The sequence below is a fragment of the Dreissena polymorpha genome, chromosome 15 (genome assembly GCF_020536995.1).
Source record: "Dreissena polymorpha isolate Duluth1 chromosome 15, UMN_Dpol_1.0, whole genome shotgun sequence".
NCBI lineage: Eukaryota > Metazoa > Mollusca > Bivalvia > Myida > Dreissenidae > Dreissena > Dreissena polymorpha.
In genome coordinates this window covers 16,447,960-16,592,138 of record NC_068369.1, presented here as the reverse complement: position 1 = coordinate 16,592,138, position 144,179 = coordinate 16,447,960, and the positions used below count along the sequence as shown (strand labels likewise).

The window sequence follows — 144,179 nt, the reverse complement described above, 5'->3', positions numbered from 1 at the left end:
AATACATTTTTAAAATTATATATAAACAAGAGCACCACATAATGGGTGCCAAGCTAGGCTGCGGTGCAGTTTTGAAAAATGAAATTTATTATTTTTTTGAGGTTAGTGACCTTAACCTTTGACCTAGTGACCCCAAAATGGGTGTGGTGTGTAGAAACACAATACCTAGGGTTTTCCCTGAAAACAGCCGAGCTAAAATTGAGCATATAGTGTTTTTTTTCCTTCAAATTTGGGTCCGGTAAGATGACCCATTCTGATTCGCAATGAAAAAAGTATATATTTTTCGCAAATGGGACCTTAAAATTCCACATGGAAGGTTTCCAAACAAAAAATGTTTTAATAATTATATAAACATGTAAATTATCTCAAAGTCAAGCTAAATAAGTTGAACCTTAAAATATATCTTATTAAAATCACTGTTATTATCAATTTCAAAGTATTTTTAACCATAAAGGCAACATTATTAATCTCCCAAATAAACTCAAAAGAACATGTTATTTTCCAATTTAAAGGGCCTAGCCCCATTCCCTAAATGGTGAAAAAAAAACTGGCATATAATTTAAATGGAAAACATACAATATTATGTCAAGAAAAATAAAGCTGTAAAAATCTCACCTGCTCGTCTTTGATGTTGCAATTAGCACATTCAGCATTTTCAGTATCTACTAAATAAATACGTGAAAGTGCCAAATGTCCAAGATACCATGAGTCATGACGTCCTCCTCAAAATGTTAGATCCTTCGAACTCCATTTTATTTTATCCCTGATTAATACTCTCACACAGTAGGCCTACATGTACGATTCCTTGCAATGTCCACAGCGTTTATTTTAAATCGTTTACGTTCTCAAATTTCAGCAGGTATTTAATTATAAATATTTATTTATGATTTAGATTTATTTACTATTTCGAAGATACAGTATTGCAACGTGTTTAGTTAGTCTAATTTCGTGTTTAGTGATTCTAACAAACAATAGACTGACATGAAAAGTGGCTCCTTTTGAAGCACAAACTGCATCCAAATATGTATTACAGCTGGCCCGGTTTGATGGAGCCTGTTTTTGATAATAATTAATTACCATTTTTCACTTCCGCGTTTATTATGTTTACCAACGCCATGATGGAAAAAAGTCCGTTTCCCACAATTCTTAGCGCGCATTCACACAGGTCAGTAAGACCGGTGTGACACAATGCTCCGTTGACTCATTCTATACATAGATGGTGACGTCACTACGTTATTGTCACCTCTATACTTAGACGCATCACGCACCTCCATTTGGAGGCATTTATGACTACTACACAAAGAAGTCCGCGGATGAATGAAGAATTTGCTTTATAAGTAAACATTCATGTTATGATTTAAAAGTTAAGTATTATTTTGTTCATTCTTACGGTTTTATGTTAGTATCAATTATAATTTTCGTTAGTTTTCAACTATTTCGCTCTTTATTCATTTTTTAAAAAACAGAACTTTCACTTTCGGTTGTATAACAACATGTATCCTTTATTGACGAAAGTTTGCAATAAAATAGCGTTTTCAAAACCGCTTAAAAAGTTTCAGAAGGTGTGTCTGATGCATATTTTGAAAAGACACAATGTCATAGTTATATTGCCGACTAGTATGGGAACAATTTGATATTTCAAGTGGCTCCATTTGCATTGCAAGAGAAGTTCAAATTGACTTGTTCAGTTTGTTAAATTTTGACACCCTTATTATATATTTTTTATAAGTGCCTGATAAATTTATTTCTTTAAATAATTGAAATCATTGAAAATTTAGTAAAAGCACGGCATTGATGTTCTATGATGGTCATTTTTAGTGGAATAGTATGTTACAAATTACAATAAAACAATTATAACTATTGTATTAATGAATTTAGATTAGGTGTCATTTTTAAATGGGGTAGTAATTCATTATATGAGATTAGCACATCATATAGTTGAAAAATAAATAACACTTTAATGACTTACCATAGTGAAATAAAGTAGCATAGAATATGTTGCAGGTCACAAAATGCAAAACTGAAGTTCAAACTCAGAAGAAGCTTTGCAAATATTTTACACTGACAACACTGTTGATTTTCAAAAAAAATCCTTCCTATCTTCCTGCCCTAGTTTTTTGGGGAAAATTTTAATATTATTAATATCATTGAGTTAAATTATTAAAATATCAATATGTTTTGATTACATTAGCTAATTATATAGAGGATATTTGTTGGATTCGGTGGAATATCGAATTTATTTCACGAGTGATCATAGAAAACAATATTTTCACGAGTGGCGAAGCCACGAGTGAAAATATATATTTTCTATGATTACGAGTGAAATAAAATCGATATTCCATCGAATCCAACAAATTTTCTTTTTATTTTGTGCTTTTTTGACCGTTTATTTACATTGTAAATGAGTTTAACTGGATAATTTCGCTGGATTAATGACGTCATTTCGTCGAAAAAATGACGTCATTTCACAGTAAAACAGTGAAAAATATCGATATTTGTCACTGTTATTTTTCACTGTTTAAAACAGTGGAATACCAATTTTATTTCACTGATATTTCTCTATAAACCACCGGAAAGCATAAAATAAAGTATTATATTATTAATAATGAAATACTTTGCGAGGAAAGTCCCATTCTGTTTTAATTAGTCTTAATTACCTACTAGTAAAATTGAAATTATCAGTGACATCCAATAATTGAATTATATGCGTGTGAATGCATATGTTTTTTTGACAGTTACATAGTACCCTATTTAATTGTATAACAACAAATAACTATAGTTCCACAACCCAGCCCAAGTTTACACAAACTGAATTAATTCATCAATTGATCCTATTTAATTATATTAAAAACAACATGTGTAAGATTTTGAGAATATCCCATGTATTCCTGTAGTATTCCTTTAGTACACCCAGGGTTGGCACCAATCGACCGCCCCCGGTTTTAACCGGCGGTTTTTACTGGTTAAAACCGCCCCGGTCAATACTCCCAAATTTGTCATTACTGGTCAATACTGGTCGATTGAACTTTACCCCCAATTTTGATTAATATTCCATGCTTAATTAACAATATTGATAATATAAATTAAACAGACATGTTGCCAATAATGTCTTAAGCTATTAATACCCACTATTTTATACCTGTTCATGCAAATAAGTCAAAGTTGGTCAACTGGATTTTTCTGGTTGATTGTTTTTTTTTTCAATTCTAATGAATCATGAATGCTCAGAAAATTCTGTGCTTGATTCAACACGAACCTGTCAATTACTGTGTATTAGTTGTTCCTCATGCCCCACGTCCCCAGTCTTCTCACAGTCTTCTCACCTATACAGGTTAGGGCATCCAAAACTGATAATAGGGCCTTAAATGGCACCTTCTTGACACAACCCTTACTTGTCATGTATTCTTGCCTGGATTTCTTTAAGTACTTTTTAAACAAAATAGTGAAAAAATATTTCATTTTCCATTGATATAAAAATTAAAAAAAACATAATTAGAAATAATTATTAAAAGAAAGTAGAGAAGACCCACAATTGGTAAACATTATTTGTTGGCAAAATCAAGAACTTTGATTGCTTATTCTTTTGAAGACCAATTGAACTTTAAAATATGAAAACCCTCTTAATACAGAAAGGAGACAAGTTAGAAGTAACTATTTAATTAATAGCAAGTTATCTCCTTTTGTGTCAGTGAAATGAAATAGCCTAAGGGCAGATTTGCTTCATTGTCACTTTCAGAGACATAACACTGCATGCATATTATTACCAATTAAGGCTTAGGGACCAGATTTATGACCCTAGAAACCACACTAGTTCTGTTTGTCATTCTGCCTATTAAATAGATATATCAATAGATCAGTGAAATGATTTATTATGGTTGTTTTTAGGGAAGCCTCAAACAAATTTTACCAATTAAATAGATCTAATTAGAATTGTTTTTATAAGTACCTGTATTGTTTCTTTCATTTATTGAGATCCTTGAAAAATTGAGTAAAAACACAGCTTTGATGGTCATTTAAAGTGGAATAGTTGTGATTTTTAATGAAGAATAATAACTATATCCAAGTTATAACTGAAACACAAATTATTTTGACTAAATAAATATCATATTGGGATATTTATTTTGAGACAAGTAAATAAAATTGTTTTGTAACATTTAAATTATAATGTCCCAATACAGCTAGTATGAACATTTTACATTGATTTGTAGTACTCAGGTGTTACCTCTCAAAAATATTCTTTAAAAATTAAAGGAAACTCAACGATGAAAATATTTTCAGAACCAGGCAAATAATAGGAAAGTTATGTTTTCACTAATATTTAGTAACAACACACACCTACCATTGAACAATATATCAGGCACTTATGGTGCAATATACAAGCGTTAATTGGATTAGCAAGTGTATATAACAAGATAACAGCTATTGTATAAAGGGGTACTTATGGTGCAATATACAGGCCCATTAATCATCATTGATGAGATTAGGTGACATCTTTGAAGGGGGATAGTCATTCATAAGATGAGATTAGTACATTATCATACAAAAACATTTTTATGTAGTTTATCACTGTTTTAATTATTATTAATAAATTGCTTTTAATTTACCTTTTTTTTAATTCATAAGTTATTAATTTTTCCTTAAATTCCACAAATTCATTTAATAACAAGGGACAAAATTGTCACAAAACCAGGTTTTCATTGTGAAAAAAAAATCTGATAAAGGGAGAAAACTCAAACTGAACTTTTGAAATGACCAAAAAAAATTAACCCCCTTTGTAAGTTTTTTTTTTTTTAAATCTATTTTTAGTCGTGGCGACCTTGACATTGGAGATATTGACGTGATTCTTTCGTGGGACACACCGTCCCATGATGGTGAACAAATGTGCCAAATGATTTTAAAATCTCACAATGAATGACATAGTTATGGCCAGGACAAGCTTATTTATGGCCATTTTTGACCTTTGAACTCAAAGTGTGACCTTGACCTTGGAGATATCGACGTAATTATTTCGCGCGACACACCGTCCAATGATGGTGAACAAATGTGCCAAATGATTTTAAAATCTGACGATGAACGACATAGTTATGGCTCGGACAAGCTCATTTATGGCCATTTTTGACCTGTGAACTCAAAGTGTGACCTTGACCTTGGAGATATCGACGTAATTATTTCGCGCGACACACCGTCCAATGATGGTGAACAAATGTGCCAAATGATTTTAAAATCTGACAATGAACGACATAGTTATGGCCCAGACAAGCTTATTCCGCCAGCCCGCCCGCCAGCCAGCCCGCCCGCATTCGCCAATCTAATAACCAGTTTTTTCCTTCGGAAAACCTGGTTAAAAACAGGTAATTGTGTTTTGTGTTTCTTATATCAATAAGTTTTTATTACATTTGCTAATAAATTATATTATTAATAATGAAATAATGTGCACGGAAAGTTCAATTCTGTTTTATTTAGTCTAAATGAGTTATTAGTAAAAAATAAAATATCAGTGACATCCAATAATTTGATAATAAACATATGAATGCAGGAAAAAAAAAAAAAATGTTGACAGTTACAAAGTAAATATTTATTTATCATATTTATCTGTTACAAGGAAAACAGTGTCGAAATTAATTTTTAATTTGATTTTACCATTTTCATTTCACCAATTGACCATATTTAATTGGATAAAAAACAACAAACACTGCATTTGCACAACCCTGCCCAGGTTCACTCAAACTGAAATAAGGTGTTAATTGTGTATTCAAAACGGGTCTTGATTACACATTATTCTTGGTTGCATTTGTGTTGAGCAACATGTATAAGATACTCAGTAAGATTTTGAGGATATTCCATGTATTCCACTAGTACACCAACATGCACTTACTAATGATTTACATGCAATCATTACACAGTTAAACCCACCAAAAAACAATTCTAAAACCAAAAAACCATACAAGCTGCTTCATAGATATTAAAAGTTAATTAAAGACTTCATAAACAAAATAATAATTTTGATAATAAACAAAGATTGTACTTCAACCGAACAATTATAAATTTATTGGGGGGGGGGGAACATCTGCACTAAAACTAAAATGTGGGGGAAACGTCTGGGGAGGAATTGTCTTTGCGGGGAAACGTCTTGGGGAGGAAACGTCTGGGGGGGGAAATGACCGGAAACCATTCCCAAAATGGTGAAAAAAAAACACTGGCATATAAATTAAATGGAAAACATACAATATTAAGTCAAGAAAAAAAAAAAAAAGCTGTAAAAATCTCACCTGCTTGTCTTTGATGTTGCAATTAGCACATTCAGCATTTTCAGTATCTACTAAATAAATATATGAAAGTGCCAAATGTCCAAGATACCATGACGTCTTCCTCAAAATGTTAGATCCTTCGAACTCCATTTTATTTTATCCCTGACTAATCCTCTCACACATTAGGCCTACATGTACGATTCCTTGCAATGTTCACAGCGTTTATTTTAAATCGTTTACGTTCTCAAATTTCAGCAGGTATTTAATTATAAATATTTATTTATGATTTAGATTTATTAACTATTTCGAAGATACAATCTTGCAACATGTTTAGTTAGTCTAAGTTACGTGTTTAGTGATTCTTATAAACAATAGACTGACATGAAAAGTGGCTCCTTTTGAAGCACAAACTGCATCCAACTATATATTACAGCTGGCCCGGTTTGATGGGGCCTGTTTTTGATAATAATTAATTACCATTTTTCACTTCCGTGTTTATTATGTTTACCAACGCCATGATGGAAAAAAGTCCGTTTCCCACAATGCTTAGCGCAATGCCGTTGACTATATAGAGAGTCACTCTGGATCAGCAGACGATTTCTCGGTCAGCAGCTGGAGCGTGCGCGTCGCGACCGAGGCGAGAGTCACCCGCAGAAGATCCTCTCACCTGTACATATTTCCTTATAGAGGGAACTTCTGCGGGCGGCTCTGCTAATCCAGCTGAGTCCGCCACCCTCGAGCCGGACGTGTTCTAAACTGCTATGTTCGCTGTCTCCCCGAAGATACAGCGGTCTCGTCAACCGCTGATACAGGACCTTGAAGACCGGGGGCCCGAGCCACTCTGTTTGCAAGGGTCAAGGAGGTAGTGTGGCTTTCACACTATACTTTCCAAGAGAGGGACTGGTACATCGACGGGGGTTCGCTATCTCCAGGATCTTGAAGACCGGGGGCCCGAGCCAATCTGTATGCAAGGGCCTAGGAGATAGTGTGGCTTTCACACTATACTTTCCAAGAGAGGGACTGGAGAGAGCGGGACAGGGAGCTTACCATTATGTAGGACGTACGGGGTGGACCTGGTGTTGGCATCAGAACATCGAGGGTGTGGCCCTAGAGAGTGGACCCGGGGCGGCGGTACTCAGTGCGCTCAACGCACTGGGGAAACCGTCTCGGGGTTGAAGACGACGGCCGGTGACGAGAGTGGCCATAAAGGCAGAGCTGCTTGCTGCACTCCCTCGGCGGAGCTGCGTCCAGACAAGAATTTGTCTTGAGATTGTCTCCCCTGAAACATCACAGGGGCAGGTCGATACCAAATGTAGTCACGAAGACGCGGGAACGACCTGTAAATAACCTAAAACAACACACACTCAGCAGACGATTTATTTCATAAATCAATCTCTGGGTTAATGGTCGCCATCTTTCGAACTACTTTAAAAAGTACAACAACAACAATAACAGTAGAAGACAAGTTTAATTGCGAAAAGTTGAAAAATTGAGTACATGTGTCACGGTTGTTGAGTGAAATAGTGTTATTTTCAACTGTGTATGAAGCATGTGAACTGGTAGTGGAATAACCGAATTGTTGGTGGAAATGGAATTTAGAAATATATCTAATAATTCATCATCGTGTAGAATTATCATCAGCATCATTTCTGTGGAACATTGCACTATTCAAAATACAAGTGTTTCATAGATATGGTGCTTTTGACATAGTTCACTAACCATCAAGACTGAAATGATTCATGCACACAGGTAAAGTAAATAATTGAATTTGTGCAGAATGTTTATTTTTTACAAATTATTAGATCTATGTAATTTGACCAATTTATTTTAGATTGATTGCACTGAAACTCAAAGTCTAAAGCTTAGTAAGACACTTAAGCCAGTTTTCTGAGAAGAAACAATACTTGTTCTGAGTATAGCAGGCTCATGCGGCCTCTGGTTTATTTATTTGGCCTCGGCCTTTAACCTGGGTCGCTTTGATTTCAGGTGTTTAGCCCCCATATCAACAAGGCTCTCGACCCTATATGTAGTTATTCATATTTTTTAAAGATTTTGAGAACCCTCACTCGTGCCAGTGGGGATAAAACAGGGACCTTCTTATAGCTAGATGAATGCATCAAATATGCCAGCAACACTTTATAATCAATAACTTTATAATTGATGATTCTGTTCTTTTAACTACATTACTAATTTACCAAAACAATGTGAAACACATTTTTATGCCCCCAAAGGAGGGCATATAGTGATCGCACTGTCCGTCTGTCTATCCGTCACACTGCATTTAGGTTTCGAAAAATGCTCATAACTTCTATGTCGCTTCAGATGTAACATTCATATTTGGAATGCATGTGTATATGGACATGGCCTTCCCATACACACACAAATTTTGACCCCTTTGACCTTGAACTTAGGGTCGGCTTTTAGGTTTTGAAAAATGCTCATAACTTCTATTAAAGCGTTTATCGGGGGCGTATGTCATCCTACGGAGACAGCTCTTGTTTTTGCTACTGTCCTCTGCACAAACCATGATATATCTGCATATATGCATCCAACCAAATCAGTAAAACTATTTGTCACTTAATTACAGTAAACTTATTGCATGTTAACTTTTCAACAATATATATATATACATGTATATATAATTATATATAACAGATCTTGAAAAAAACTCACATCAAACTTCAAATTGTTTTAGTAAATTATAGGCTTTAATTGGTATTGTGACATTGACACCACTCATGCATACAACTATACAATTATACAACTATGGAGCACATTATTTATGAGAAATTCCAATACATCAACATATGGTCTCAGATTTAAGGCAGATAATCTAGTGCTTTTTTGCTGTCATTTTTACTATTACACATTTTTTCATTTTATGTTATGATGCATTGATCTTGTTTCTAAATTAAGCAAGCAATCATGTTTAACTTTTGAAGAAAGATGTTGTCTGATAAATATAGAAAATATAATCACTACAAAGTGAACAAAATTCAGTTGAAGACTGTGACCAACAAAGATTTGCCAAAGAGCAATTCAGATCATGATTTAAATTAAATACAAGTAATATGAAAGTCTGCCTATTGGATCCCAGTTAAGACTTATTTGTCAAATCTGCACATTAATTTTCCCTTAGTCATGTAGAATTGGGGACTAAATACCATCAAGTCATGTAAAAAGGAGCAGGGTATAGCAGGCTGCTATTGATATATTGAGCTTTCACATGAATTTTACGGGTAATTTTCATACAACAAATGATATTATGTAGTGTAATGATAAAGCATTATGAGCACAAATTATATCTCTTACTAGTGGTGCAAAAATCAATTAAGTGTCACATTTCAAAAGAAAATTTATATAAAAAGGTATTATTAATTGTTAAAACGTTATAAAAGGTTATTTCAATTCCCTAAAGCATTTAATTACAAGAACAAGTGCATTTTATGTCCATTACAATACATGTAACAGTATTGGCATTGTATTTATCTGCATTTGATGTGCATTTAAAAAAACACTTAAAAATGCAGACAAGACACACTTCTAACAGAAACAAATGTATTTTTTTCTGCATTTTTCCAGCATTAATACTCTTCAAGTGTATTTTTTATCATCCCAAATACACTTTACCAGGGAAAAGGTATGTTAAAATGCATTTTAGTTTGTTTTAAGTATATTTTCAAATGCATTAAGACACTCTTTTCTTTTGCAAAAAATGTTAAACAAAAACTTGAAAATATTTAATATACTAAAGTGTAGTAATAATTAAAGTTTTGTATGAGCATCAAAAACAGTGTCAAATTCATACCAGTGCCTATTTAGTAGCAGTAGGCCTTATATGGTCTACTTGTGGTAGAAATAATGCATTTTGTATAATACAACATACATTAATTAAAAAATATAGCTGCCCATACAGTTCAAAACAATGTTCAATTAACTACACTATGCAAAGTTGAAATATGACATCAAGCTTGGAATAATCTTTTCAATAATGAATAATATGCTGTTTTAATTTATAAGTGAAATAGACACTTGCATATAAAAACTGATTTTAAATCAAAACTAAATGTTTAATTTGATTTTTAGCTCCACTGCCCAAAGGTCCTGTGTTCATCGTGCATCCATGCATAAACTTTTCCTTTAAACATCTTCTCCTAAACTACTGGTCCTATTCTGGTGAAATTTCTTAGGAATGTTCCTGGGGTGTACCTCTTTCAAAGTTGTTCAAATTATGCCCTAGGGGTCAAATTTGACTCTGCCCTGGGGGTCACAAAATTGAAAATTTGCTTAAATAAGGCCTATTTTGTGAAAACTTTCAAAATCTCCCGTCCATAACCATTGGGCCTAGGGCTATCAAATTTGGTATGTAGAGACATCTAATAGTCCTCTACCAAATTTGTTCAAATTATACCCCTGGGGTCAAATTTGACCCTGCCCCGGGGGTCACAAAATTGAACATATGCTTATATAGGGTATATTTTGTGAAAACTTTACAAATCTTCTCGTCCATAACCATTGGGCCTAGGGCTACCAAATTTGGTATGTAGTGGCATCTTATAGTCCTCTACCAAGTTTATTCAAATTATGCCCCTGGGGTCAAGTTTGACCCTGCCCCGAGGGTCACAAAATTGAACATATGCTAATATAAGGCCTATTTTGTGAAAACTTCAAAAAAATTCTTGTCAATAACACTCCGGCCTAGGGCTATCAAATTTGGTATATAGTGACATCTAATAGTCCTCTACCAAATTTGTTCAAATTTAATCCCTAGGGTCAAATTTGACCCTGCCCCGGGGGTCACAAAATTGAACATATGCTTATATAATGTCTATTTTGTGATAACTTAAAAAAAATCTTATCCATAACTATTAGGCCTAGGGCTACACAATTTGGTATGTAGTGACATTGTATAGTCCTCTACTTAGTTTGTTCAAATTATGCCCCAGGGGTCAAATTTGACCCTGCCCCGGGGGCCACAAAATCAATTATATGCTTATATAATGCCTATTTTGTGAAAATTTTAAAACTCTTCTTGTCCTTAACCATAAGGCATAGGGCTACCAAATTTGGTATGTAGTGATATGTTATAGTTCTCTACCAAGTTTGTTCAAATTATGCCCCTTGGGTCAAATTTGACCCTGCCCGGGGTCACAAAACTGAACATACGCTTATATGGGGCCTATTTTGTGAAAACTTTAAAAATCTTGTTGTCCATAACCATTGGGCCTAGGGCTACCAAATTTGGTATGTAGTGACATCTAATAAACCTCTACCAAATTTGTTCAAATAATGCCTCTGGGGTCAACTTTGACCCTGCCCCGGGGGGTCACAAAATTGAATAAACGCTTTTAAAGTGCCTATTTTGTGAAATCTTTAAAAATCTTCTTGTCAAAAACCATTTGGACTATGGCTACCAAATTTGGTATGCAGTAACATCTTATAGTCCTCTACCAAGTTTGTTCAAATTATGCCCTTTGGGTCAAATTTGATCCTGACCCGCATGTCACAAAATTGAACATTATATACGCTTATATCTTGCTTATTTTGTGAAAACTTTAAAAATATTCTTGTCCTTTACTCTAGGACCTAGGGCTACCACATTTTGTATGTAGTGAGATATAGTAGTCCTCTACAAAGTTTTCTCAAATTATGCCCCTGGGGTTAAATTTGACCCAGCCCAGAAGGTCACAAAAGTGTACATGTGCTTAAATAGGGCCTATATTTAAGTATTTGCACATGCAGAGAAATTTGTTTCAGCCTTTTTTCAGCAGTGGAGTGATACAGGGCCATTATGGCCCTCTTGTTTAAATACTCAAAAAATGAAACCGTGTTCATGCTTGCATGAACACAGTTTATAAATGCTGTCAGAATTATAAAATATGCAATTACTATAAATACAAATGCCAGGGAAAAGTGCTTTTTGTAATAAAAAATTCGAATGAATATTACAATAATACATTCTGAATACTTTAGTATGTAATTAACAGTTTTTGTCTGAGAAAATCACTAAATTTTATACATTTATTCAAATTCACATAAATCATATTTCAAAAACACATCATTACTTCAAATCCTTTCACACAATACTGAAAAAAATGCACAGTTTCTGATTGTTATTGATTCTTTATTAATTTATACATGTACCATTTTTTAATCTTGATGCATCCTCAATAATTATTGTATAATGCACATCTTAATCTGTTTTAACAATTATAATATAAAGATTAAGGCTGACTCGGTAAAATAATAATCCATGATTTCTGCAGTACTTGCAGACAAAATAGGAATGTTTTCATAGGGATTTGTCCCTTTGCCCCCAGGTTGTTACTAATATTGAAACTTTCCAATTTTCTCAATAATGCTTATAAAGCTTATTGCATAACTTTACAGTTTCACAGCTGCTTGTGGATCCATGTACAAAGACATTTGTAATAAGCAGTTACTTGAACTAAGAAACCTGTTATAATGCATTCTTACTGATATAAGATTACTGGTTGTTATTAACAAGTTTGTCTCGTAGCCTTTGTCATTGTATTGGTACAACACTCCATGCAAATCAACAAACATTTTCATGATGCAATATGTATTACTTATTTATCAAGGTTTCTTTATAATAGTGTTGTTTATTGTGGATTTGATTTGACAACAAATGTTTTCTGTATTGGTTTTCTATAACCACCTGGTAACGCCAATTATGCAACAAATTCCTAGGTTACACCAAACTAGTATAAAAAGGAAATGCAGACCTCCATCTGTACTGCATTCCTTCTTTGTAAATAAATGGTGTTTTTCTATTTGGCGTTGCAGGTAAGAAACTGATTTTACTACATTATATTTGATTCAATTTGTTTTACTTCAAGTTTCAAATACTTAACTGTTTTATGGTAATATAATTATTTATTCAGAATTTTTGTCAGTTTCAATGATAAGTCAGTTATGAATTTAAATGCAATAAAATTAAGTCTGTTAATTTATATCAGTTTAATAATTATGTTTGTTACAGTTTAAGTCAATTCATATTTACTTTCAAAGCGAGTGGCTCTATAGACTTAAGTTCCCTATGTAATCGTGTATTAGTGATTTTAAGTAATTTGTGTATTGTATTGTATATTTGACTGCATTCCTTCTTTGTAAATAAATGGTGTTTTTCTATTTGGCGTTGCAGTCCGGCTTCCTCCTAAACCTCTCACAGAAAAAGTTAAACTACATAAAGGAGTCGTTACATCAAAATTATTCGAGTTCAATATTCAATTTTCAAAAGACAATTCAATGAGCAAATCGTATTCCAAATAACTGAATAATATATAAACAAAACGCTTATAAACAAAACACTTCTTAACAACTTATCTTGACAACAAACTCACAACAAAATCAAGTTGTCAAAACTGGTGGAGAATACTACAAGATCCCTGAATTCTTCATGCTGAGGAGGCCGACTGCTCCAGGACTCTACTTGCTGAGATCGACCCCAATCCAGGACAGTTCAGGGGAGACCACCCCAAACCAGGACCGGTCAGAGGAAACGAACCAGACCCAGGACCCATCACAGGAAACAACCCCAACCCAGGACCAATCAGAGGATACCACCCCCACCGTTGACCCGTCAGAGGAGTCTACCACCACCCAGGACTCAACCAGCCTCAGAAGACAGTGCCCACTGCAGAAGTCAACCCAAGCTTCTCCTGACATCAGACGTGCAGGACCCATGGAATTCGCAGGTAGGCCCTTTTCTGTTGATAGTGTTGGTAGATTTGACCCCAAGAAGGATGACGCAAGGGCTTGGTTAGAAAGATATATTTACATTGGTGGTATTTCAAAAACTTCCCCAAGCCAATTGGCACAATGTTTTGGGTTATTTTTAACATTGGGGTCTGCATTTGATTGGTTCATTAGTCTCTCTGAGGACATTAAAGAAGATTTTGAATTGTTAAAAACTCAGTTTTTAAGGAGATTTTCTCAAAAAGTTGATTTAATACATACAACTTCTGAAATTTTTCAAATGAAACAGAGCCAAAATCAAAAAGTTAAGGATTTTGTTTATGAAGTTGAGAACAAGGCACTTAAGGCAGGTATTGCCCAAGACACTATTTTTAGTGCAATTCATTGTGGGTTACTCCCGCATATTAGGGCTGATTTAATAAGAAATCCTCCAAGCAATTTAGATGAGCTTTTAAAAACCTCTGAGCAGTCTGAAAGTGCACATGAGTTAAACCCCCCTCAGGCAAATTTATCAGCTACTTTAATTACTGGTATTGTGCAGAATGCACTAGGCAATGTTAATTTACTGGACCTACACAACAAAGTTGAAAATTTAATGTTCACACAAAATTCTGTAAATGATGTTGAAGCAACACCTTCTAATATACAAAATTATGTTGAACAAAGGTCTAATACTAGGAGTACTTTTAAAAGCATCAATTCAAAATGTACAGCTTGCGGTGATAGCAAACTTCATCAAATTTCAAAATGTTGGGCAAAATCTAAAACTTGCTATTTCTGTAACAAACAAGGTCACATTCAAAAGGCATGTTTTCATTGGTTGAAAGCTAATAACAAATGACAATTTCCACCTGCCAGTGGTTACAGAGGGAACCATCTGGAAAGGTCCAAATCTGACAAATATTCTGTGCAACAAAATAAGCATTCAATCGATAAAACTAATGCTAAAACTTCAATAAAACGATCAAACATTGAAAACAAAAAGTCTAGTCTGAAAAGTAATTCCAATCAAGGCAAAAATAATAAATCAGTTCCATCAATTTCAAATGTTTCAACAGAAACAAACCTACTAAACAACTTCATCCAAATAACAATAGGTACTAGACAGCTTAAAGCATTAGTTGACTCAGGTGCGAATTTGTCATGCATTAGCAAATCCCTCTTGAAAAAAATCAGACCGGATATCAAACACCTCAATGCAAGTGACCATTTATGGGTTGTAGGTGTCAGTGACAAAATGATCAAAGTTAAGGGCACAATTATATTAGACATTAAAATGGGAGAAGATTCATTTTCACAGAAATTCTATGTCTTTGACCACATTCATCAGGCTTTAATACTTGGAATGGATTTTCTAACAAAAAATAAGTGTGTTCTGGACTTTGAGAGTTTACAGTTCAGAGCAAATCAAACCAAAAGATCAATAAACATGATTTCCGCTCCTAAGGTTGGGTTAGCAAGGCTACAGAATAGTTTGACCATAGAGGCATGCTCTCAGGTGTGTGTGCCAATTAAATGTTCAAAGTTTAAAACTGGTCAGGTTGTTTTGGTCGAAGCTGTTAATTCCCTAATGTCAAAAAGCATTGCTTTAGGTAGGGTTGTTGTAAAGCCGACTAATGGCAAGAGTTCATGTTTGCTAATGAATCCCTTACCTTGTGATGTGCATCTTAAAGCAAATACTGTGATTGGAAAACTCATTCCTGTCCATGAGGACTCAATTAGAAAATTAAATGATGATGATGATGATGATGACGATGATGATGATGATCTGTGCAAACCTGGTGTTCATGTCTTGACAGAAGTTGAGGTGAATACCATTCTCAATGACTTGGGTATTGATGTTGATGGCCAATTTCTTACTATTGAACAGAAACAAAAATTGAAACGGTTTATTGCTTCAAACAGGGATATGTTTGCTAAAGATACATCAGAACTAGGGTGTACTGATTTGCATCATCATAGGATTGAAACTGGTGATGCTGTTCCACAGCGTCAACCTCCTTATAGAGCGTCCCCTCAGGCTAAGGCAGAAATAGAGGCACAAGTCAAGGATATGTTAGACAATGACATTATTGAACCATCAGATTCCATGTGGGCAGCCCCAGTCATTTTGTGCAGAAAGAGAGATAACACTTTCAGATTTGCAATTGATTATAGGCGTCTCAATGCTGTAACTCAACCAATCAATTTCCCTTTGCCGAGGTTCGAAGATGTTGTTGATTCTGTTTCTGAGCAAAATTCTAAAATTTTCACTGTGTTGGACTTGAAGAGTGGTTTTCACCAAATTCCATTAGACCCTGAGACAAAGCATAAAACAACATTTGTTACACATGAAGGTAGTTATAGTTTCAAACGCCTTCCATATGGTCTTCGAAATGCACCTGTAGCTTTTCAAATGGTAATGGCTCAGGTCTTAAGAGGTATCAATTTCAAATTTGCACTTGTTTATGTTGATGATATCATGATCCACTCTTCTAACTTTGACCAACATTTAGAACATTTAGAGCTAGTTTTCAATAGACTAAGGCAAGCTAATTTAAAATTACAACCCAAAAAGTGCAATTTTGCAGCAAGCCGCGTTGAATATCTTGGACATTTATTCACAAGCACCGGCATTGAGGTCAATCCAAAGAAAATAGAATGTGTTAAAACTTTTCCAAGACCAAAAACCCAACGTAATGTCCGTGAATTTCTTGGTTTATGTAACTACTACAGAAAATTCATAGCAGGCTTTGCAGCAATAGCTAGTCCTCTTAATGAACTCCTTAAGAAAGAAATTCCTTTTAAGTGGACTGACAAATGTGAACTAGCTTTTCAAACATTAAAGGAAAAACTAATTTCAACTCCAATTTTAGTGTTCCCTGACATGTCAAAACCTTTCATTCTCTCTACTGACGCATCTGACTCAGCCATAGGCTTTGTGTTAGGTCAGTTAGATGATGAAAAGAAAGAAAGAGTGATTTCTTATGGAGGTCGCTCACTTAGGGGTAACGAACTAAAATGGAGCATTTATGAAAAAGAATGTTTAGCACTTATTGAGGCCATAAGTCAATTCCATCCATACTTAGCAAATTCTAAATTCACTGTTTATACTGACAATATGGGAATGAAATTTATTCAAAATCTCAAAGACTTGACTGGCAGGAAAGGTCGATGGTCTCTTAAGCTGCAAAGTTATGACTTTGACATCGTTCACAAACCAGGGCTTAAAAATGCCAATGCTGATGCATTAAGCAGACGATCATATGACATTGATCCAACCAGTGCTTCTGTTAATGCAGTTGACTTGAGCAGCAAAAAGCATCAATCTATACAAGTAGAATTCAGCTATTCTGCTCAAAATTCTGTATTGCATGATGTGCCCTTGCTGGCGGCGTTGGACATTGTTGATGATGTTGATGATCTGCAGTCTGTTGATTTGCATGATTTTTCATCAGATCTTTCAAAACAACAATGGGCTTGTTCTGAGTTAAAGGAAATTTTAGATTACCTTGTTCACAAGAAACTTCCAGATGAAACCAAAAATCATCGCTCAATTGTTATAAAGTCTGAGCAGTACTTTCTAAAGGACAATGTCTTGTATCACATCTGTGACCCCAAACACAAGAAAAAGAAACGGGACTCCAAACCTTTTTCACAGGTAGCTGTTCCTAAACACTTAAGGGAAGATGTCATGAAATCCTATCATGAAAAACATGCTCACTTAGGTTTTGATAAAACCTATTTTGCAATTAGAAGCAAGTATTACTGGCCAGGGATGTATGTTGACATCGAAAACCATGTTAATACTTGCATTGTTTGTCAAAAGTCTAAGAGGAATTATGCTAACCATAAAGCCCCTCTCTGTCCTCTGCCAGTTGCATCTCATAGCTTTTCCAGAATTCATGTTGACATTCTTGGACCCCTTCCTGTCACAAAAGACAATCACAAGTACATTTTAGTTGTGGTAGACTCTTTCTCTGGTTGGTGTGAGGCATTTCCACTTCAAACACAGGAAGCGTCAGAAGTAGCGAAACTTTTATTTGAAGAAATTTTCTGTCGGTATGGCGCTCCAGACATTCTAGTCAGTGACCGTGGCTCAAACTTTCTCTCTAAACTTGTAGCAGCAGTTTGTGAGAAGTTTCAAGTGACTAGACATCACACATCCTCATTTCACCCTCAAACAAATAGTGTAGTTGAGCGTGTAAATGGTAGCCTTGGTCAAGCACTTAGATCTCTATGCAATGATAACCAAGATAATTGGTCAGACTTCATTCCTACAATAATGATGGCTTTCAGGAATTCAGTCTCATCTTCCACTGGCTTCACACCCTACCAAGTCCTTTTTGGTAGACAGATGAGACTGCCTATAGACACTTCTCTTGTGCCAAAAGAAAATTTGCCTGTTAATGTTAAGCAACATGTTCAACGTTTAAATGAGCGACTCAAATTAACAGATGCAATTGTAAAAGCCAATCGCCTTGGACAACAAGTAAAGCAAAAACTCTACCATGACAAAACATCTAAGGAACCAAACTTTAATATAGGTGACAAAGTCTTAATGACTAAAGAAAATGTTAAGATTGGCCTATCAAAGAAACTCACACCTAAATTCCAAGGTCCATATGAGATCATTGACATAGGTCCAAATTATACATACCAATTAAAATCAATTGCAGATGGAAAAATAAGCAAATCATTAATAAATGCTAACAGACTAAAGAAATATTTTGATGGAGAATCAATAACAAAAGATGATACTTCAAATGAGGAGCCTGAGCCAGATCTTGCAAATAATGACGAAAATGTCTTGCAACAAGAGCCAGATAAAATACTGCAGTATCGATATCAAAATGGCAAAAAGTACTACAAAGTCAGATACACAGGCATTGATGGAAGTTATAACATATGGGTGTATGAACATATGGTGCCTCAAAATCTTAAAACCGAGTATCATAACATGTACACCAATAGAAATCGAAAACGAAAAAAATTGCAAGTTTATAAAAGACAGTAAACTGTCTGTATACTTATGTTAACTTATGAAAATCTGTACAACTATAAATGAGTGTATATCATTAAAAATATGTACACTATTGGGATTGTTTCCAAAATTAAAACATTCAGTTCTTCCAAAAACTATTTAAAGCTTAAGTGTAGGTTTACTACCCTAAATGATTAAATGTCTTTCACACAGATTACTTTTAAAAGTAATGAGTCTCACTCATGAAAAAGTGCTAATCGGAATTCCATTAATCTGTCTTGAGGATTTTTATTCAAACTTGGGTACTTTGTCTACAGTCAGGACACTTCCTGTATCTTATGCTTATAGCTTGGATTCCTGTTTGTCTTTGGAACAAAAGTCTGCATTGAAATAGGCATTATGTTTAATATAATATAGCCTTGGCAATCTGTTATATTTGTAAGGCATATGGGTTGTATATATAAATGATTTCGAACCATTAAAGAGCAGCCCAATTTTAGACGACTTTTTTTGTAATTCTAAGAAGCCAGGCGAAGTCCTTCAAATGGTCAAATCTAGTATACATGTATATCAACGTTGGGCCTACCAATTGATGGACAGAAGACAATGACTGTCATGTGTATATATGTGTCCATAATTGTGTTTGTTACAAATTTAATTTGTTTATATTTTCATATTGTTTGTATGCTTAATATGTTGTATAATTTTGAGTTTCATTACTTAATATGTATGATGACCTGTTTTGATTTATTACTTCTATTCCCTTACAATGCAGGAGCATTGTTTTGCGGGAGGGGGGAAGTTTTCATAGGGATTTGTCCCTTTGCCCCCAGGTTGTTACTAATATTGAAACTTTCCAATTTTCTCAATAATGCTTATAAAGCTTATTGCATAACTTTACAGTTTCACAGCTGCTTGTGGATCCATGTACAAAGACATTTGTAATAAGCAGTTACTTGAACTAAGAAACCTGTTATAATGCATTCTTACTGATATAAGATTACTGGTTGTTATTAACAAGTTTGTCTCGTAGCCTTTGTCATTGTATTGGTACAACACTCCATGCAAATCAACAAACATTTTCATGATGCAATATGTATTACTTATTTATCAAGGTTTCTTTATAATAGTGTTGTTTATTGTGGATTTGATTTGACAACAAATGTTTTCTGTATTGGTTTTCTATAACCACCTGGTAACGCCAATTATGCAACAAATTCCTAGGTTACACCAAACTAGTATAAAAAGGAAATGCAGACCTCCATCTGTACTGCATTCCTTCTTTGTAAATAAATGGTGTTTTTCTATTTGGCGTTGCAGGTAAGAAACTGATTTTACTACATTATATTTGATTCAATTTGTTTTACTTCAAGTTTCAAATACTTAACTGTTTTATGGTAATATAATTATTTATTCAGAATTTTTGTCAGTTTCAATGATAAGTCAGTTATGAATTTAAATGCAATAAAATTAAGTCTGTTAATTTATATCAGTTTAATAATTATGTTTGTTACAGTTTAAGTCAATTCATATTTACTTTCAAAGCGAGTGGCTCTATAGACTTAAGTTCCCTATGTAATCGTGTATTAGTGATTTTAAGTAATTTGTGTATTGTATTGTATATTTGACTGCATTCCTTCTTTGTAAATAAATGGTGTTTTTCTATTTGGCGTTGCAGTCCGGCTTCCTCCTAAACCTCTCACAGAAAAAGTTAAACTACATAAAGGAGTCGTTACATCAAAATTATTCGAGTTCAATATTCAATTTTCAAAAGACAATTCAATGAGCAAATCGTATTCCAAATAACTGAATAATATATAAACAAAACGCTTATAAACAAAACACTTCTTAACAACTTATCTTGACAACAAACTCACAACAAAATCAAGTTGTCAAAACACTGCTGTGATATTATTTTATCTATCTAATGGGATATTAATTTGGCTTCAATAGAAAAAAATCAAAGCATACACATGTATAAAATGTGTATGTATATATTAGTTAAACTTAAATTGATTGACCATCGATAAAAAGATATTATAATATATGTATGTATATATATATCCTTGTAAAACTAAAAATTAAATATGTATGTTTCTATTACATCATTTAGGACTTTTATTTTCAGACAAAGTAGAGTGAAGCTTAAAACAGTATCCAATTGTAACAGTCAATTTTGGGAAAATCAACCTTATAATTATTTTCTGTGTTGGCCAATGTCATAATTGGTATAAAATGTATATTGAACTGGAAGTTTTCTTTATTTTAAATGATAACATTTGCTTGGTCAGCCATAATTGTCACAATCAAGTGGTCTTTTTACACTGTAGTTTTCTCACTGACTATGGGTTTGTTCTGAGAATGAGCCACACAAAGTATCGTTGGGGAGATGAGTTGTCAATTTTATGTTTATCAGTCTTTCATAAACCAGTATACCTGTAAAAAGGGAATTTGTAACTAATAATCACACAATATACACAATTAAAATTGTATGCATTTAGATTTATTTAGTACTGCACATTAATCATTTTCCAAAAATATGTAGCAACATTACATTATATAATGCTGCAATACTAAAGTAATTTACTAATTAAAGGTCGCTGATGTGTAATGGATGTGGTGTCCACCTAATGATTTGGAGGTCACTGGTTTGATCCCCAGTGTGGGAGCATTCTTAAGAAATCTCCAAGAGACACCCAAGTACTGGTTCTAGGCACAGGAAACGAACTCAAGAGCATTTCACATACATGTACGTAGTTAGTACTTTAAATTTAATCGAACTAAAAATGGGTTAAAACTAACAACTGAAACCCTTATTAATACATTTTATTTTGAATCAAGCAAATGTGCAAATTCATTAAAAATAATGAGTAAAATTTAAAAATTCTACTTTAAAGTTATCATGATAATTTAGATCATTTTCAGAATATTTAATGATGATAATGATACAATTATATATTCCCTAAATGATAAAAATAAAACATGTAATGTTAATTTATGCAAAAAACGTTTTAATTTTATCAATATCATGGTAATTACAACTAGATACAGGCAATTAGATCAGAAACGTGCATTAATTATATTAACCCATTCATGCCTAGCGTCCTGAAAAAAAGGACATTGCAAACAGCGTAGACCCAGATGAGACGCCGCATCATGCGGCGTCTCATCTGGGTCTGCGCTGTTTGCTTAAAGAAATTTCTGTAAGAAATATTCTAAATATAGAAATAAATATACCAGACACCCCTACTTTTGGAAATAAATTGATCCAATTTAGAAGGATGGGAGAGTCCACTGGGCATAAATGGGTTAATGAACAACCCAGACATTTGTAGTGATTTATGGTCACTATTTGATTAACGTTCTATACATGACCTGTTATAAAAGGTATTTTTTAGACAGTACTACAATCGGCAATGATAGTCTGTATTGCATACATATTCCAACGTCTATTATCGATTCGCTTCCTCAAACTGAACAAATATTTAATGTTTACATCGCGAAACGTAATGCATCCAGTTTCACTTTCGGTTTGGTTGGTTTTGTAAACACCGTAATTTCATCTAAAAAATTGGATGATAGGGTGGTTAAATAATAATGGAAAAGTAAATCACTTGGATAATAGGTCAAAATGCAACACAGATGAACGTTAATAGTGCTCTTAATATCAAAGTTTCGGTAAAAAGTTTGGCGCTAGTTCAACGCGCATGTATGCAGCCTCATAACAATAGACTGACAACCTTTTGGGTAGTAAAGTAGTAATACAAGGCAATATGGCGACCGTTAGCCACGAGGCCTATCTTACGGAAGAATCCGAGATAGCCGATGTATCACGATTGTATAGAGAGTATCATTGTGTCACACCGGTCTTTACTGACCTGTGTGAATGCGCGCTAAGGATAGAGGTGACAATAACGTAGTGACGTCACCATTTATGTATAGAATGTAGAATGGGCACGAAAGCGTAACTTGTCAATGTCGTAAAACAAACAAATTATTTTTCCCTAGTTGTTTTTTTTTAACGACAAGTGTTAGACAAAAACCTAATGTTCGCCGTTCATGTTTATTTTCTATAAAACAAATGATTAATTCTGATAAAAACCATATTTTCTAACACATGTTTTAAATGTCGTTAATAACAACAAGCATTACCGTAAAGTGGTCGTAAAACTCGACCTCTGTTTGCAAGCGCCATTTTAGGTGGATTGTTTACAAACTACAAACAGAGTAATATTTTTCCAGCGTCTTGGTCGTCACTTCAAAAAAAAGCCTTATTGATGAAGATTGTACAGGTAAGCTTCAACTTTGCATCTCAGCTGGCAATGTAATGCACGTGACTGAGAAGCGCATCGGACATACTGACCCCGTTTCATGACAACATTCCTAATCGACAGTGAAGACCTAACTGTAATTTTAGCATGAACCAATGATTTTTTTAAACATAAATAATTGATGTCAAATGCCTGCAGGAATAATATTTAAGGTATTAGAAAGCATTTTCTTTTTGTTTTAATGGATTACTTTGAAAATTATATTTTTTTATGAATTTGTTAGCAACAAGGGGTAATGAACTTTAAAATAATGTTATTGAATTTCTAACCAAAAACTGGTACCATGGCAATACTGGATGAAATGCACTCTTTTCTTCAAAACAATCCACATTCAAATGCTTTTTCTTGATAAAATATCTCCTATACTAACTAGAAATACCACTTTTGATCAGAAAATTAATACAAAAAGATGTTTTAGTTGTTTTAAATTTCAATAAGCATACTGTTTACGTTCTCAGGGCTTTTTTTAAGCGGATGCCCACTTGCCCACGACGATTTTAACCCAGCACGGGCAAGTGGGCGTCCGCTTAAAAAAAATCCAAAGTAGATAGTCCGACAGGCAAGTCCGTTTCGTATAAGCCGAATTGCTGTATTTTTTTCCACTTTTCCCCTTGTACCTATTAATTTCTTTGGGTCAATATTTTTTTTTATCAAGTACAAGTAAAACGAGATTTGATTGGTCGCTTGCGTTGTTTAAGCCAATCTAAACGCTCAAAACAAGTGCTACTCAGCAGACGTTTCAACATGGCGGGCGGTAGCGTCCAGACAATCTTTTCTATTTAAAATGAAAGTAACTCGAAACACTCAAAAGAACAAACCAAAACAACCAAAAATGAAAGGACGAGAAAATATCAAAATGAATCACGAAAGCGTAACTTTCAAACATCGTGGCTTGATGAATTTCCATGGCTTGAATTTGATAAAGAGCCACGATTGATGAAATGCAAGATTTGTCTCAAATTTGAAAACAACGGTAGATTCGTAACGCGTTCAAATTTTTAGACAAGTATACCGTTTTAAAATTTTAATAGTAATAAACTCTTCATATGTATTGTATTCAATAGTGACTATTCAATGAAATAAAACTGTCCAGATTTTGTTTTGTTGACAACTTTATATTATAAAAAATATTATTATTTTAATTTTGATACATTTAAATATAGCATAATAATGCATGTGAATCAATACTTTAAAGATCAAACGACAATACAAAATTGACTTCAAAATAGGGCAACCAGTTTTTAATGATCGCTGGTAGATGTTCAAAGTAACTTGCCCCCGGGCAAGTGAGTGTCAATTTCTTATGTTAACCCCTGGTTCTGTTCATATCTTCCTAACAATCTGTTATGTTATCATTTTTAAAGGACAATATTCAATGTATTGTGTTTTATAATTTTGAAATGAAAACATAAATATTGTTTAAGACTAATAAACAAAACATACTGATTGAAAGTGATTTTTATTGTAATTATTGGCATTGTATTTTACATGTGTAGCAAGTTTAGGTAAACCTTTACCTATGTATTTTTTTCAAACTACAGTAATTCAGTGCCTTCCCCAGGAATTTTTTCAGGCGCCCCGGGCCGATCGGGGGTGGGTTCCGGTGTCCCCTCCCATCGTTGATTTTTTTTTAAATTTAAATTGTCAATTCACGTTCTGTGGTGCGTTATAACTCAAAGAAAAACAGCGTCAAAAGATGTCATTTGGTGCGCTATGACTCTTCAAAAAAAATCCCCCAGTCATTAAAAAAATATTAGTTTTTTATATTGTTTGTTTTAAAACTTTTCCGCACAGATAGTAAAATCCCGACTCGAACGATTCCCCAATACATCCGTTTCAACCCGACTCTTTTACTGTATACTTACTATTTTTCACGTTTCTATTTATTACCCGATAATCCAGTTTATACCGTTTGTATCAATCTCTTTCTGGTAAATATTTACGATAAAAGCTTTCTGTTATTTCTTTAACACAAACCTTGCCATTTTTTAAGTGACTAGTTATAGATTGGATGAAATATTGCCTCTGAATATGCGTCAATCCCCTGACCTGTTGTGTGCTTGTTAAAACGCTCAATACACGCCATTTGTATGCAATAGACGCAACGTTGTACATGCTGCATAATTTTCGCGCTCTTTTTAATTGAGAAAAAGATTCGACACAAAATAAATTTGCACTGCTAATTTGAAGCAAAAATATTTTACGTTGCGGTAACATTTACATTCGGAAGTGTGTTTCGGATTAAAAACGCGTTAACATCGACTTACGGGAATGGGTTTCGGATTACAAATTTAATTATTCCCATTTGAGATTTCAACAAATATTAACCGTTGCGTTATAAATTCAACGATAATTTGTGTAAACACTTTACGAGTTGAATAAATGTTTTGACGGAATTATGCATGAATTTCACGTTGTCCACGAGGATCACGGCCGGTTGCCATCATCAGTCTTCTTACTATCGATTATCGGACGAAACATTTACAAGTGTGCGTAATTAATTCAACGAAAATTTGTTAAAGCGCATTACGTGTCGAATAAATGTCAGAAAAACGAGGTGAATCAGTTCTATAAATGGACATGTTGAAATACACATGTACTGGAATTAAATAAATTGTTATCACATAATTGTAACCGGGAGTCATTTGCACAACTTACTCGCTATAATAATTAATTGTTTACCACTCGCAATTAATTTCTCGTATTAATTATGAGTCATAGGTAACACTTGTTTACAGTAAAAAGGTGTGATGATGATGCCCGAAACCGTCTTAAATGTTCTGTACTGTACTAATTACCGGTTTTATATTACTCAAATGGTACAACTTCTTGCTAATCAAGCTGCGATAAACTCTTACTTCATGCCCGACGTCAAACAAAAATAATGGTCGATAGTTAACCCCGCCCTCATAAGCATTTGCGTAACCGATTGGACGATGAACTTCACAGTTTGACGACTGGAAAGTTACCAGATACATCCTTGTCAGCATTTAAATGACCGTGTAATGTGGCTAGAAAAATCGATACCCCCGTCATGCTATTCTCTTATCAGTGGATTGTCCATTACCCCATGTGGTGTTTATGGCGATTACTTGTGAAAGTAGGTACCGAGTGCTCTTTTAAAACAAGGAATATTGATACACTGATAGGGAAACCTTGATTTTTTTGGACAATCTCCACTTTCTTTTACTGAAGAATACACTGATCGGAAAATTTCAAGCGCCCCGGGGACTCTGATTTCGAAATTCAAGCGCCCCAGCAAGGGGCGCTTAAATGGCCTGGGGAAGACCCTGAGTATATATATACAATTAACATTTTTGTACCAAAAATGTGTTATAAGATAAAAGTTTCTCAATTAAAATAACTAAAAATATATAATAACTCAAGTTAAAGCATATGTGTGTCATAATTTCAAAAATAAGTGGATGGCTGAAGCTAAAGTAATTGATAAAACAATCATAAGAAGGATAAACTGAAGTATGATTTTTCAATGGTTTATGCGCTTAATTTGAGATGTCTTTTCTAGCAGTTATATAAAGTGTTCCTGACCAAAATCAATGTTATATTACTTTCAAATCATGAATGAATTGGTATACAACAAGAAAGTGGTAGAATATTTGCGGAAAACATAAGAATTTTTGACGAAAACTTGACGGCTGAAATTTACCGAGATGTTCTGGAAATGACTGATCGTCGGTTTCCGAAAATAACACATGTCGTGGTTTCTGAAAAACAAAATGGATGTACCCAAAGATTTTGGTGTTATTTACTATTACTGGTTGATAAATATATGATTTTGCTTCTTATTTGAAAAAGCTTTCAAGGCTGATAAACTTGAAATATGAAAGCTATTCAGTCGCTTGGCCTTTGTTTGTCAATACATCTGTACGATCGGTAATTTCCGTAACCACTCGTAAAATTGTAGCAGACACAAGTTTTAATCACAATATTTATGTTTTCCACTTATATTCGACCACTTTCTTGTTCAATACCAATATATAAATGATTTCAAAGCAATATTTTATTGATTTCAGCAAGGAACACCGTCTATAACCGCGAAAAAAAAATTCTGAACTTTTTGGTTCACGATTTTTATTTTCCAAATAGCTTGCATAGAGCATGGCATTGAATGTTCTGCAAGATAAATGTCTCTATTTTCTTGATTGGATGGTTTCAGACTGTTTAATCCAATCGGAAAAGAGCTTTAAAACGTTATTTAGACCCATGTTAAGCGAGATAATAAAGAAGCACTTTTTGGTTACTGCCGATTTGTGACATAACGAGTTGCCTCCCTTGTTCGTTCATGCTAGTAATTTGTAAAGTTTAAGTTGTATCAATAAGTTCCAGAAAACCGGTGGAGTTGCTGTTAGCGATGCGTAGTTTTTGAATTGCGTTTTGTGATTTGCGTGCTTTGAATTTATTTTTGAGAAAATTTAATTCAATTATTGGGGTTTTCAGTAATTATTATTACCAGGATTTCTAGGTTACTGGTTTGGCGACCCACCACTGGCACCAGTTTTAATTTTTGTGCTAGGTCTCTACTTTTCTGTTTGATGCATTTGTGTGCACATGATGCCATATGTAACTAAGGTATATTTATTAGCATGCTCAATGATTGAAAATACTTGAAACAGTCCTTCTTAAAAGTTAAATTATAATTTATTGCTGGCGAGGTCTTTAAATCGTGCAGCATTTGCCTGCCCGGACTGATCATTTTGGCCCAAAAAAAGAAAACTGAAGATGAGAATGAGAGACTAATTAGATTTTTTTAACAATATTTTAATATTATTTTAATTATATACTAATTCATATTAGCATTAATAGATCATTAACAAATAAAGAAAATAAATTCCTCTTCATCAAGGCCATCCTTAAAAATTATTTTGTTTGGCATAACCCGACCGACACACTAAAATTGGCCCGACTGAATTTTTTTGTCACCTTCCCCAAAATTTTTTTTTGCTCGCGGAAAATTCTTTCTGCTAAATTTTTCCTTTCCTCTTTTTATCCTTTCCGGTCATTTGCGTCATTTAATTGAATGCTATTTCAAGGATATCTAGCATAGCAATGAACAAAATGCGTACCGGTATTCATTTGAGTCGCCTATTTATTTGACATATGATATGCGATTAATTAGACTTTAAATACAATTAAACAGCTCCTGTTTTTCTCGTATCCCTATAATTAAAATAAGCTGCTGTCGTTCAGGATAGTTTGGGAGTAAAAAAAAAATTAATTAATTATCACCGTTCAATTTAATTCGGCAATCGGCAGAGATGTGTAATATTATCGCCATATAACTAATTATTTAATTATCTCTCTTTAATTCAGATCGGTAAATATTCTGTAGAAAGATAAAAATTGGTCAGGTTAGAAATATTTATTAACGTTTTTGTTTCATTTGTTTATCTCTTTATGCGACTTTGCGACCGGCCGCTATTTTGAAGGCAGACTGCAGCGGATATTAAATGTGTATTCAAATTATACAACATCTGCGCATGAATGACTTAATATTATCTGATAGCTCCACCCGTTCTCCCGTTTCATTCGACAACGTCATGTCATGTGTAAGCGAGCTCATAGTTGATTGGCCAGCTACCATGTGCACTTCAATAACAATAAGGTCAAGCAAAGTCTAATCAGATACAGACTGGGTTTCGTTAACTGTTCTAATTGCAAACACTGTCATTGAAACAAAGAGACAAATATAGAAATCCAGTCCGGATTAAAACGGCGGATGTTTTCAACGAAATTTTACTAGATTTTTGCAATTTAGATTTTTCTTGAGCCAAATTCTCAATATTTTCGCAAAAGGCTCACATGGCGAACGACAGCGGGAGCATTGCCAACGTGTTAATATTGGAATAAATGCTCACTATTACAGGGCTGGCGCTGTTGTTTGCCATTTGCAAAAATATAGCAAATTTGACTCAAGAAAAATATAATTTGCGAAAATGCTAAAATCTCGTTAAATTTCATTGAACACATCCGCCCTTTTAATCTGTATTTTTTAAAACTATTTTTCTCTTTGTTTCTATGAACGTTTTGAAGCGCATATGGTAGCTGGCCAATCAACATTGAGTTCGCTATCGCGTAATATTGGGTCATTCATGGGCAGATAATGGAATACACAGTTGATATTGTCATCTGCCTGCAATATAACGGCCGATGGCAAACACAGGTACTTGAACAAACTTTTTTGGTCCTTTTATATATATATATACAGAGCTGCAGATAAGGGTCGTATTTTCGTAATTACGAATCATTTTCAAGTCCGTTACGTATTTATTTAAAAATCTTGTCGTACCATTAAGAATTAAAAAATCAAGTTACGAATATTATTTTTACATCGGTTCGTATCGATTTTTAGAGAGAATTTAGCGTATTAACGATTCTTCGGTGCTTATAAAGAATGGTTATCAGGTTTGTTTAACAAAGCGATTTTTTCCAATAAAAGCGGCGTGTACAGTTTCTCTGTAAAAAACAATGGCGGCGCCCAGAGAGCGTCCTTAAAAACTGCAAAGCGTGCAAAAACACGCTTAAACATATTGTACGCAAAGTGAGCCGAAGTTGAATGTTAAGAAAGACATTATAGAAAAGATCTTATACGATGTTGTACGTTCAGTTGCCGACACAGTCGGAAAAAGCCTAAAAAAACGCGACTCGATGGGTCCAAACTTTAAAAAAAAAATTGAACGATTGGAAGGGACGATTCCCGTGGCTTATCATTGAAAAGATTGATAGGGGGGACCCGTTTAAATTGTGAAATATGTAAAAAAAAAATCATCGAAGGCATGTAATCTAAGCACAGTTTGGGCATATGAAGGTATTTGAAAAATAAAATTGTATAATACTGATAAGACACTGTTGAACTCGTATAAATAAAGTTGCTAGTATGTTTATTTTGATTTTTTGCATGAATATAACCATCGAAGATGTTACACCTTTCTGTTCTTGATTAAAATTAAAATGTTATAATTACTTTGTTGTTTTTTACTCACAAACTATGCTATTGTAAAGTAATATGTCAACCAAATAGTATATTAATTACGTATTTGCTAGGTTACTTGATTTCATTTTCGGTAGTCAAACGATATGCACATTTTATTGCATGTGCAAAATGCAAACAATTTTTATGTCCCCCACTATAGTAGTGGGTGACATATTGTTTTTGCCCTGTCTGTTGGTCTGTTAGTTGGTTGGTCTGTTGGTTGGTTGGTTGGTTGGTTTGCGCCAACTTTAACATTTGCAATAACTTTTGCAATATTGAAGGTAGGAACTTGATATTTGGCATGCATATGTATCTCATGGAGCTGCACATTTTGAGTGGTGAAAGGTCAAGGTCATGCTTCAATGTCAAAGGTCAAATATATGGGTCAACATCGCTCATTTAATGTACACTTTTGCAGTATTTCAATATTCAAGATAGCAACTTGATATTTGGCATGCATGTGTATCTCATGGAGCTGCACAATTTGAGTGGTGAAAGGTCAAGGTCATCCTTCAAGGTCAAATATATGGGTCAAAATTGCTCATGTAATGTCACTTCTGCAATATTGAAGCTAGCAATTTTATAATTGAAATGCATGTGTATCTCATGGAGCTGCACATTTTGAGTGGTAAAGGGTCAAGGTCAAGGTCATCCTACAAGGTCAAGCGTCATATAGGGGGGACATTTTGTTTCACAAACCAGAGCTCTAGATAAGGGCCGTACAGCCGTAAATACGGCTTTTTAATGAAGGTTTACGCATTTATTTTTATAAACTGGCCGTACAATTACGACTTCAATATCCCTTTTACGCATTTACGAAAAACATCTGGCCGTATCGATACGTCCGCATCAGCGCGGCGAGATTGGTTGGTCTGAAACCTAACGGCGCTTTTCATTAATTAAAATTACCGAAAAGTTTGAGACTGGGCTTTAATATGCATGTCTATTCCGTCGCGTCATTTTCGATACCCGTAAACCCGTCAAAAACAATATGACTATCACGCCTTTATAATGTCTCCTTTTGATGTTTCTGTGCTAGTAATTAGTCAATCATCTGATCACACGTCTTCCGATCTAAGTGTGTTTGATAATTGTTAAATTGGTCCCGAAATTATTTTAATTGGCAAATCAATGCATCATACCTCTGCCAAACTAATTAATCGTAATACTTTACGTTTGTAACACAATGAATCAAAACGTTTCCGTTAATTAATTGCAATTAAAATCAAACGGATAATTGAGCAAACATCAAATTTGTAATAATTGAATAATCTTAATTTCCCATATATGATAAACAAGTACTTAATTAAAATTGCAATTTATAATAAAATTTGTATTAAAAATCTTAATTTTCCATATATGTTAAACAAATACTATTCGGAGCGAAAGAATCATTTACAAAAGGCTTATATTACATAATAATTAAATAAGGGCGAAACAACCCACTTGTAAGGGCGAAACGACCCTGGGCGAAACGACCCGAGACCCTATGCGCAAAGGGGGGCCAGCTAAGCCGCTTTCTGTTCAAAAATACACTTTATTAGGCTACATAAGGTCGTCTAACCATCATGAAATCCAATGTGTTAGCGCAGAAAATGACATTGTCGCCCCGATTTTGGACAATTTAATTGCATTGGTGGCAAAAAAAGGAAGAAAGCATGATGGGAACCGTATCCGAACCAAAACTGTTGAGGATTGGAAAACAAAATATGATTGGCTCGTAACAGAAAAAATTGAAGGCGTTTTACGGCTAAATTGTAAAATTTGCCGCAGTGCTGCTAAGCCTTGTAAATTGAGCACAGTGTGGGCCTATGAAGGTTTGTATTATACAGACTTTTCATAAACAAAAAGTAGTGTACTTTAAGTACAGATAAACTTGATGTTCTTCTTAAAATCAGTATGCTTGGACCACAGCTGCAGCAGTTTGATCCAGTGCCAGCAGTGAAAAAATGGTTAAGTGACAAGAAAAAAAGAAAGAAAAGACTTCGTGAAGCATATAAACCAAGGAAAAAGGCTAAAACATGTTAATATCAGATTGACTGTATTAGTATTACAGACAGTTGAAGTGTTTGCTTAAGCTTTTCTGACAGTGATATTAGTGTTCTATTACTTAGTTTACATGTTGGCTTGTGTTTTTGTCAATAAAAATGAAGAAATAGTATTTAGTTATGAGCATCATAATTAAAGAAGCTAAATATGTTTATTTTACGACTGCAACGATAAAACAACACATTACTCCATTTAACTAGTTTAATGACCCGATTCCAAAATATTTTGCCTCCCAATAAACATCACAAAATGTAATAGAATGCACAAAGTATTCACTAACAGATCTCTTTAATATTATACGAGTAAAAAGTGGGATATAAAAGGCCGCAGCGAAAAAACAGCCGGTGGTAACCACGAGCCTAACGAAAAATCGGCTACTCACTCGTGGAAACCTGTTACTTTGAAAATATACCTACCGGAGGTGGATGAGCACACAATAAAATTACAAAACGTGAAGTAACACCGTTATAGTAGCAACACCGTGTACCCAAAATAAAAAATGCTATTGCTCATCAAGCGACCGAACTAGGAAGAACCATATACTTTGCTGGGCTAAACCTAGTTCTACCAATCGCTTGACCATTGTATCCACTTTTACATGATAATCGCCATGACACTTTTAATGACACACTAAAACTTTTACTTGATCACTACACTTGTGATCGCACTTTTTTCGCACTTGCGAATTACATACTTAATCGGACATTGATCACTACACTTGTGATCACACTTTTGCGCACTTGCGATAACACTTACTTGATCACTACACTTGTGATCTTTTACATACTTAATCGGACATTGATCACTACACTTGTGATCACACTTTTTGCGCACTTGCGTTAACACTTACGATCCGAACAAAAGCACAGGCAGTTTGCAAAAGGAGGAATGACGTAATATCACGTGGTACGGAAATGCGTAATTTCATTGTTTTAACGAACTCTACCGAAGCATTCCGTACATAACGTTACATCCGTAATCGTATCTATAGAAACCAGCAGTGCTCCAGCTAGGCCTAAATCGAAGGGCGCCGCGCCCTGCCCTCCCGAACCTCCGCCCTGCCCCCCCAAACCTCCGCCCTGCCCCCCCCCCCCCCCCCCCCCCTCAAAAAAAAAAAAAAAAAAAATTTTTTTTTTTTTTTTTTCCATATGATAATTCATAAATCTCTTATTACATTGTAATTAGTTTAATCCTCATTGTAGACATTATATTTGAATGGTTTAATAATTATTTATTACATATAAATTAACATGCAATAGAAAGCATTCCAGAAACACCCGCGCGCTCGAACGTGCCCTTTTCACAAAATACTGCGCGTCAAAAGTGCCCTTTTGACAAAAAAGCCACCCTGCCCTTTTCAAATTCTAGCTGGAGCACTGGAAACCAGCAAACAACATTCGTTTCCGCGAAAATAAATATTATTAATTTATATTCAGAAATTAATAAGTCTTATTATAATTGTTGCAAATGTTTCTGAAAAGTCAGTTATACACCCTTCAATATCCAAGAACACAGGTAGTCCAGTACTACCTGTATTTTTGGATATGGTAGTACAGGTACTAATTGATTTTCAGCGTTACTCCTTTTCTTTCTGTCACTGGCAGTACCGGTACTAATTTCACAAATCCTTATCTAGAGCTCTGACAAACACATCTTGTTTGGACTCTCGTTTTCGGATAAAGTATTTTTCGTCGATTATATTATATTTTCAATGTTCTTATACAAAAAATAGACTTACAAATACACCTGTGGTGAAACGGACGGTGCAGTAAAATCTTTACCAATTTCATTTAATGAGGCAGAAGACTTGGAGCTTTATTTGATGATTACCTTTCAGTTTGGTATATGTCGGAGTTCAATGTCAGAAAAAAAATATATTAAAAAAAATCCCTACCTGCCTACCCACCCAAATTTACCTGGGTCTGGTTATGCCAAACAAACCATTTTTTTAAGGATGGCCCAAATAGTGCACTTCTTAAAGCTTCGCTTTATTTACTCCTTTAAGAGCAAGTGAATATTTTGTTCTTTGTTTTATTTCATTAAGAGCAATTAAATAATTAAATTATTTTGTTTCTCTGTGCTTGTTCATTCTATTAATGTAAAATACCTGTATTGTAACTCAATGACCTTTGTTTATGCCTTTCTTGATTACCAATTAATCGCATGAAACAAGAACCAAAACGCTGATGGTTGTCCATTTTGATTTTCTCCCTTTGCGGCATGTTATCTTATAGTGATGAAGTGATGACGTTGTGTAGTATTGGCTTTGACAACGCATAAAAAATTTTGCACACTAAATACACACTTGTGTCATTAAGAAAATGCAACCAATGAAAATCGTTTAACATAATTGGAGAACCGTTAATAATTCTGTAAAATCTTTTGCCTTGAATCTTTTCTGGAAAAAAAAGCCTATGAAATTCCAAATTTCGGCATGATTTATTACCAGAAACTAGGCTCTACTATATGAGTGCTGTTAAGTAAGAAAGCAGTTTGTTGAAGTATTTTTGCCCATACTTTTAAAAATATTTGCAATAGGAATTTTGAAAATGCTTACACAAATTCATTAGATAAGGTGCACTTAATCACATGTTCATTACATACATACCTAATAAACACACTAATGTCCATGAGCGATTTTTTTCGCTAATTGCGAACAGGTACCGTACCATACCAAGTTGGAAAAAGTGTGTAGAAAACCCAGACATTGGGAAAACGTGCGTCCTAAAATTTTAGACTTGGTATTATGAGTCTTTTTAATTATGAGCCCTTTCCATGCTGGGAAATTTGTTGTCTGCTAAAATGTCGTCTGCTGAATTTCTAAGATTAGCATTTTCTTCGATTTTTTTTCGAAGAATACTATCAGAATAGCAAACAGTTTGGATCCTGATTAGACGCCACATTCTGTGGCATCTCTGATCTGGATCCAAACTGTTTGCAAAGGCCTTCAAATTTCGGCTCCAGCACTGAAAGAGGTAAGTAAAAATTACACAAAGCAATTTAAATAAACGTGCACTTTTTCAAGTTTCTGTGCCCCTTTTATTTGTTCATTTGCTGAAAATAACATAATATTCCTTTCTTTTCGGAATATTTCTGATGGCAATGAGGAGTTTTGTAGTTTTTTCATCCATTGATCAGTATTGATTTATTTATTTTTAATTCTTCTATCGGTACTGTATAAATAAGGAAATAATCGCTGTTTGTATATATTGAAATACACAGTCACTTACCAATAAACATGTCTTGCAAGAGGCTGAAATACCTTTTACACATGTGATTATATGGGAACAAATATGGGAACAAACTATTAACATTACTGTTGAAAGCTGTCAAAACACCCATTGTTTATTAAATTCCTTTCACCTAGTGGATTACAAACACCACACAAAGTCCTATGTTGAGTACTAAAACAAGATAGGCCAATGATAAATACAAATGACAAAGCTGTAACTTTTGTGCATGAGTAAATGGAATTTCCTGTTACAACACATTTAAGCTCCTGAATTGTTTATCCGAACTTAACACAAGTTAAGTCAGGAACAATTTGAAACTGAGTCAGTGCAGTTTTTGTCTGTTTATATTTAAGTTTGATTTTACATAGTGCACTGGATTGCATAATTTGAAGGTAAATACCGGTTTTGATGAAAAAAGTTCTATGTGGATATTTTTTACCCTGTCTTATAATGAGGTTAATGCAAAATACGATTAAATTGACGCACAAGTGGAGACTGTCTTTTAAAGGGGCCTTTTCACAGATTTTGGCATTTTTTAACTTATTCATTGAATGCTTTATATCGATAAATGTAAAAATTGGATCGTAAAAGCTCCAGTAAAAAATCAAGAATAAAATTAAGAAAAGGAAAAGAACATTGCCCGGACCAGGTTTCGAACCAGTGACCCCTGGAGTCCTGCAAGAGTCCTGAAGTAAAAACGCTCTAGCCTATTGAGCTATTCCGCCGAGTATACATACTCGATGTATTTTATACGTTATATAAGCAATCTTCGTAGTTTCACAAAATTTAACGACAAAAGCAGAACTTTCCAAATTATTCAATCGTTTCGCGTTGCAACGCTTTATAATTTTTAGGTTTTAAAATCGTCAAAAGATGCATATAATGGCTATATTAGACCATGGTAAATGTTCAGTATTACTGTTTCCTCACAAATATCATAACTAAAACGAAACTTTGCGAATCTGAAACAACTTTTTTCAATTTTGTCAATTTACCAAAGCGTGAAAAGATCCCTTTAACCCTTTCAGTGCGGGAACCGAATTTTGAAGGCCTTTGCAAACAGTTTGGATCCAGATGAGACGCCACAGAACGTGGCGTCTCATCAGGATCCAAACTGTTTGCTATTCTGATAATATTCTTTGAAAAAAATCGAAGGAAATGCTAATTTTAGAAATTCAGCAGACGACATTTTAGCAGACGACAAATTTCCCAGCATGCAAAGGGTTAACCAGTCCACAAAATCTAGTAGCAATTGAACAAATGTCAAGCATGCACATAGAAGTTCAGACCACATTTTAAGGAAAATTCTTAAGTTTTAGAGGGGACTCTGTTAAGTTTGCTAAGTTGTGAATTTAAATCTTTGTAACCATCAGAAAGATGTTTGTTATATGTTTAATTCAGGTATTAACAAGACTTTTCATTGAATATAAAAATAATTAAACGTGTTTTTTAAATACATATTTGTATTTCCATGCTTTTAGCTTAGATCAACACAAAATGCATGTTATCCTTTAACTGCATATATTACTATTAAAATATGGTTGAAGTGATTTATTTGTTGGTACTTTTGTTTTTGTATGTGCGAGCATAATTTCTAATTGATAGAAGTTAAGAGGAAAGAGGTTTAGTTGACGAAGGTATGCTATGTTTTTTGTAAACAAAGAATTACTGAACTGTGATCATTATTGATAAATTTTATGAAGTGTCTACTTAATATTGAAGATATCACTGTTTAGTGAGGTCATTATATGTGGATTTCAGAATCACAATGTTTTTCCTTTGGGCTGATAAAATCTGAAACTTATTAGTGTTAACCCTTTGCATGCTGGGAAATTTGTCGTCTGCTAAAATGTCGTCTGCTGAATTTCTAAAATTAGCATTTTCTTCGATTTTTTTTCAAAGAATACTATCAGAATAGCAAACAGTTTGGATCCAGATGAGACGCCATGTTTTGTGGCGTCTCATCTGGATCCAAACTGTTTGCAAAGGCCTTTAAAATTCAGCACCAGCGCTTTAAGGGTTAAATCTTATATTTATGTTCCTGGGGCAATGCTGCAAGCCCAAAATCAAATCACTTACCATGACTGTCCTCAAATTAACAATTAACTAATTCAGCTTACAGCGATAAAAAGTGTTAGTGATAATGAACTTGTGATAATGAGCTATAAGGCTTCTTGAATTTGAGGCTTATGACCCTTTACCTATGCAGCGATTTTTTTTGTCCAATTGGGAAAAGTACCCGTACCGGTCAAATTGGGAAAAATTGAGTCGTAAAAGCCTGAAAATTGGGAAAAATCGAGTCGTGAAACCCTCACATTGGGAAATTGGTGTATTTGATTTTATGCTCCCAAATACTTTAAAATTGATAACTAAGTGTTTTCAAGCTGTCAATATTATATTTACCTAGGTTCAAACAATAGAGCTGCATAGGAAAACTAACAAATGTTGCATTTTCCAAAAAAAAAAAAAATTATCTATTTTTTTTTTTACCTTAAATTGGGAATTTTTTGGACAGCAATTGGGAAATTTGTAGTTTTTTCGCAATTGGGAAAGTGCTGTTTACCGGTACTTTATAAAGAAGGAAAAAAATCGCTGCTATGAGATAGGGAATTTGAACACCAGCACTGGTTAACCAGTTCCAATTGCACATAATTATTCCAGAGGTTGAGAAAGAAAGACCCTTAAAAGGATTTCATGAGTAATCCCACGCAAAATATGTTGCTGAGCTTGGTATCAAACCTGCGATCCTTGATTTACAGTAACCCACTGAGCTATAAGCAGGCCTTACACATTCATATTCTTAAATCAAAGGAATATTGACCAACAACAATACTAATGTTTTTGCAGTGTTTTATATAGAGGTCATTGTTGCCATCCGCCCTGTAGGAGCCAAGAGGTGCTACCCAGACTGGAAACAGATTGTTTTAACCCTTTGAGCGCTGGAACAGAATTTGAAGGCCTTTGCAAACAGTTTGGATCCAGATGAGACGCCGCAAAACGTGGCGTCTTATCAGGATCCAAACTGTTTGCTATTCTGATAGTATTCTTTGGAAAAAAATCGAAGAAAATGCCAATTTTAGAAATTCAGAAGACAACATTTTAGCAGACAACAAATTTCCCAGCATGCAAAGGGTTAATAAGCCTAAGGCTTTTGATGAAGTCGAGCTGAAAAAACAACTTTTAAACTAAAGAGGGGAAACTTTGCATTTTAATTTGGTGTATCAATTGATCTTTTTTGATCAGTTTATCATGAAAAATACTTTATGGTATTCAGTGGGTTTTTTCACCATTTTGGGAATGGGGCCGGATCCCTTTGGATTGGAAAATATCGCGTACTTTTTCCTGAAATTGGGAAGTTAATGTTGTTAATTAATTAATGTCTACAGTTCAACTTATAGAGCTAGAGTTGGACATAATTTAACATGTTTAGACTTATTAAAAGAAAATTGTTGTTTAAAACGTTCAATTGTGAATTTTATGGGTGTATTGGGAAAAATATATACTTTATACCATTAGGAATGGGTCCCTTTACCGGACCCAAATTTGAACAAAAAACACACACACTGGTATTGATGTGTGGAAGTTAAATAATTGGGTGATAATGCAGGTTCACAACTCTGACTTTTTGTTGTGTGTGTTGACGCAATACATTTATTTTGTTATCTCAGCTAGAATATCACAGTATTCAAGTAAACAAGATATTGTGAACCCTTGGGCAAGATGAGGGCTTTTGTAAACTATCATTGTTAACATTGCAGTATATCTTGTCTTAGGTGGCTACCATACTGAGATTGTGAGAATGTTCAGTCAGTCTTGAAGGTGGGATAAATATAGGTCTTCACCTGCCTTCAGAATTACAGGTATACAAATGTAGCTGAAAACTTGAAAAGTCCCATTTTTGCAATCTGCAGTGAAAAGGCTTAGCACATTAAAAAAAAGCAAGCATAATATTTTTTTATTAAGAAATTGAAACTGTTATTGTTGACAGGTTATTGGCTATTTTCATCCTTGTCAAGATTGTAAAGAAGAAAGTCAATAAATTGAATGCTTGGATCCTAAATGGTTGATTGCTCCACAAAAGGGTTTTTACGCTACACAATTGTTGGTTTTGCATCACAAACTTTACTTGTGCACTGACCGCCCCCCCCCACCATAACAATCTATGTATAACCTTTGTGAAACCATGATATGCACAACCTATAGATATACTTGTAAACACATGCTGAGTTCCAGAAATGGCATGTTTGAATGGTATATATATATAAGACAATGTTTTGTTTGGTTAACATATTTTAATTGGTGAAATCGCATGCCATCCGGATATAATATAATATATTTAATGACGGTGAGTATATTTAAATACATTTTTATTGTTGATGTAAATGTCGTTTTAATTTACAGCTGATTAAAAAAAAAGACATATTTGAGCAAGAAAGCCATTCACTCATCAGTCAGTAAATAAAAATCAAGTGGGATTAATAATGAAACTTTTTTTTATCAGCTTCAGTATTGATTTTTTTTTTTTATTCTTCAGGGTTGTGATTTTTCCTCCCTTTAACTGATATCCCCCCTTTAAATGTTTAAGTAATTTTTACAAATTTTTGTTAACTTTGCTGGATCTGTATACAAATGAAGAGTTTAGTTTAACACTGTAATGTGGGATAGGACATTTTCCTCCTCTGAGGTGGTTTTTAAATCCAGTGTTTTTTCCACCATTTTGGAAATGGGGCTGGGTCTCTTTGGATTTGGAAAATCGCGGCGTTTTTACTAAAATTGGGAAATATGAGTTTGTTGTTGTTTTGCTGACAAATCTTTAAAATTGAGAATTAAAAGTGTTTTCAATATATATTTACGAAGGTTCAACTTCTAGAGCTGTATGGGAGATGAAGTAAATGTAAAGATCTTATAAAAAAAAAAAATACTTGTACATATTGCATAAAATCTAAATATAGATGACGCTATTAATTGGTCGTTGTAAAAGAATATTCATGAACTGCACACGGCACTTTGTTTGCAATCAGATACAGTACAATAATTGTTGCAATAATTAACGAACTAAAAAATGATAATAATACAGCGTTTATTTCTTTTATTTTATTCAAGGAAATGTATTAATCATTTGCAAGATACCCCGATACTTAAATGGAAATTCAATACGAAGCTTTTACGTTGTTGTCTGCGCTAAGCAGTTTTTGGTATAAATAAATACACCCACGCCCATTTTCGTGCGCTTTTTGTCCAAATAAAGACTTGACACGAAAATATCATGGGCATATACATGTATTTATTTCTGGCTACAATTTGTAACAGAACATTAACTGTACACGATGCGCGCACACCACGTTAAGTTATTTATGCGTGTTGGACTACCCTTGTACCGATTGGACACCTATTTTATCAAATCTTTAAATATAAACATATGCCGAAATTCATGTGATACTTGAGAAAAATGTCCGATGTTTGTGTTAATGAGTTTTTTTAGCACTTTTGTCGTCAATATCAATCAGAATTTGCATTTGAAAATGGACATTGGGAATATACGGGATTATCGGGTAATGGATAGACACCGACAAATTCGCATTTATGCGGTAATCGATAGAGACGGTAATAAACGCATGTATCGGGGAATCGATAGACTCGGGATTATACGCATCTATCGGGGAAAGGGATATGCTAAACTGGGACAACACTTTTTGCATATGCTAAACTGGGACAACACTTTCTGCACATGCTAAACTGGGACAACACTTTCTGCACATTCTAAACTGGGACAACACTTTCTGCACATGCTAAACTGGGACAACACTTTCTGCATATGCTAAACTGGGACAACACTTTCTGCACATGCTAAACTGGGACAACACTTTCTGCACATTCTAAACTGGGACAACACTTTCTGCACATGCTAAACTGGGACAAAACTTTCTGCATATGCTAAACTGGGACAACACTTTCTGCATATGCTAAACTGGGACAACACTTTCTGCACATGCTAAACTGGGACAACACTTTCTGCACATTCTAAACTGGGACAACACTTTCTGCACATGCTAAACTGGGACAAAACTTTCTGCATATGCTAAACTGGGACAACACTTTCTGCATATGCTAAACTGGGACAACACTTTCTGCATATGCTAAACTGGGACAACACTTTCTGCATGTGCGTGAACCCTGTATCCCCAGGATGAGGCTCTAAATGTATTTTACTTTATGTAGCTTTCGACATTCTAATTGTTTGTTTGCTTTGATATAGGATTGTAACAGTAACATTTTGAGCTGAGTAGTCTACACTTGTTACCGTAGGTTTCCACTTATAGCGCGCTCCCGTGTATAGCGTGCAGGCTGTTTTTTAAAAGGGAAAAATGGAGAAAAAAATGTTTAAAGACAATAAAATCACCAAATCGGACCGAAAACGGCGGCCAATTTACTATTGCACAATCCAATAATCAGGGGCATTGGAAAGCTTAATTAAGCACTCAAAATTACTAAGGAAGCGTCATTATGATTAGGAGCATGGGTTGCATAGCACTATACTTTTCTGACAATTTTGTAATTTTCTAGCAAAAGATTAACAGTCCACGTGCATTTCGTGAAAAACGTGAGAAAATATGAATTAGTGTACATCGTGTGATTTTTCCTCGAGGGAAAGCATGGGCATTACCGGTAAATTTGAATGTCGCATGGGAGACAGGGATACAGTTGTTGAGGTACACCACTGTTGAACGTTCAATATTTAAACACACAAAATGCAATTGCATATCTTCACGTTTTCAAGTGTCAATTAGTGTCTCAAATGTCAATTAGCGTCTTAACAAATCAGCAAATATTACTCAATAACATCTGCCAATTACGAAGTGCAAAATGACCCCCTTTCACACCTACCGTTACCCGCAAAAAGACCTCGTTCGCACCTACCCTTGCCTGCTCTCCGGAATGTCGACAACAATCCCCATCGGAATTCATCAATAAAGAAGTGTAAAAACACAAACAAAGACATGTCCGCAAGTTTATTTAAACAAATTTATTTTTGACCAAAACTTCTTCTACCGCATTCATATCCACCAGTAGCGCCTTCTTGTTGTTTCGACAATGGCCCCTCAGTCTGTACGATTATAGGGTGGTAGTTTTCTGGAAAAAAACATGTCGGCCATTTTGATTATTTACGATTACACAACATATTTTTTACCAATTTAGCAGACAGGATAGCGTTGCAGACCTGTTTACTTCTAGGGATTCGCCGTAGTTACTACGGATTATTTGGCTAAACTACGCACTATGGATTTGTACTGAAAAACTACGGATCCATTGATCAAAATGGTCAAATTTCAGTTTTTAATCGTACTTTCGCTTATTTTCGGTCTTAACAGGTAATTAATCAATCATTATCATTTTGGCGCTTGCGTAGTAAAATACGTGGAAATTCGAGCCTCCCGGGGAACGAGTGCTGATCGAGCTTGTCAAGTTGTCACCGAACGACAAATGACTTGCGTATTGGTTCGCAAATTAAGCCGAATATATTCGATTTTGCGTTGCTGTCCAGTATACACATCTCTCTCTCTATTGCGGAGAATACCGACGATAGTCGAAGTATTAGGATTGAGCACGCCTGTTTTTACACACGTCCAAGATGGCGGCAAGCAGACGAGAAATTGCGATTAACGGCGAAAATAACAAATTAACAACGGATATCATATGGTCATTAGGGAATAATGTTATGCGTGTGTCAATTAACGCAACATACTGCGTTTGAGATTTTAAAAAATATTTATCAGAAATCTGCACAGTGAATGTGCGTCACGGAAACGAGTGTTGGAAAATTAGAGTTCAGTCTACTCACAAAGTTAAAGCATTTATTATAATGAGATGAGTATCGTTCGAAAATGGAAAGAGACAAACATGATTTGATTTATATGTCAGTGGATCTGTGTATTATCAGATTCATATGCATATTCTGCTTTATTATGTTTGTTACGCTGTACAGTTCGATGAAATAGCATTGACCTGAGGTTGTCAAGTGCAAGATATTGAAAGGTAAACAAATAAAATATTATTTTAACTCCATTTAATACATCATTAACACAACAAGAACACTAAAGAATGTTTGTCAATATTCGTTTGTTTTCCCCTTCTGATATTTCATTTAAAAAAATACTGAATAAAAGTAATAGCTACTCTTAAAGAGCTTATGATCAAATGGTGTATTTAAGAATCTATAGACTATTGCAAGTTTAATATGCATGATGATGGATATTAACTAAATATTGTCTTCATTGTAAGAAGACATTGAAGCAGCACTTTATAATATAAAATGATGTCAAACATGCACTTAAAAACAATTTTAATTCTGTTACTTATAATCATATGTAAAATGCTTAATGTCTCCCCATTTCATGGTTTATCGCGCTATTTTTCCAAATCTGAATGGCACAGGCTGTAACAAATCAAAGCAAAAAAATCACTTAACAGATTTAATTATTAGCAAGTAAATTCATCTAATGCTTTATGTACCATTAAACTAATGCACATATATTAAGCCCAGTTTACCCAAAATGAAGCCTTTATGTACTACTGTATATTCAGTCTAATCTTTAATATGCGGTTGCAATACAGGTCAGAATTGTGATTTAACCTAGATAAAAGACAACACGCAAGTATTTCAATGTACCCGGTCAGCTGACAAAATCAGGTCGCCTTTACTTTATGGTCGCCCTATGTTTCACCTTTTTCACAGTCACCGTACTAAGCTTTAACAAATAAATTGCCAATATCCAGTTTGTTTATTTGACATTTCATACAAGTTAAAGGTACTTTCCCAATTGAAAAAAAAAACAAATAAAAAAATCCCAATTTCTGTCAGAAAATTTTCCAAAAGGAAGGCAAATTCCTTCTTTTTGTGCCCAAAAGTGCATTATCTGCAAGTAAACAACTAAAATGAGCACTTACACTTAACATTTCAAGCGAAATGAGCATAAATCACTATTTGAGTACTGATTTTTGCTTTTTATATCGTTATTAGCAATTTAAAAAAAATATAATTACCAACTGGAAGATTTTTCCCTATTTCAGGTTTTTTTTTGCGCTTATTTTTCCCGATTGGCATGGTACAGGTACTTTTCCCATTAGGGGCAAAAAAAATCATTGCCTGTAATTAACGTAAATATTTCTCCCAGGGGCACACAAGGCCACAATTAAAATATTGTTGGTTTGCCCTTTACCGACCCTAAATTTTACAGGTGGGTAGGTAGGTAGGAAAATTATTTTATTTTATTTGAGAAATTATGTTTTTAATACACTAATAGTCTATGAATATTTAAAACACTTTTATTAAAGCACTGTTGCAGTGTACGAAGCCCTATGTAGCTTTACATTATCTTGTTTGCTGTTTCTTGCATATATTAATATCAAATGCATGCTTGTGTGTTATTACATCAAATATTTGTTCATTATATGATTTTAATTGCTCAAATGCATTTGTTATTATTTAACAGCCAGACAGCTTTTGTTTTTAACTTAAACCTTTCCCTTAAATTGGGCTTAATTAGCATGCAACAAGCATTGAAGGAGTGTGGAAAGACAGCCCAAAGCCTTTAATGGAAAAATTCAGACGTGGCGAAAGACCATCACATTTTACAGGCCAGACTTGCCTACCAGGAGAAACAATTCACAGGCCTGTTGAAGTTTTTACAGGCCTCAATTTTAAGTGTTTGACCGGTTAGTGCATAGTCTCATCATGGAAAAGTAAATTCATAAAAGTGCAAACTGAACATTATTATAAAGCATTATTTCTTCTTGAATGCTCTGAGCTTTTATGAGTACATACGTACAGCTCAGAGGGTCAATAGCTGGGAGTTGTATTATTGCAACTAACATAAGCATGAAAACTTGATTTGGGGAAATAAATTCTGGATCTGGATAGGTACGTTGCAGGACCTTTCGGTGTAGGCGCAACGGGGGAGAGGGTGGTTAGTCCCACTGTAGGACAGTGGGTGTTAGTTTCAGTTTGTGGATATACTAACACTTTAAACATATATACTTGAGTGTTGTCGATGTATTTAGCTAAGAGACATAAATAATAAATTAAATAAGTTTACCTTTACATATCCATTTCACTAACATGCCATTACAGTAAACTGTTCAGTGTGGCAAACATAATAAAGCAGAATATGCACATGAATCTGATTAAACACAGATCCACTTGCATATAAATCAAATCATGTTTGTCTTTTATTTTGCATTTTCGACAAAAAAAATCCTGTAACTGTAAGATGTATTTTTCTTTGCGAGTAGACTGCATTCCAATTTTCAAACACTTTATCACTTGTTCTGTGACATTCAGTTCATACATTTGCAAAAAAAAAGAGAGTTTTATTTGTATCTAAAACCTATGCTCAATCGTAGAATGACACGCTCTTTTCATTAATCGATACTAATTATATGATGTCCGTCGTAAATTCGATAGTTATTTGTTCTCGCTAAGCATCGTTATTTCTTTTAATTGTCGGCCATCTTGGATCACGTTAACAACATGTGTACAACGAACGTAAACTCGTATATGTCCGACTACTTTCGCGAACCAATGGTTAAGTATGATGTCGTTCGGCCATTTTCACGGAACACCGCCGATCGCGATGCTGGTTATAGACGCTTGCATTACTGTCTATTCTGGGGCGTATGAAATTCCAACCATCGGAGCGACCTAGATCGGTCAGGGGCGATAATAATAGACAGGGATATAAATACGCGCATGAATAAATATTGCTTTCGGCTCTTTTGTCATCGTCGAAAAAAACGAAAATAAAAAAAATAAGTTTTCAGAAATCGCAATAAAATTTTTTGGGTCGGGGGGTAAAAAGTGGGTCGGTCGGTAAAGGGCAAACAAACTCAATTTTAATTTAGGCCCAACCTAACTGGTTTCTGTTTCGTGACAGATTAGTCAGAGTATCATATGTACCGACCTTTGGGAAAATGGGTTTTAATGCATGTGTGTAATTAAAGTGTTGTCCCAGATAAGCCTTGCAGTCCACTCAGTCTAACTTTTTCAGTGCTGGAACTGAATTTTAAAGGCCTTTGCAAAAATTTTGGATCCAGATGAGACGCCACAGAATGTGGCGTCTCATCAGGATCCAAACTGTTTGCTATTCTGATAGTATTCTTTGACAAAAAATCGAAGAAAATGCTTATTTTAGAAATTCAGCAGACGACATTTTAGCAGACAAAAAATTTCCCAGCATGCAAAGGGGTAATCATGGCAAAACTTTCTGCTTTTACGGTATTTTTCATGTAAAGGAAGTAACTTTTAAGGGAAAATTCAGTTTAGGAGGAAAGTTTCGTCCTTAATAAGTCTGTGTGGGCTGACAGGCTAACCAGAGACCACACATGCATTAAGCCCCATTTTCCCGCGGCGTGGCTTGTATAGTATAAAGTATCAACATATTCTAATCACGTAGTCTCCAGACACAGGTAGCACCTGTTTCAAAATTAATGCGCAGGGTCATCTAACAATTGCATCAGCTCTGTAAGTATTATATTCACAAGATGCAATACATGTATTAGTAATAAATTTGACTGGTAGGTAACACCAGTCTTTGAAATTTGACCTTGCCCTGCTAGTTTGAAAATGTGAGTTAAAATGAGACAAGCAAAAAATTCTTTTTGATTATCTGCAGGGCGATTACAATTCTGTGTATTCTTATAATGACTGTTACAACCGTTGTAAATGGTAATACAACAATGCATTTAATTTTCACATTTCAGAAAGGAAACTTAATTAGATATTAATGATTTTTGGTAAGTAAGCGTATTATTGTATTTCGCAGAAAATATATAACTCGAATAATTTTCTATGCATAAATTGTTTTACTCAAGAACGCGTATGCCGAGCTTGAGTAATGCATGCTTTATAGTACTATTTTATTATTGAAAGAATGTTGCTTATTTTTTTCCAGCAATTTCAATGATCTGTAAGTACAAAGTCATGTAATAGTGTTTTGCGGGGGTTTTTGTTTTACAAATTTTCTCATCCGAGTCCTAGGACCCAATAACTTGCAAATCTATGAGTCCCTGAATTGAAAGAATCAGTCCAAATATTAAACGATTTTATTTTTTGAGAAATTTAAATGCATTTTTGGGACTCAAATAATTCAAATCTTTGCATCACCAGAGGTTTTTTGTCCAGCAAGCAGGACTCGCCTGTTAAAAAACCACTGATTTTGTTGATAAGGCTAAAATGACGTTGGATATTATTGCTATCTTTTTGTTAATGTATGCATCCATTCCGTTCAAATTACACTATATATATTATTTATTGGGTGCATTTTTAGTAGCCCTATTCACAAATGATATTTAAGTATTTTCTCCATGGTCTTTCCAATTTTTCTTGTGGCGATTTTGCTGGGTAGGTCGTTCAAGTGGTATTTAAAGGGTTAATAGCCTTGTAGGTGTCTGTTTTCAACAGTCACCTTTGACCGAGGCATTTTGCAGTACTCTGTTGTCGCAGTAAACATTTGACCATAGTATTTTTGCAGTATTTGTTTTTTAGCTCACTGAGCACAACGTGCTCATGGTGAGCTATTGTGATTGCCTTTTGTCCGTCGTGCGTCGTCAACATTTACCTTGTTAACACTCTAAAGTTCACATTTATTGTCCAATCTTTATGAAACTTGGTGAGAACATGTGTCTCAATAATATCTTGGACGAGTTCGAAAATGGTTCCGGTTGGTTGAAAAACATGGCCGCCAGCGGGCGTGGCAGTTTTCCTGATATGGCTATAGTAAAACCTTGTTAACACTCTAGAAGTCACATTTTTAGTCCAATCTGCATGAAACTTGGTGGTAACATGTGTCCCAATAAAATCTTGGACAAGTTCAAAAATTGTTACGGTTGGTTGAAAAACATGGCCGCCAGGGGCGTTGCAGATGTCCTTATATGGCTATAGTAAAACCTTGTTAACACTCTAGAAGTCACAATTTTAGTCCAATCTTCATGAAACTTTGTCAGAACATGTGTGCCAATAATATCTTGGACGAGTTCGAAAATGGTTCCAGTTGGTTGAAAAACATGGCCGCCAGGGGGCGTGGCAGTTTTCCTGATATGGTTATAGTAAAACATTGTTAACTCTCTAGAAGTCACATTTTTAGTTCAATCTGCATGAAACTTGGTCAAAACATGGGTTCCAATAATATCTTGGACGAGTTCGAAAATGGTTCCAGTTGAATGAAAAACATGGCCGCCATGGGGCGGGTCAGTTTTCCTTATATGGCTTTACTGTATGGTAAAACCTTGTTAACACTCTGGAAGTCACATTTGTGGTCCAATGCTCATGAAACTTGGTCAGAATATTTGAACTAATAATATCTGGGCTAAGTTCAAAAATGGTTGAGATCAGTTAAAATACATGGCCGCCAGGGGGCGTGGCATTTTTCCTTAAATGGCTATTTACTACAAAACCTTGTTAACACTCTAGAAGTCACATTTATTATCCAATCTTTATGAAACTTGATCAGAACATTTGTTCTTACAATAGCTCGAGTGAGTTTGAAAATGGTTATGGTTCGTTGAAAAACATGACCGCCAGGGGGGGGGGGGGGCAGTTGTCCTTATATGGCTTTAGTGAAAACTTGTTGACACTATATTAGCCACATTCATTGGCCATTCTTCATGAAACTTGGTCAGAACATTTGTCCCAATGAAATTTTGCCAGAGATTGAAGCTGGGTCATATGAGCTCAAAAACTAGGTCACAAGGTCAAATATTAAAAAAAACATGTTAAAAGTCACTTTTTTGGTCCAAAATAATCTTCATGAATCAGCTTGCATTTTTTTCAGAATAGTCTAGTTCCTTTGGCTTTCAGGTGAGCGCCTTAGGGCCTGATGGCCCTCTTGTTTTGTTTGCATGATTGATTTATGACTAAGTTGAGCTAAGATGTTGAAAGTGTTAATTATTTCTTTCCTTGACAGCAATTAAAAGGAGTCTTAGATTCTATACACAAGTAAACACAAAATAATTTAGGTATTAAACTTAATATGCCATCCAACGGTGCCTGGGATATTCCTAGCATAATTTTACTTTGTTGGATACGCGTTAATTAAGGTAAGTATGTAATATTATGAATACCTTAAATATATAGCAAATTCTTATTAAAGCATATTTCTTACAGATAGATTTGATATTTAAGTACAGTGAAAATGTGGCTTTGTGGCTTTAAAATGCAGGTTGTTTGAAAGTCCCTCACTGGGGCGCTTGAATTTTGAAATCAGAGTACGCTGAGCGCTTGGAATTTTCGGATCAGTGTACTGTAATTACTGTATGTTTTCGGACACTGGAAGTTTTCAGACACCCCTTTTTTAGCAAAAATAACTATTTTTCGTGACTCATAATTTTCGGACACACAAGTTTTTGTACATAATTAATGTCTCTAAGTTTTCGGACAGTATATTTTACAGCGCTATTTTACCAAATTTCGGTCCTGTTTTCGATATCTAATGACACTTTGATGATGGGGTTTTACAACCAGATAAACATCATAAAACATTGGTGCATGTCTGAGGGCAAGGGACCATTACATTTGCCTTATTGGGTAAATAACCTTGTAGTAACTTCCTGTCAAATAAACTAAGTATTTAAAATTATTTAAAATGCAGTGCAAACATATATAACTGTAATATATATTATACGGCATGGTATTTTACAAGGGCGTGCTATTACCAGTAGTCATTGATAGAATTGACGCTATATTTGGACACTTCAATTTTGGACTCTTTAGTTTTCGGACACCTGTATTTTGTGAATATTTTTCGTATCTAAGTTTTCGGACAGGAGAAAAATAAATTATTTTTAAGTGTCCGAAAACATAGAATAATATTAGGATCAGGGCTTTCCACAGGCCATTGAACGATCCCTCTCCGGAGCCCTTGAATTTCGAAATCAGAGTCCCCAGGGCGCTTGAAATTTTCCGATCAGTGTATTTTTCAGTAAAAGAAAGTGGAGATTGTCAAACAAAATCAAGGTTTCTCTATCAGTGTATCAATAATCCCTGTTTTAAAAGAGCACTCGGTACCTACTTTCACAAGTAATCGTCATAAACACCACTGATAAGACGCGCGTATCATTTGTTCTAGACACATTTCACAGTTATTTAAATGCTGACAAGGATGTATCAGGTAACTTTCCAGTCGTCAAACTGTGATGTTCATCGTCCAATCGGTTACGCGAATGCTTATGAGGGCAGGGTTAACTATCAACCATTATTTTTGATTGACGTCGGGCACGAAGTAAGAGTTTATCGCAGCTTGATTAGCAAGAAGTTAAACCATTTACTTAATATAAAACCAGTAACAAGTACAGTACAGTACATTAAAGACAGTTTCGGGCATCATCATCACACCTTTTTACTGTAAACAAGTGTTACATATGACTTATAATTAATATGAGAAATTAATTGCAAGTGGTAAACAATTAATTACTTATAGCAAGTAAGTTGTGCAAATAACTCCCGGTTATAAGTATGCGATTACAATTTTATTCCAGTACATGTATATTTCATCATGTCCATTTATAGAACTGATTCACCTCGTTTTTTTTACATTTATTCGACACGTAATGCGCTTTAACAAATTTTCGTTGAATTAATTACGCACACTTGTAAATGTTTCGTCCGATAATCAATACTTAGAAGACTGATGTTGGCAACCGGCCGTAATCCTTGTGGACAACGTGAATTTCATGCATAATTCAGTCAAAACATTTATTCGACCCGTAAAGTGTTGAAACAAATTATCGTTGAATTCATAACGCAAATGTTAATATTTGTTGAAATCTCAAATGGGAATAATTAAATTTGTAATCCGAAACCCATTCCCGTAAGTTGATCTTAACGCGTTTTAAATCCGAAACACGCTTCCGAATATATATGTTACTGCAACGTTAAAATATTCTTGCTTCAAATTAGAAGTGCAAATTTATTTCGTGTCAAATCTTTTTCTCAATTAAAAATAGCGCGAAAATTATGTGCAGCATGTACAACGTCGCTTCATGTGTATTGTATGTGTTTTGAACGTCAGGGGATTGACGCATGTTCAGAGGCAATATTTAATCAAATCTATAAATAGTCACTTAAAATTTATTTGATACTATAGCAAAATGGCAAGGTTTGTGTTAAAGAAATAATTGAGAGCTTTTATCGTAAATATTTACCAGAAAGTGATTTATAAAAACGGAATAAACGGGAGTATCGGGTAATAAAGAGAAACTTGAAAAGTAGTAAGTATACAGTAATAGAGTCTGGTTGAAACGGATGTATTGGGGAATTGTTCGAGTCGGGATTTTACTATCTATGCAGGAAAGTTTTAAAACAATATAAAAAATATATATACAGGCTTTTTCCGCTCCATTTTGGGAATACGCCACACTGGAATTTTGGGAATTTCGCGTCGTGAAAACCCCCATTTTGGGGAAAACATTATTCGCAAAATTGGCTCAATTGGGAAAAATTATCGCATGTAAATAGTGTTTCTTATATTTCAAAGAAGCCGTCAACTTGTAAATAACGACTATTTTGATAACTTATTATTAAAATTTTACAAAGTATTATGAACATGTGAGATAAGTGCAGGTTTTTTAATCTGAATTTGGAGAAAAGGCCTGGCCTTTTTTGAGGTGAAAAAAATCGTGTGAAGCGCCGGATTTTGAGGAAAATAAGGAAAGTCTTAAATAATCATTAACATATTTTACAGTTTTTAAAACAAATTCAATGCAACAGATAATTTAATTATGCAACACTTTCTATTTTCTACACCGGATCAGGTGAACTGATATATTTTAAGTTAAAAAAAAAAAAAAAAAATTTGCATTTTTCTCTCTATGTATATACACTCTAACTCCAATATGACGCGGATGACGGGGTCCAAGCCACGCAACAGCGTTATAAACAGATCCGCGTTAAAAGTTTTGAGCTCATTTATTGCAGGGGGCTATAAAAACAGGTATAGTATAGCCTATAATATAGGTCCTGTGTATTGCCATGCTGTGTTTTCATCCGCAAATACATGCATATAAACCGAATCGTATCGATAACGGTATACATACCGCTTTTCTTATGTGCACATTTATCCGATAATCCAATCAAGTTACAACATCACTTAAAATATAATAATCTTGAACATTTATGACGATAAATATGTATATGAATTTCACTAACACAACTATATGCATATGCCATTTTCAGAAGTGTAAAGAGAACAGTGCATCATGGGGCAGAGCTTTCAAAGTGAATCTCTGTTAACAATTACACTGCGTAAGCATGTATATAAATCGTCCGGATTATTTAATTAATTTCTCGTACACGAACTGAAAGATTAAATGACTAAATACTAGAATGATAATGAAATGACAGAAAACTTTTATACTGTGCGCAGTATATTTCATAGCCGCTCCTTTAATATAGTCAAACTGCAATCATATCAAAGTAAGATTGTTTTATCGTTTTGAATAACTTTAATTTTATAATAATTCCGCTTGCACTTATCTTATAGAAATTAGCGCATCGAACTGCTCTGATAGGGAATACATGTAATAAACACTGACACACGAGTTTTCCACACCTTTATTGACATTACACAACAGATTAACACCAATAAGCCGTTGGTGTTGTTTAACCTTGAAGCGATTAAAATCGGTTCAACGGAGGGTTGAATAAAGCAATCAAGATGTGATCGCGCCATCTTTGAAATGTCTGAAAATACATGAAGTTGCATAACATGGATTTGAATCAGAAATGGAAGGTTGGAGAAAAAACGGGATCCAAGACCCACCCGCGTTATATTGGATTCAGCGTTATAACGGAGAGCGTTATATTGGAGTAACAGTGAAGTGGCAGTTTTCCCTATTTGGCTATAGAGAAACCTTGTAAACACTCTAGAAGTCACAATTTTTGCCCAATCATCATGAAAGTTGGTCAAAACATTGGTTTTATTGATATCTCGGACAAGTTTGAAAATGGTCAGATCGGTGAAAAAACATGGCCGCCAGTGGGCGGGGCATTTTTCTCTATATGTATATAGTGAAAACATGTGAACACAGTAGAAGTCACATTTTTGGCCCAATTTTCATGAAATTTGCTCAGAACATTTGTTTTCTTGATACGACAGTTGAGTTAAAAAATGGTTCTGGTCAGTTGAATAACATGGCTGCTGGGAGGGGGGCAGTTTTCTCATTATGCCCCCCCCCCCCCCCTTTCGAAGAAGAGGGGGTATATTGTTTTGCTCATGTCGGTCCGTCCGTCCACCAGACGGTTTTCGGATGATAACTCAAGAGCGCTTATGCCAAGGATCATGAAACTTTATAGGTACATTGATCATGACTCACAGATGACCCCTATTGATTTTCAGGTCACTAGGTCAAAGGTCAAGGTCACGATGACCCGAAATAGTAAAATCCTTCAAGGTCAGTGGTCAAATATATGTGGCCAAAATCGCTCATTTTATGAATACTTTTGCAATATTGAAGATAGCAACTTGATATTTGGCATGCATGTGTATCTCACGGAGCTGCACATTTTGAATTGTGAAAGGTCAAGGTCATCCTTCAAGGTCAGAGGTCAAATATATGTGGCCCAAATCGCTTATTTTATGAATACTTTTGCAATATTGAAGATAGCAACTTGATATTTGGCATGCATTTGTATCTCATGGAGCTGCACATTTTGAGTGGTGAAAGGTCAAGGTCAAGGTCACCCTCAAGGTCAGAGGTCAAATATATGTGGCCCAAATCGCTTATTTTATGAATACTTTTGCAATATTGAAGATAGCAACTTGATATTTGGCATGCATGTGTATCTCATGGAGCTGCACATTTTGAGTGGTGAAAGGTCAAGGTCATCCTTCAAGGTCAAATATATGGGTCAAAATTGCGCATGTAATGTCACTTCTGCAGTATTGAAGCTAGCAATTTTATATTTGAAATGCGTGTTTATCTCAAGGAGCTGCACATTTTGAGTGGTGAAAGGTCAAGGTCATCTAACAAGGCCAAACGTCATATAGGGGGACATTGTGTTTCACAAACACATCTTGTTCTGTATGAAATACATGTATTACGGGCTCACTAAATGTATGAACTACACGTATTATGGGCACACTAACTGTAGGATCTACACATATTACAGGCACACTTAATAACTCCAACTCAGGGTCAAGGTTGAAGTTGGTCGATTTATAAATCGAACATGGGGTTGGAAAAAAGAGCAAAAGGGACGTTTATAAACTTAAGCCTAATGTCGGCAATTATAACGTCAGCAGTTATAACGTGAGGAAACTGTACCACTAAATCAATCGTGAATTGATTGATATATGTTTTTGTATTTTAGGGTTTTCTTTTCATTTAATTTTTTTTCAGTTCGTTTTTGTTTTTGTCAAAGGATAAAACAAACTTTTCTGTTGCTTTTGTGTTAACCAATGTTTGAGATAGCAAGTAGCGTTTTAATCACTTGTCAACAAAATCAAGTACTTTCTTCGCACAGGGGTTAAATAAAGTTTACATGGCAATAACAAAATTCAAAATCATTTCTGTTGTACCAGTCTACTACACATTTAAATGTCTGTTAATTGTCAATTTTAACTTTGACCATTTTAAACCCTTCTTTGGAATTTAATTAAATGAAGTTCAATAAAATAAAAGTTTCACTTATTGAAGCTTGGTTTATAGTCTTTCAGTAGAAAGAGAAGTACTGTATTTGATCATGTTTAGTGCACAGGTTTTTACCTCAAAGTTGCAAAACTAAATGTTGATGCGCGTTTTACAATGATACAATGCTATCCTGGCTGCTAGAAAAATGTATTACATGATTGTAAATAATTAATAAATAAAAGTGAAAATGCCCATAATACATTGATGGGTCTTGCTTAGGGAAAATGCAGCTATAATAGTGAAAATGCCCATAATACATTGATGAGTCTTGCTTAGGGAGAATGCACCTATAATAGTGAAAATGCCCATAATACATTGATGAGTCTTGCTTAGGGAGAATGCAGCTATAAGAGTGAAAATGCCCATAATACATTGATGGGTCTTGCTTAGGGAAAATGCAGCTATAATAGTGAAAATGCCCATAATACATTGATGAGCCTTGCTTAGGGAGAATGCAGCTATAATAGTGAAAATGCCCATAATACATTGATGAGTCTTGCTTAGGCAGAATGCAGCTATAATAGTGAAAATGCCCATAATACATTGATGAGTCTTGCTTAGGCAGAATGCAGCTATAATAGTGAAAATGCCCATAATACATTGATGAGTCTTGCTTAGCGAGAATGCAGCTATAATAGTGAAAATGCCCATAATACATTGATGAGTCTTGCTTAGGGAGAATGCAGCTATAATAGTGAAAATGCCCATACTACATTGATGGGTCTTGCTTAGGGAGAATGCAGCTATAATAGTGAAAATGCCCATAATACATTGATGAGTCTTGCTTAGGGAGAATGCAGCTATAATAGTGAAAATGCCCATAATACATTGATGAGTCTTGCTTAGGCAGAATGCAGCTATAATAGTGAAAATGCCCATAATACATTGATGAGTGTTGCTTAGGGAGAATGCAGCTATAATAGTGAAAATGCCCATAATACATTGATGAGTCTTGCTTAGGGAGAATGCAGCTATAATAGTGAAAATGCCCATAATACATTGATGAGTCTTGCTTAGGGAGAATGCAGCTATAATAGTGAAAATGCCCATAATACATTGATGGGTCTTGCTTAGGGAGAATGCAGCTTCATGCATGTGCGTAGAGTGCCATCCCAGATTGGTCTGTACAGTACGCTGTATGCAGTCCATTTTGTAAAGACATAATCCTTTGCATGCTGGGAAATTTGTCGTCTGCTAAAATGTTGTCTGCTAAATTTCTAAAATTAGCATTTTCTTCGATTTTTTTCAAAGAATGCTATCAGAATAGCAAACAGTTTGGATCCTGATGAGACGCCACGTTCTGTATCCAAACTGTTTGCAAAGGCCTTCAACATTCGGTTCCCGCACTGAAAGGGTTAAAGATGACCTTACACAAATATGAAAACTGTAAAATGCAGTGAAAATTCTATATTTTTTACTCATAAAATTGATTAAAATCGAAGTCTTGACTAATTAGATGGTTCATGACAAAAAGAATTAAACAATTCAAGATATAATTAATCGCGGTATAATGGATGTAGAATTTGTTGTAGAGACAACTTTTTGATTTACAAAGCATTATGTTGTATGTAAATTGAAGCCAATTCATATACCGGTAATCACATTTTTCAACTCCAGTTTTGTTTTTACTCAATGGCAATCTTCCAATTAAGTAACAGCACATGCATAGCTCTGCCTTTCTAATCTTTCGCAGGGAACAGAGGTGGAGTTTATTGGGTTAATTAAATACGCGTTTTTAGCTCACCTGAGCAATTTAATTAAAATTTTAAACCATATAATTTCGTCACAGAATCGGACAATGAATTTTATGGTAGCACTGACATGAGACATGAGGTATGAGTGGGTATCACTGAGTTCTTACGGTAGGTTGTGGGGTGTTAGTAGAAAAAGTACTGAGTAATAAAGGAAATAGAAAGATGAATGCATTCAATAAATGAATGAATTTGTCAAAAATAATTATCTAAAGAAGATATAGTTTTTGACTTGCAACTTTATGTGTTAAAAAGCAGTGAAGCTAATATAATAACTAATAATTACTGTGACAAGTGATAGCACAGTCATACATAGTGGTATGGTCATGAAAATGTATGTTGCAAACTGTAAACTGACACAGCTTTTGTGATCAAATTTGAAGTGGCCCAAATCAGATGTTTACCCTTCCCCCATCAGAAGCAAAGTGAAAATGCCTTTTTCAACCAGCTTAAACCAGAACAGCCTGCAAGTAACTCACATCTGTTCAGGTTTTATGCTATTTGCTGCTCATCAGTATCTAAGGGTTAGAAATGAAGCCTTTACAATTTGAATCTAGTAAGAAAGGTTTTTAATGAAATTTAACTATTTGAGTGACTACAAATGCATTAAAATATGTATCTATCTAGTATTAAAAGGGTTAAGGATGCGAATCTAAAAACAACAATATACATGTATTGCTGTGTGGTACACATTCTTATTCAAGTTATTTTGCCAAGAAAGTATTATATTACATTAATTATTCAGAAAATACAAAATTGTTTGCTCCAGTAATGCGTTTTGACCATAGAATGGTTGTTTTTTTTTTGACACAGAATAATAGTTCAGCTTCATATTCAGCTGAAAAAGGAAGCCCCCACCCTCTGTGTTTTGACAAGGCAATTACTTAAGAAAGATGGGTTTTCAGTGGTGGATTTCACACTAAAGCTAATTTATGGTTGTTGGGTTATTAATATGCACTTAGAATTTATTTTTTGTCATAAAATACACAAAAATCATGACTATGCAATGGACATGAAATCATGACTATGCAATGGGCATGAAATCATGACTATGCGATGGACATGAAATCATGACTATGCAATGGACATGAAATCATGACTATGCAATTGGCATGAAATCATGACTATGCAATGGCCACGAAATCATGACTATGCAATGGACATGAAATCATGACTATGCAATAGACATGAAATCATGACTATACAATGGACATGAAATCATGCCTATGCAATGGGCATGAAATCATGACTATGCAATAAACATGAAATCATGACAATTGCAATGGACATGAAATCATGACTATGCAATGGACATGAAATCATGACTATTGCAATGGACTTGAAATCATGACTATATAATGGACATGGAATCATCACTATGCGATGGACATGAAATCATGACTATGCAATGGGCATGAAATCATGACTATTGTAATGGACATGAAATCATGCCTATGCAATGGACATGAAATCATGACTGTGCAATGGACATGAAATAATGACTATGCAATGGACATGAAAATAATGCCTATGCTATGGACATGAAATCATGACTATGAAATGGACATGAATTTTTAATGATTTTGTGGGTTGACTGATCAACAAATTTGACATAACACAACTGAAAATTACAGACACAAATTCCTCATTTCTGTTCACAAATCAGAAATCCATGAATTAACGTTTCGGCAAAAATCGTTAATAAAGATCACAAAATTTCTTGACAATGCAGTCCTTCCCAAAATAATATTTTATTGCCAGCCATGAGGTCCTATAATCATGCAGCCATTTCCGGCCCGGACTGATCATTTCAGGACCAAAAAGGAAAAATGACGACGAAAAACAAAGATGAGATTTTTAACAATATTTTAAAATTATCATATCAATATACAAATAGTGCATTTATTAATTATGTATTGCCAAGACTTCTTTAGCATGTGTCTCTTCATCCCGAATGTCTGAATCCTCGTCTGAAGACACATCCTCTGACTTATCTTCTTCTTTCGTTGGATAACCATCAGACGCCTTGGGTGGACGCTGATAATTAGTTAGTCAATGACGGCCATCACCCCGTATCATGAGCCTAAAATACAAATCATTTTGCTAAGCTGTTGTAGGCTAGCATACCTTATAATATTATACCAGTCGTAAAGTCAATCCCAATGCTTTTGAGAAAATATCGGATTATTTTTTTTTTAATTAAGGGATACAACTTTGTTGATCCTGTATGTAGGTTTGAGTTTGTTACTTAACAAACTCATTCAATATTTAATTTTACATAAAATCATTGAATGTTACCAGCCACTTGTCTACAGCTGCTGAAGGGTCATAAGCTGTAACATTAGTCCATATAAACGGACTTCCAGAGCCTTTAACATTAGTCCATATAAACAGACTCCCAGAGCCTTTGATAATTTTTGCTATGGCGGCTCTGGCAGTCCATATGCACCCCTTCATAAACATGGGTGCAGCTCAGCGCAGCGAATCCGTGCGCTTCACTAAACAGAAGTCTTTCAAGACAAATTGAGGAAAATAATGAATAATCTTCATAAACATGTTAAATTTACCTGAATGGCAACCTACGGATGTTATCCTTTGAATGCATCCTATAAAAAAACGACAATGTTTCAACACACTTTTCTCGCTGAAATGTTTATGTTTAAATTGGAAACAGTGTATTCTGTATCGAATACCACATCGTTATCGACTTTATAGGCTGGAGCACATAACCCGACGTGCAAAATATTGGTGTACTGCGACCTAACCAATATTGGGTCAATTTTTCAATACGGATGCAGCGTACAAAACAAAACCTAAGTCAATAAAATCAATTATTTCTTGCTTTAATGGTAACATTTGGATGAGTTTGTTGTTTAGATAGGTAAACTTTAATAAGTTCTTGCAGTTTCAGTGTTTCTTAACCCTTGCATTGTTGATAACATTTTGCACCCATGGACAAGAGAGAGCGCATTGCAACTCTAAGCAGCCCATTGGGCTATAAAGCTTAGAGTTGAATTATTGCAACTAGCTGTAACATCTGCAGTGCTGAGTTTGATCATCATGAGAGAGTTTGGTTTGGCTCCTTCACCAAAGTTTAATGGAAACATTTAAAGCTATTAAAAAATAAAATGAAAACGAAATCACCAGTTATATATCTGGATACTCTGTTTTCCTTCCTATCCCATGATAGATATTGACAGATCACTTCGAACTCCCGTGTAGCTCTTGACAGATCGCGCGAAGATCACAATTACCTGTGTTAATACCCGGCTTGCTTACGAATTAATCGGACAACCAAGTTTAAATGGTATCGATTGTCTCCCTTTGCGAATGTACTTGTATAGTGATGATGAAGTGTGAAATTTGCATTGGTGACACAGCAATAATCTTCGGATACTGAATATGCACTTACGTCATACAAGAAATTCTACATGATTGGAGTATTCATAAATAACTCGGTAAATTCCGACTTTTGCCTTGATACTTTTCTGAAAATAGCTTATGGAATTCCAAAATTCGCCATAATTTTATTACCGGAGGTCCGGCAATATAAGAATCATTTCCGGATTTTCCAAATTATTATCGGAAAAATCCGAGGACCGACGGTATTTCAGAAAGACTGCAATGTATATTAACGATTTTACAGTATGCTTGTTTTGTCTGAAATGGTAGGGGAATTAAAATTTGTTTAACAACAGAAGGTTATAACTCATGTTTATTTTATGCTTTCGAATGGTTTATAGGGAAATATCAGTAAATTAAAACTGATAATTTACTGTTCCAAACAGTGAAAAATAACAGTGAAAATTATCCACAATTTGCATTGTTTTACCAGAACTATTTTAAGATATCTGTGGTTTCCCCATAGTGACCACAAAGGGTGACTATTCTGCATTGAATGTTTATAAAAACATACAGATTATCTTCCTTTGAACATACATGTATTATAAATAACATGTTGTGGCGTCCAAAGGGGAATTATATTGTCAGGAATGGCAAAAATACAAAAAATATCATTTGTTAGTATAAAATAAAAAGAAAATTTGTTGGATTTGTTGTAATATCAATTTTAATTCACTCGTGATTGGAGACACAATATATTTTCTATGATCACTGGTTAATTAAAATTGAATGTTTATAATAAACATACGGATCAGCTTCCATTGAACATACATGTATTATAAATAACATTTTGGGGCGTCCAAAGGGGAATTATATTGTCAGGAATGGCAAAAATACAAAAAATATCATTTGTTAGTATAAAATAAAAAGAAAATTTGTTGGATTTGTTGTAATATCGATTTTAATTCACTCGTGATTGTAGACAAAATATATTTTCTATGATCACTGGTTAATTAAAATTGAATGTTTATATAAACATACAGATTAGCTTCCATTGAACATACATGTACATTTTTGTATTATAAATAACATTTTGGGGCGTCCAAAGGGGAATTATATTGTCAGGAATGGCAAAAATACAAAAAATATCATTTGTTAGTATAAAATAAAAAGAAAATTTGTTGGATTTGTTGTAATATCAATTTTAATTCACTCGTGATTGGAGACAAATATATTTTCTATGATCACTGGTTAATTAAAATCGATATTCCACCAAATCCAACAAATATCCTCTATGTTATCAATCAATTTGGTCATGGATCATTTTTGAAAAAGGCATTATGAGGCCAAAAAGCAAATCTTATTTGTTTCCACTAACATTGCCTTACATATAAAGGTAGATTGTCCTGGTCAACTTTGTTTTGAGTTCATTTCATGCTTGAATATGAACAATTATGCAAATACATGCAGAAATCTTGGCAATCTCTCTATAACATTCTTTCTCTCAAGAGTTTCTTAAAAATGATGCAAGAATTTTTCCCAAATTGCAAGCTTACCTTCAAAAATGTCTTCACGTTCTGTCAGTTTTGTTAAATACATGTATGTTATTCCCCTTAATTTAAGGCTAGGTAGGCCCTTTCTCTAAATCAAGAAAAAAGGCAGTGGTTTCAGTGACTATATCTTGCTTGTTTGCAGTTTAAATGCGTGCATTCAGTGATTCTTTTCCTTCTGTATAAAGTGCTGGAAAACAGCACTTTCCCAATTAAGAAAAAACTACAAATTTCACAATTGCTGTCAAAACTATTTTCAAAAGAAGGTTTCAAAAATACCTAAATTATTGCAACATTGAGTTAATTTCCCTATGCAGTCCCAATGCAGTTCGTTTGCTTGAACCTAAGTATATATAATATTGGCAACTTATCAACACTTAGTTATCAATTTTCTAGTATTTGGGAGCAAAAAATCAATTACACCAATTTCCCAATTTGAAGACTTCAGGATGTGAATTTTCCCAATTTCAGGGTTTTTCGCGCACATTCGTCCAGATTGGGCTGGTAAAAGTACTTTTCCCTAAAAAAAATTCGCTGCCCAGGCCACTATCCACCAGGCCAACACACTGATTACTAACTTAATTCATAGCTGGTCTAGGAATTGTAAGGTCCCAGTTTTGAGTCCTGCTCAAACCACTTGATTTTTTCTGAGCAAAAAATTATTCCCGGGCTTTGCTGCTCTCCATCCACAAGTATAAATGGGTACTTGTGAAGGAAATAATCCAATGTGCCATTGCTGCATACTGCACCCAGCGTAAACTGACTTCTATATCCCAGTGATTGAGGCAAAATTGTGCAAGTCAGCTGAAGAAGTAGCCATCATCGATATCAGACTGTAAACTCAAAACTTTTCCATTTGCAGTTCTGACAAGTGAGAAGAAGTAACCATCATCGATATCAGAATGTAAACTCAAAACCTTTTCCTTTGCAGTTCTGACGAGTCCCCTCCCTGCCCAGTGACATAGCCCCCTACCCCCGGGCCGAGAAGCCACCCACCCCCGGGCCGAGACAGATGTCCATAAACAGGTCTGCAGGTGCCAACCATGGTGAAAGCCAGTCACCGGTAAGGGCTCGCTGAATTGGAGCTAGTTTGGTTTCCTGTGCGCTTGTAATGTGATTCTTGTTTGCGAATGCATTTCTGCGAAATCGGTGATGGGTCCAAAAACAGTAATGATTTTTGACAAGTTTGCACTCTGTAAACTAAACAAGATTGGACTTCTGAGCTTGATATTATTGGACTCTTTATCCTTGCGCGTATGATATGAGAAACTTGGCAAGGTAGGTTGAGGTTTTTTTCATTTCAACTTAGCAAGTTTGAACTCACATCTGAACTTTGGACCCTGTAACAGGCATGTTTGAACTGAGAAACTTTTGACAGGCTAACAAGGCACATTTTATTAGCTCATTTTGTGATCGCCTTTTGTCCGTCGTCCTTCGTGGGTCGTCAACATTTTGCCTTGTGAACACTCCAGAGGCCACATTTATTATCCGATCTTCATGAAACTTGGTCAGAACATTTGTCCTATTGATACCTCGACTGAGTTCAAAACTGGGTCATGCTGGGTCAAAAACTAGGTCACTAGGTCAAAAAAAAGAAAAACCTTGTGAACACTGTAGAAGTCACATTTGGTGCCCAATCTTCATGTAACTTTGTCAAAATGTTTGTCTAAATGATATGTTGGTTGAGTTGAAAAACATGGCCGCCAGTGAGGGGGGGGGGGCAGTATTCCTTATATGGCTATAGAGAAACCTTGTGAACACTCTAGAAGTCACATTTTTTGCCCAATCTTCATGAAATTTGGACATATCTTGGAAGAGTTCAAAAATGGTTCAGGTCTGTTAAAAAAACATGGTGGCCAGGGGGGCCATTTGTTGTTCATTATGCTCCCCCAAAGTTTTTGGGGGGAGCATATATTCGCCGCTTCGTCTGTCTGTGCGTCCGCTGTGCACAATTTTTGTCCAGGCTATTTCTCAGCAATTAATGACCGGAATTCAATTAAACTTTATGGGAAGCTTCACTACCAAGAGGAGATGGCATATTATCAGCCGGTTCTGGTTGGATGATTTTTCACAGAGTTATGACCCTTTGAAATTTTCCATTAACTGTACATATTGTGCAATTCTTTTCCGGGCTATTTCTCAGCAACTAATGACCAGAATTCATTGAAACTTCATGGGAAGCTTCACTACCAAGAGGAGATGTGCATATTATCAGCCGGTTTTCGTCGGATGATTTTTCACAGAGTTACGGCCCTTTGAAATTTTCCATTGTTCATATAGTGCAATACTTGTCTGAGATATTTCTTAGCAACTTATTACGGGAATTCAATGAAACTTTATGGGAAGCTTCACTTCCAACAGGAGATGTGCATATTATCAGCCGGATATGGTCGGATGATTTTTCACAGAGTTAAGGCCCTTTGAAATTTTCTATAAACTGTACATATAGTGCAATTCTTGTCCGGGCTATTTCTCCCCAACTACTGACTGGAATTCAATGAAGCTTTATGGGAAGCTTAACTACCTTGAGGAGATGCGCATGTTATTTGTGGGTTCTGGTTAGATGTTTTATTTAGAGAGTTATGGCCCTTTGAAATTTTTAAGTTGCTAAACCATCCATCGTATTATTTTGTCCAAAGTTATGCCCCTCAAGACGTTTCCTTTTATCTCAATATATAGTGCAATATTGTGACAAAAAAAACACCTTTGGGGAGCATCACCTGTCTCCGACGGTTTCTAGTTCTTCATGAAACTTGGTTAGAACATTTGTTCCATTGATATCTTGGGCTGCAAAGAACAGGTCATTTCTTTTTATCTCAGGCGAGCGACTTTGGGCCTTTCAGGCCCTCTTGTCTCAGTTGTTTGACTGGAAGTTGATCTTGGAATTCTTGATCTATTTAAAATTATTTCTACATTTACTTGTGCCAACTGATACAGGTATGGCAGTAAATAACAGTTGCTAGTCACTGGCACACATACATACATTTAGTCTAAGTACTGGTTATTAAAAATAGCTTACCCAAAAACTGTGTGGGTAAATTAACAATTTCATTATAATACTTGTGAAATCAATGAAAAATCCAAACAAACAAACATGTTTGCCAATATTGTAACCTTTCCAGTCGTCTAGGTTATGATCTGTCCTTCTTCAGCTGATTTCCTTTGATTTCTATTGTTATAATGGGGGCTAAGGGCATTTTTATGCTCCGAAGGAGGGCATATAGTGATCGGACCGTCCGTCCGTCTGTCTGCCTGTCTTCGCGTCACACTTTGCATATAGGTTTCGCATTTAGGTTTCGAAAAATGCTAATAACTTCTATGTCCCTTCACATAGCAACATGAGCCCATGTGTATCTCATGGAGCTGCACATTTGAGTGGTGAAAGGTCAAGGTCATCCTTCAAGGTCAAAGGTCCAGAACATGTATCAAAGCGGCGCAGTAGGGGGCATTGTGTTTCTGACAAACACATCTCTTGTTCTTTCATGAGGTGGTTCTTAAATCACACCGCTAAGTAGTCGTTATTTTTGTTTGCTGTGCTTAATTATTCTTTGCATGTGTCTCCATACAGTGATATAAATACCAGCGCCCTCACACTACTTTGGGGGAAGGGGTCCGCAGCCCTTAGGAGGGGGAATTTTTTGTTAATGGGGGAATTTTTATAACAAAACACAACAACTGTGTTGAACTGTTATAAACATATATTTCTATATATGTGACTGTCTATAGGACAGAAAGGTGGACTTTTACTCAATCTATATAACAGTAATCTTATTTAAAAGTCCAAATATATTGCGGTTGAAGGGGTCCAAAGATCGCGACCTAGATAAATCCGGCGAGCAATATAAATTGTCAGGTTATTATTGCATGTTTAAATATGCATTAGCATAATTTGGCAATTTCAAAACACGCTATTTTCCTACCTTATTGAAGTATGTGTTATATCCATATGTTATTCATTGGTATAAAACAAAACATTATTCCATGTAAGTATTTTCAAATGCGTATAATTAAATTTGTAATCCAAAAACAATTGCCAAGTTTTTTTGTTCAAGAAAGCATGCACAAATTAAACCCATGTACAAGATCATCAACAATGACGTCATCTTATCCTCATGTAAAGCATGGTGCATTTTGACAAACTGAGGGAGCTTTGCCTAACAATTAAAAGCAAGTAGTTTTTACACTGTATCTAACGCGCAAAGATTGTTGAGATAGGTCAGTATTGACTTGTGACATTTCCAGTTAAAATTGTGTACACCTTCATGTGTGCACTGGTGCGTTCTGGCAGTTCAAAGCAATTTCAAGAGAGAATGTTAACACCCAAAATGACCTGATGTTTGGCAAGAGGAGTTATTGTTTATCGCAGTACATTTACACAGGTGATACAGTGATGTACAATAAAACCAAACAATCTGGTCAAAACTGGATTATGAATGTTGGATTAAACATGGTAAAAAACTAGCTTGTACCTGATTTTATCTCCGCAAATTCTCAGATTAAAACAATTTATTTGGGGATTATGCTCGGCACATTTTTAGGAGCCATAACCATAGCCGATTTGTGATATATTGGACAACGCAATATAACGGACAGTGATATATTGGAGTCAATTTTCAACTATAATCAGCGATTTTGTTTCTCATTTTTTTAAGGGGAAAAAATCAGTTTTGGGGGAAAAAAATATACTTTTCAGGGGGGGGGACTGCCGCCGAAATTAGGCGGCAGATTTGATAGATTGAGGGCCCTGAATACTGATACAAGTAAGGCAGTAAATAACTGTTGCATGTTACTGACACGAGTATGCACACTTTGTAATTACCTAGTAAAACAGCTTGCCCAGGAAAAACAAAAATGTTTGCCACTTTTTTAACCGTTCCAGTAGTAGTTGTTGTTGTTGTTTGTTGTGCTCAATGATTCCTTGCCTTTGTCTCCATACAGTGCCTGACTGCCACGCTGGATTCTCTGAGGCCTATTATAGGAGCAATGATACATGTATGTAGTAGAATACAGAGCCGCCATTTTGCTGATCATCGAGTACGGTCAGGGATCATATTTTCAGAGAAAGGATTTTTTTTTAAACACTTGGATTTTTTAAGCGTTTTTTTTTTTTGGACCACATTGGGTCTATGACTGCCAGATTCAACCAAAATATGATCCCTGCTGCGTACCGGTTATTACTAACACCTGGACAAACATGACCCTTTAGTCAAAAATTCGTGGAAACGAGCCTTGTTCTGAAAAAACAGGGTTTAAGTCATACGCAAATAATGTCGTCCCAGATTAGCCTGTGCAGTCTGAACAGGATAATAATCTGGAATGACACTTTCCGTCAGAACTGGATTTTAGCCTAGAAGAGACTGTCTTTCTTAAAACGGAAAATACAATTAAAGTGGAAAGTGTCCATTTCAGACTGCACTTGCTAATCTTTTTCAACACTATACACATCGGGGTTTTCCTGCTATTAAAAAAAGGCTGTTAAATGTTGTCGATCCCAAAGCAAACAGACCGGATCCCAAAAATGTTTTTTTCCCATTCGCGACTTATAGTTCAAGTTAATAAGAAAAAAGTAAAAAAACTAATCGAGTGTTTATTTTCTTTCAAATAAATAGTTTGTTGATAGAGATTTAAAGTAAAGATCTGTTGTGTAACACGAGGAGACTATCATTTCAGCCCTTAATCACTGCGACTTGTTCCAAACATGGCTCCATCATATAAGTTTGGGAGATGATGTAAAAAATGAGAAATGCGTCTACCCCAGGATGGATTTTACTTGTGAATGCACTGTCAAGCGTTTTTAACTGGCGGTTAATTATACTGTTTCAAACCAGAGGTTATATGGAAATTGGAGTTTGTTCGGCGTTGTCAAACTGCTACGCACTGATGAGCTTAATGAGTTAAAATGGCCCGCAAATTAAAATGAACCGTATCCTGGATCAGCAGGCGATTTTGGCATAAATTATTTGGCGTGGGATTCGAAGATATGTCATCTTAAAAGAATATTATCTTATCAGGGATCCTTGCCGAATTCGGTATGCAACAATATACGGGGTGGTTATGATTGCAAAAGTGTCAAATACTATTCAAGTTTCAAGTATGGACTAACATCTAGGCAATAATCAGCCAGATTGACCCAGACACTCCTGAGTTACGGCCCTTGAATCATCGAAAAATTGTGTTTTTTCTCGTTTCCGCTCAATTACCTGAGCAATTGTCATCAGATCTTCAACAAACTTCAAGAAAATGTGTAAGGCAATAACATCTAGGTCAAGTTCGATAATCGGCCAAATTGACCCAGACACACCTGAGTTACTGCACTTGAATCATCGAAAAATTGTTTTTTCTCGTTTACGCTCAATAACTCGAGCCAGTGTCATAGGATCTCTGCCACACTTCATGAAAATGTGTAAGGTCATAAGATCTAGGTCAAGTATGATAATCAGCCTAATTGACTAAGACACTCCTGAGTTACAGCCCTTGAACCATCGAAAAATTGAGTTTTTTTCTTATGTTACGAAGATGTGCATGTTGGATTGTTATTGTCCTATATCAAAACTTTACTTTTTTATGCCCCCCGGTTACTAAGGATGGCATATAGCAGTTGAACTGTCCGTCCGTCTTTCTGGCCGTCTGTCGCACGTTTGCGTTTCGGTTTCGAAAAAAGCTTGTAACTTAAATGTTGATTCAGACCTTCATATTTGGTATGCATGTGTATATGGACAAGGCCTTTTCATACGCACACAAATTTTGACCCCTTTGACCTTGAACTTGAACTTAGGGTCAGCGTTTAAGTTTCGAAATCTGCGTTTAGTTTTCGAAAAAGCGTTTTTTGGGGGCAGATGTCTTCCGATGTAGACAGCTCTTGTTTTAACCAGTTTTAATATTACCTGCTTAACCCCTTGAATTTAACCAGTTGTCAGATATTATACAAGCAGTGCTCCAACAAGGCCTAAATTGAAGGGCGTCCCGCCCTTCCGAACCTCCGCCCTGCTCTTCCTAGATCCCCCCTGCCTTTAAAAAAATAAAAAAATAAATATTTTTTTTTAATGATAATAAATCTCTTATTGCATTGTATTCAATGTATTCCTCATTGTAGACATTATATTTGAATGGTTTAATAATTATCGGAATTATCGGAATAATATAAATATATATTAATTAACATGCAACAGCAGGAAGCATTCCAGAAATGCACGTTCCCCCGAAAGTTGCCTTTTGACAAAACGCTGCACATCGAAAGTGCCCTTTGACCAAAAAGCCCCCCCCCCCCTGCCCTTTTCAAATCCTAGCTGGAGCACTGTACAAGGAATTTGATCATTGTTTTATGTTTTATGAGTTGATATTTCAGTACTAGCACATTGGTTTCTGAGTTAAGCATCACAAACATTCTAATTTTGAGCTCAACTCGGAGATGAGATTTGAGTTTGAGCTCAATTCGCAGATGAGAGTAGAGTTTGAGCTCAACTCAGAGATAAGAATTGAGTTTGAGCTAAATTCGATGAGACTTAAGTTTTAGCCCAACTCAGAGATGAGTTTTAAGTTTGAGCTCAATTCGGAGATGAGATTTGAGTTTGAGCTCAATTCGGAGATGAGATTTGAGTTTTCTCTCATTGGAGTCTCAGGGATATCAATGGAAGCAGAATCCTGCTTTGAAATGTCCAGTGGTTAAGTACTGTGAAACCATTATTAATCGTCAGGCATTAATTTTCATAAATTTCGTCAGTCGACCGATCGGCGAATTTAAGATCCTAACGAACAATCATGCTCTATGTTTGAACAAAAACAAACACTAAGTTGAACAATGTTTTAAAACTTTACCGTAGACATGAGGCATTAAATTCCAACATAATCCATGCACACATTCACTGCTGTTTCGTAATCAAGATTAATCCGGTTTTGACACAAAGGGATGTAGATTACACAAGGTACTTAAGTGACACGTTACACTTATTTAAAACGCGTGTGCAGTACAGCTGTATCGAATGCGTTGACTTCGTTTATGTAGAATGGTAATGAATTAGCGCTGATTGTTTATAACTTTATTACCCATTAGGTGCATTGTGTTTTTCAGGGGTGTTGCATATTAGCCATCACGCAGCGAATGTCGATGAAAGACAATAAACCAAATGAAAAGATGACGATGTGTGATCAACATGCGTATTTATCACAAATTAATAAAGAATATTTTAATTGCTGTTTGTTGTTTGATTGTTTGCATTTAACCACACTTATTACTATTTTAAATGTATCAATTTATTTATTTTTAAATTATTAATATTATTGATTTATATACCGGTAGTTTACTTTTTAAGAACAAACACACACATAGAGTTTATAATTTTAATGTTGATATCAGAATAAAAAAGCATTTTATTTGAAAAAAAAAACTCTTAACAAACTGGAACCTCTTTCGTATAACACAAACAGTTTTAAAACGGTATTGACAGCATTTTAATAAAAATCATACCAACTAGAATTACGATTGTTATCAGTATGGCAATTATAATAATAGAAAAAGACTAATGGGCAATTGGCTTCGTTGTAACAAACACTCGTTAACGGTTATTCGATCCCACTTGTCCGCTAATCATAACAATGAACGTGTGAATGGCATACATTAAGAGAGTCCATTACTGTCCCTTGATAACAAAAGACTAGTTAATTGGCATGTGACAAACAGGCCCCACCTCCTGCAGTGATTCTCAAGTGTGTTCCCGCATTCGTACGATTTTTCGCAACTGCGATTGATCCCGAATATGTATTACACACAAATCGGATATTGACTGACGCATTTTTTTTAAAATTCAAAATCAGAAATCGGCAAATTTAAGTGCTGACGAAATCGTCATTTAAAAAAAATGACGAAATTTTATGCTGTCGAAAATAAATGGTTTCACAGTACTTGATAAAATAGCCCTGTGAAGACAGAAGAAATTTTAGTGTTTTTTTTACAAATCATTTTTGGTGAGCTACGATATCTCACTTATAAAAGTATCACATGTGTGGAAATACTACCAACTCACCAACCATACACAAAATCGTCACCTGAGCACAGTGGTCACCTGTCAACAATAATAGCTACTAGGGTCATTTCCCTCGACTGACCCCAGTTTTCAAGTTGGACTGTTATTTAATAATAAAACCTTTTTATGCCCCAGGTAGGGTGGCATATAGCAGCTGAAGTGTCCGTCAGTCAGTTAGTCTGTCCGTCTGTCCGAAAACTTTATTGGCCATAACTTTTTCAATATTGAAGATAGCAACTTGATATTTGGCATGCACGTGTATCTCATGGAGCTGAACATTTTGATGGGTAAAAGGTCAAGGTCATCCTTCAAGGTCAAAGGTCGAATATATGGCGTCTGTCCGTCCGAAAACTTGAACACGGGCCATAACTTTTGCAATATTGAAGATAGCAACTTGATATTTTGCATGCATGTGTATCTCATGGAGCTGCACATTTTGAGTGGTGAAAGGTCAAGGTCAAAGTCATCCTTCAAGGTCAAAGGTAAAAAAATAATCAAAGCGGCACATTAGGGGGCATTGTGTTTCTGACAAACACATCTCTTGTTAGCTGTTGATATGCCCCTGTAAGTAATTTGTCAAACAACTTTTTATATACCACCAGTTGAAACTATATTTTGAACTAATTATTTTGTCTCCCTTTCGGACAACTAAGTTATCTCCCTTATAAAAAACATTTCAAAAGCATTGAAAAAAACGACAAAGCTGCCCGATTGCTGATAGAATTACTTTTTTTCTATGCACAAGGAAAGCAGACACAGACAATATTTAGTATAACTGGTCAATTATATTATGTCCATTTAGGAGAACTAAGTTATCTCACTAAAATAACTCCCTTAAACATTTTTCACAAGTTTGGAAAAAGCTGTCCAATTGCTTAGCAAAACTCTGGTGTATTTTATTCTAGGGATCAGGAAAACGTACAAAGACTTCACACTACAGCGAAGTGAAGTCCCCATCCACCCCTCGTACCTACACGGAAGTGAAAACTCTCACCTACCACGACATGTCCCACACTTTCTCAACCAATACGACATCAGGTTCCAACTGGGATATTGACGGAGGTCTCGCAGCGGACTTTGACGGTTCCTTATCAGGCTTGGGCACAGAATTGGGCGCCGCGACCTATAACATGAGGTCAGGGTGCAAATACCACCCGTGTGTTAGTAGTTTGTGTTGTGGACTGGTCAGGTCCAGAATATATTTTTTACGAAGGAGTTAGAATTGTACTAGTTTTTGATCGCCGTCGTGAAATCATTATTTTTCTATGGCACATATTTCTTTGCGCTTATCTTATCCATAAATATTGTGTAGATGTACTTTTGCATGAAACAATTATTTGTGTGTCTTTGTTTTCTTTTTTACTCAGTAAATAATTAGTAACTGTCTACGTGTACACTTGAATATCCATATTGCAAAGTAATATCAATGGTCCCCAGAAATGTAATGATTTCAGAAAAACTAATAATAAATGCAATAACTCTTATTGTGTCACAATTTCAGAGGGACGGGCAGAGAATCCGGTTGTATGAGCAAATTATATGCAGCTAACTTATAATTTTCAGTGAAGCTCTGCTGGCCCTCCCTGTATTCAAACAAGAGAACTTGGATAATGGGTACGTGTTATTATTTTCCTTTTTAACAAGCGGGCGCTGCCAAACCAGACGGAAAGGTACCGTTTTTTAATTTCATTTAATTGACCCTAGTTCAGGATAATCAGGGGCTATGGATATGCATAAAGCAGTCTGCGTAGGATAATCAGGGGCTATGGATATGCATAAAGCAGTCTGCGTAGGATAATCAGGGGCTATGGATATGCATAAAGCAGTCTGCGTAGGATAATCAGGGGCTATGGATATGCATAAAGCAGTCTGCATAGGCTAATCAGGGGCTATGGATATGCATAAAGCAGTCTGCGTAGGATAATCAGGGGCTATGGATATGCATAAAGCAGTCTGCGTAGGATAATCAGGGGCTATGGATATGCATAAAGCAGTCTGCGTAGGCTAATCAGGGGCTATGTTTACGTCCTTTAAAGGATTTTCATCAGCGATTATTTTCCTTCTTTATATCGTACCGGAAAACATTACTTTCCCAATCAGGAAAATACTACAAATTTCCCAATTGTTGTCGAAAAAATTCTCAATTAAAGGTTTCTAAAAAAAATAATTCTTTTTATATGAATAAAATGCATCAGTTAGTTAGTTTACATATGCAGGTCTATGACTTGAACCTAAGTAAATATAATTTTGACAACTTCACACCATTTGGTTATCAATTTTAAAGTATTTGGGAGCCAAAAATCAAATTCATCAATTTCCCAATATAAAGTTTTCACGAGGCGAATTCTTAAGTGGAATTTTTTTTTCGCTTTTCATTAACTCTTTCAGTGCTGGAACCGAATTTTGAAGGCCTTTGCAAACAGTTTGGATCCAGATGAGACGCCTCAAAACGTGGCCTCTCATCAGGATCCAAACTGTCTGCTATTCTGATAGTATTCTTTAAAAAAAATCGAAGAAAATGCTAATTTTAGAAATTCAGCAGAAGACATTTTAGCAGACGACAAATTTCCCAGCATGCAAAGGGTTAAGAAGAGCCTTTTAACACAGTCTCATAAGAGTGCAAAGAGTTGTCCCTGATAAGCCAAGAGTGCAAAGAGTTGTCGTCCCTGATAAGCCAAGAGTGCAATGAGTTGTCGTCCCTGATAAGCCAAGAGTGCAAAGAGTTGTTGTCCCTGATAAGCCTGTGGGGACTGCTTTATACACATGCACAAAGCTCAGATCTCATAGAGTACTACAGTTGTGTCATTAATAAGTGATTTCCAATGAAATGTATTCCTCAAAATAATGAGAAAACGGTTTGCATGTGTTGCTTTTGCTCTTAAAAACTTATAACTTAAAATACATTTATGCCAAGGGGCCGCCTTAAACCATTTGTTGTTCATTGAAACAAAGCAAGTGATAGCCGCTGGTAGTTTTTTTTAATAATAACAACCCTGATCTTTGTTAAAATAGCTCGTAAGCTGCTGAACAAGAATGTAAAATTCTTATGTGACCAGATTGGCTGAAAGACTGTGCATTTATGTCTTTCTCTTTCTTTTTAGATTTTTTTTTCAATCCAAGGGTGGATGTTTCAGCATTTTGAGATCTGGGCCGGTATTCGCCATCCAATTCTTAGACTCGAGTCTTAAAATAAAGAATTTGCTTACAACTGTAATGTTCTAAACAATTCTTTATTGATCAGTCTAACTTGACATTTGACCCCTGAAATTACATTAGTCTTTGTGCAGAACAGTGTACCTATGACACACGAACCATCCATAGCCGGCATCTTTTCAAACTCTGAAGTAGGATTTCCTGGGTCTTAGGCAAAAAAAATTAGGTCCTTTTCCGGTTGCCCGACCATGTCTCCCATATCGGGGCCGACCCTCAACTTTTTATTGGGGTCGCCAAAAAAAATTTTTTTTTTTGTTCATTAGCTTTTGTTACCGGTCTTTGTCCGTCGTCCGTCCGTCCGTTAATATTTGTTCTAAAACACTCTAGAGGCCACATTTATTGTCCAATCTTCATGAAACTTGGTCAGAAGCTTTGTCCCAATTAAATCTCGCTCTAGTTCGAAACTGGGTCGTGTCGGGTCAAAAACTAGGCCACTAGGTCAAAAAAAAAAAACAACCTTGTAAACACTGTAGAAGTCACATTTCATGCCCAATCTTCATGTTACTTTGTCAGAATGTTTGCCTTGATGATATGTTGGTTGAGTTTAAATGTGGTTCCGGTCCGTTGAAAAACATGGCTGCCAGTGGGCGGGGCAGTTTTCCTTATTTGGCTATAGAGAAACCTTGTAAACACTCTAGAAGTCACAATTTTTGCCCAATCATCATGAAAGTTGGTCAAAACATTGGTTTTATTGATATCGCAGACGAGTTCGAAAATGGTCCCAATCGGTGAAAAAACATGGCCGCCAGTGGGCGGGGCATTTTTCTCTATATGTATATAGTGGCACTTTTCCCTATTTGGCTGTAGAGAAAATTTGTAAACACTCTAGAAGTCATAATTTTTGCCCAATCATCTTGAAAGTTGGTCAAAACATTGGTTTTATTGATATCTCGGACGAGTTCGAAAATGGTCCAGATCGGTGAAAAAACATGGCCGCCAGTGGGCGGGGCATTTTTCTCTATATGTATATAGTGAAAACATGTGAACACTCTAGAAGTCACATTTTTAGCCAAATTTTCATGAAATTTAGTAAAAACGTTTGCCTTAATTGGTTGAGTTTAAAAGTGGTTCCGGTCTGTTGAAAAATATGGCCGCCAGTGGGCGGGGCAGTTTTCCTTATATGGCTATAGGGAAACCTTGTAAACACTCTAGAAGTCACAATTTTTGCCCAATCATCATGAAAGTTGGTGAAAACATTGGTTAAATTTATATCTCGGACAAGTTTGAAAATGGTCCAGATCGGTGAAAAAACACTCTAGAAATAACATTTTTGGCCCAATTTTCATGAAATTTGGTCAGAACATTTGTTTCCTTGATACGAGAGTGGGGGGGGGGGGGTTGGGGGGGGGGGTAGGTCACATTACACAATTTCTTATCTCTTGATTAATTAAAATATTTCAGAATTGAAAATGTTTTCTTCCACTGAATCGTTAGCTCCCTGTGTCAATAATGCTTTAGTCATAGACTGAGCCTTTGCAAGGTCGGGCAATCCTGCTATAGTAGGAGAACGTGTCTGAACTGTTCCCGTTTTCAACCATTTTGAAAGAGACATTGTTTGATTGAGATATTCTAATTAATACAATATGTTGTTTTCTTGATAAGTGTTTGGTTAATAATACTTTTTTACGTGACATCATCAAATTAACAGTTTGTAGATTTATCACATATGTTAATAAGTGCCAATTTAAGTTAAACGAGATATAACGGTTTTCACACATGTATTTTGGGGACCTTTATTACTCAATTTTTACTACTAGGAGACCAATTGTGCTGAGATTTTCAAATATTGACAAAACAACATTGATGGCAATTATCGAGCAGGGACCCACATGTGCGCCACTTTATCGATCTTTTCGACAATTATCGGCATTCTGCAGAATTTTCATGCTTCAGTGCACATTTACCTCAAGTATTGCAGTCAACACAGATTAGCAGATTATGCTTCATTATTACCCTGGTTGTTTTAATAAAAGTTTAATTATTATGACGGTCAGTATTTCCAAAAAATTTGAAATCCACGAAATTACGTGTCAACGAATTAGTTGATTTTTTATTAAACCACGAAATTTCATACCGACAAATTTCTATACGTTTCGATACATTGGTTTTATTGATTTCTCTGACAAGTTGGAAAATTACTCAGATCGGTGAAACACCCTTTTTAGCTCACCTGAGGTTTTAGGATTGGTCATTGTCAGCCGTCCGTCCGTCAACATTTGGTTTGTAAACACTCTAGCACTCACATTTCTTAAGCATTCTTTATCAAAGTTGCTGAAAGATCTTGGTCAAGTTTGATAATGAGCAAAATCACATAATTAATGCCCTAATTATTGCCCTTAGATTGTCCAAATTTTCATTTTATTATACAAAAACCTTGTAAACACTCTAGAGGTCACAATTTTGTTTCAGATTTTATGAATCTTGGTCATAATATTTATTTTTGTTAGCAATTTTGTTTGATGTTTGGTAAGGGGTGTCAACTCAAAATATAGGTAACCAGGTCAAATCTTACAAAAACGATAACACTCCATACGCCAGAGTTTTGGTTTAATAATGATGAAACTTGACCAGGATGTTTGTCTGGACAATATCTAGGTCAAGTTTGATATTTGGTAAAGATTGAATGAACTGACTTCTCTCAGGTGAGCGAATGAGCGAACCCCCCCCCCCCCCCCCCCCCCCCTAGGAGACCAGAAAACCTATTTGGGGGGGGGGCCTTACCGGTAGTCTATTCTTTATTCTTAAGTTTAGAATAGGTTGGGGAATACAAGTTCTGGGTCCGTTTTCACCAAACAATTCATAAACTTGAGTCTAGGAATAAAGAATATTCTTTAAATTGATATATTCAAATATAATATTATATTGCTTACATTTTTAGTCAAACTTGGCATAAAACACCTCTTTCTATGTCATGCTTCATGTAGAGCATTTTGTTAATGACATAATTACCAGTGGAGGCCTGTATTATATTCAAACACTGAACGCATTTTTCTTGGTTCTAAGTCCATTCTTTATTTTTAAGTCTAAGAATGGGTTGGTGAATATCAGCCCTGGAATAATAGACTTAACCCTTTGCATGCTGGGAAATTTGTCTTCTGCTAAAATGTCGTCTGCTGAAATTCTAAAATTAGCATTTTCTTTGATTTTTTTTCAAAAATACTATCAGAATAGCAAACAGTTTGGATCCTGATGAGACGCCACGTTCATCTGGCGTCTCATCTGGATCCAAACTGTTTGGAAAGGCCTTCATAATTCGGTTCCCGCACTGAAAGGGTTAACAATCTAACCATGGATTTAAAATTAAATTATTGCAGGGAAAAGTCTTTATTACATGTTTCTGAAGACACGCTCGTTTTGATAAAGTCTTCAAAACGTGTCTTTGCATATTTTTAGTTTATTTAATTTTCCATGCGATTAATTTGTCAAGTTCAAAGCCGTCTAATGTTATCAAACATTCTTCCAAGCCCATGATTTGCAGCATTGATAGTGTCGTGTTTTTAAGGCTAACTGAAAAGTTATATGTTTCTGTGTTTGCATTTAGCATTCTGATACCATGATTCAATCAATAAAATTGTTCATAAATTAGTTCGTTTCCAGAGGATATGTCAATACAACATCTTAAACTTCATTTTAATTGGTTATTCTGAGAACTATCTAGATATTACTCCTCAAAAGTTATTGTTATACATGTATTTTACACTATTGTTATGAAATTCAATGGCCTTCAACTAGGATTTTATTATTGATAGAAATTTAGGTCAAAACCCATCTTAAACCGCAGGAAATCTTTAAGAAGAGATAATCTTTATCAAGCAAACTTTCTACTGAAGACTAACCTTATTTTTAACAATTGGTTTTTCTGTTGCAAACAGTGATCTACTTTACAATAAAACATGTACTTGGCCGATATGCAGCCCTGGTTAACGACCGATTTATGGGTCACTTTGTATGATAATCATCTGGTTACTACGTGACAAGGTGTCTTACCGAGGTTATAATTACTGGCTCAACCGTATGCCCTGGTTACGTCAAAGTGTCTTTTCATTAGCGCCGCTCTGGTAAAACCGAGCTTTATGCATGTACGTGAAGAGTCTCCACAGATTACCCTGTGCAGTCTGCACAGTCTTATTAGGTACCACACTTTCTGCTGTTTTTAGCTCACCTGAGCACAACGTGTTCATGGTGAGCTTTTGTGATCGCCTTGTGTCCGTTGTACGTTGTGCGACGTCAACATTTGCCTTGTTCACTCTCTAGACGCCACATTTATTGTCCAATCTTCATGAAATTTTGGTCACAAGATTGGTTTCAATGATATCTTGGATGAGTTCGAAAATGGTTACGTTTGCTTGAAAAACATGGCTGCCAAAGAGCGGGGCATTTTTCCTTATGTGGCTATATATGGCTGAAGTAAAATCTTGTTAACACTCTAGAGGCCACTTTTATTGTCCAATCTTGATGAAATTTGGTCAGAAGATTTGTCTTAATATCTTGGATGAGTTCGAAAATGGTTACGTTTGCTTGAATAATATGGCAGTCAAAGGGGCGGGGCATTTTTCCTTATATGGCTTTATAAGGCTATAGTAAAATCTTGTTAACACTCTAGAGGCCACATTTATAGTCTGATCTTCATGAAACTCGGTCAGAAGATTCATCCCAATAATATCTTGGACGAGTTCAAAAATGATGCCGGTTGGTTGAAAAACATGGCCACCACAGGGGCGGGGCTATTTTCCTTATATGGCTATAGTAAAATCTTGTTAACACTCTAGAGGTCACATTTATTTTTCAATCATCATGAAACTTGGTCAGAAGATTTGTCCCAATGATATCTTGGATGAGTTTGAAAATGGTTTTGGTTGCTTTAAAAACATGGTCACCAGGTGCGGGGCATTTTTCCTTATATGGCTATACATGGCTAAAGTAAAACCTTGTTAACACTCTAGAGGCCACATTTATTGTCCAATCTTCATGAAATTTGGTCAGAAGATTGGTCTGAATGATATCTTGGATGAGTTCGAAAATAATTATGTTTGCTTGAAAAAAATGGCTTCCAAGGGGCGGGGCATTTTTCCTAATATGGCAATAGTAAAATCTTGTTAACACTCTAGAGGCCTCATTTACTGTCCGATCTTCATGAAACTTGGTCAGAAGATTCATCCTGATAATATCTTGGATGAGTTCAAAAATGATGCCGGTTGGTTGAAAAACATGGCTGCCAGGGGGCGGGGCATATTTCCTTATATGGCTATAGTAAAACCTTGTTAACACTCTAGAGGCAACATTTATTTTCCGATCTTCGTAAAATTTTGTCAGAAGATTTGTCCCAATAATATCTTGTTATCTCAGGTGAGAGACTTTGTTGTTATTTTTTGTTGAAGGAAGTTTCTTGTTTGCTGAAATCCAGTGTGTGTGAAAAGATTCATCCCTGATTAGCCTGTGTGGACTGCACAGGCTAATCTAGTACGTTGCTATGCACATGTATTAAAAGCTGTTTTCCCAGAACAAGGCTTATATTATGCATCCATGTGTTTCTTTTTGAAGAGAAAGGATCATCTCTTCTTGCATGCAGAGATAAAATCGCATCGCTGGAGGATCACTGAGTAAATTTCTTCACACATTTAAGGGTCCTGTTTACATTTAGATGTCTTATTTATGGTGGATCACACTACATCCCAAATTGTACGGGCCATAGCTCTCTGATGAAGTTCTGACGACTCTTTCGTGGTAGATTACTGCATTTTCTCGTTAATGATGTCACAACACCCTTCCAGCATAATTTGGGACGAAGCTATTTTTTATGCCCAGTTTTCCTAGAATGTGGCTTCCTCTTGTTACGAAATATAATGTCTTGTCCACGCAGGATCGATGCTTTTTTTCAGGTTTCAGTACATCCTTGGGGCTGCCACGTCTCCAGCTGTCAAAGTCAACGAGGAAACGTTGACGTATCTCAATCAAGGTATGCTTTAGTTCCTTTTCAAAAGTAATGTAGTAATGCAGTAATATACAATTCATTTAAAAAGATTGTCAATAATTTAATTTTATTTTTCAATCACTAAAATTTATAAACACCATAATTTCAAATTAATGCGTGGAAATGTGCTACTTAGTCATGAGTTCTTAATCATTACTTTTTGGTAAAGGGAAGTGATGCAAACACTCAAAATATCTTTTGAGTAGCTTCCCTTTTGTCACAAACATTTCAATGCACACATGGTTGTTTCTTAGCTTCTGATTTCATAAAATGCATATTTCAATGATACATTTGGATATTAATGTATTGAGGCTAGCATGACATGCTTATTTAATAAATGATTTATACAAAACTGCATTGCTCCAGCTAGGCCTTAATTGAAGGGCGCGCCCCGCCCTTCCAACGCCCCCTCCCTGCCCTTAAAAAAAGAAAAAAATAATTTTACATATGAAAATTAATAAATCTCTTATTACATTCTAATTAATGTATTTCTCATTGTAGACATTATATATTAATATGTTGATAATAATGGGAATAATATATTCTAACAATTATTAATACACATAAATTGACATACAACAGGAAGCATTCCAGAAACGCCTGTGCGCTCGAAAGTGCCCGTTTGACAAAATACTGCGCGTCGTGAGTGCCCTTTTGACAAAAAAGCCTCCCTTCCCTTTTTAACCCTTTCAGTGCGGGGAACGAATTTTGAAGGCCTTTGCAAACAGTTTGGATCCAGATGAGACGCCACAGAACGTGGCGTCTCATCATGATCCAAACTGTTTGCTATTCTGATAGTATTATTGAGAAAAAAAATCGAAGAAAATGCTAATTTTAGAAATTCAGCAGACAACATTTTAGCAGAAGACAAATTTCCCAGCATGCAATGGGCTCAATCCTAGCTGGAGCACTGTACTGCTATGCTGTCATTTTCAGCTCTTTTACAACTGTATTTAGGAGAATGTAATGGGTTGTGAAGCCAATTCTGCTTTACTACATATAATCAGCAATGAAGGATGTTGTGTTATGGTTTGTTTTATTGTTGTTTATCAGGGCAGTCTTACGAAGTGAAGCTGAAGAAGCTAGGAGATCTCACGGAGTATGATGGCTACCTGAGGGTGAGTGGCCATTAAAAGGGACTTGTTTTAACCCTTTCCCACTCAGAATCAAAGTGAAAATGGCTATGTGGAATCAGCATAAAAACAGAATAGCCTGAGAGTAACTCACAGTCTGTTCATGTTGTATACTGTTTGCTACTCATCAGTATCGTAGAGTTGGAAATGAAACCTTTAAAACTTGAATATATAAAGTAAGGACTTTTATTTGATTATCTAAAGGACTTCAAATGCGTCAGTGCATTTCTGAGGGGTAAAGGGTTAAGAATTCTGTTTGAAGTGTGTTATTAATGCCTTAAATTGATATATTTAAATTATCTAAATTAAGGCGCTCTTATTAAATAATAAAGTATTCAAACATATAATTAAAAAAAGAAGATACATTTTCAAAGCAGGGCCCTATTATTGTAACATTTCCGCCATTTTGTTGTGTTTTACAATTTAAACTACATGAAATCCATCATTTTGTCACAAAAACACCAGGGTTCGACGCTAAGGCACGTCCGACAGACATTGTCTAGTAAATTCGGTGGTCAGGCTAGTAAAACTGCAGGTTAGCTTGTCCGACTGGTCGTACATAAAAAATCTATACTGATTCATATAACTATAACTAACTGCTGTGAAAACCTTTTTCCTTAATCTGTTAATTTGTAAAATTACTATCGTATCCGTTATTTACATCAGAACAAAACTATCGTATATAAATTAACACGGAGCATTCACATGATTCATCGCTATTTTTAAACACGAATGAGAGCTTCCCGCAGGAATTGCTTGTTTCCATTGGTCAAGTTGTTCGAATATTAATGATTTTCTGCAGTGTCGTAAAACTTTACAGCATGTTTTTACGACTTCTATCGAAAAATCTGTATCGTCAATGTAAACATTTTTGCATAGCAGACAAGATAATGTAAATTAAATAATGGCTTTGTCCAAGTTCGGAGTTTCGTCTGACAAATCAGTTAATAAAGAAGAAACCGACAGGAAAACTGTCAGGAAACGTAAATATGAAGAAAAACGAAAACGTCAATTTTATCCGATGGAAAATCGAGTCAGTTCCCATGGCTTGAATTTGACGAAGAAAAGCAAAAAAAATAGTTTTATTTTATTGTTTTACTCTATGCATCAAAATAACTTTCTGGTGTTCACTGATTATTTACTGATAAATCCTGATTAAACGGTTACATGAAACAATTGTGTTTATTTGCTATGTCATTTATGGTCTAGTAGACATCAGATTCGGGCTAGTACATTTTTAAAGGAGCTGGTCCGATGGTCTTGCTGTAAAAAAAGTTAATGTCGAACCCTGAACACCCACAAATTTTCATTTGGTTTTCGTCTGTAACAGGTTGATGATTTCTGAATTTCCTTCATTTGACAAATATTTTAATTACCATACATACATTCCTGTTTGTAGAGCACCATACGCGTCTGCTTCCATGAACGGCGACTGCAATTTATGGAGAAAGAGCTGCTGGATTTCTGGATTCAGGCTAGGCCAGGGGAGAGATTTCTGGATGTAGGTAGGTTTAGAAGAGTAAGAGTTGCTTCCCTTTATTTATTTTCAAATTGCTATTTTCTTGACGCGTCAACGTCTGGTTTCCACTCAGAGTCTCTCTGCAAAGAATTAAGCTTTTGAGATGAAACCTCATAGACTGATACCTTATTTTGAGACTTGTCTTAAAAGAAGGGTTTAATTTCTAATATCAGAAGTGTTTTATGTGCTGAAACGCTGGAAGCCTTTGGCAAATTTGATATGTAAATAAGTTTAAAACTTATTGTTTGCACCTTTGAAAGATGTCAGTATGGTGTGCATGCATACGGTGATTACACTATGTTTCTGTCCTCTCTACTCGAATGTATAAGCATGCATACACTAAGCAGTGATTGTTTTTGCCCAATTTGGAAAAGGACCGTTACTAGCCCAATTGGGAAAAATTAGTGTGAAAAACCCTGAAATTTGGAAAATTCGTGTCCTGAATGAAATCTTCAGATTGGGAAATTGTTTTGTTTTATTTGTTGCTAACAAATACTCCAAAATTGATAACTAAGTGTTGGCAAGTTGTCAATATTATATTTTCTGCATAGGGAAATAGACTATATGCTGCATTTAATAAAAAAATGACAAAAAACAACAACAACAACAACAAACTGTTGGCCCAAGTGAGCCGCTCATTTCTGGAATTCTTGGTTACAGACATCCATCTCTTGTACGGACTCATTAGCGTCCTGATCTTAAACTCATTACATTGTTTTTAATTTCTTGGTATGTAAATGCGCAAATGGTAAAAATCAATGCTTATTATATTAGTTCACTTGCAGAAAATGCACTTTCTGATTGTAATTGATGCAACTTTCTGTTCCTTTGGGAAATGTTCAGACAGAAATTGGGAATAGCCAGTGTTCTCTGGTAGCACCGGCAGCCGGCCATTTTGCTGGTCACTGACAATCTTGGCATCAGCTACTCTTCCCAAAAATATCAATTCAAAACAGTGCAAAAACGGCCATTTAAGTACTTAGTCACTGGCTACTTTGAAAATATAACTGGACTTAAATATTTATGGTGAACAATGGAAATAGCGTCATATTTCCAGCAGTGTGAAAGTGACGTTTAGAAGTACTTTAAAAAGAAGGCAACATAGCTGAACTTAATTTCTGGTGTCTTGGTTTAAGACATTCCTCTCTCCTACGGCCTTATCAACGTCTCGGTGGAACCCGGCAATCTCAACTCCATCGACTTCATCTGGGACCCCTCGAAGGAGACCGGCATTTACGTGAAGGTCAGTGTATTTTGGATGTGCAGATTTGGGGCCAATATTTGGCTCCTATAAGGCCTACATTTTGAAAAGTCATAATAATCAAACTTATTTCTTGCATTTGTGCGGTATACAACTATTTAAATAGTGGTATTGATAACCTGCTTTCAATATAAATTTATTTATTTTTCTAAAGGCTTTCATCCTTTTTCACTTCTGCCAAAATCATAGGGACATAGAATTGGGCTTGTACATCCACCCGTCAGAATGATAACCCTGCACTTTCTTAACTAAGAGTTATTGCCCTTTGTTGTTTTTGTAAAATGTAACTTTTCAAGGCTATATCTCGTTATGCTACGAGATTTTAACATGAAACTATATGGGTGTGTAGATATCAATAAGTAGAATTGCATTTCATTAAACAATTACCCTACACTAAATTATTATTTATTAATTTTTTTTCCCAACACTTAATGATTATACTGTTTATCAAGGGATTTATTTGCACCAATCCATAAAAAAGTTTATTTGGCGGGTAATATCAATTCAAAGAATTTATTTTTTAAGTTTTTTTTATTGTAACATCCAGTGTATTTTTCTCTCCAGCTTCATTTTAACCTTACTTAGTTTAATATTCAAAACACTTATTCTCAATTTAAAGTATGCGATAGCAAAAAAAACACACCAACATTTCCAATTTTTGAGGTCAACTGAAAATGCTAATATTCAATTTAAAGTATGTGCTAGCAAAAAAATAACACCAACAACATTTCCAAATTTTAAGGTCAATTGCATCAGCACAGAGTTCACAGCCAAGAAACACGGTGGGGAGAAGGGCGTGCCGTTCCGTCTGCAGGTAGAGACAATGGAGTCGGATCACGACGACGCGAAACTGATCCACTGTGCCTCAAGTCAAATTAAGGTGTTCAAGGTAGGTCTCATGTTTGTGTTGTTTTGTGTGAAGTTTTATGATTTTTTGCAGTGTTTCATGATTTTTTGTCAAAGTGTTTCATGATTTTTTTTGGTGTTTCATTATTTTTTGCAGGGACCTAGTATAGGTCCCTGTTTTTTGTAGTGTTTCATGATTTTTTGTAGTGTTTCATGAATTTTTTGGTTTTATGTTATTTTAAGTGTTTCATAATTTTTTGTGGTGTTTTATGATTTTGTGTAGTGTTTAATGATTTTCTGTAGTGTTTAATGATTTTTATGCTCCCCCTAAATTTATTTGGGGGGGGGAGCATATAGTCGCCGCTTCGTCTGTCCGTCCGTGTGTCCGTCCGTGCACAATTTTTGTCCGGGCTATTTCTCAGCAACTAATGACCGGAATTCAATGAAACTTTATGGGAAGCTTCACTACCAAGAGGAGATGTGCATATTATCAGCGGGTTCTGGTCGGATGATTTTAAGCTCATCTATTTATTTATTTTTAATTATGAGCTATTGTCATCACCTTGGCGTCGGCGTTGGTGCCGGTTAAGTTTTGCGTTTAGGTCCACTTTTCTCAGAAAGTATCAATGCTATTGCATTCAAACTTGGTACACTTACTTACTATCATGAGGGGACTGGGCAGGCAAAGTTAGATAACTCTGGCGTGCATTTTGACAGAATTATGTGGCCTTTTTATACTTAGAAAATTGAAAATTTGGTTAAGTTTTGTGTTTAGGTCCACTTTATTCCTACAGTATCAAAGCTATTGCTTTCATTCTTGCAACACTTATTAACTATCATAAGGGGACTGTGCAGGCATAGTTATGTAACTCTGACTGGCATTTGGACGGAATTATGGGCCCTTTATACTTAGAAAATTGAAAATTTGGTTAAGTTTTGTGTTTTGGTCCACTTTACCCCTAAAGTATCATAGATATTGCTTTCATACTTGGAACACTCGCAAACTATCATAAGGGGACAGTAAAAGGACAAGTTGCATAACTCTGGTTTTCATTTTTACGGAATTATGGCCCTTTTTTGACTTAGTAACTTTGAATATATGGTTAAATTTTGTGTTTCGATCCACTTTACTTCTAAAGTATCAAGGCTATTGCTTTCAAACTTCAAATACTTTCATGCTATCATGAGGTTACTGTACCTGGCAAGTTGAATTTTACCTTGACCTTTGAATGACCTTGACTCTCAAGGTCAAATTATTAAATTTTGCTAAAATTGCCATAACTTCTTTATTTATGATTAGATTTGATTGATACTTTGACAAAACTACTCTTACCTGACATACCACAATAGACTCCACCCAAACCATCCCCCGTGCCCTCCCCACCCCCGAATCCCGCCCCTAATTTTTTTTCTTTTTTTTTTCTTTTAAGATCACCTCACAAATGACCACCACACCCTCACACTATACCCCCCCCCCCCACCCCACCGCCCCAACTTATTAATTTTTTAAACGGTTAAAAAACACAAATATTTATTTTTTTTATTTTATTTTTGAAATACCATCGCACCCAAGAATCCCCTCCCCCCAACCCCCCCCCCCTAATTTTTTTTTTTAAGATAATCTCACAAATGACCACCACACCCTCACACTATACCACCCCCCCCCCCCCACACCCCAACTTTTTTTTGTGAAACGGTTAAAAACACAAATATTTATTTTTATTATTTTATTTTTGAAATACCGTCCAACCATCGCACCCAAGAATCCCCTCCCTCCCACCCCCCCCCCCTAATTTTTTTTTATGTCCCCCACTATAGTAGTGGGGGACATATTGTTTTTGCCCTGTCTGTTGGTCTGTACGTAGGTCTGTACGTTGGTCTGTCTGTTGGTCTGTCTGTTTGCGCTAACTTTAACATTTTGCAATAACTTTTGCTATATTGAAGATAGCAACTCCATATTTGGCATGCATGTGTATCTCATGAAGCTGCACATTTTGAGTGGTGAAAGGTCAAGGTCATCCTTCAAGGTCAGAGGTCAAATATATGTGGCCAAAATCGCTCATTTTATGAATACTTTTGCAATATTGAAGATAGCAACTTTATATTAGGCATGCATGTGTATCTCATGGAGCTGCACATTTTTAGTGGTGAAAGGTCAAGGTCATCCTTCAAGGTCAGAAATCAAATATATGTGGCCCAAATCGCTTATTTTATAAATACTTTTGCAATATTGAAGATAGCAACTTTATATTTGGCATGCATGTGCTTCTCATGGAGCTGCACATTTTGAGTGGTGAAAGGTCAAGGTCATCCTTCAAGGTCAGAGGTCAAATATATGTGGCCCAAATCGCTTATTTTATGAATACTTTTGCAATATTGAAGATAGCAACTTGATATTTGGCATGCATGTGTATCTCATGGAGCTGCACATTTTGAGTGGTGAAAGGTCAAGGTCATCCTTCACAAGGTCAAGGTCATCCTTCAAGGTCAAACATCATATAGGGGGACATTGTGTTTCACAAACACATCTTGTTCTTTTTAACCAGGTTTTCCGAAGGAAAAAACTGGTTATTAGATTGGCGAATGCGGGCGGGCTGGCTGGCTGGCTGGCTGGCTGGCGGGCTGGCGGAATAAGCTTGTCCGGGCCATAACTATGTTGTTCATTGTCAGATTTTAAAATCATTTGGCACATTTGTTCACCATCATTGGACGGTGTGTCGCGCGAAATAATTACGTCGATATCTCCAAGGTCAAGGTCACACTTTGAGTTCAAAGGTCAAAAATGGCCATAAATGAGCTTGTCCGAGCCATAACTATGTCGTTCATCGTCAGATTTTAAAATCATTTGGCACATTTGTTCACCATCATTGGACGGTGTGTCGCGCGAAATAATTACGTCGATATCTCCAAGGTCAAGGTCACACTTTGAGTTCAAAGGTCAAAAATGGCCATAAATGAGCTTGTCCTGGCCATAACTATGTCATTCATTGTGAGATTTTAAAAATCATTTGGCACATTTGTTCACCATCATGGGACGGTGTGTCCCACGAAAGAATCACGTCAATATCTCCAATGTCAAGGTCGCCACGACTAAAAATAGATTAAAAAAAAAAAAACTTACAAAGGGGGTTAATTTTTTTGGTCATTTCAAAAGTTCAGTTTGAGTTTTCTCCCTTTATCAGATTTTTTTTTCACAATGAAAACCTGGTTTTGTGACAATTTTGTCCCTTGTTTTAAGATCATCTCACAAATGACCACCACACTCTCACACTATACCACCCCACCCACCCCACCCCTCCCCCCCCCCCAACTTATTTTTTTTTAAACAGTTAAAAAACACAATTTATTTTTATTATTTTATTTTTGAAATACCGTCCAACCATCGCACCCAAGAATCCCCTCCCCCCCACCCCTAATTTTTTTATTTTTTTTAAAGATCATCTCACAAATGACCACCACACCCTCACACTATTATACCCCACCCCACCCCGTAATATTATTTTTGAAACGGTTAAAAAACACAAATATTTATTTTTATTATTTTATTTTGAAATACCATCCAACCATCGCACCCAAGAATTCCCTCCCCCACCCCCCACCCCCCACCCCAACTTTTTTTTGTGTAACGGTAAAAAAACACACAAATATTTATTTTTATTATTTTAAATTTGAAATACCGTCCAACCATCGCACCCAAGAATTCCCTCCCCCACACCCCCCCACCCCCCCCCCCCATTTTTTTTTTTTTTTTTAGATCATCTCACAAATGACCACCACACCCTCACACTATTATACCCCCCCCCCCCCCCAAATAATTTTTTTTGAAACGGTTAAAAACACAAATATTTATTTTTATTATTAATTTTTGAAATACCATCCAACCATCGCACCCAAGAATCCCCTCCCCCCCCCCCCCCCCCCCCCCCCCCCCCCCCCCCCCCCCTGAAAAAAAAAAATTCAATTTTGTTTTTCGCATTTTTGGAAGATAATGTAATAAATGTCCACACCCTGACACTATACACCCCTCTTCACTCCACCTCTCCCTCCTTTGTGATTTAAATTGATAGTCCCTTCACTTTTAAAAAGAAAATAGATGAGCGGTCTGCACCCGCAAGGCAGTGCTCTTGTTCACAGAGTTATGGCCCTTTGAAATTTTCCATTAACTGTACATATAGTGCAATTCTTGTCCGGGCGATTTCTCAGCAACTAATGGCCGGAATTCAATGAAACTTTATGGGAAGCTTTACTACCAAAAAGAGATGTGCATATTATCAGCGGGTTCTGGTCAGATGATTTTTCACAGAGTTATGGCCCTTTGAAATTTTATTAAAAAAAATTCTTGTCCCCCCAACTACTGTGCCCTCAAGACGTTTCCTTTTATCTGAATTTATAGTGCAATATTATGACAAAAAAACAACTTTGGGGAGCATCACCGGTCTCTGACGATTTCTTGTTAAAGTTTGTTTTAGTTGGGCCAAAAAGCAGGTCAACTTTTCAAAGCTTAAACAACTCAATCCAATTAAACATAGAATACAAATTGGCGACTGTGGATCAATTAGCCTAGGAAATGATTCAATTCCGGCTCACAACAAGACATGATGCTTTAAAACTCTTGTCATGTTGGCAAAATTATTGCTCAATAGTGTAAAGAAAATAAATAAATTATTAGATACACATAACACAACATGTACATGATTCTAGGCTTGTTTTTCTTTAGCAAGGCAACCAAAATTCTAAAGATGGTTGCAAGTGCAGCAGACAATTGCGAATAAAAGCGAAGTATTGTTGTTATTTTTACTAAGTTATCTCTATAACAAATCGTAAAACGCTGTGTATAACGCGCATTTATGTATAACGCGCATCTACTTTTTAAAGCAAAAAAATTGGGAAAAAAAGTTTTTGAAGCAAAAAAAAAATTAAGGCGAAATTTCTTTACCGTAAGCTCACTGAAAATCGTTTTATTTATATTGCTGATCTCACGTTAATTTTATTTTTCAATACTTAAATATCTTTAAGACGATTACGATAAAGATACAACTTGTTTGTGTGGTTTTTTTTTATTATAATATTACGCGATAATGTTTCGATTTAAATGAGTTATGCATGAAATGCACAATTTCCACGAGGATACCATCGAGGTTTTCATCATAAGTCTCCGAAGTAACTGTCCACGATTTTATCATGGAGGAGTACACATTGCGGACTGATTAGTGTGTTTGGTATAACTAAGACACTGAAATTTTTTATTGGTATTGGCACGGGGTTATTCACACATGACTAATTCACAACCGCGCAATTTATTTACATTTCCCATCTCACGCGTTCTTTTCGAGCGTCTATAATTGACAGCAGACTTTAACGACTCAAACTTCTCAACACCATAACTGACATTACCGGCGTTAAACAGACAGTGTGAGGCGTGTGGCTATGCTTGTAGCCAGAGTGGTAACTTGAAGACACACATGAGGATACATACAGGAGAGAAACCATACAAGTGTGAGGAGTGTGGTTTTGAATCTAACCGGAGCGATAGATTGAAGACACACATGAGGATACATACAGGAGAGAAACCGTACAAGTGTGAGGTGTGTGGTTTTGAATCTAACCGGAACAATAGCTTGAAGACACACATGAGGATACATACAGGAGAGAAACCGTACAAGTGTGAGGTGTGTGGTTTGAATGTAACCATGGTGCTTCCTTGAAAACACACATGAGGATACATAAAGGAGAGAGAAAGTACAAGTGTGAAGTGTGTGGTTATGAATTTAACCTGAATACTAATTGAAGAGACACATGAGGATACATATAGGAGAGAAACCGTACAAGTGTAAGGTGTGTGGCTATGCTTGTAACCAGGGTGGTTCCTTGAAGACACACATGAGGATACATGCAGAAGAGAGACTGTAAGAGTGTGGGGTGTGTGGTTATGAATTTAACAAGAGTACTAACATGAAGAGACACATGAGGATACATGCAGAATAGAGACTATAAATCTTTTAGGTGTGTGCTTATGAGTGTAACACGAGTAATAATTTACAGTTATCTCAGTCCTTTCTGTCAATAGCATTTATCTAGTTTCAACTTGAAATATGTTTCATAGTGCTGATGGTGAAGTTCATATTTTATGACAGGTTGAATCTCATAACTGGTTTAAACTATGTTTTGCTATTACACTTTCTAAAAACTTTGGTTATGCAAGTTAATATCAAATTAACTTCATGTCGTTTTCGTTGTTTTATGGAGTGTTTTATTAAACTAAAAGATTTCACTTTCGAAAGGAAAGACAGCGCTTTGCATTGCCCCCTTCTCCCCTCCAATTTTTTATATATTTATTATTGAAGAATGAAACATGCAATTTAGAGAGTTCTTTTTATGAATATATATATAGAGAGAATTTTTTGTTTGAACACATTCAATTAAATGACCAGTGTTGTGGGAAAATTGGGCTTAATGCAATTGTGTATGACAGAATCAGGTAAGGCACGTTCTGCTTTTACCGTATTTTTGTTCAAACAGAAGTCTCTTTTGCGGACTGTACTGGCTTATCTGGGACAACACATCATGCATATAGATTAAATACGTATCTAAGTGGTAAAGAGTTAAATACGTATCTAAGTGGTAAAGGGTTAAATACGTATCTAAGTGGTTAAGAGTTAAATACGTATCTAAGTGGTAAAGGGTTAAATACGTATCTTAGTGGTAAAGGGTTAAATACGTATCTAAGTGGTAAAGGGTTAAATATGTAATTAAGTGGTAAAGGGTTAAATACGTATTTAAGTGGTAAAGGGTTAACATATCTAAGTGGTTAAGGGTTAAATACGTATCAAAGTGGTTAAGGGTTAAATACGTATCTAAGTGTTTAAGAGTTAAATAAGTATCTAAGTGGTTAAGGGTTAAATACGTATCTAAGTGGTAAAGGGTTAAATACGTATCTAAGTGGTAAAGGGTTAAATACGTATCTAAGTGGTAAAGAGTTAAATAAGTATCTAAGTGGTAAAGGGTTAAATACGTATCTAAGTGGTTAAGGGTTAAATAAGTATCTAAGTGGTTAAGGGTTAACGTATCTAAGTGGTAAAGGGTTAAATACGTATCTAAGTGGTAAAGGGTTAAATACGTATCTAAGTGGTTAAGGGTTAAATACGTATCTAAGTGGTTAAGGGTTAAATACGTATCTAGTGGTTAAGGGTTAAATACGTATCTAAGTGGTTAAGGGTAAAATACGTATCTTAGTGGTTAAGGGTTAAATACGTATCTAAGTGGTTAAAGGTAAAATACGTATCTTAGTGGTTAAGGGTTAAATACGTATCTAAGTGGTTAAGGGTAAAATACGTATCTTAGTGGTTAAAGGTTAAATACGTATCTAAGTGGTTAAGGGTTAAATACGTATCTAAGTGGTTAAGGGTTGAATACGTATCTAAGTGGTTAAGGGTTTAAGTACGTATATAAGTGGTTAAGGGTTAAATACATATCTAGTGGTTAAGGGTTAAATACGTATCTAAGTGGTTAAGGATAAAATACGTATCTTAGTGGTTACGGGTTAAATACGTTTCTTAGTTGTTAAGGGTTAAATACGTATCTAAGTGGTTAAGGGTTAAATTGATATCTAAGTTGTTAAGGGTTAAATACGTATCTAAGTGGTAAAGGGTTAAATACATATCTAAGTGGTTAAGGGTTAAATACGTATCTAAGTGGTAAAGGGTTAAATACCTATCTATGTGGTAAAGGGTTAAATTCATATCTAAGTGGTAAAGGGTTAAATATGTATCTAAGTGGTAAAGGGTTAAATACATATCTAAGTGTTAAAGGGTTAAATACATATCTAAGTGGTTAAGGGTTAAATATGTATCCAAGTGGTAAAGGGTTAAGCCCTGTTTTCCCAGAACAAGGCTAATATGTTTAAACAAATAAAAATAAATTCCCAGTGGACAAAGAATTTCAAATAATGGAACTTTGCAGAACAAATTTCAGATGGACATTACTATTACTGCGTAAAATTTAAAAAATAAAATAAAATTGGCTGAATATTTAAGAATTTCAAATTATGGAACTTTACAGAACAAATTTCAGATGGACATAACTATAATGGGCTAAAATACATAAATGCAAAATGAAATTGGCTAAGTATTTGTAATTGTGTACTTTTTTGTGGATTTGATATCTGCATGGGATGAAAACAACATGTAGACAGTGTGTAACCTCTGTTCGTGTAAAGGATGGGTTGTGTTTATTTCTTCGCAACATTTTAGAACAATAATTTTTTTATTAACAAAATAGTTCTGTGCGCAATGGACGACATTTTCAGTAATTTATCTTTTAGAACTAATGCTTTAAATTATTTAGCTTTAAAGCAATAAAGTGTTTAGGTCTTAAGTAGGGGGCTTGTTGTTCATTTCATTACATAAGATGGCTGTTGCTTTGATATATCAACAAAATGAAAGCATTCTACGCTGATTATGTGACGATTGCTAGAGTACTTTGGTCTTTAATGAAGGCTTTTGTGAAAAATCTATTTTGAATGATACCTATTGCTGCCTGTATTGTTTTTCCCAGGAGGGCAAAGGGGCATGGCGCATAACTTTCAAAAAGGGCATTTTAGCGCGCAGTTTAGGCAACAAAGGGCAAAAATGTTCCGTTAATACCTGAATTAGGAAGAAACATTTAATCCCATTAGAGGCTGTTGTTGGTAAAACATAAAAATATAAAGAAGCACACTTATCCCATTTTCTAACGATAATCTTGTCAGATGTTTAACATTGCGAGTAAACTGATCGCTAACCATATGCACACACTTGTTTCCGTGACATACATCCACTGAGTAGATTACAAATATGTTGTTGCTATCTTAAACATTTTTATGCATCGTTGATTATCACAGACATTTTATTAATTCCTTCTAAATCTATAATCTCGATCGTTAATTTGATCGTTTACGACGTTATTTGCCATTTTATCCGAGTCACAGTTTAATTATGTATAGTCCGCCATGTTGTTAAAATGTCAAATGATGTAAGCGACAGGTGCGCATATCAACGTAAAATCTTATAATATGTCCGCCTAATACGCGATTCGAATTTTGTTTAATTATTAAACGTCTCAGTAATTATTTCAATAATTAATTATCTTAAAGAAGATATCGATAAAGAATTAATTTGTTTGTGGTTTTAAATGTAATTATGCGTAAAAATGTATGTTTTGATATAACTGAATTATGCATGAAATGCACAATTGCCACGAGGATAACATCGAGTTTTTCACCAAAAGTCTCCGAAGTAACAGTCCGCGATTTTATTGTGGAGGAGTACACATTACCGACCGATAAGTGCGCTTGGTATAACAGCCTCTGGCATTATCGATTGATACTGACACGGGGTTATTCATGCATGACTAATTCACAACCGCGTGAATCTTCGCTGCCTTGGGGCCATAATCTGATACTAGTTGACTTAGAAGTTTGGTCAAGGGGCAATTTAGATGTTATCAATAATGGCGGAAAACAGTGGGTGCTCATGAAAGGGCAGGGCGGTGGCCTTTGGAAAGGGTAGCGTGGCGCTAAATGGCTTTGAAAGGGGCAGCGTGGCGCTACAAAAAAAGGGCATGGCGCCGTGCCACGCTAAAACGGCCTGGAAAAAACACTAGCCTGATAATAATACTCATTGATTTACAAGGTTTTGTATGGTGTTGCGCAGACGGGAAAATACCAAAACAAACTGACAATTTTTAACCAGGTTTTCCGAAGGAAAAAACTGGTTATTAGATTGGCGAATGCGGGCGGGCTGGCTGGCTGGCTGGCGGGCGGGCAGAACAAGCTTGTCCGGGCCATAACTTTGTTGTTCATTGTGAGATTTTAAAACCATTTGGCACATTTGTTAACCATCATTAGACGGTGTGTCGCGCGAAAAAATTACGTCAATATCTCCAAGGTCAAGGTAAAAAATAGCCATAAATGAGCTTGTCTGGGCTATAACTATGTCATTCATTATGAGATTTTAAAATCATTTGGCACATTTGTTCACCATCATGGGACGGTGTGTCGCACGAAAGAATCACGTCAATATCTCCAATGTCAAGGTCGCCACGACTAAAAATAGATTTATTTTAAAACAAACTTACAAAGGGGGTTAATTTTGTTTGTTCATTTCAAAAGTTCAGTTTGAGTTGTCTCCCTTTATCAGATTTTTTTTCACAATGAAAACCTGGTTTTGTGACAATATTGTCCCTTGTTCTATAGGTTCACTTGTTTGAAAGTAAGATTTCACCTGTTTAAAATGTATTCTGAGCGCAACATGCTAATGGCGAGCTTTTGTGATGAAAATTTCATCAGTTGTGCATTTTGTGTTGTCTGTCATCGACATTTATTTTTAAACACCTTTTGCTGTCTGTTACTTTATAACTCATAATACTATTTAATCAAAGCGCTGAAGGCACTGTAGGTGTTCCCTGTTGTAAAATGTCGTCCTTAATTAGCTTGTGTGAATTGCACAGGCTAATCAGTATGCACAGGCTAATCTTATTTGACATGCATTAAGCCCCGTTTTCCCTGAAAGCAGTCAATATGTACAGATTTCAATGATAAACACTATACTGGCCAATCTCGTCTTACAAGCTGTTAAACACTATTAGTCATATAAACCCTCTGCAGTGTACCAGTGGTGAAGTATTAACAGGCAAATGTGGTGGTTATCTTTCCTAGCAGACGCTCTATATAGCATTTGTCGTCTGCTGCAACAGGCAGTGGTTGTCTTTCCATACCGTACTTAAGGCTTCTAAGCACATACTGATTTGCAAAATATGGTCTGTAACATCAGTGTGAGCTAACGCTCACACTAAAAATAATTTACCAATAATGTTAACCATGTGAAGAAAATGTGTCACATTGGTCAAAGGTCAAGTGAACACTATTGTCAAAAGGTCAAACATGTGAATTGTTCAGCTTGTAAAATAATTACAAGCGATATCAACAATGGGTCAGACATGGTGCCGACAATGGGCCAGACATGGTGCCGACAAGCGTCAAGTTACTTGTTGCACAGGGAGTGGCTGCATATCAATTAACTCTTTCAGTGCTGGAACCGAATTTTCAAGGCCTTTGCAAACAGTTTAGATCCAGATGAGACGCCACAGAACGTGGCGTCTCATCAGGATCCAAACTGTTTGCTATTCTGATAGTATTCTTTAAAAAAAAATCGAAGAAAAATGCTTATTTTAGAAATTCTGCAGACGACATTTTAGCAGACGACAAATTTCCCAGCATGCAAAGGGTTAATCTGTGCAAATATTTAGGACAGGCTGTTTGAGAACAACTAGAGGGAAAATGATAGATGTTCATTTATGAAAGAACAAGAGAGCTTAATGCTGCCATTTTGTACCATAGTGACTGTTCAATGAAAAATAAATGGTTTATATTATAAAATATGTAGGCTTTAACAAAAATGAATAGAAAAACTACAACTCTGTTGAAAATGAACCTTGTAGAAAAAAGACGAACATCTTATCAATTTGTTATTACCTCAGTGTAAACTGGTGCTAAATGTTTACCTGGCATTTCATTTCAAACAAGAGTGTTATAATTCTATGATGATTTTGCTTCATTGTGTGGCACATGCTTCCTTTATTAACTTTATTAACTATCATAATGAAAATGTTTTACCTTAAGTGGACATTTTCCTGTATGGGCCAGTGCAATCTTGTTTATCCAACCTGTGATAAAATGTGAATTGTCATGAACAAAAACAAAATAGGTTGTGTTCCTATCCTGGTCAACAATGAGGGTTTCATTAAACAAAGCTGTACATTTCTCACTCCAGGCACACCATTGTGTCTTTTGTTATCATCATTTTGCCACAAGCTTGCGGACAGGGTTCATTTATAGATAATATCTTAAGTCAACCTTAAACGAACATTTATCAGAACAGCTTATATATATAAGTTTACCTAAAAATATTCATTTATCTTGTTAAAAGTTATTTGTAATATAAAGGTGTATTTCCCCCCAAAACAGTTAAAGTAAAATGCATAGGATCAGATTTCATTTTATGCGTTTCTGGAAATAAGACAGAATGAAAAATTGATCAATTCCCTGCTTCTACTCAATAACACTGTATTATGTGAATTTATAATAAGACAACCAAAACTTGGAATGGACATTGATTTCAGTGATTTTCTCAAACAAAACTGTTGAGTGCCTGTTATGCATGTATTTTTGTAGTATTAAGTCGATACTTTGAGTATGATAAGCACTCATGCATGCCTTTTTGAGGAGCGAGGGGGGGGGGGGGTTATTTCAAAAAGTGCAAACATCCAGTTTTATTACCAGTTTCATTGTAAAATTTATTTATATCATGCAATTCTATAATTTTATGCAGTTGTCTATTTTAGAAAAAAAAGTCAAAGTCAACAGATAAAACTGCATATGATGCAATTTGTTGAAAAAAACAACAGTTTATTTCAAGATTAAAGGGGCCTTTTCACAGATTTTGGCATGTTTTGAAGTTTGTTATTAAATGCTTTATATTGATAAATGTAAACATTGAATCCAAAAAGCTCCAATAAAAAACCAAGAATAAAATTTAAAAAATAAAAAAAAGGTAACCCTCATCAGGGCTCAAATCACTGACCCCTGGAGTCCTGGAGTAAAAAGTCTACCATTTAGACCACTCGGCCATTCTTCTGAATACAATGCCAGATGTATTTTAAACTTTATATAACCAATCCTCATAGTTTCAAAAAATATAATGACAACTACAGAACTCTCCAAATTATTAATTCGTTAGGCGTTGCAACGCTTTATTATTTTCGGGTTTTTAAATCGTCAAATAATGCATATAATGGCTATTTTAGAGCATGGTCAATGTTCAGTATTACTGTTTACTCACAAATAGCATACCTAAAACGAAAATTTGCGAATCTGAAACAACTTTTTATGTCCCCCACTACAGTAGTGGGGGACATATTGTTTTTGCCCTGTCTGTCTGTTGGTCTGTCTGTCTGTTTGCGCCAACTTTAACATTTTGCAATACTTTTGCTATATTGAAGATAGCAACTTCATATTTGGCATGCATGTGTATCTCATGAAGCTGCACATTTTGAGTGGTGAAAGGTCAAGGTCAAGGTCATCCTTCAAGGTCAGAGGTCAAATATATGTGGCCAAAATCGCTCATTTTATGAATACTTTCGCAATATTGAAGATAGCAACTTGATATTTGGCATGCATGTGTATCTCATGGAGCTGCACATTTTGAGTGGTAAAAGGTCAAGGTCAAGGTCATCCTTCAAGGTCAGAGGTCAATTATATGTGACCAAAATCGCTCATTTTATGAATACTTTTGCAATATTGAAGATAGCAACTTGATATTTGGCATGCATGTGCATCTCATGGAGCTGCTCATTTTGAGTGGTGAAAGGTCAAGGTCAAGGTCATCCTTCAAGGTCAGAGGTCAAATATATGTGGCCCAAATCGCTTATTTTATTTATACTTTTGCAATATTGAAGATAGCAACTTGATATTTGGCATGCATGTGTATCTCATGGAGCTGCACATTTTGAGTGGTGAAAGGTCAAGGTCATCCTTCACAAGGTCAAGGTCATCCTACAATGTCAAACATCATATAGGGGGACATTGTGTTTCACAAACACATCTTGTTTTAATATGCAATTTACCCAAACATAAAAAGGCCCCTATAATGTCTTATTCCATCTTCAAATAATGGTTATTTTTCTGCATTAATTGTATTACCTGTATTCCAAGGTCACACATAGTAGGTTGTTTCATTGAACAATGCCAGTTTGTACTAGTGTTCCATTCTTCAACCTATTTTTGGTAAGGTCACTCTTTTCAGCATTTTGGTTTAAATGTCCTTGAGCTATTTCTGTTCATGATGATCTGTAAACCTGCATTATCTTACATCTTAATCTTTCATTTAGCTTGTAACTGGTAGTGTTTACTTCATAACCTGTTTGTACTAAATTACATCTGGTCATATCTCGAAATATGTCATGACTCGGTGAGTTGACAGCTTGAGAGATTGATCAACTGAATGAAAAAACTCCAGTTGTGACTGAATTTGTTAAATGTTCTTTTTCTGATAACCTTCACTTCTTCTGCAATAATTTTATGAATTATATGTTAGGTTATACCTTTAGCACTTAGATACGTATTTTTACGCATTTGTAGTCCCTTAAAAAGTTAAATTGAATTAAAGATCTTTCTTACCATGTTCAAGTTTTAGAGGCTTCATTTCCAACCCTAAGATTCTGATGAGCAGCAAACAGCATATTGAATCTGAACAGACTGCGAGTTACTCGCAAGCTGTTCTGGTTTTATCCTGTTTGCACATAGCCATTTTAAATCTGCTTGTAAGTGGGAAAAGGTTAAATGTCCTTGTTCCTTAACCTTCACTTCTTCGGCAATAATTTTATGACTTGTATGCTAGGTTATGTAGTAGACATATGATATTATCCGAAGACTATTATGCGAAGTTGGAATAATAAACACAATTTTTGGAAGAAACAATTTTATTTCAACATTGCTGTTTATACAGTTTTAACTGTTGTATTTATTTGTTTTGACAAATTATATGTAAAATAGACTGCTTCATATAAATTGTATTCATTTAAATTGATTTTACTACAAAGTTGTAATTATATATATTTTATATAAAAAAAATAGTTCCTTAAAAAAAACCTTTGTTTATTCCTGCTTGAACGAAGTTTTGAAATACAGTGAAAATGATAAAATCAAGATCACTTTTTGTGAAGAAGTCCTGAAAAATTGCTTCTATAATTAAAGAATTGACATAATATTACGAACATAATAAAACAGATCAGGAAATGCACATGTTTATGCGTAAGGATTAATCGCCAAAATGATGTCCATTACAAGTTTGATTTTCTATTCAAAATTCACATATTACATTGTTACATGCATTATTGTGAAAAATTATGGTCATTTGATTTAAGAAAATGAAAACTATTTTCTTGAAATATCAAGCTATGATATTAATAAATAATTATCAATTAAAAATAAGTATTTTACAGTGTATAAATAAAAAGTAAGCTTAAAAAAGTAAGTATTGATATAAATAAATTATTTTAAACTTAAAAATTAACATTTTACAGTTTCTAAATAAACATTAATTATTAGTTTAGATACATTTTTTAATTATCAAATCTTTTAGAATAAGCATGGAGAACAATAGATAATTTATGTGCTCTGTTGCATTTCAATTTGTTTTAGATTTAAAACCAACAACAAGCATTAAAATGTTTTGACACATGATGCAACATTGACAAAACTTATATTGTGTTTGGCTGTCAATATTGACACAACCTTTGTGTGACCTTTTTGGCGGGAAGGGGATGCAGGAAATATCATATGGGCTATGCTCTGTGAAAAGAGGGTTTAACGCATGCATGTTTAGTGTCATCCCAGATTAGCCTTTGCAGTCCGCACAGGCTAATCAGAGACGACATTTTCCACCTAAACTGGATATTTGCTAAGGAGAGACTTTTTTTAGATCTTTAAACGTAAAATACCATACAAGTGGAAAGTATTGTAACTGATTAGCCTGTGCAGACTGCACGGGACGACACTACGCATGTGCATTTAACACCATTTTCACAGAGTGCTCAGCTCATATTGTTTGTTTACTCTGAGGCCACCACACAATTGATGTGACCAACACAAATTTGTAGAACTATAAAACATTTTTGATTCATCAATGGAGATGGAGAAACAGAACAATGACTAAATTTTATAGTTTAGGCATAAACAAATTCTGTCCTTAGGGCAACAATCTTTGATAAATTATGCAGGATGGTGCTACGACTGTGTTGTTTTTCTGCCCCCGGTAGGGTGGCATATAGCAGTTGAACTGTCAGTCCGTCTGTCTGCCTGTCTGTGTGTCCGTCTGAAAACTTTAACATTGGCCATAACTTTTGGAATATCGCTACTTAGCAACTCATGGGGCTGCACATTTTGAGTGGTGAAAGGTCAAGGTCATCCTTCACGGTCAAAGGTCAAAAACTAAATCCAAGGGAAATAACAAGCTTTAAAGGGAGATAATTTCTATTTTATATCATTTGAAAGGTACAGAGAAGTAATATTTTTTAAAGGTATATAATAAAAATTAATTTTTTATTTCAAAGCGGCGCAGTAGGGGGCATTGTGTTTCTGACAAACACATAGCTTGTTTTGCTGTCTTTTAATTGTTTATCCTTGTCTTATTTCATTTAGTAATGGTAATTTATTAGCCTAGAGTTATCTTGGCTTGATGTCTTATAAACTCTAAGAAGAACTTTAGATAGCTCTTTAGTTTTGTCAAAATAGAAAAGAGTATCATTATAAAGTATTATACAATCTTGTTAACAAATATTGAAAACAGGCCTATGGAATAATATTTGAATATAATTGAATACTTTAAGGACAGAATCAGGGCTCAACATAAACTTTTGAAGCCACTTGTCCGGTCGGTCAAGTAGACCAAAATTTCACTTGTCCTGACCAAAACGCAACTTGTCCTGACCACTATTTCTATTCTGCTCAGTACTTTACAAAATAATGAAATAATACAAAATGCTCAAATCATAAAGACTTAAATCGTTCAAAATACATGTTAACATAATTGTAGGCAATTTCAATAGTCAGTTCGACTAGAATAATAGGAAAACTCAAGATTATTGATTTTTAAACATTATACAATGCCATAATACCTGACAAAAACTTGTGTTTTGCCACCATAAAGCAGAAAACTGATATTTTAAACAACATGAACACAACTCATAAATGGGAATGATGTTGTAAAATCATTCTGTACATACATAGAGATGACATCACTACATGTACGTTAATAGTCTGTAAGGCTGGTGTGTACCGGCAGGGTTCGCACAGGGCTTGAAAAGTGCTTGAAAATGAGTCCTCGGCTTGAAAAGCCCTTGAACAAAGGTTGGCCTTGAAAAAGTGCTTGAAAAGTGCTTATTTCATGTAAAAAAAGCCTTGAAAATGATTATTTCTGCTCAAAATTACTATTATCATCGCTTTAAATATTAACTTAAATCGTTCTTAAGGGAAATATTATGAAAATTTATCATAAATTCCTTCGCGCAGAAAGTTGAGTACGAAATATAAGCTTTATACACTATTGAGTACGAAATGTTATGCGTACACGTCACAGATTATGTGTACTACGTCAGAGGTTCTTCGTTGTGATCAATTTTCGCGAGTGAAAACGAAAACAAAGTGTCGTTTCAAACCAGGGTGGTAAACTGAATATTCCTGGGTACAGAAAACAAATGACATTCGAAAAGCACATTGTCGAGTCTGTATGAAGACCATTGCTGTTTAGGGGGTGGGGGAAAGCGCTTTGAAAAGCCACAAGAAAGGGGAAACCCACACAGAAAACATGAAATTGAGAATCAATGTGTTTGTTTGTAATAACTTTAAAAAGTAAATACATATGTGAGACTCATTGAGTTAAGGATGGATATTAAAAACATGTATTTGTTTGTAATTAAATAACATGTATGAGTTAATATGGTATAAGTTTAATGTGTTTGAGCAAATAAATGACATTTACTGTGTTAATCTGGCTTGAAAATGCATTTTTTAAAGGAAACTAACGTACTGTTCTTGGCCTTGAAAATGAAAATTTGGCCATAAAAAGTCATTGAAAAGTGCTTGAATTTAGGTTTGCGATTTCTGTTTGAACCATGACCGGTGTCGTAAAATGCAAATTCTTTACAAGGGAGAATATTCTTGTTATAAAGAAAAATGTTAAGGGTTGCTTCCCTTGTGAACAGTACGGTGTAGTATCCCATAGAACAATCGGAATATCTCGCGCTTTGTCGTTTAAACATAAACAAAATATAATCAAAAAAGTTTTGTGGTAACTCCACAGAAATAATGGATTTGAAGGCATTTTTTCTAAGTAATTAAATTATAATGACCACTTGTCCCATCGAACTAGCAAATTCTTTATTTACTTGTCCGTACTAACAATTCGGTTGTCCCGGACAGTCGGACTACTGTTAATGTCGAGCCCTGCAGAATATTATAAAACCAATGTTGTAATTCGTTGCCAAACAAACAATGTTGCAATAACAGCCCAAGTCTTTTGAAACTTAAATTATTTACTAAAGTAGCTGAAAACAGTTCAGTACAAGAAATTGTTAACTCAGATTTTTGTCGAGGCTAACATTCAGCATGTTCAGGTTTTATGCTGTTTGCTGCTTATCAGTTTGTAAGGGTTGGAAATGAAGCCTTAAAACTTGAATCTTAGTAAGAAAGGTCTTTCATTAAATGTAACTTTCTAAGGGACTACGAATGCGTTAAAACTAAGTGGTTAAGTGTTAAATTAAGGTCTCAATGATTATCTGCTCATACTTTGTATAATTTTGAAGGTTAATATTAATTAGGTCCCATATAGCGTAAATTCTTCTTAACCCTTGCAGTGCTACAACCGGATATATCTGCCATAATTTGTATTTCATATGTGTTCTGCTGGCTGGAGTTTTTCTAATAAATCCAAATTTGTCATCCTGTATACCATTTATAATCCAATTCATGACACTTCAATGTGACTTTTATGTTTATTAAAGCATCTTAAATGAAACTTTAGATTGGATTATTATGGAAAACAGACCCAACATTACTAGTTTGAGTCACAATTATTGTAAGTTCAGCTCAAGATGAATATTTAACCCTTTGCATGCTGGGAAATTTGTCGTCTGCTAAAATGTCTTCTGCTAAATTTCTAAAATTAGCATTTTCTTTGATTTTTTTCAAAGAATACTATCAGAATAGCAAACAGTTTGGATCTTGATGAGATGCCACGTTTTGTGGCGTCTCATCTGGATCCAAACTGTTTGCAAAGGCCTTCAAAATTCGGTTCCTGCACTGAAAGGGTTAATGAGAGAAAATCTAGACTTTGCTTGTATCCGTATATAGGTGCCATGAAAAAATGAAACAACTTTTAATGGTAAAAAGTGCGTCTTAATTCGCCATAGATTGGTATGTACCTTGGTTGTGTGTGTCACAAGTTTTTTAAGTTCATCTCAAGATAGGATATGTACAAAAATCATTTCTAACACTAAGTTCCATGGTTAACCCTGTCCCACTCAGAAGCAAAGTGAAAATCGCTATTTGAAAACAGCTTAAAACCAGAACCGCCTGCGAGTGACTCGCAGCCTGTTCAGGTTTTATACTGTTTGCTGCTCGTCAGTTTCTTGGGGTTGGATATTAAGCTTTTAAAACTTAAATCTAAGTCTGCAATAAAATTTATTTTTCTAAGGGACTACAAATGCGTCAAAAAACGTATCTTAGTGGTTAAGGTTCATGTGAACTAAAAGTGTAAGCAGTCTATCCGTTGTAACTGGTTTACAAAAGGAGTTTAGCATGAAAGAATTGTAACAGGGAAATACTTGAGCCTTGCTGTGAAAAAAACAGTTCGCACAGGCTAATCATGAACAACGCTTTCCGGTGCTATGGTATTTCCATAAACTTCCAATTTAGGCAGAAAGTGTCGTCCCTAATTAGCCTGCGTGGATGGCATAGGCTAATCCAGGACAACACTTTTCACACATGCATTAAGCCCAGTTTTCGCAGAGCAAGGCAGATGTCTTTATCAGATGTCAGTACACAGATATTGGAGAATTGTGGCGGTTTTGTGCTGATGCTGTTATAACTGGTATAGGGACTATTGGAAATATCTGCAAAGTTATCTCAGTGTGGCCTATGCAAAGGAAGAAATCAGCATATAACAGGGGATAACTGGAATCAGCATTAAGCCTACAGTTCAATGCAGAATTGTTGTAGCTTGTTAAGCCTGGCATATGAGTTAATCATTGTTTTACATTGAGGTTTAAAAGCTTTATTTTTTGTTATATATACTGCACAATATCCATAACGCTGTCTTGATAACAAGATGGTTGTGATGAAAGGTTTTGAGGTACGTTTATGAATTGGTAAACTAATTGGTTATTTGGTACATGATAATTTGGTAAAAAGTATATTCAGCTTTCTGCTAGTGATTATTAAATGTATGCAGAGTGCTAATGAAATGTGCTGGGAAGAGAAGAGTTAAGGGACAAATCATATTGGAAGGGGTTTGAGTTCGAAGCTGGTGGGGGTAGGGGAATGTAAATAGAGGGGCAAATCATGTTGAATAGAATGAGTGAAGGGGCTGGGGGGGGGGGGGGAGGGGGTGGGGTAAGTAAACTTGGATAAAAGGTCTAATCATGTTTAAGTGGTTGAGGTTAAAGCAGGGGTAGGTTACTTTGGAATGGAATGCATGGTATTTGCATAAAGTCTTGGTAACAAAAAGCCCCCCCCCTCCCCGGCCCCCATCTCCACAGCAACCCTCTAGACTGCTGAAAAATTACATAGTTTTGCCAAATCATTATATTTGAACACATATGTAATATTTTTAAAGGCATTGTTAAAGCCGAAATATAATTTGGAGTCACAATTTTCACATGCATTGCCATTTGGTTATTTGGACAAATATAACTTAAGAACATGAAAATGCTTATGCGACCAGTGAACACTAATAAAGCTGTCTGCAGCCCATAACTTTAAAAACAATCAAAGGCTTAAATATAAACATTTTGCTTCTTAGGCCACGACTTTTTTTTTTATTGGTTTACAAAAATTATTTTGAAAATGGTCCATCGGGCGGTCGAAAAAAAAAAAAAAAAAAAAACATCATTGGAAAAAAAAGTTAATACTAATAACATCAGAACAAAGACAACATATCTTTTATAACCTTAAACACAGAGACAAAAAATCAAATTATGCAATGAAACACATCTATATCTTCAAATAAAATGAGTCCTAACAGCACATTATGTAACGTCAGGCAATTTTAAACACTGCATTACATGACATGCGTTCTTCTCCCATTAAAACGAAAAACTGCGCTTCATTTCCATAATTGGATGCGCACCATTACGCAATGCGATGCCCGTTGCATAAATCTTATATAAGATAAACTACTCATACACAAATTACCCGGTATGTGTTTGCTCTTACTCGACTTATGAGATCGTACATGAAAAAAAAATCGAGGTAGATCGATCCATGCGTCGTCGCGGTAATGTTTGTCAAAGTTGTTGTTGTCATGAAAACTCGTTGATTTACAACGCAAAACGTCTTATTTGAACTGACGCGAATTAATTTAATCATATTTGTCAACTTCGCTTTTGCTTTATTTTGATAATTTAATCCAAAGTTTAATGTTAGCAAGTGTTTTTTTTTACTGGAATTGTAAACAAGGAGTCGGTTAAAGTCTTCCGAAAATGTGCAGTCTGTGTGAATTGACAGTTTGACGTCATCAAAGGAAAGCCGCTTTCTGTCGGAAGCAATAAAGCGACAAATTTCGCGCCGAAAAAATTGGCTTCCTTTGTCTAGCAATCAACATGCCGAATCAATTGTATGTTTGGTTCTCAATTGCAATCCTCCAATTTAATAAAAGCACGTGCATAGCTCCGCCTTCGAATCTTTTGCAGAGAACGGAGGCGGAGTTTAACGGTTAATTGAGCTAGTGTTTTACACAAGTTGAGTTCCGATTTGCCGAAATTACTCGGCCCAAAGCGTTGAAACGACAAATACATTTATCAATGATTTTCCGAGATATACCGATTTGTTCCGATTTCCAAACTTTCTGTACAGTTCCTATAAACTATGGCGGACGTGTTTACAAAATTCCTAAACACATATATCGTAAATAATGGCAGTGTTTTATTGGATTATTTATACTAATTATCAAATACTATCGGGTTTGTTTAATATAATTAACATGTTAAACAATATAGTTGCGTCACAGACACGGAAATAAATTTTGATGGGGTCGACATTTGACTGACGCTGATTTTCTTATTGTCTGTAATTTTTACCCGAAATAAATTTTGAGAAGTGCCCATAAAAGGACTGGTACATAATGTGTCACATTGAAAAATATCCCGATCTCTGCAATTGAATATATGTGAACCAATCGTTGATTGTACTTACTTGATTTTATTTGCAACCGTACTCAAACCGGATCGTTTTTTTTCTCGTTTCGCTCGTTTTGCAGTGCGGTCGGGAATAAAATATTTAAAAAAAAGACGATTTTCCGATTTTATTTTTTTTCCCATTTTCCAAAAATTAGGGTCGGCGGTTTTGTAAACCAAGAAATATAAAAGTCGTGGCCTTACCTTTGCCAAATGTTCCAATAATTAATGTGATCTAATTGTTGCTGTGGTTATTGGTCTTGTAATGTTTATTACCAATAAAGAAACATTTCTTGCCCTTTTGACACTGTTCAAAGAACATGTCAGTAATTATGTTCATTTCTTAAGTTCAAAGCTTTTAAGACCGAAAGAATTTATATCAAATTTTAAATTGACCACCTGTACTCACTGGGGGCTGACGAGGTCAAAGCGTAGTCCGTTTCGCTACGACGTCGGGTATATGTTTTACTACGAAAACATGGTGTAAATACACTACTTAATCAGGCGAGTTCCATATTTTCTGGTGTTTATGGATTAGAGAACGGAACATCCAGTAATGGTAGGTACTTATTTTCAATACGAACTAATAACAAATGCGCGTAGTTGCAACCTTTAAGTTTATTTTGAGCTAAAATCGAAATATTTTGATTTGAAGCAATGCATAAGGTGGTTATTCTGTTAAAATAGCCAATTACGGTAACTTAAATTAAATAAAACTACATTTTACTTCGATTCAGTGTACAATACACATTTTTAAGTACAAAACAGGTTACGAACATATGTTTTAATTATGCAAATTCTTTGTTTCGAAGGAAATTACAAGTCGTTTTATGTAAAGGTTTCGCACAGAGTATGTATTGGTTGCGCAACGAAGTACAAATATAATGCATAGGTTGCTCAACGAAGTTTCTGTATCCATTTCTGGACATATCACATGCAGTTTTCAGTTACTGCAGACTGCCATTTCCCAGTGCAAAAGATGCTGTGCTTCACTGTGCGCATGAACATCCAAACGAAAAGGTTGAACCCGGTGAAAGCCTGCAGAGTCCCGGCAGAGCCCCGGTATACCGTCACTACGCCGGCACTCACCGGGGTTATACCGGCATCAGACCCCGGCAGAGCTGCGGCAACGCCCCGGTTTAACCGGGGACAACCGGGGCTCCACCGGGAAAGTATTCAAATGTTTAATACCTCCGGGATGAACCAGGAGTTACCGGGAAGGACCGGCAATAACCGGCTTGGCACTGGAAACAACCGGGACTGCATCGGGAACAACCGGGACGGTACCGTCAGAGCACCGGTTTACTTATGTAACGTAGCTATAAAGGGACTCTGCCGGCATTCACCGGGGCGTTGCCGTAGCTCTGCCGGGGTGGTTTTGGGCCCCGGTGGAGCTAAGGTGCCGTCCCGGTTGTTCCCGGTACAGTCCCGGTTGTTCCAGGTGCCACGCAGGTCGTTGCCGATCCTACCCGGTGACTCCCGGTTCATCCCGGAGGTATTAAACATTTTAATACTTTCCCGGTGGAGCACCGGTTGTCCCCGGTCGTCCACGGTTTATCCCGGTGGAGCACCGGTTCATCCCGGTAGGGCCCCGGTTCATCCCGGTAGATGCCTGATCACGCACTGGGGCTCCGCCGGCATCATAGTGAGACTGGGCCTTAACCGCATTGTAACACGAAGTAAATTTACCGGCCGTCATGTACGCAGTTAACAATAACCTGTGACAGAAACCCACTGCCACAACTTTACAACAATATATTGATTATGCAATTGCGGATTTGTGCCATTGGGGTCCTACTTTCCACACCTTACGGTTGTTACAGGTGTGGATTTTACAGGTACAATCATGTATACGAACATGAAATTCACCTCAAAATTAGTTGACGATTACCGATTTTCAAGAAAATCGCTTTGATATATACAATGTAAAAATCAAAATCCGTATGAGATAAATAATGATCAAAGTTGGAACATGGGATTTACTTTGACATAAGCAGAGTTTCGAGATAAGCGAGTTGGGAATAACGAGAATCGAATGTCATTTGATAAAGAGAACCGTATGCTGAAAACCTATCGTCGGTCTCTATCAAATGAACGTATAAGGGATTGTCAAAAGGTGAAGATGCGTCATTTTTATTGAGACCGACGACATTAGGTTCTCGACTCTCAACTGTCATCTTATATATGGATTTTCGATTTTAATCGTTTCCTTTGGCCTAGTCGTGAATGTAATTATATCATAATAATGTGCATTACCATGTCGACTGTGCGCTTCGGATCATGTTGTGCCGTTGTTACTACCTCTGTCTCAAAGGAAACATCCAGCCACTCCATGACTCTGTATTAATTTTTTTTCTTCTTTATTTTGCCTTTGAGAGATAACCAATACGTCTTCTGTGAGAAACGCATGCACGCTATAGCGTTGTCGTAGCGAGGCATATACGTATGCTGTCAGAGACATGATCATGCCTTATAATAATATGTAGCCTTTATTTCTGATAACTGGGTCACCCTACACATTTCTAAACACCCCAGTGGCTTAACAATACATAGATCAATATGGAAATTGTAAAATTGTGTCAATTAAACACAGTTGTAAACCTTAATTGCATTTTTTTAAAGTGAAACCTGACTTCGGTTTGATAAATCAGCGGTCTATTTCATGTTTAACCGCATAAACCAGACACATCTTGGATTATAATTTGATGTAACAGACCTATGAAATGACATTGTGCTTAAATTCAGAGTTTTGTTATTACAAAATCATAATCTTACATGTTTTAAACACAATTTTCGACTTATCCGTTCTCGATGTCATGTGTTTTTAAACAATGTTTTCGTAGTAAAACATATACTCGACGTCGTAGCGAAACGGACTACGCTTTGACCTCGTCAGCCCCCAGTGGTACTATTAGAGCTGCAAGTAGGGTGTGGGATTGCATAAATAGCCCCATTGATGCAAAAAGGTACCAAGTGCCTTCTAATTTCTATGTCACATTGTACCTTTTTGCACAAAGGGGGTGATGTATACTAATATATACAAGGGAAATGTTTAATTATCAAAAATACTTATTGATATAAGAAGATGAGGATTTTGTCACAGCGATTTATTTTACTTCTTTATAAAGTACCCGTAAAAGGTACTTTCCCAATTGAGGAAAAACTGCAAAATTCCCAATTGGCATCAGAAAATTCCAAAAGGAAGGACAATTTTGTTGATTTTGTTCCAAAAGCGCATTATCTGCAAGTGAATTTATGAGCACTGAAGCGGAACATTTCAAGCCAAAAGGCATGTAAAATAATATTTGACTTCATTTGTGCAATTAATACCAAGCAATTGAAAATACCACAATTCCCAAAGATTTCACGACACATTTTTTTCCAATTTCAGGTTTTTTTGCGCTAATTTTTGGCTCGGCTGTTTTCGGAGAAAACCCGAGGTATTGTCATAGCCAGCTCGTCGTCCGCCGTCCGCGTCATGCTAAAACCTTTACATTTTGTTAAGGTTTTGAACATTGGCTCTTAAATCAAAGTGCTTCAACCTACAACTTTGAAACTTCACATGTAGCTGCACCTTGATGAGTTCTACATGCCACACCCATTTTTGGGTCACTAGGTCAAAGGTCAAGGTCACTGTGACCTAAAAAAAAAAAAAAAAAAAATTCTGACAAGCTTTCATTTATAAGCTTGGCTGTTTTCGGAGAAAACTCGAGGCATTGTCATTGCCAGCTCGTCGTCCGCCGTCAGCCGTCTGCCGTAGGCGTCGTGCTAAAACCGTAACATTGGCTCTAAAATCAAAGTGCTTCCACCTACAACTTTGAAACTTCGTATGTAGATGCACCTTGATGAGCTCTACATGCCACACCAAATTTTGGGTCACTAGGTCAAAGGTCAAGGTCACTGTGACCTCTAAAAAAGCACCAAGCGTTGGCACCTGTTATGCTGTGCTCTTGTTCCCAATTGTCATGGTATGGGTACTTTTGCCAATTGGGAAAAGAAAATGCTGTATCATTAAAAATGTGTTGTTACAAAGGTAAAATGCATGCAAAGTAGTCTTATATATGATTCAAGTATGATTGGTTTCAAATAATAATAATCATTAAAGGAGTGGTATAAATTGACCAAATAATTGACGAGCTGTTATTCACCAATGTCAGTTTCTATCACAGTAATCGTATACATGTACTGTAAAATGATTTGTATTCGTTTATTATAAAAAGAGACTTATAGACTAATAAATTCATAGATTTCTAATTTTGGCAAAAAAACACACACAAAACAAAAAAGCCAACTAACTAATTATTCGTTTAGATCATAAATTCGCAGATGGTTGAGTCACGAAATCAATGAAAATTCATGTCCGAAAAAATAAGAATGATTTTACTGTTTTTCTGGATTTTAGTTGGATTTATTTTTTTTATTAAATCTTTGTTTACAAACTGCAGCAGCCGACAACTGTAGCAGACGATATGAAAATAACTTCTGCCATATAAATAGTTACTGTCCCTTTAATTGAAGTTTATTGAATCTTTTATTATGCTCCCCTTCGAAGAAGAGGGGGTATATTGCTTTGCTCATGTCGGTCGGTCGGTCGGTCCGTCCGTCCGTCCACCAGGTGGTTGTCATACGATAACTCAAGAACGCTTGGGCCTAGGATCATGAAACTTCATAGGTACATTGATCATGACTCGCAGATGACCCCTATTGATTTTGAGGTCACTAGGTCAAAGGTCAAGGTCACGGTGACTTGAAATAGTAAAATGGTTTTTGAATGATAACTCAAGAATGCATACGCGGCCAACAGGGCACACTCTGAACAATATTACTGAAGCAACTGGTCTGTAATCCTAAATCTATAATTATCAGTCCAATGAAACATTATCCTTTTAGTAAAATACAGTGGATCAGTAAAAATATTATCAGAATATGAGATTTATTTTTTGTATATTTTGTATATTAAATATTGTGTTAATGTTTAATTTTGTTGATTAATATAAATATAAGCAGGACAGGGGAGGTAATACACTATTATATCTTTGTTATATACAGGGGAAACAAATGCAATAAGTTTAAATTTATTGTTACAGCATTTGCCTCCCTTGTAATATATTTAAATTTTACCAAATGTAAGGCTAACTGCATTTTTGTAATGCATACTACTACTACTACTACTACTACTTCTACTACTACTACTACTACTACTCTACTACTGCTACTGCTACTACTACTATTACTAATTCTACTGCTACTACTACTACTACTACTACTACTCATACATGCCATACGTCCCGGATTGTCCGGGACAGTCCCTGAAATGAAGAACTTGTCCCGCTGTCCCAGAAATCTGTCAAATGTCCCGGAATTTACAAAATCCATATATACATGTACCTTATCTTAGGCTTAACTGCACCTCGAATCTGTGTATATCTGCAGCGTCTCCATGACAATGCCTACCCGAATAGGCAGACTACGCTACGTGTAAAAATCGATCAATTAACAGGGGTCCTGTTATCATATCGATTGTCTCACGTTAGCGGTCAAACCGAAAAGGCGGCATTGTTTAATGTGGATGTAAATTGACTTTAATCTTCTACGTCATTATTTCCCGCTGCGTAAGGGCAAAGGATAGTTGTTCACACATCTGAAGTCCAACAACGCTGAGTAAAAAATTAAAAGCAGTTTATGTTCGCACGTTTAACCACTAATGTGTGACTGTCCGGATTTTAAGTTGACGATCTACCGGTACTGTTTTGTTGTATTTGTTTTATTGTGATTGGTTGTATGTATTGTGAATCGATTTGAGTTGACGATCTAACGGTACTGTATTGTTGTATTTTTTATTATATAAATGTTATAAATGAATAAAGGCGTATCAACAACAACGCGTTACACACCGGTCTTAATAACAATAACGCAGTGACGTCACCATCTATGTTTAGAACGCTTACACTGAAAACACGTGGCTTGTATCTAGTAACGGAAGTAGTAATGTTTAATTTGACGTTAATAGATCAAGTGTATTTCGGATAAGCTTTCGAACTTTTGCAATTTACGATGCGAAACAAAAAAACGTACCAAAAATGCATATGTCTATAAATATCCCTACATTTTATACATGTCCCGGAAAATCGGCAAAAGTCCCAGACAATTTAACTCAATGTCCCGGAATTGGTCTGAAAAATTATGGCATGTATGCTACTACTACTACTACTACTACTACTACTACTACTTCTATTCCCTTTAACTTCAATATCACTTTATGTTGCTTGTTTCTTAATCTTGTTATTGTTTTAATGGGAAACTGTCAGTGCAATGTCATATAACAATCCATGTTTTTGAAAGCACCAACCAAATGAATATAAATAACTACTCAAAAATGGTTGCATATAAAACACCAAAACTATCACAATTAAATTATCACTTACCAAAATCAAAATACATGTCATTGATAATGTATGTATGATAACGATCTTGTAAGGCCAGCATTTTTTTATTATCTGTTTTTCGGGAGCGACCGACCCTATTTTTCGACAAATACAAATAAAAACAAAAGACACTTTCGTTATTTTTATTTACATTTCACTCGCCGACCTAGTATTTTATCCAAAACTAGAAAAAAAATTGCACAGATTGCCGAAAGTATTGTTCAAAATTTGTTTATAATACGGGTTGTTTCGTTGTGCCAATTTGACTTGTAAAGCGTCAGCGATTTTCATTGCAGCAAATACGACACGCTATTAGCCAATCAGTGAGCATTTAACAAATGATTTTCATATTGCATTTCCGAAATGGCGGACATTAACATCAACGAGACAAAGTACCTCTTCTCGAACCTCACCTCTTTTCGAACCCTTCATTTGTTTACATTTTATTCGCATGCGCACTACGTCACCGTTTTTTGTGTATATGTAATTTGTTTACGATGACTCATACGTAGCAGAAAATCGACGAAAATGCATCAAAACAGTTAGAATAAGTAGAATTATCATAAAACACAATAAACATCATCGTATTTCTTTATGCTTTTTACATATATAAGGATTTTCCTTAAAAAACTATAAAAACATGGTCTAATTTTTGTTGTCAACTTTGCTTGACAATTTACACATTTTGGCTGCTGCAATAAGTCACGTGACCATGGTCTAAACATGTGACTTATTTATTTTTAATGGTGTACACTGAAGGGTTCGAAAGCAGGTACTCGTTGTTTTGGGAGCATTGATATTTTTACATGATATGAATGTGCTGGAAACTTGCAAAAATCTGTTATCAAAAGAGGATTTACATAGCAATTAAAGTTGCCAGCCATGTAGAAACAAGTTATTTATCAAATAGAGTACTAATTAATATGTATCACTAATTTCAATATTATATTTGAGTCAAATTGACGTGTCAAAAATTAAGAGGTTCGAAAGATGGATTGTCCATGATAGCATATTTTAAAATCAAATTAATTAAAAACGGAGCAGAAACAATTAGAAAAGATAATCTTCAGAACACCATTGTTGGCATCATGCCCATATTATGTGATACGAAATTCAAAATAATAATGAGTTTTTGCAGATGATGCAGAGGTGTCACCAGCGATAACTTTCGGTGTGTAAGAAAGTTTTGGGTAGGTTTAATAAATATGCGTATTTATTAAAATGCATATCCTGTAATATTTTTATAGATAACAATCAACATCCCAAAAATGTCCATGAAGTACTACTTTACGTTTCTTTATAATGAACATGAGGACTGAACCACAGGTACTTGCATCAATAACTTGTTCGTATGTCCGTCAAAGTCACAAGAAAGTTTTATTTATTTTTCTTGACATTATTTTCCAAAAATGAGTTATTATTTAGCCGAAATATGATGTTCTATCAACTGTAAATAATGTTTTCATACTGCAAAATTTGTATTGCAAGGAATGCAAATAAATTTATCACACCTCAGGCTCTGTTGATAAATGTGCTCAATCGGCTCTATGTATTTGTTCCAAGGGTTATTATTATCTTCACATTTATATAGCTCTCTCTGTTTATTATATATCCAAAACATGTTATTGCTGTTTCTCCTTAAAATAATACAGACAACACATTCCATAGAAATTTTCATTTGAACTTAAACTGCGAATAAGAGAAGAACGAAATAATATGTGCAAAAGTTTACACGATTTTATTTTGACAATACTGTGAGTCTTTTACGAAATTATTAAATTAAATACTATTTTAAAATATGCAATTACATAGTTCAAAAGTTGTGTTCTATATATAATTAATCTTGCGAGTAAGTTATATACAGTCAGCAGAGTAATTCTACTAGAACAATTTAAATCCTTGCTATTTATACGGCTTTCACTTAAGAAAATGTTCAATGAAATAAATCTAGGTTTCTAGGTATATTGTGTCTTTTACCTCAATATTTTGTTGGGGCTAATGTGAAGCCAATGGACATGATACAAAACCTACGAAGATTACTGCCATACAATGTCACATACAAAATAATTATCACCTAAACCATGCGTTTTGAGAGAATAATATTGTTTAACTCTTTATTATATAAGTAAATATTAAGCATGTGAAACAAGAACGGGTTATTTTTAACTCCAAATGTATGATTTGATCACACCAATAAGAAGAAAACACTAACATGTTACACACCAAATATTGAACCCCTGACCCTTGAGGTGTCTGTGTTGTTAGGGATTATCAAAGACATTAATCTATATAAATCAGTTGACTCCTGGAGCGCAAACAGTTTTGACCACGGAGACATGCTTTGGGGAAACTTAGCAAAGAACCACTATATGGTTGGCATGCAACGCAACAAACCAAAGGGCCTTGCAGTTTCATAGAATGATTATATAATTTATATCTATAAGCAAAACAGTAACCCCTAGGGAAGGCAAATTTTCTGCATGATTTGAACAAACTTCAAAGAGAACCTCATAACGATGTTACACACCAAATATTGTAGTCATGCCTCTTGTGTTCACTTTACATATATAAACACTATAACTCTCTCTGAAAATAAAATGAAATGCAGCACATGTTTTTATAAGTCTATAACTCATGGTTTCTTAAATGAAATATTCACATTTTATGTACTCGAACTTTCACTACACAAAGTTTGGATCAAGATCAATTCAAGCCCAGTCTGATCAGGATCCAAAGTGTTCGCTTAACATCTTTCGAAGTACTAACTGAATGACGATTATGTTGAACAGTTTGGATCCTGATCAGACTGCTCTTTTGGAGCCAAAATGGTCGCAATCGCCCTAAGGTCCAATTTCCTGTTACGTGGCTTATTTTTTCTCATGATTACAAATTATCATGATATCAAGCAAGTCTGTTGTATATTAAATAGTATTTTTAGTGTGCATATTCCACCCATGGATGAAAGTTACAAAGTTGGTTGTTATTTAAAGCTATTAAACAATTTAAAAAGTTTTAAATTCTTTTTTATTTAAGTCAAATGCATGCTATTTTTGTTATAAACATACATAATGATTAACACTCAACAAAAGTTTAACGATCGCTATAATACACTACATACCTGGCGTAGTTAATGGTTACTATTGAAGCAATATAGTATAATACATGTGAAAGGTGCTTTTACATATAAATATATATAAAAATATGTTTGCTATTTTTATAAAAAGCTTCTACAACAGTGTAATAAGATATATAAAACACTTAAAGGTTAATGCAAGTATACATAAGGTTAAATTGGCTTAATTTTAAATTTTCAAAAAAAAATAAAAATCGGTTTAGACAGTTTTAGTTTTATTTTTTGGTAGACTGCTCACTTTTCATGATTTTATTTTTATTTATCCCCCCCGACTCAATTTTGCTGAAAAATTTCCCTTAAAACAAATATAAAAAAATTGCTGGCCTAAGTACAGAAGTCATGAGATTATAAACTCCTGCCCTTCCATTGTGCAAACCTATTTTACACCACATAAAGCAGAATATAATAAATGTATACACACTGATATCCCCTCTGACTAGCTAAAACCAGTACATACCATATAGTTCCTGCTGCATTGGAAATTGACTGCCTTACACACACATTTAATGGCTGTTGATTGCGGTGTACACTGTAGTCATCTACTGTGCTTATCCAAATCACTGTAGTCATTTACTGTGCTTATCCGGCTTTCCATGGGCTATTCACCGAATCTCTCTGGAACATTAGTTTTATCCCCCCTTTTCCATTGGATATTACGCGTCTGCTCCTTATTTCATCGGATACTACTCGCTGATTACGGAGAGTGACTCTTATTGTCCTGCTCTCATCAACTGGACATGAGGCACTGTTTCGTGTCCAAGTATAGTCCCAATGTTTGAGGTTAACGTTTGGATATTCTATTTCAAGAATGGACTATGCGTGGACTGTAAGCGACTCGTCTTCTTATGGTTCGATCTGGCATATTTTCAGCCCAAAGGGGCCGACCGCAAGCACAAGACCGACAGGGAAAAGATGGAAAAGCGGACAGGATCGGAAAAAGTGAGTAAAATGTTCTGTGTTCGTTTAAGCTTGTAAGATCGTTATTATTATGAGAATGTAGTATAACAAACATTACTATTATATGATGCTGATATGAGACATCAATCTTGGAATAGACTGTACTTTTAAAACAATACATAATAATTTGTTTAACTTGTTGTATTTATAAATTTTGACAAATCATAAGTACAATATAGACATACATAATTGCATCGTAAAATGATTTTACCACAAAACTGGACATTTAGTGGGATTTTCTTCAAATTCGCACAAAATAAAACTGTGTCCATGCGAACATGAACCAAGTTTCAAAATACAGTTAAAATGATAATAAATACTGTCACCTTAAATGAAAATGTGATGGAAAATTAATTATTACCAAAAGTACAGACATTAGTACAAAAATGTATTTTGGACATGAAATGAACAGTTTTGTATCAGAAAACTAGAAATGGCGCGGCAGAGGCCGACGCGTATCCCCACGCCGAATGTTTGACCTAGGTGTGCCCCAGGGTTGGTAATGGGGCCATGCATAGCTGAGATTGACCGTATTGTCATAAGAGAAGTTCATCATCAATTAGAAGTGAATTGGTGTAGAAATGAAGAAGTTATAGTAAAAGGCAATTTTGGGTGGGTGTGACATATGTGGGCAGGGCGCCCCAGGGTTGGTAATTGTGCCATGCATAGTTGAGATTGACCGTATTGTCATAAGAGAGGTTCAGTATCAATTTGAAGTGAATCGGTGTAGAAATGAAGAAATTATAGTAAAAGGCAATTTTGGGTGGGTGTGGTCTATGTGGGCGGGGCGCCCCAGGGTTGGTAATGGGGCCATGCATAGTTGAGATTGACTGTATTGTCATTAGAGAAGTTCAATATCAATTTGAAGTGAATCGGTGTAGAAATGAAGAAATTATAGTAAAGGCAATTTTGGGTGGGTGTGGTCTATGTGGGCGGGGCCCCAGGGTTGGTTATGGGGCCATGCATAGTTGAGATTGACCCTAATGTCATAAGAGAAGTTCAGTATCAATTTGAAGTGAATCCGTGTAGAAATGAAAAAATTATAGTAAATGGAATTTTTTGGTGGGTGTGGCCTATGTGGGCGGGCGCCCCAGGGTTGGGATTGGGGCCATGCATAGTTGAGATTGACCCTAATGTCATAACAAAAGTTCAGTATCAATTTGAAGTGAATCCGTGTAGAAATGAAAAAATTATAGTAAATGGAAATTTTTGGTGGGTGTGGCCTATGTGGGCGGGGCGCCCCAGGGTTGGGAATGGGGCCATGCATGGTTGAGATTGACCGTATTGTCATAGGTGAGGTCCAGTATCAATTTGAAGTGAATCGGTGTAGAAATAAAGAAGTAAATGTAAAATAACCTAAAAAAATGAGTGATAATTTCTGACGCGGCCCCACCCCAACCCCTATAACTTTTGACCCAGGGGTCAGATCAAAATTCCAAATAGTGCAGGGTCGCACATATGCTCATAGCTACCATGTGTGTAAATTTCAAGGTTCTAGTGCTTTTAGTGTAGGAGGAGATAGTGGCCAGGACGGACGGACAGACGGACGGACGGACGGCGGAGATCACCACAATATCCCCACCTTTTTTTCAAAAAGCGTGGGGATAATCACCAAACTGAAGTCCATTTAAGGTTTGATGTCATATTCCAAGAGTACATAATATATTGTTTCAAAATTTTCGGTTTTTTTTTAAAGCTTTTTATGCCCCCCTTTAAAGAAGAGTGGGTATATTTCTTTGCTCATGTCGGTCTATCGGTCAGTCCGTCCACCAGGTGGTTGTCAGACGATAACTCAAGAACGCTTAGGCCTAGGATCATGAAACTTCATAGGTACATTGATCATGACTCACAGATGACCCCTATTGATTTTGAGGTCACTAGGTCAAAGGTCAAGGTCACGGTGACCCGAAATAGTAAAATGGTTTCCGGATGATAATTCAAGAACCCTTATGCCTAGGATCATGAAACTTGATAGGTAGATTGATCATGACTAGCAGATGACCCTTATTGATTTTCAGGTCACTAGGTCAAAGGTCAAGGTCACGGTGACCCGAAATAGTAAAATGGTTTCCGGATGATAACTCAAGAATGCTTATGTCTAGGATCATGAAACTTGATAGGTAAATTGATCATGACTGGCAGATGACCCCTATTGATTTTCAGGTCACTAGGTCAAAGGTCAAGGTCACAGTGACCCGAAATAGTAAAATGGTTTCCTGATGATAACTCAGGAAAGCTTATGGCTAGGATCATGAAACTTCATAGGTACATTGATCATGACTGGCAGATGACCCCTATTGATTTTCAGGTCACTAGGTCAAAGGTCAAGGTCACAGTGACAAAAAACATATTTACAAAATGGCTGTCACTACAACTTAGAGCCCATATGGGGGGCATGCATGTTTTACAAACAGCCCTTGTTAAATTTTTCTTTTTATTCTAAACTTTATTTCAAGCAGATGTTGCATGTAAACATGCACACATGTAAACATAAATATACAGATAACAAAATTGAATGTGCTCAAGATTGTCAATATGACATTTCAATTCATTCCTCTCCGTTAATTACTATTATTCTGAGTATGTATTGTATTGGTCAGTAGAGAAGTTTATTTTGAAAATTTCGTCTGTATTTTTGGTTTGAAATTAACTGATCATGTATACTACTTCGGAGATGGTGTTTTTGCTGTGAAAGCTCTAGTAAATATTTGTAGATTTGTGCTGCAAATAGTTCAAAGGAACCTGTTATTAGTGACAGGTATTTGCTATCAAATTGTTTTGTATATCAGTTCATCTAGAAAACAATTAGTTTAGGCATATTTCTTTCTTTTGGCAAATACAGTGTACCTCAATCATGCACAATATAATCATTATAAGAAAAGGATTGAATGGAAAGAAATAATTCTTATAGTCTCTCTCCTTGCAGTAGTATTTACGCAATACATTGGGGTGCTTTAAGACATACATTGAATATGCCAGAAATAAGAATTATACATAATACATATAGAAAGTGAAGAAAGGGAAAATTAAGGATGAGAGATGATTGCTCATGCAAGGACTAGAACATAAGGCAGCAGCAAAAACAATTAAAACTCTAGAAACTATCAAGAGAGATATTGTTGTTCTTATCCACTAAGCCACAAACTGTAAACATAATTGAAACTGGGATCACAACCTTAAATCGTGTGACCTTCAATGCCATGGTTAGTTGGTCATGAATGAAGCGCTCAAACCTGATGCAATCATAGCAGTTAAGAGTACATGGTTTAAATCAGTCAATGAAACTGTATTATTATAATAATTATTGTGTTCTTATGTAATGATGCATGTTTTAATTGTGTTTTTTATGTAAGTGATTTTGCAATTATTAAAAAAAAATGTTGAAAACATTGATCAAGATTAAAATATGTAGACAAGTATTATACTTTTAGCATGGATAGATTAATTTTTCAAAAAAATTATCTGACAAATTCTAGGGATTAATATGAAATATATCTTATATTTTTTCAGAATTAATTATAGCTTGAATTAAAAAATATAACAATAATACTATCAGAGGCGTATCCAGAAATTTTTCAGAGGGGGGGCTCAACTGCCTGGGGAGGGTGCGGGAGGGGTATCCCCTCCCGTCGTTGATTTTTTTTTCAAATGGCACCTTGAAATGATGCAATTTGCTGCTATCTAATCAGCATTTTGTATGATAAAAGTGCATGTAAAACGAACACGAACTTGAGTTCAGACAACAAGTGTGACAGACACACAGACAGACAGACACAAAGGGGATATCATATGTCTCTCAAACCACTAAAGAGGTTGACGGAGGTGCCGAAGAGCTGAAAATCGATCAAGTAATCAAAGATAATAAATGACTTCAAAGTTTTCAATAAATTTTCTTTTCATGAAATTAAAAAGTACAATTTAATACAATCACATTTTTTGGAAAGTACTTGATAGCAGAAACGGACTCATTTTCAGTTGGTTCATTAGTTTTTTTTGTTTCTTGTTCCAAATGGATTCAAGTATTGCATGTTGGTGTTTCATTTTGAAAATGATTTAGTGTCATAATAGCCAAGTAATTCTTCATTTTGGGTCCTTTTAAGTTTCAACAAGAGATGTGTTTGTCAGAAACACAATGCCCCCTACTGCGCCGCTTTGAATTAAAATTATTTTTTGATCATATCCCTTTAAAAAATATTATGTCCCTTGTTAAAATTATCTCTACCTGCCAAATGATATAAAATAGAAATTATCTCCCTTTTCACAAGTCCCATGCGGCAGCCATTTGTAAACATTTACATATAGCTAAAAGTATCGATGAATTTCATTAGTTGAATGTATCTCCTTCAGCCAATCAAATAGCGCAGTTTATCACTTACAGTCAATGAAGCGTGCAGTTTAGCTGGCGAAGGTTAGATCGTCTGTACACATGCCTGGGGGCTAATCACACAAATCGACGGTTGTTTATGGCTTAATTAGGGGCATATGACAGGAAATACACAAGTGGATTGAAACTGTAAGGGGCTCATTTTTTTAAAATCATTTCTAGCCAGCCAGCTGGGGGGGCTCTAGCACCCTAGCCCCCCACCTAAATACGCCTCTGACTATTTGCACCATATTTATACATTTAAAACATAAATAAACCAGTAATAACTATAACGCCCATCTTATATATTGTTAGTTTAAATGACCATTTTAATCAATATATATAATTGGTTTAATTGGTTATAGATCGAATGTTAAAAGACCATTCAGTTTTTAAAGGTGAGAAAATAAATATAGGTTACAAAACCTTGGCCTTGAACAAAGCTTCTGCTGTCCTTTGTACAACATGAATGTAACTTTCTACCTGGGGAAGTTAACAGGACACTACTAGTGCCTAACCGAACTATATCAGTTGTAACTGGTCATAGAAATTATGACAGGAACATTGACAGAATGACAACTGAAGTGGTAATTGTGTAGTTTACTGCAAAGTTTGGTAAAAACTGGCGTCCCTGACTTGAAACTTAAATGAAATGAACAATTTTTTTTTTTGACAACTGAAGTGGTTATAGCGCGGTTTTCTGGTCAGTTCGGAATTAACTGGCCCCTGAATACTTGAAAATCAAATTAATTGAATAATAATTTCTAGCTCACCTGAGCACCCAGTGTTCATGATGAGCTTTAAGGTTACAGTGATGGTCTGTGAATTAAAAAAAAAATGAAATAAACAGAATGAAAATGTACTTATGTAATTTGTTATAATATGCAATATGTTTTCCTTCAAATTGTATTACTAGAAAAGACTTGAATAATGGAAGAGCAAGTACTTGATTTAAATTATTTAAATTAAACAGTTAAAAAGCTATCAGCAAAATTATGGAGACATATTAGTAATTTAGTCATCTCGAGCTTTTTTAAAACTTTGTTTGAACTTTTAGAAACAATACCGAAATAAGCTATTTAAACTCTTGAGAATTGGTAAGAGCTAGTAGAGACTTCTGCGTGGGTAGAACCAGTCCTTTTGTATGATTATAATTATTTAAAAGTGTATGTTTTTATATTGAACTTAAATTATGAGCCTGCTGTACAGTGCTTAGGGATTTTGAGAAGAAAAAAGTCAATTATATAGATGAACAAAAGACTGTATAGTGTGCACAACTATAGTGCTTGATTGAAATTTTCACAAATGTATAATCTCAAATCTAAAATGTTATAATAAAAAAATCTAAAATTTTATGTGATGCCTTTGTTGGGAGGAAAACTAGCTCTTACTTGAGCGCAAATGCATATATAAGTTTTATTTAGAGCAGATATATGTGTGGGTTGAACAAGTCGATACTAAATCACACATGTTAAAGGCATAATTTTTATGGGTAGAACCAGTTCTTACTTAACCATGCGGGCATGTTACAGTTTTATCCCTTTACCACTTAGATACGTATTTTTATGCATTTGTAGTTCATTAGAAAGTTAAATTTAATTAAAGACCTTTCTTACTAGATTCAAGTTTTAAAGGCTTCATTTCCAACCCTAAGATACTGATGAGCAGCAAACAGCATAAAACCTGAAGAGACTGCGAGTTACTCGCAGGCTGTTCTGGTTTTATGCTGTTTGCACATAGCCAATTTCACTTTGCTTCTGAGTGGGAAAGGATTAAATGGTGCAAGAACAAGATCTTTATTCAGCACACAACAGGGACTTGTAAGAGACTAATTGTTTAATTGATTTAAATTGTTATAAACAAGCTTTTGTATATGGGTTACTTTCAAAACAAGCAGATTTGAGTTACATGTTAATTATTTAAAAGATCCAAAACTGTTTGTTGTGTGTTAAACCGTTGTATCTGAATCAAATTTCTGTATCAGATCAGATAGTTTACTCGAGCTTTCATTTAAGGATTATTTTCTAAACAAGCAGAGTTGAGTTACAATTTCACTTGTTATGAAATCCTATATTGATGGATAAGTGTCAAAGAATTTTATCTGACTAAAATGTCTGTACCAGATAAGATAGTTTTAACTCTTTCAGTGCGGGAACCGAATTTTGAAGGCCTTTGCAAACAGTTTGGATCCAGATGAGACGCCACAGAACGTGGCGTCTCATCAGGATCCAAACTGTTTGCTATTCTGATAGTATTCTTGGGAAAAAAATCGAAGAAAATGCTAATTTTAGAAATTCAGCAGACGACATTTTAGCAGATGACAAATTACCCAGCATGCAAAGGGTTAACAATTTCACTTTATTTTTAGGAAAAGTATCAGCCCTCCTATGAATGTACAGTACTAACGGAGGTATGGCAAGACTTTTGATCTTTTGTCATTGAAATTAATTGTTCATCCTTGCAATTAATAAATATAAAACTAAAAACTATATATCGCCCAATTGGTGCAAAAAGGTACCATTTGCCTTCTAATTTCAATGTCACATGGTACCTTTTGGCATAGAGGGGGCGATATTATATATATTATGTATATGCCACCCCACCTAACTGACAAGAATTGTAGAGTGTTTAATATTTTATCTATTGATCAATAAAAATTCTATTTATATTATTATATATATATTATTATATATAATTATATTATTGATTAACTGCACATGAAAATAAATTAATTAATAAATTAATAAATAAATTAAGTTCACTAGTTAGCAATAAAGGTCAGTTTATAAACCTTGGAATACCCCAGGCATAATCGTTAGCTGTCCACATAGTTTTGCATGGACATTCCAGCCAAGCTAATGTTTTTTTTATGGATTTCGTCATAAGATGACAAAAAAGACTTGGACTTTTTTTATGCGCCCTGTAGGGTGGCATATAGCATTTGCACTGTCTGTTCATCCTTCCGTCCGTCCGAAAACTTTAACATTGGCCATAACTTTTGCAATATTGAAGATAGCATCTTGATATTTGGCATTCATGTGTATCTCATGGAGCTGCACATTTTGAGTGGTGTAAGGTCAAGGTCAAGTTCATCCTTTAAGGTCGAAGGTCAAATTATGGTTTCAAAGCGGCGCAGTAGGGGGCATTGTGTTACTGACAAACACATCTCTTGATTTTTAGCTCGGCTGTTTTCGGTGAAAACCCAAGGTATTGTCATAGCCAGCTTGTCTGCCGTCCGCCGTAGGCGTCGTGCTAAAACCTTAACATTTGCTCTAAAATCAAAGTGCTTCCACCTACAACTTTGAAACTTTATATGTAGATGCACCTTGATGAGTTCTACACGCCACACCCATTTTTGGGTCACTAGGTCAAAGGTCAAGGTCACTGTGACCTCTAATATAAAACTTTAACATAGGCTCTAAAGTCAAAGTGCTTCCACCTACAACTTTGAAACTTCATATGTAGATGCACCTTGATGAGTTCTACATGCCACACCCATTTTTGGGTCACTAGGTCAAAGGTCAAGGTCACTGTGACCTCTAATATAAAACTTTAACATAGGTTCTTAAATCAAAGTGCTTCCACCTACAACTTTGAAACTTCATATGTAGATGCACCTTGATGAGTTCTACACGCCACACCCATTTTTGGATCAATAGGTCAAAGGTCAAGGTCACTATAACCTCTAAAAAAAAAAAAAAAAATCTGACAAGCTTTCGCAGCCGAGCGCGGCACCTGTTATGCGGTGTTCTTGTTACTTGATGGAACTTGCAGATTCTTTTTGTTACTGTCAAGACCTTTAATTTGGTAGTCCAGGGCAGTTGGACTACCGTTGATGTCCTTTGCTGGATTTTTTGCTCCAAAAGGTCTTACTCCTGCTGGTGCAGCTTAAATTTCCCTTTGTTGTACCCCCAACAGGAGTGGTTATTTTGGAGTCGCTCATTTTGTCGATTTAAGGTACCGATAGAGCAGGTTATTCAAGCAAGCTCTACCAGGAATGGGCTGACCCCCACTGGATCCTTTGGCAGTCTTGCACAGGCCTTCAAGGAACAGGGGTAAGAGTAACATAGCATTATTGTACGGATGCTTTTAAAAAAATATGTATTTTTAAATTGACTTAACGTGAATGGAGGGCACATTGTTTTCTACGTATTCAAGTGATTCCATTGTATATTATTGTACATTTTAGGGTTGGCTCCACACCAAAGTCTGCCCCAAAGATTCCAGCTGGCATGGATCAGTGGAGATGGCCGAACCAACAATCCTGGTATGTATCTGTCCCCTCCCCCTCCCCTCCCCCTTTTCCCCATCCCGTAGGCCCCTTTTCATGAGTGGTTGTTACTAGTACTTTACAGTCTTTCCTGATAATAATAATGATAGTTATAATACTTATATTTAGCTTTCTTTTTAAGAAATACAGTACACAAGAAACAAAGTATGTATCCCTGTTGCCTTTGTAAATCTTTTGATATGGTTTGAACTTGACGTCATTTTTAGCTCATCTATTTTTTGAAAAAAAATTATGAGCTATTGTCATCACCTTGGCGTCGGCGTCGGCGTCGGCGTCGGCGTTGGCGTTGGCGTTGGCGTCGGCGTCCGGTTAAGTTTTGCGTTTAGGTCCACTTTTCTCAGAAAGTATCAATGCTATTGCATTCAAACTTGGTACACTTACTTACTATCATGAGGGGACTGGGCAGGCAAAGTTAGATAACTCTGGCGTGCATTTTGACAGAATTATGTGCCCTTTTTATACTTAAAAAATTGAAAATTTTGGTTAAGTTTTGCGTTTAGTTCCACTTTTCTCAGTAAGTATCAATGCTATTGCATTCAAACTTGGTACACTTACTTACTATCATGAGGGGACTGGGCAGGCAAAGTTAGATAACTCTGGCATGCATTTTGACAGAATTATGAGCCCTTTTTATACTTAGAAAATTGACAATTTTGGTTAAGTTTTGTGTTTAGGTCCATTTTATTCCTTAAGCATCAAAGCTATTGCTTTCATACTTGCAACACTTACTAACTATCATAAGGGGACTGTGCAGGCAAAGTAATGTAATCTGACTGGCATTTTGACAGAATTATGTGCCCTTTTTATACTTAGAAAATTGAAAATTTGATTAAGTTTTGTGTTTAGGTCCACTTTATTCCTACAGTATCAAAGCTATTGCTTTCATACTTGCAAGATTTATGAACTATCATAAGGGGACGGTGCAGGCAAAGTTATGTAACTCTGACTGGCATTTGGACGGAATTATGGGCCCTTTATACTTAGAAAATTGAAAATTTGGTTAAGATTTATGTTTTGGTCCACTTTACCCCTAAAGTATCATAGATATTGCTTTCATACTTGGAACACTCACAAACTATCATAAGGGTACAGTAAAAGGACAAGTTGCATAACTCTGGTTGTCATTGTTACGGAATTATGGCCCTTTTTTGACTTAGTAACTTTTAATATATGGTTAAATTTTGTGTTTCGATCCACTCTAAGTATCAAGGCTATTGCTTTCAAACTTCAAATACTTACATGCTATCATGAGGTTACTGTACCTGGCAACTTGAATTTTACTTTGACCTTTGAATGACCTTGACTCTCAAGGTCAAATTATTAAATTTTGCTAAAATTGCCATAACTTCTTTATTTATGATTAGATTTGATTGATACTTTGATGAAACTACTCTTACCTGACATACCACAATAGACTTCACCCAAACCATCCCCCGTGCCCTCCTCCCCCCCTCCCCCCTCCCCCCCCTATTTTTTTTTTTTTTTTTTTTTTTTTTTTAAGATCATCTCACAAATGACCACCACACCCTCACACTATACCCCCACCCCCACCCCCCCACCCCACCCCCCCCCCCAATTTTTTTTTTGATTTTTTTTTTTTTTTTTTTTTTTTAAGATCATCTCACAAATTATCACCACACCCTCACACTATAACCCCCCCCCCCCATTTTTTTTTTAAAACGGTTATTTTTGAAATACCGTCCAACCATCGCACCCAAACACCCCCCACCCCCCCCCCCCCCCCCCCCCCCCCCCCCCCCCCCCCCCCCCCCCCCGATTTTTTTTTTTTTCGCTTTTTTGGAAGATAATGTAATAAATGTCCACAACCCCACACTATACACCCCTCTTCACTCCACTCCTCCCTCCTTTGTGATTGAAAATGAGAGTCCCTTCACCTTTAAAAAGAAAATAGATGAGCGGTCTGCACCCGCAAGGCGGTGCTCTTGTTTAATTATTTATGGTTAGTTATATTTGCAAGGATTAAATAATTTAATTCGTACCTTAGTCATGTGACTTGTTTAGATCTACACATATCTTGTGTTTTGCTTTTTTTCATATAAAACGTGATTTTACTTTTCCTTTGTCTGACATAAGACGTGTTTGAATTATTAATAGGTTATTTTAACATTGATAATTATGTTCTTCGTCTCGAAAAGCAATATAATGTTAGAATTGTTACAGACGTATCCTGAATTGAACTAGCTATTGGAAAACCCCTTTAATATTGGGGTACAAACAAAGCGTAATATTCCTTTAAAAATCACATACCATTTCAACAATTCTCATGTAAAAGAAACTACCTATTGTGAATAGGATAAAATTGGCCAGCATTATTTCACGGCCGTTAATCACAGGCGCCACCTCTTTTATGCAATGCATTAATAAAGGAGCAAATGCTACTTCAGAGGTGGCGATAAGGACCGGATGTTTTAAAATTTCACATATAATTCTACAGATTGAGTAAGTTGTATATGTTTTTGCAACATATTTCACATTATTTAAAAAAATCGGACAATGTATTGCGATTCAGCAAGATTAATTCATCCATAAATGTTCCAAAACATGCAATCACAATCCATTTTGAAACGTGGGGACCTTTATAAGTTGTGTCATAGGAGTTTCTTTTTAAAGCAAATCAATGTATTTTGCCTGATAAACGGCCGTGTAATTGTTTCGAGGGACAAGTTTGTTTGTTTTTTCAAAATCTAGCACAGTTCAGGATAAGTTCATCACTTATATGTGCACACTTAGTTTTTGAATGTATTCTTCATGTGTCTGTATTCATTGTAATTAAAGAGTGTAGTCTTAATTAGGATTCTTTGTGGAATATGTATGATTGTTAAAAAAGCATTATTTTTCTTCTAAACTGTTATTGTTATAATAAGAAACCTGTCATAATTAAGTTTTGAGGAATAATTTTCTTAACATATTTTTTGTATCTGACCTTTTTTTCTTGTAAAATACGAGCATCTCTTATTTTGAAACTCATTCTACGACTTGCACATTTATTTTAACTTCTATCTGCAAATGATGATATAAAATACAATGTACCAAATGTCACCTGCTTCTAAATGCAGCATGCAAATCCTTTTGTAACATGTTTCTTAGAACGTTAAATCAATAAATAAATGAAACATATTCATGAAAATTGAGAATTAAGTGCTGCCAATACAATACAATTTTGTACACATACATGTATTTTCTGTTATGCCATTTTAGGACTGATTAAACTTGCTGTGAAATTTATTATTCAAATTAATAACCATGTAAAAGTAAGAATGTGAACAATAAGCTATCGATAATAGAATTTAAGAAATGCAATGTAAATAAGCCAATTATCATAGTTGTATGTTGTGATACTCACCAGTTGAAATTGTATTATATATGAATCAGGGTTGTCATTATAAATTGAATCAATCGAATTTCATATGAACATTGGCAATTTGCCACAGGGGTTTTAAAAGGGGTTGAGAAAGAATTTAAGAGATAAATGTAATTTCAGTTCCTTAAAAATACTGTAGCTAATTCTAACCTTGTTACTAAAAAATACTTTAACTTAGGGTCGGCGTTTAGGTTTTGAAAATTCTCAAGACTTCTATCAAGCGTTTATAGGGGGCATAAGTCATCCTATGGTGACAGCTCTTGTTTGTATTAGGGTCTAATGGGGAAGAGTCAAGGTCATGGTTCCTTATCCTTATCACACTTAGTAGCAAAGTGAAAATGGCTGTGTGCAATCAGGATAAAACCAGAAACGGCCTGCGAGTAACTCGCAGCCTGTTAATGTTTTATGCTGTTTGCTGCTCATCAGTATCTTAGGGTTGGAACTGAAACCTTTAAAACTTGAATGTAGTAAGAAAGGTCTTTAGTTGAATTTAACTTTCAAAGGGACTTCAAATGTGTCAAAATACGTATCTAAGTGGTAAAGAGTTAAAACAGAGCAACAGATTCTTCTCAGTCACTCAAGTGTGGATGGAGATAGTGCACTGAAAGTTTGTGTGTACGTCTCTTGGGATTTCACAATTGTGTTTAAATTAAATTTAATCTAACGATGAAATGTTAATTGATTAAAAATAATAAATTGGATTTGCAATCAGTTTCTAATGACAACCCTGTTTATGTGTTCTAACAAGTCAACTTTTCTTTCAGTCGTTCTGCCCAGATTGCCTGGCCGAGGCCTTTTTACTTTTTCTTGTATATAAAACATCCGTTTTCATTATGCACTTTAGCTCTCCCACAAATGGTACAGACGTACAGACGAACAGTCATGACAAAGGGCGCAGGTGTGTATCAAAAAGCGGCAGTCCAAAAGATGCAGCTTGGCTGCAATGGTTCTTTATGGATGTGCGACTAATTTGAAAACTTAAGTGGAAATCAATAAAATAATAATGATGTTGTAATTGCTCAACTTATGGTGTCTGTATGCAACAGCTGACTGTGCCAATGGCAGGGTTGTCATTAGTAACATATTGCTGATCAAAGTTATAATTTCGAGTAATTATATAAAAATATATCTTGGCCCTCTTGTTAAGGAATTTGTTGAGTCACTTATTTTAAATTTTAATATCATGTTTCAAATGTTAATGACAATCCTGCTATTGATTGAATCGGCATGTACACTAATTTATATTCTGTTTGTACCTAGTGCATTCGGACATGGACGTTTAAAAAAAGGATTTCCTTAAATAGAAATGATTTTTAGTGAAATAAAGCTTATGATTATTGGAATGAATTTCAATTTCAATTGATCCTTGCTCAAGGAAAAAGGGGTTAAATGCACGAGCATAAAGTGTCATCCCAAAGTAGCTTGCGCAGTCTTATTTTTAGTATCTCAATTTCTTGAATGCAGCCGACACCATACTGCATAGTTGATCTTAGTTCTGGTTATCCACAATCATTGACTGCATATGTTTTTGCTCTGAGAACATAAAACTGATTGGAAACAAAAATCAAATTTGCAAAGAAACACCTCATTCTTATGTTATAGCCTAAGTGCAGTTAAATTGGACCTGTTTATCTGGTTTCAGGCCAACCACCCCTCTTGAGAAGAAGTGTGAACCCACGTCCCCGTTCGCGACGGACAGTCTGGCAAATGAACTGGTGAGTTCACTAGGAAGAAAGATCATTTCTTCTTCTCCTCCTAATTTGTTGTTACTGCATTTGTATCATTTTGAAGAAAACTGTTGAAGATAATGATTTGACTGTAGTAGAACAAAGTGATGCTTTAACAATAGTGTTCAAAGCATAAGGAAGGATTAATTACACTTTATGATTTATTTCATTCCCGTGCCAAAGGCGAGGTGATATGGAATTGATGTTTTCCATCCATCGGTTCATTTATCGCAAAAATTATTTTTGGCGAGGGATATCAGTTCAACGAATTTGCTTGTTTGAATAAATATGGGGTAAAAAGCTTTTATCAAGCTTGCGGGTGTACCAAGCAATAAACGGGTATGTATTGGAAATAATTGTTCATTTGTTGATGTGGTACCAAAGTGTTGACATTATCTTTCTATCAACTTTTTACTTTTTCTTTATATTAGTATACAAATTGGAGTGTATGTATACAGTTATGTTCTATGCTAACATGTATGATCACTTAACCCTTTCAGTGCGGGAACCGAATTTTAAAGGCCTTTGCAAACAGTTTGGATCCTGATGAGACGCCACAGAAGGTGGCATCTCATCAGGATCCAAACTGTTTGCTATTCGGATAGTATTCTTTGATTTTTTTTGAAGAAAATGCTAATTTTAGAAATTCAGCAGACGACATTTTAGCAGACGACAAATTTCCCAGCATGCAAAGGGTTAATGAGAAATGTTTGTCAGGCACCTTATTATTTGAATCCTGTTCAACCATTTCGTTTACTAGCCTAACTCACATTTCACTTTTTTTTCTGCACTCAAAACATCGAAGTTAACCCTTTGTTGCGTTATTTATAACGGCGACACAATGGATATAATTCACAGTAAAGTCTTTTATAGCGTTGTTTTAAATTTATTTCTTTTTATATGGTATTGTTATAGTAATAATACAATGTTATTGAATTTTATAACAACTTTAAATTTACACAAATTCATAGTAAATAATTTTAATTCGACTAAAAATCTAAATGTCTCACAAAAGTTATCTTTCAAATCTAGCCAAATCTCTCTAATAGAAAATTTGACTTTCTTTTTAGAACTTTTGTGATTGCTTTTTGTCCGTCGTGCGTCGTCAACATTTTGCCTTGTGAACACTCTAGAGGCCACATTTATTGTCTGATCTTCATGAAATTTGGTCAGAACATTTGTCCCATTGATACCTCGACTGAGTTCGAAACTGGGTCTTGCTGGGTCACTAGGTCAAAAAAAAGAAAAACCTTGTGAACACTGTAGAAGTCAAATTTGATGCCCAATCTTCATGTAACTTTGTCAAAATGTTAACCTAAATGATATGTTGGTTGAGTTCAAAAATGGTTCCGGTCTGTTGAAAAACATGGCCGCCAGGGGGGCGGGGCAGTATTCCTTATATGGCTATAGAGAAACCTTATGAACACTCTAGAAGTCACAATTTTTGCCCAATCATCATGAAACTTGGTCAAAACATTGGTTTCATTGATATCTCGGACAAGTTCGAAAATGGTCCAGATTGGTGAAAAAACATGGCTGCCAGGGGGCGGGGCAGTTTTCCTAATATGGCTAAAGTAAAATCTTGTTAACACTCTAGAGGCCACATTTATTGTCCAATCTATATGAAATTTGGTCTGAAGATTGATCTCAATTATATCTTGGATGAGTTCGAAAATGGTTACGTTTGCTTGAAAAACATGGCTGCCAAGGGGCGGGGCATTTTTCCTTATATGGCTATATATGGCTTTAGTTAAACCTTGTGAACACTCTAGAGGCCACATTTATTGTCCAATCTTCATGAAATTTTGTCAGAAGATTGGTCTCAATGATAACTTGAATGAGTTCGAAAATAGTTACGTTTGCTTGAAAAACATGGCTGCCAAGGGGCGGGGGATTTTTCCTTATATGGCTATATATGGCTATAGTAAAATCTTGTTAACACTCTAGAGGCCACATTTATTGTCCGATCTTCATGAAACTTGGTCAGAAGATTCACCCCAATAATATCTTGGACAAGTTCAACAATGATGCTGGTTGGTTGAAAAACATGGCTGCCAGGGGGCGGGGCATTTTTCCTTATATGGCATAGTAAAACCTTGTTAACACTCTAGAGGCCACTTTTATTTTCCGATCTTCATGAAACTTGGTCAGAAGATTTGTCCCAATGATATCTTGGATGAGTTCGAAAATGGTTACGTTTGCTTGAAAAACATGGCTGCCAAGGGGCGGGGCATTTTTCCTTTTATGGCTATATATGGCTTTAGTTAAACCTTGTGAACACTCTAGAGGCCACATTTATTGTCCAATCTTCATGAAATTTTGTCAGAAGATTGGTCTCAATGATAACTTGAATGAGTTCGAAAATGGTTACGTTTGCTTGAAAAACATGGCTGCCAAGGGGCGGGGGATTATTTATATGGCTATATATGGCTATAGTAAAACCTTGTTAACACTCTAGAGGCCACATTTATTGTCTGATCATCATGAAACTTGGTCAGTTGATTTGTCCCAATGATATCTTGGATGAGTTCGAAAATGGTTCCGGTCGGTGGAAAAACATGGCCGCCAAGGGGGCGTGGTATTTTTCCTTATATAGCAATAGTTAAACCTTGTTAACACTCTAGAAGCCATATTTATTGTCGATCATCATGAAACTTTGTCAGAAGATTTGTCCCAATGATATTTTGGACAAGTTCGAAAGTGGTTCCAGTTGCTTGAAAAACATGGCCACCAGTGGGCGGGGCATTTTTCCTTATATGGACTTATGAATCTTCATGAAACTTTGTCAGTATATTTGTTTAAATGATATACCTTGGATGTGTATGACAATGGTTCTGGTCTGTTGAAAAACGTGGCTGCCAGGGTGTTCACTTGTCATGAAAGTTGGTAAGAAAATATTGTTCTAATGACATCTTGGGCTGCATAGAACAGGTCAGTTCCTTTGAATCTCAGGTGAGCGACTTTGGGCCTTTCAGAGAATGTGTGGTCCCTTATTAGACTGCGGTGACGACATTTTACGCACATGCATTCAGCCCCTTTTTCACAGAGTGCGACTCATATGTATTGGTCAATATAAACTAGCCTCTCTCTGGGAAAACACTGGCTAATGCATGTGCCTCAAAATGTCGTCTCAGATTAGCTTGCGCAGTCGGCCTAAATTGGATGTTCGCTCAGATGAGTAATCCTTTAAACGAAAAATATCATAAAAGCATAAATAATCCTCCCTGATAAGCATGTGCTAAATGACACTTTAACTCTTTCCCATTTAGATACGTATTTAACTCTTTCCCATTTAGATACGTATTTAACTCTTTCCCATTTAGATACAAATTTAACTCTTTCCCATTTAGATACGCATTTAACTCTTTCCCATTTAGATACGAATTTAACTCTTTCCCATTTTGATACGTATTTAACTCTTTCCCATTTAGATACAAATTTAACTCTTTCCCATTTAGACACGTATTTAACTCTTTCCCATTTAGATACGTATTTTGACGCATTTGTATTCCCTTAGAAAGTTAAATTTAATTCAAGACCTTTCGTACTAGATTCAAGTTTTAAAGGCTTCATTTCAAACCCTAGATACTGATGAGCAGCAAACGGCATAAAACCTGAACAGACCGCAAGTTACTCCCAGGCTGTTCTGGTTTTAGGCTGTTTGCACATAGCCCTTTTCACTTTGCTTCTGAATGGGAAAGGGTTAAGCATATGCATTAAACCCCATTTTTATGTCCCCCACTATAGTAGTGGGGGACATATTGTTTTTGCCCTGTCTGTTGGTCGTACCGTTGGTCTGTTGGTCTGTACGTTGGTCTGTTTGCGCCAACTTTAACATTTTGCAATAACTTTTGCTATATTGAAGATAGCAACTTCATATTTGGCATGCATGTGTATCTCATGAAGCTGCACATTTTGAGTGGTGAAAGGTCAAGGTCATCCTTCAAGGTCAGAGGTCAAATATATGTGGCCAAAATCGCTCATTTTATGAATACTTTTGTAATATTGAAGATAGCAACTTGATATTTGGCATGCATGTGTATCTCATGGAGCTGCACATTTTGAGTGGTGAAAGGTCAAGGTCATCCTTCAAGGTCAGAGGTCAAATATATGTGGCCCAAATTGCTTATTTTATGAATACTTTTGCAATATTGAAGATAGCAACTTGATATTTGGCATGCATGTGTATCTCATGGAGCTGCACATTTTGAGTGGTGAAAGGTTAATGTCAAGGTCATCCTTCACAAGGTCAAGGCCATCCTTCAAGGTCAAACATCATATAGGGGGACATTGTGTTTCACAAACACATCTTGTTCCAGTGTAGGGCTCAAATAATTTGTAAAAGTATCAAATTCATCGAGTGTCATGATATAATATGTACATGATGTTTATAGGATGCTTAAAATATTTATTGGACTTAATACTTATTACGTATGTAAAAGGTTGTTTTTGTTATAAATCTTTTTTGTTGCTCAAAGTTTAATGCATTAAAGGTTGTTTTTAGCTTACCTGTGCACAATGTGCTTATGGTGATTTTTTAATAAAAGCACCTTTTTCTGTTGTGTGCCGTAGAGTGTTGTTAGCACTCTCAAGGCCACATTTATTGAAAAATCTTCATTACACTTGTTTACAACATTTTGTCACAATGGGAGCTGTGCAGAGTTTTAAACTGAGTCAAATGAGGTTAAACAAATAGGTCAGTTGGTCAACTTAAAGAAAAAGCTTGTGGACACTCTAGTTGTCGTATTTTTAGATCACCTGAGAACAACCTTAGCTTTTGTGATCACCTTGAGTATATCGTGCGTCGCACTTAGTGTGTTGGCAACATAGCTTTGATAACACTCTATAGGCCACATTTATTGCCCAATTTTCGTGATACATGCTCGGAACATTTTTCCCAACGATGTCCGAGTCTAGTTTGAAACTGGGTAAAGTGGTATCAAAAAGCCGGTTTTTCCCAATGATGCCTTAGTCTAGTTTGAGATTGGGTCAAGTGGGATCAAAAAGCTTGTGAACACTCTACAGTCAACATTAATTACCAAACCTTCATGAAACTTTTTCAAAACATTTGTCCTTATGAATCTTGACTGAGTTTGAAACTGGCTGGGGTCGGTTGAAAACGATTGCAGTCGAGAAGCGGGGCTATTTTCCATATATTGCGGTATTGAAAACTTTGTGAACACTTAAGTAACATTGCACAATCTGTGTGAAACTTGCTCAAAACATTTTCTCAATGATGTCTTGGCCTAGTTACAAAATGGTTCCAGTCTGTTAAAAGACATGGTAACCAGAGGGAGGGGGTTGTTTTCCTTGCATGGCTACAGTGAAACCTTGTAAACTCTTTACAGGTCATATTTTACTGTCCAATCTTAATGACACTTGGTCAGAACATTCCGCCAAATGGTATCTGTATCGAGTTCGAAACTAGGTCAAAGGGATCAGAAACAAGGTCACAAATCAAATTGAAAAATCGGGTTGTGAACACTCTAGAGGCCTTATTAATTGTCAAATCTTCTTGACACTAATAACATTTGTAACAGAGTCAAAATCCGTCAGAAACCACATGTAGGTCACTAGGTCAAATTTAAGAATATGCTTGTGTAACAAATTCTAGTGGCCACATTTATTGCCAGTTCTTTATAAAAAAAATTTTAGCACATTTATCCCAATAATGTTTTAAAAAAGGTTCAATAGATTTTTTAATGTGGCAATAAACAAAGTTTCAATATGTTTTCTAAATCACAACCCATCGATGAATTAATGAATTGATAAACAGCATACAAAGTGAAAATTCTTTCGATTTGAACATTACCTCTAAACATGTATTTCAACATATACTCTAAGGATTTGGAAATACTATTTTCCATTTGTGTTTTGATAATTGGGCACATTTCATTGTAGAATCTGTTTTTACACAATCGTCACAAAGTACGACTTTTCCATTGCGGTTGAAAATGTTGTTGTACTTAGTTACTGTCGGTATTGAAGTGGCTTTCCAAGGGAAAAGTCAATTGATTGTTGTTTGACTGTATTGTTAAACAAATCAAAACTAAATAACAAACAAACAAATAAATAAATGACATGTGTTTGCTTTACAGCCTCAGCAAATGTCAGTAAACGCCACAGCCAAAGAAGTACAAGCGTGGCTGAACCACAACCGATTCACTAACTACACGAGTATCTTCCAGAACTTTGCAGGTTGGTGCAGTTGAGCCTCATTCTGGGAAAAGGGCATTAACCCTTTACCACTAAGATATGTATTTAACCCTTTACCACTAAGATATGTATTTAACCCTTTACCACTTAGATAAGTATTTAACCCTTTACCACTTAGATACGTATTTAACCCTTTACCACTTAGATACATATTAAACCCTTAACCACTTAGTTACGTATTTAACCCTTTACCACTTAGATACGTATTTTACCCTTTACCACTTAGATACGTTTTAACCCTTTACCACTTAATTACGTATTTAACCCTTTACCACTTAGATACGTATTTAACCCTTTACCACTTAGATACATATTTAATCCTTAACCACTAAGATACGTATTTAACCCTTTACCACTTAGATACATATTTAACCCTTTACCACTTAGATACGTATTTAACCCTTTACCACTTAGAGACGTATTTAGCCCTTTACCACTTAATTATGTATTTAACCCTTTACCACTTAGATATGTATTTAACCCTATACCACTTAATTACATATTTAACCCTTTACCACTTAATAACGTTTTTAACACGTTACCACTTAATTACGTATTTAACCCTTTACCACTTAATTACGTATTTTACCCTTTACCACTAAATTACGTATTTAAACCTTTACCACTTAATTACGTATTTAACCCTTTACCACTTAGATACATATTAACCCTTCACCACTTAGATACGTATTTTTATGCATTTGTAGTCCCTTAGAAAGTTACATTTAATTAACGACCTTTCTTACTAGATTCAAGCTTTAAAGGCTTCATTTGCAACCCTTAGATACTGATGAGCAGCAAACAGCATAAAACCTGAACAGACTATAAGTCACTCACAGGCTGTTCTGGTTTTATGCTGTTTGCACAAAGCCATTTTTACTTTGCTTATAAGTGGGAAAGGGCATTTAATAAGGATTGTCCCAGATTAGCACATGCAGATGCACAGGTCTATCAGGGATGACACTTCCCGCTTTAATGGAAATTTCATTGAAACCTGTCTTCTGAGAGTAAGGTTGAAATATATGAGCCGTGCTCAGGGAGAAACAGGATTTAATGCATGTGGGTAAAGTGTCATCCCAGATTAGCCTGCGCATTTTGCACATTTTGATATTTATGCAATCGAGTCGAGTGATGAGACAGAAATGGAATATGGAGTCATCCATGATCTACTGACTTGTGTCTAGTTTAAAAGTAGGTTAACATAACCAAGAGGGAAATCATCAAACATTATTGTTTAAATCCAACTTAAATGTAATGATAAGGTTATCATTTGCAGTTGTTCTTCACTCATTTATCGCATAGCTTGAAATAAACTTAACTTCTCTCCGAAAACGGGACTGAATGCATGTGTTCAAAATGTGGTCCCAGATTTGCCTGTGCAGTCTGCACAGGCTTATCGGGAACGACACTTTCCTCTTTCATAGCTTTGTTTGTTTGAAGGAGTCTCTTTAGCGAAAATCCAGTTTAGGTGAAAAGTGTCCTCCCAGATTAGCCTGTGCGCACTGAACAGGCTGATTTGGGATGACATTTTACGCACCAGCCTAAAGCACCAATTATCAGAGCAATCTCAATTGTTTCCTTCATGAGACACGGTTGCTAATTTCAGGTGCGGACATTCTGCGGTTAACGCGGGATGACTTGATACAGATCTGTGGGCTAGCAGACGGGATACGTCTTAACAATGCCCTGCAGTCTCGGTAAAATACCACCCAACATCATTGTTTGTTTAACCCCTTACCACTCAGATGTGCACTTTGACCTTTAACCTGTGTGTAGTCCATTTAAACAGCAATACGAATTAAAGACCTTTCTTACTGGATTTAGGTTTCAAAGGCTTTATTGTCAACCATAAGATATTAATGAGCATCAAACGGCATAAAACCTGAATAGACTGTGCCTTGTTTGCTGGCTGTTCTGGTTTTATCCTGGTTGTATTTAGCCATTCCTTCTTTGCTTCTGAGTGGGAGTGGGAAAGAAGTTTAATGTTGCATCGTTAGTTTGACCAATAAATGGCAATGCTCTGTGGTCTAGCTAGAATAACACAATTATTTATCAGCTAAATAAACATGCAATTTGGGAACGCAGACTCGTCCAATATATTAAACCATGGTTTCTCAACTTTAGAATACACACACGAGGTAGATCAGTAATTTTTTATTAACATATATATACTGTACATTCAAGAGCAAAAATCAACTTTTTTTTTAAGTGTTTGAGCTTTTATTGGCATATTTATATTTGCATAATTATACACAACACGCGTAATAATGTGGGATGAAATTTCGTTTCAAATCTCTAAAGTTGCCCTTGGAAACTCTGAAATGAACCTTCAAAGCTCTGAAATTACCCTTTGAAGCTCTGAAATAACCATTCAAAGCTCTTAAGCTACCCTTCATAGCTCGAAAAATACCCTTCAAAGCTCGGAATTACTTTTAGAAGCTCTAAAAATTTAAGGCCCCCTTTCAAAGAAAAGGGAGCATATAGTGATTGGACTGTCCGTTTGTATGTCCGTCTTTCCGTCACACTTTGCATTTAGGTTTCGAAAAATGCTCATTACTTCTAAGTCTATTGAGATGTAACCTTCATATCTGGTTTGCATGTGTATATGGACAAGGCCTTTCCATACGCACAAAAGTTTTTACCCCTGTGACCTTGACCTTGAACTTAGGGTCTGCGTTAAGGTTTCATAATCTGCGTTTAGGTTTCAAAAAATGCTCATAACTTCTATGTCCCTTGAGATATTACCTTCATATTTGGTATGCATGTGTATATGGACAAGGCCTTTCCATACGCACACAAATTTTGACCCCTTTGACCTTGACCTTAGGGTCCACGTTTAGGTTTCGAAATCTGCGTTTAGGTTTCGAAAAAAGCTCATAAATTCTATCAAGCGTTTTAGGGGGCATAAGTCATCCTATGGTGACAGCTCTTGTTTTAAATTTTCTAATAAAAAAACTCTCTAAAGCTGATGTAAAGAGGTAAACAAAATATGGCAGTATAGATCAAAGGACACATTTTATTGCTGATGGTCAGTGAATAGAATACCAGTTTGACAAAAGAGGTCAAACCCTTGAAAGCTGTTTGTCAGGGGGTAAAATTTCCTTAGTGAGGTCATTAGGTCGGTTATTTATATAACACTTAAACATTATCTGGAGATGTGTATAAATATTTTTGTTAAGTGTTAATTAAATGTAGTTGTGATGTGTCTCTAGTGTATTTTGTTCTCCATTTCAGGACCGTGAGACCAAGATTAACGTTGTTTATGTGTAAAGACTCCGACACAGGTAAGAATGTAGATCAGTGTTTACTGCATAATCAGTCAGAAGCAAAATGAAAATGGCTATGTGCAAACAGCATAAAACCAGAACAGCCTGCGAGTTACTCGCAGTCTGTTCAGGTTTTATGCTGTTTGCTGCTCATCAGTATCTACGGCTTTGAAATGAAGCCTTTAAAACTTGACTTGAGTGATAAAGGTCTTTAAATAAATGTAACTTTCTAAGGGACTACAAATGTGTCAAAATACGTATCTAAGTGGTAAAGGGTTACATTGACCTGATCAGGGCACGGATTTTTATTTTGAGGCACTTGTCCTATAGGCCAAGTGTCGGTGATTTTCAACTCTTCTTAATGGGATTTGTACTGGTCATATAATGCCAAAGTCAGGTTTATTTTAACAACATTAAGGAGTTATCATGGGTTTTAAGCAAACCTGAGCATAGTTTTGAGGTAGATATTATTTCCCCTTGAGTAATTTATAATTAGTTTCCACTCAAGTAACTCGTGTTTGACTATGCACCTTATCAGAAAGCATCCATAAAATATATTGTGGCACCCTTGTAAGTGGCACAGTGCTTTTAAAACACATTTAAGCTATACATTTTACATCATAAACAGAAGAGCCATTCAAACTGACCGGCGTTGTTTACATTTCAGTGTACCATGCAGTGTATTTGGAGCAACTCAGCTGCCAGGAACTCATCCAGAAAATTGCTGATCTCATCAACGTAAACCGATACTCAGTCAGCGACGTCTTTATGCAAGGGCCGTCATTAATTCGCATTAATCTCACAGACGAGGTAGGATTACTTTTTACAAACCCTTTTTTTTTTTAAAGGCAACATTCCCTTAGTTTTTACTCACCTGAGCATGTGGTGCTCATAGTGCGGTTTAGTTTAGTATAAACCTATTTATTTAAGCTCGATTGCATCGAAAGCTTCAGGCTTATTGAAATGCTCCCGAGTCCGTTTCCTGGACCAAGAACCAGTGCTTGGTGTCTTTGGGGGAAATGTGTAGAAAGCTCGCACTGTGGGGATTGAACCCTTGACCTCCCGGTCGCTAGGCAGTCACAATATCCACTACACCACGGCAACCTTTGATGGTGCGGTTTTGTGATCACCTTTTGTCTGTTGTGCGTTGTCAGTTGCAGGTCCTTCACATTTATCTTGCGAACACTTATTTACAGCGATTTTCCTTGTCCAATTTGGAAAAGTACCCGTACCGGTCCGATTGGGAAAAATTGAGTCGTGAAAACCTCAAAATTGGGAAAAATCGAGTCGTGAAATCCTGAAATTGGGAAAATTGCGTCGTGAAGTTTGGAAGTTTGGGTCTTATTGAATACATCATACAGTTCATACTTAATTGAACATACCCATTTAAATAATCATTTGCAGGCATGCCTTAATGACCATTAAGTTATAAAGTTTATATAAATAACAAAATATTATAAAGAACACACCAAATCAATTACTAGTTGTTTTAATCTCTTTTAAAGCAATGTCCCTCTCTTTCATTTTTGTGAAAATTTCAACAATCTTTGATGTTTGATCATCACTCAGTTGCTTGCATCCCGCCCTGCACAGCATCATTATTGCTGTCAATGTGTCCTGTGATAGATGGTTCCGATTGGTTTTTTGGCATAATATTTGCTATTATGACTCATTTCAAACTACGATAAGGTTACAAACCGACGTAAAACAGTACGCTGACTGCCTGGCAAAAGAACCGGAAACAGTAACAACTCTATTGATTGAATGCGCTGAATAATAAACACACAACTATACGATTTTCTTTTTTCGCTCGCCGAAAGTTGGTTTTTTACAAAACTTTCTATCATTTTGAGAAAAAATTCGGACGCTGATTGGGATTTTTCCAGATGCCGATTGGGAATTTGGGAATTTTCGCTCGATTGGGAAAGTACCGTTTTGGGAATTTGGGAATTTTCCTTCGATTGGGAAAGTACCGTTTACCGGTACTTTATAAAGAAGGAGGAAAATCGCTGATTTATTGCCCAATCTTTATGACACTTGGTCAAAGTATTTGTCCCGATGATATGGCGTTAGTTTGAAACTGGTTCACCTGATTGAGAATGGCCGTTTGTCCATTATCTATTTTCAAGATTTTCACAAATCTCATATTATTTAGAAATAATTATCTCAAAAATTGCTTTTTAACCCTTTGCATGCTGGGAAATTTGTCGTCTGCTTAAATGTCGTCTGCTGAATTTCTAAAATTAGCATTTTCTTCGATTTTTTTTCAAAGAATACTATCAGAATAGCAAACAGTTTGGATCCAGATGAGACGCCACGTTCTGTGGCGTCTCATCTGGATCCAAACTGTTTGCAAAGGCCTTCACAACTCGGTTCCCGCACTGTAAGGGTTAAGTCGATAATAATGTATGCATTCAATCAGTATTTTTCTGTTAGTATTCAGAAGTATTTATCTTCCTTCAGGTTGTTTGTAACCTTGTTTTGTATATTTCAGGTTGTTCGTAACCTTCAGGACCAATCACGCTTTTGGGTTGAAATCTCAAGTGGTAAGAAATAGAAATGCTCTCTATATAGTTGAACACCGCTGTTTCAAATTCCTTCGGACTGTAAAAAAGTTTGCAATAGATTTTTTTGTTTAGTTTTAGTTTTATCAACCTTTATAGTTATTACTGATGATAGTATGACGTTGAATATGACCTACTTTTGGGCCACAACTTTTGCAGATGGGCCTATGAATCATTTCTGATAAGGATTCTTTTATTTCATTGATTGATTAAGCTCTTGTTTTCCCAATGTTCAGTTTCCAAATTTGCATCTAAATTATTGTGACTGTATTTCTTTTTTCAGACACTGAAAATCAGGACTATGTACGAGTGCTTCTGAAGGGGATAGAGTAAACTGCGAGAACGTTGAGGGACGTTCCAAAAGTTGAACACTGAGTTGAGATTTTATCAAACAATTACAATTATAGGGCTGTCATGTACCATGGAACTGTTGTTTGCATCTCTTTGGGTGTGTCTGCTTGTTAAAGAGTGTGATTCTGTAACAGTTTTAGAGCGCGGTTTTATGACTGTTTGTGCAGTTCAGGTGAAACATGGAATGGAAAGGCATAGTTGTTAAAAGAGTGATTCAGGCCCTTGTGGTTCTGGGCCGTGTGAAGTTATTCTGGAAATGGGGCCACATTAAACTGCAATGAACATTCTGCCATAAGGAGTCCATGTTTGGCTGGAAGATTTCACTGTTCTTGTAGCGACGATTTTTTACTTAATGTTTTAACTCCAAGCTATGTCATTAAATAATTTAATAGGTATTCGGAGCACAGGAGGAAATCCCTTTTTTAGCTCATCTATTTTTTGAAAAAAAATTATGAGCTATTGTCATCACCTTGGCGTCGGCGTCGGCGTTGGCGTTGGCGTCGGCGTCCGGTTAAGTTTTGCGTTTAGGTCCACTTTTCTCAGAAAGTATCAATGCTATTGCATTCAAACTTGGTACACTTACTTACTATCATGAGGGGACTGGGCAGGCAAAGTTAGATAACTCTGGCGTGCATTTTGACAGAATTATGTGCCCTTTTTATACTTAAAAAATTGAAAATTTTGGTTAAGTTTTGCGTTT

The 144,179-nt window shown here is 35.5% G+C and overlaps 1 protein-coding gene across 8 annotated transcripts; it reads left to right on the top strand.

Moving 5' to 3' along the window:
• Nucleotides 1–23,083: 23,083 nt before the first annotated feature.
• Nucleotides 23,084–143,906, top strand: LOC127861009 (transcription factor CP2-like). 8 transcript variants are annotated; one of them, XM_052399351.1, is made up of 23 exons: nucleotides 23,084–23,222; nucleotides 62,789–62,920; nucleotides 66,796–66,849; nucleotides 71,783–72,012; nucleotides 72,441–72,491; nucleotides 79,970–80,046; nucleotides 81,115–81,179; nucleotides 82,594–82,699; nucleotides 83,850–83,956; nucleotides 84,717–84,863; nucleotides 117,233–117,301; nucleotides 124,051–124,092; nucleotides 125,640–125,737; nucleotides 125,872–125,949; nucleotides 130,200–130,253; nucleotides 130,998–131,070; nucleotides 131,514–131,528; nucleotides 137,181–137,280; nucleotides 138,905–138,995; nucleotides 140,533–140,582; nucleotides 141,232–141,374; nucleotides 143,059–143,110; nucleotides 143,412–143,906. In XM_052399351.1, the coding sequence occupies exons 2-23, from the start codon at nucleotides 62,870–62,872 to the stop codon at nucleotides 143,459–143,461; spliced, it is 1,803 nt and encodes a 600-aa protein (XP_052255311.1). In that variant the 5' UTR covers nucleotides 23,084–23,222; nucleotides 62,789–62,869; the 3' UTR covers nucleotides 143,462–143,906. The 8 variants fall into 8 exon arrangements, with proteins under 8 accessions (XP_052255311.1, XP_052255316.1, XP_052255315.1 ...); XM_052399352.1 differs by lacking the exon at nucleotides 23,084–23,222 and adding an exon at nucleotides 23,321–23,413; XM_052399353.1 differs by lacking the exon at nucleotides 23,084–23,222 and adding an exon at nucleotides 39,375–39,394.
• Nucleotides 143,907–144,179: the final 273 nt, after the last annotated feature.

Bases quoted from the DNA above. Each gene is read 5' to 3' on its own strand.
- LOC127861009 (XM_052399351.1), top strand. From the start codon at position 62,870: ATGTCCATAAACAGGTCTGCAGGTGCCAACCATGGTGAAAGCCAGTCA. The intron at 83,957-84,716 runs GTCAGTGTATTT...CCAAATTTTAAG, and splicing joins AGACCGGCATTTACGTGAAG to GTCAATTGCATCAGCACAGA. The intron at 138,996-140,532 runs GTAAAATACCAC...TCTCCATTTCAG, and splicing joins AACAATGCCCTGCAGTCTCG to GACCGTGAGACCAAGATTAA.